A 127,678-nucleotide genomic window follows, 5' to 3' on the forward strand; every position below is an offset into this window, starting at 1 on the left:
GTGTGGGGAACAGCATAAGAAGGCTGGAAAAGAAATAGCAGCTTAAAATGTGATTGTCTGTTTGGGGTGATAGTAAAGTCAAAAGTGCCATTTCCAGTCTAAAATCCCTATATCCAATACTAAAGAGCATTAGAGCCTAAATAAGGATTTGAATACAAATGTCTTCAACTCCGGCTCACCACAAAATTAAAGGATCTGTTCCAGGAAATACACTGTCTGTGTGAAGAGACCCCCCTAGTTCTATGCCTTTGAAGCTTAAGTTTTAATTTGGGATTAAAAAAAAAAACCTTGCACAAGGTCCTGCAGGAGTCTGACACGGTATCCTAGAAGAGATCCTGTGCTGCTGATGGCTCGAGCAGAGCAGGACTGGGGGTGTTGCCACTGTCTGCCCTGGAGAAGGAACGCTGCCCATGGTGATGCTGATGATGCAAGAGTGATTCAGCTGTGAACATGGAAAGAAATGCTGAATATGAGACAGAGGCGGGGAATCCAGGGCAGGCAGGATGGCACACAGGCTGGCTGAGCACTGCTGATGCTGGTTTCAAAGCCAAACACTCATGGTTTGAGTTAAGCTGGCCTCCCTCTGCCCAAATGCATTGCAGATTATGGATGATGTGGGCTTTGCATGGGTAATTTTTTCTTTTTCATCTCAGTGTAAGGCAGCCCAGAAGACACCATCATGTATGATGTGAACATTTTTCTTGTGCTCTGTGTTTGATTTAATCAAAAGAGCTTTCTTAGCAGCCTGGATACACTGGGTGACCACTTCGACTATTCTCAGCATTTTGCAACATGATTATTTTGCCTGTCCTCTTTTATGTGCAGGCTTGAGTGCACTCAGAAGCATCAGGCACAGCTCATTGATTTAGGGTCATCTGATCTGGGATAAAATAAGACAGTGGGTAGCTTTTACCATTGTGTCTCCACCTCCTGGCGTAGACAGGGCTGGCACTAGGGTTGCCTTCAGCAGGTGCCCATGGCTGGCCCTGTCAAACAGGACACCTCAGTGCTGCAGTGCTGTCCCAGCAGCAGTGGTGGCAGGGTCCCAGGCCCTGCTGTTAGTTGCACTGCTGGGAGCTGAGGCTGGCCTACAGCTCCAGTGGTGTCCCACTGTTGTGGTTTGTGACCTGTCTGGTGTTGTCCCTGGGCAGGTGTCACAGAGCCAGCAGCACCAGCAGGCTCTGCCTCAGGGTGACAGTGGGGATTCGCTGCCTCACTGATGCTCTGCCAGCTGCCCAATTGCTCTGCAAGCAATCCCGAGATTGGGGTTTATTTTTATTTTTATTTTTATTTTTATTTTTATTTTTATTTTTATTTTTATTTTTATTTTTATTTTTATTTTTATTTTTATTTTTATTTTTATTTTTATTTTTATTTTTATTTTTATTTTTATTTTTATTTTTATTTTTAAAAAATTATTTATTCATTACATAAATATTCAAATTTAAAAAAAAAACCCACCCCAACATCAGGAAAGCCCCCAACACCCAAAGGTGTTTCCAGAGAAGGATATTTCCCATTTGCTCCTGCTGGGCAGGGTTGCTGTCCCTTTGTCCCATGGTGCAGTGATTTCCATTTTGAGGTCTGATGCTCTTGGGTCAGACCTGGATGCAGGAGCCTGTCCAAATTAGGGGCCTCCTAAGCCTGGTTCATGGACCACTGGCAAGCCCCCTCCAAAGTGAATATATGCAAATTCACTGGTTGTGTTCCTCGTCTTTCTGGAGCTTGTTGTGCAACTAAAGATTGGTTTCTGAGTCATCCCGCTGTGAGTCCCAGGTCCTGCAGGGAAACGTGCCAGTATGAGCCAGATTAGTAAGAAGATCTAACAAAGGGGTCGGTGACTTCATTTTAGCCAGTGGGAGAATTTGTGCTCTGCAGCTCAGCTTGGGCTCTGAGGACAAGGAAATCTTTGGTGAGGGGCAGCTGAGAGCAGACAAGGGTTAATTTTTTCACCTGGAAGAGCTGCATTTTCCTGAAGAGGCAAGAGTCTCTGAAACTCTCCTGTGAGCTCTGGAAAACATTTTGAAATTTTTTTTCTTCTTCAAATAAAGAATTCATTAAGTTTTCTGTTCCTCTGAGTCCCCATGCTTCCCATTCCCAGAGGCATAATATTGAGCCTAATCACCAACTAGAACAACTGAGGCCTTTATTTTGGTGTAAAGCTGCATGAAAAAAGAAAGTCCCATGTGTATGCAGCTGTAACACTTGCATAATTTTAAGAAATATGGAGAAACTCACAACTGATTTCCAAATCTGCGTCTTCCTTTTTCCTATAATGAGTGTGATGCATAATTTACACAGGGAAGAAAATGTAGGAAGCTGATTATTTTTTCTTTGTGTTTGTTTTCATTCAGTTACAGAAGGGCTGGAACTGCAGAAAGCTGAGATAAGAGCCCTGCCCCTTCCTTGGTGCAGTGAGCGCGATATGAAGGATGAACTCAAGGTACAACCACGAGGACTTAGTTGGGTCTTTCCAGCAGTTATCAAAACCAAATATGTCTCATCTGTTTCCTGTCTTGAAAAGGAGGAGCATGAGAGCCATGGAGTGAAATGCTCAGTGATTTTGGAGGCAGTCACAGCCTCAGCCACTGAGATACCTGCCCACACCCACAATAAACTGCTGACTACAAGCAATATTATAAAAAATCCTCCCTGGATGCCATAGGCACGATGATGGTTTTGCATATGTAGAAAACTCCCTGGCTAATGACATATTTCCTCTTTGGGCTGACTCATGAGCTGCTTCTCCTTGTTGCTATGAAAGTTGGAAGCACTTCAATGCTATGTGCTGCAAGTACACTTCATGAAAGAGAGGAAAATCTCAGTATTATTTCTGAATTCACAGATTTGACCCTTTCACTTTTGCAGTCAGTGAGCTCTGCCACTGTGACCTTTATTAAATAGCTTGTTGGTGGCAGAAGGAATGACAATAAAATCTGTGTGTATAATTTAAAGCAAACAATCTCCGCTCTTAATCCGGCCTTCAAGGCCTGAAGTAAACAATCACATTTCAAGGGAACACTACTGAGAAAAGGAAAGGTCTGTTGGGTGCTACTTGCTTTTAAGCATTGAGACAAAATGTTTAACAGCCTAAAAGCTCTAAGCCCTGCTTGTTATGGGGAGATAACAGCTCCATTAATTAGATGATCAAATATACTTTATTGGTAAATTCTTGCATTGGCCTGGAATGGCTTGTGCTTGCTTATGAGACATGGAATTCAGTTCTTTTGAGCATTTGTAATAGTCCAGTAGATTATTTAATGTAATTGTCATAATTTAAGTTATATTTGCATCAGTGTTGTATGTTGATTATGACCTGGTTCAGGGTATTTATCTGTGCTGATTTTCAGCAGCTCTCAGGGCAAAAAAATAAAAGGTCTTTTCATGATGTACAAGTTTGACCCAATGTCAAACCTTGTTTTCTGTCCCTCACCAGGAGAGGTGAGACTCGTGGGTCTGTGTATTTGAGCTCATTTTGAGTTAGCACCATGCCAGCACATGAGCAGAGGGAAATGTGAGAGAAAAGAGGCTGGATAAAGCCCTAAGGGCTGCTGACACAGAGACCAGGAGCCGACCTGGCTCCACTGCCTCTGACTCCTGCGCAGGGCAGTTTATATGGAGATGGACAGCAGCATCCTCTGTGTGTGTCTGCCCTGGTGCACTGGTGGTTAAACCACCCATAAGCTGCTGATGGCCAGAGTTACAACCTCGGGGCTCAGGGGAAACTAAAATCACTGCTAATTCACCTTGAAAAGTGGGCTGCAGGCAGAGTGCTCAGGGGTGCAATGAGAGCCAGAGCAGGGAGCTGGGGGCACACACAGGGGCAGAGTTCTGCCAGCAGAAGTCACCCGGCCCTTGAGCCACTGCCAGGCTGTCTTGCAGGGACGTGGGCTGCACAGACTGGAATCACTGGTGGATTTAAATCAGTCCTAGCATTTCACAACCTCTCCCTGCAGCTCCCTGTGCAGGGCCATATACATTTGTGTATCATACAGCTCCTTCACAGCCTGCAGTAGTTTTAACACGTAATATACATGTTTATCTCAAAGCAGGATAGACACCAATTAACACTGCGCATTAATGAGGGCACAATCAACTTGCATAACCTTGAACCACTGAATGCACACAGTGATGTATGAATGAGAGGTTAACTGCAGATGACAGCTCATTTCTTTTTGCTCTTCTGCCCAGAACATCCTGCCAATACACACGTTATAAATAACATGTTCTCGTGATGGTAATGGGGGGGCATTTCAGAAGCAAGCATTGCTTATTTTTTTTAGGAGTGATTACATGACATTAGGGGGTTCAGCTTTAATACCATCTGTTACCTTGGCTGCTGGGATCAGCTGTTTCCGCTGCAGGATCTCCACTGCTGGTACCCTTGACCACGGCCCCGTTCTGCGTTCTGAATTAGAAAGTTGAATGTGAAACAAATTAACATGAAAACCTACAGGAAAGGGCAAGTTGCATTTCTGATGTGCCTGAGACACGGGTGCCCATGTGACTCACAGTTCACGACTTGCAGAGTGGTGTCATTGGTAATTCGTGTGAGCGCTCACTTGCTCACCCACACACGCCCGTGTTATATCCTGCTTTTCCACGCACAGCGCTCAGCCAGCCATGCAGCCCAGTTAGCAACACGCTGTCCCTGCTCTCACACAGACTGTGCCACATCAGTGCTCCTTCTGTGGGGAATATATTTACTTGCTGTAAGGAGCCATCTAGTGAGGGTTTACTGCACAGAAAATTAAAGTAACTGTTTCTTTACTGGTTGCCGGCAATACCGAAAGGAAACATGCTAATTTTTCCCCCTACTTCCCACCCCTCCGTGTTCTCCTCGCCCCACTCAAGGTGCAGCAAAAGCAAATGTCTTGAGCAGGTGAGGCTGTGCAGGGCCGAGCGCTCATTCCCCGGCTGCCCCGCACAAAGGACAGCAGTACATGTGCTTGTCCTGGCTCAGCTCTGCTCTCGGGGGACCTGCACGGTCCCGAAGGAGCTGCCCTGTGCGCTGGCAGGAGCCAAAGCCAAGTGTGTGGGAGGAGAGCACAGGGAAGGGCCACGCCAGGCAGAGAGGAAAGGCTGTAAACTCGGGGAACCGGAGGCAGAGCCAGCCGGTGAAAGTGCCCTTCGTCACGCAGGCAGCGATGGCATAGCTGGGAGCTTAATTTAATTGGCAGAAGGCTGAGCCAGAGCCTCCGTCAGCACACAGATAAAAGAGAGCAGCGTTTGAATGGTGGGCACTTCTTGCGAGTTTGCTTTTTAGGTTTGTTTTGTTCTCTACAGAGCGACGAGCTCGTGCAGATGGAAATCTGAGAGTAGAGTTGAGAGTGTCTGTGCACTGCAGAAATCTGAAGTTGCTGCTCCCGGAGCATCAAAAGCACGGCTACAGTGCAAATTCATATCGTTAGGAACTGTACAGTCTGCAAAGGGACCAAGCACACCCAGTTAAATATTAAGCCTGCACGCAGGGAAATGACAGCAGCTTTGCCACGGGTTAGAAGTAAGATGTTGCTGTTGTGCTCTGAAATTTTACCCAGTGAGCGCAGCTGGGGGCAGGGACAGGCTGGAGGGGCAGCATCGCCTGTTTCAGGTGTGCTGGAACAATCTCCAGACTAAAACCGAGCGGGCAGCGGGGTCTCCATCAAGGTGTGCCTGGTGCTGCACAGCAGGCGATGTGCTGGAGTCTCTCCATCGTGGCATTCACCGAGGGGGCTCCTGCAGTCCCTGCCAGCCTCCTGGGGGGAGTTTGCAAGCAAGCGAGCAGCTGCGCAGCACTTTGAGCAGCCTTATGCTGTGCTGGCACTGGAGTAATCCTCGCCGTCTCCTGCCTGCCTGTTTGCAGTGCTGGCTCTTAGCAGGCAGCTTTTCTGCTCCTCGAGAGCTCAGCTCTGCGCTCTCCCACCTTGTCCTGGGCTCGGTTCCCTTAGGCACCACTGGCCAGTCCCGGGTGGGAGAGCTCCGGCTCCGTGGCACGCTGGAGGAAAGAGCCCCCGAGAGGTTTGACACTGATACACAATAAACAGGACAGTCATTTCTCATAGCTACGATGCATATCAGGATAGGGAAAGTAATCCAACTTTTATAAACAAGCCTGTATTCTACAAAACCCAGACACTCTCTCATGCACGAGAAAATGCCCTGAATTATGAATGTCTGCCATTTTACAATAACTATTCCTTGCTTTTAATTTTTTCTCCTTGAAAATGCAATCAATTTTTTATTTTTTATTTTTTTACAGTGAGAAAATCCCCATTTTTAGTTGGTGGATGTTATTTGACTACATCAATGATTAATAGCTTTAATGTAATAGCTGCGATGGAAATTCAGAAAGCAAACAAGCCAAACAGAGCTGAACGGATTTATTATAATGATTTCATTAGGGATTTTTAAAAGTTTGCTTTATACTTGCAGTTTGTTGTCAGAAAGAATTGGCTGAATTCAGTCAAAATGGTTTGTTCTTTGTCTGTCCGTGGTCACCATAGCTACCATTTCAATCTGTTAACATATGTGGTATTATTTTGTTCCTTTCTCTTAAACTCTGTTCACAGATGCTCCCAAGATTTCCCTTTGCACACATCTGATGGGCTCACGCCAGGTTTGGCTCGGTGCCTCTCCAGGGGAGAGCCTCTGTGATCAGGACAAGGTGATTCAGTGCAGCGATGGAGACGGGATTAGAGGCTGGGGTGGGGATGGGCCCTGCTCCTCTAAGGCATGGGATGTGTGAGAAATACAGGGAAGGCATTGGGAAGGCATTATGAGCAGTGTACCTTTTTTCTGGAGAGGTGGGAATTCCCTGGATGTGCTGTGGCAGCTCCTTGGCTGCCATAAATCAGTATAAATGCATTCATTTTAGTGGAGGTGTCGTGTCTGCTGGTAGTCAGGTCCTGTGATGTTGCTCATTACACAGGTTTTGGGGAAGGAGCCAAGAGATGAAGGGAGGCACGGCTACAACATTTTAAATAAATAAGTAATAAGACTGTACAGGCTCTGTTCTTTTGCTTTTTCCAGTCTTAGAAAAGGTTCAGGTTGCCACTGAGGATGGAGGTATATCCACTCTGTGGAGGGGATTGGAATATTTAGTGGAGATCAGATTATCCCCATTTCGCATTTTAATTGGCAGTGAGTGAGGAAAAAAAATCAGTTTTTTCTATTGCTGAATGTGAAGTTGATGGAGATGGCTTCATTTTCTTTCCAGCTGTGAAGCAGGCAGGTAAATATATTGATGTATGTATGCAGTACAGTTTATAGTGAAGCTGTAAGAGAAATCAGATGATCTGGAAAATACACAATTTCCTTTCAACAAAGCACTCACAGTAGAGAGTAAAGTTAAGGTGAGTTCGTGTATTTATATTTTTAAAAGCATAAAAGCATTTGTTTAAAGCTCTGTGGCTCTGATTTTTCAGAGCCACTAAGCACCCTGCTCTCTGGTTTCTTTTAACTGGAGATGTAGGTTTTCAGCATTTCTGGCAGCCAGGCCCCCTTTACTAATGCCTGCAGAGAGTAGCTGGAGAAAGTGTGAGAAACATTATTGTAATGAGGGGCTAATTCTGCCTCTCCTTCCTGCCTCTCAGTGCAAATGAAAGAGTGCCTGCAAGTCGTGTTATGTGCACGGGAAAAGGGAATTCTGATTACTGACTCTGGCTCCCCAGGGGCAGGGATGCTCTCCTAGCACAACTCACAGTAAGTCACATCTGCATTTCCAGTGTAAGGCCCATTTTTAAGGACTCCTAGTTTAGCTATAAAAATTCACTTAGCATGCATGAATAGAAACCAAATTGACAAGATAGACCATAACCACTCTGAAAGGGCCATTAGTTCCTGTAGGATGAAAAATCCACATTTTTAAAAAGCAAGTATTGTTCACATTTGCACAACAGGCTGTAACCGTTCCTTCTAAGTCATTATAGACTGTATGGAAATAATAATTTTCAAAATCACTATTGATACCACAGGCACAGAAACAGCAGGAGACAGATGCCTTTGGCTGATATTAATCCAGAGCCTTCCAGTGCTACTGAGCAGGTTGGCATCAGTTTAAACCTTTGATTTACACCAATGTAACTGAGAAGAGGAAGACCACAGAATAAAGATTTGGTCTGATATCTGAGTCTGGTGCAAGGTTTCTGGTGTCATCAGGGGAATCCCAGAGGGGCAGTGGCTGTAAGAGAGTACCAATGGAAGGCCATCCATCTCCTGTGCTCAGTGCTGCTGGGCAGGGAAAATTAATCTTTATTTGGTGTGTTCCATGTTTAGTAAGGGAAAAGCTTGGGGCAGATAGGGATGTAGCTTTTTTTTTTTTTAATTATGATTTTAAGAGGTACTAGGTCATGGCTTTTTAGAAAATTGTTTCTTTTGGTTCATGCTTAGTGCCTGACTTGACACCAAATAGAGGTTTCATTGATTTTTTAAAATTTCTTTTCTGGATTTTCATGTGTTGCAGGTTTTCTTCAGACAAGAACTGGTAAGGAACTAACCTGTATTTGTCTCTCCTCCCTCTGAGATCACTAGTGAGATTTCCAGATTATATTTGGGCTGAATGAAGAGAAAGTGTACAATCAGAAGCTGGCACTAGAGTACTGTTGAGCTGTGCTGCCTCAGGGGTGTGTTCACAGAGGCTGGGCCTGAGCCTTCACTGGATTTACAACAAAGGGAATTTCCAGAGATTTCAGCAGAGTGATCCCCACATACATCAGAAGGAGGTGAATAAGATGATTTTCTTCACTCTCACATGCATGTATGGACATTCCAACCTGTATATTTTTACTCTGTTACAACAGTTTGCTTGGACCTACAGCTATGAGTTTTGAAGGGAGTTTCAGATTAATGCTAATAGTTCCCTTTCCCATGGGAATGCCAGTGCTCAGAGGCTGTATAGGATAGCCCTGGCTGCATTTCCCTAAGATCCCTTATGTCATGGGAAGAGATTGGGCTGAGTGGTGGAGCACAGGGGGCTGTGCTGGCAGAAAGTCAATGCGGGGATTTTTTGGTCCGGTTTCAGGAGGAAGCAGCTGCCTCTCAGCTGGACTTCTCTTCCCCATTGCTGGGATTACCAGGATAGCAGCAGGACAGCAAGACACACGGAGGACTCCCAGGGAGGCAGGAGACCACCTGGCTGAGGGGCTTTGCTGTGGGCAGAGCCCTGGGCAGCGGGGGTCTCCGTGGGAGGGTGCAGGGAGGGGGCATGACACGGTGCTAAGGTGGGACACCTCTCTCTGGGCAGTCTTTTCTGCTCCCACCGTGGCCTGCAGTGACACAGGCCACTGCAAAGCTGCCACCATGGAGGGGCTGGCACAGGGGAGTTTTCCTGCTGGATCCAGGCGATGTTTCTCATAGTTAGTGATCCTTGACACAGCAGTGTCCTTCAAAGGTAATGCCACAGTACTGCACGAGCTCCTGGGGAGAACTTCTTCCCTTGCTCGATTTAAAAAAAAAAAAAAGTTTGATTTAAACACTGAAATGCAAGGGATTGTATTCCTTGCAAAGCTCTTACAATGGATATCTACTGTTAAATCTCAATCCTTGTCCCACTAGGTCTTGTAACAAGGAGCTCTCCGAAGGGATTGTGTGAATTTCTTGTTCAAAATCTCCTGTGAAAAGAATTATGTTATTTGACTCCCAGACACCCTAAAAATGTTGGCAGCTGTTCCCTGCAATTCCATCTCCTTTCACAGACTAGCACTGCTCACTGGCTGCCCCAGAGACAAGTGAAATGGAAGTTTATAAAAAGAGAGTGGTATATTCCCAGGTTAAGTGCTGCATTAACTGCAGTCATCCCTACAATTAAGTGGCTCCCTAAAAGGAAATATTTTCTCCCCATATGTTTTTTTAAGGAGTGATGACTCTCTTCACACAGTATGTTTCTCATCAGATATGGAGATTGACTTAAACACAGAACTGAGTGAAGCAAACCCTCAGCTTTCTGAGGCTTTCTACTCTGATTTTGCTGCATGCCTGTTCCTCATCCTCAGGGAAGGGAAGGTGCCTGTCTCACCTCACTCATGGTTTGTTTTTTGGGATAAGGCACCAGCTGTGGAGGGGTTAATACCACTAGAGCCTGTCTTGCCCTCTCACTGCTGTCATTTCCCCTTTTCTCCTCCTGAGCTCTTCTCCAGGGCTGATCAGAGGTGCAGGATGGGGACAGAGAGGGGCTGCCTGCTCTGGGTGCTGTCTGCCAAGGGTGCCCAACCCTGGAGCCCTGCTGGCTGGGCAGGGGGGGAGCTGAGGAGGAACAGGGCTCCTCATCAGCTTCAAGTTTAATTCACTGAGAGGAGCTCCCAGGAGGAGAGGGAGGAAGTGGAGTCTTATGAAGGCAACATAGGGTGGTGGGAAAGCTGCATGCCCCCGCCAGAAAGGAGCCAAAACTCTGCAAAGGGAGTGGTCACAGCAGCATGTACAGATGGGGGACTCCTGTTCCCATCAGCTTCACAAGCTGTGGAATACCTCCTAGCACAAATGCTGAAACAAACCCACTGGGGGCTGTGTCCATGCTTTGCTGGGGACACACAGGAACAGACTCTGCCCACAACAAGATTGTCTCTTGTGTGCTCTGTCCTGCTGCTCTCCTGGCATCGCCACCTCTGCCTGTGCAGGATTTCAGTCTTATCCTCTTCCTCCCAGGGCTATCTCCAGGCCAAGACAGTGTTTCCTTGGCTGCAGTGGCTGCCCTGATCCTGCCATGCTCACCCTGCAGCTGCCAGCAGCCCTTTTCCTGCCTCCCACTGCTGATCCAGCCCCAGCTCTGCACCCTCTCACTCCCACCACAGTCCCCCCCGTCGATTTTTTCTGCTGGCCTCCCACTCGCTACAGGATATGAGCCATTCTCTCCAGTGGGAAATAAAAGTTTGGATTAAAATTTACTATATTATTCCTTCTCTAAAAGCAACTTTTAGGCTGAAAGGCTCCAAGGACAAAATTTCCAAATGCCCACAAGAGATTTAGGGACAGATTTTAATCCTTTTAGTCACATTAAAATGAAATTAGATTCCAGCCCCCCCTATTTTTTAAGCAAAAGGAGGTACTTTTGAAATTTGCACGTCATGCCTGTTTATGTTTTTTAGGCATGTAAATGCTTCCAGAGATTTGGGGGTTGAACATCCAAGTCCCCTTGAAACCTAAAAGAACCTGGCACCATCTCATGTGCATTCCTTCCAAATTCCAGCCAAAATTGTTGTTGAACTTGGAGCACAAAGTTCTAAAGTAAGAGATAATAAACCTGATTTGCTCTCTGCATTAGCAGGCAGCTTAGCACCAGGGGAAAAAAAACAACCCATAGTGTTGATTGTATAAACATCTTGTTCAAAGGGTAACATTTTCCTGATTAATAGCCTTTCAGTATTAAAAACAATCAGTCTGGAGCGTGATTAATTGTCCTTGTACTTCTGGTAACCAGCTATATGTATATACATACATACATACATACATACATACATACATACATATATATATACATACTTGTGTAAACACACAGGCACATTCTCACTAGGGTAAGCATTTTTAGTGCATGTGTTTTCAAGGAAAATACATTATGAAGGAGGTGAGAAAGCTCCTTTCTACAACTCCAGCTAATGGGAAGGGTTTTAGCTCTCGTAACCAACCCTTTGTTGCAAGAACTAGCAGCCCTGAGGATGCATAATGAGCATTGCTGTCCTCAGAAAAGGCTTGAAACACTCACCTGGGCAGGAAGGAGGCCAAGAAAGAGGCAGAAGACTCTTCTTTTCATCCAGAGAATAAAAGCTTCTCAGTTATTGGGCATCCTGGCTGCACTTCTACTTCATCTGTATTTTACTTGTGAGACTGACAGGGTTAATGACAGCAAAAAAGCTTTCATTTAAAAATTAGCAAGGAGAGGTGCTTTCCTCTTAACAAAGCGAAACAAATTTCAAGAAATTTTTTAAAAGGACAGTCCTGGCTGGTCCAACCTGTTAGGCCACAGTAAACGCACAACAGTGACACTGTCTTGATAAGGAAGAGACTTTTTTTTTCCACTCTTTTTGGTGTAATATCTAAAAACAGGTGAGCAGGTTAACCACTACATTACAGTATTGTCCAGAAGTTGCAGCTAAGCTCAGGTGCTAGGAAAATACCATCTCTGCTTTACATAACTCACTCTGCTGCAGATCATACATGAAATTCCTCTTGAGGAGCCTGAGCAGGACGTGCAGGTGTGTGCAGTCATGTGTGGGATCACAGCCTGATGTGTCTAAATGAAGTTTTTGTCCAGGTAAACAAGACCCTATCCCTACCAGAGGCTCTCTTGGTGCTCAAAGAGTTTCCTCCTCATCTGTCTCACTTTGCAGAACTTAAAATAATAAAGTGTTAACACAAGTTTTCTCAGAGCAAGTGCTGTGAGCCAGAGGAGTAGATTTTGGTGCACTTTTGGAATAAGTTAGTGGCTGTATAAAGTGTATTCACTGTTGCTGCTAAAACCTAAAACATAATTCTATATTTTATGTACAGTGTTTGTGTACACACTCTGCAAACAGTTTTCTTTATGGCCAGAAAACAATTTTTCAAAGTTTCCTTCAAGAACAACACCAAAATCTGTTGTGCTGTTTCGGGACATTCCTAAAAATTCAGGCTTTTAGCTTAAGCATAAAGAAACCAAACACCACTGTTCAGAAAGCCAAAACAAACAGGAAGGATTTTCTCAATGGTTAGAAGCAAAAAGCTCCACCAGCATCAGAGATGTTATATTCAGGGCTCATGAATTTCTGCAGAAAAGCTGGAAAATGAAGAGCAGCCCTGCTGTGGATGAAGTGGGGCTTGTTGGCCTGGGACAGCAGCTGTGACAGGTGCAAACGGGCTGTGACAGTGACAACGCTGGGACTTCCTGCTCTGGGGACACACAGACACACACACATACACAGGGCACACACACATGTACAGTGCACACACACACAGTGCACACACACACATGCACAGGGCACACACACACAGTGCACACACACACATGCACAGGGCACACACACACATGCACAGTACACACACACAGTGCACACACATGCACAGGGCACACACACACATGCACAGTGCACACACACACGCACAGTGCACACACACATGCACAGTGTACACACGCACAGTGCACACACACACAGTGTACACACACACACGCACAGGGCACACACATGCATGCACAGTGCACACACACACACATGCACAGTGCACACACACACACACAGGGCACACACACGCAGCCCTTGGCAGCCAAGGGAGAAGGCACAGACCCGCTGCTGTTCCTGGGCACCTGCTTATCATCTGCTGGGGTCAAGGAGCAGCCTGGTGAGCGGGCAGGAGGGGCAGAGCGTGCCCGGCTGACCTGGGGCATGGCTCAGGCAGGGCTGGCATCCCTCCTGGCACTGCCAAGAGCTGGGGACACGGAATGTGCTGCTTTCCCAGCCCACCGTGGCAGGATGGAGCTGTGAACCCCTCTCCTGGGAGGGGCTGCGGGGCCCGGCTTTGGGACGGGCTCACTGCGGTGAAGTGCTGGCAGCAAATGTTTCAACAGTTCAAATGAGGGAAATTGTGTTATAAATAATTTATATGATTGACTTAAGATTTTAATCCTGGGGCCTAAGTGGGTAATGGCCATGAAGAGAGCAGGAGGGAGGAAGTGAAGGAAGACCAAAATTAGGCCCAGATTTGCAAAACTGTGCACACGTGTGTGTCTCAGTATAAGCTGTACACGTTTCCCAATGTCATCTGTGGTCTCACGTTCAAGTTCAGGTGTGTTTCAGCCTAAGTCTTGGGTGAGCCTTTTTTTTTTTTTTTTTTTTCCCTTCAGTACTGGGACCTTCAAAGCTCATTTTAAAATGAAAGATCAGGTGTTCCCTTCCTGCCCTTGCATTTCTGGAGTAGAACTCCTCAAATATAAAGGAGGAGGATAATGAACACTCAGCCATGTTTGCATTCCTGTCTATCATGAAAATGTATTCTCTACTACAGAACTAATACACTTTGCAATGGGAAATATTTGTGGCTGTCAGTGCTGGGGTTTAAGAGCGTCACTAATTACTCCCCTAATTTAGAACTGATATTTTCAAAGAATGTGGGATCAGGAGCCGCCATAATAAATTTTAGCTTTGTGAGCTAGAAAAAGTTATTTTTATATATATATATATATTTATTTTTATGCCGTGAAAATAAGCTTATTTTTTCAGTGGTAAATAACTGGGGTGAATAAATACTCACAGGTACATGTATGTGCTAACAAAGGAAACTGACTGCCTATCAGTATGTACACACAACACACATACCGAGTGAAGATGGGAAAGGAGATAAAGACTACGCTGAAGCAAACTGCCACACACCTCAACAAGGTATTTATTTCCTTAATTTTAATAGAGAAAAATACTGCGTGAATATTAAGGATCCTTTCCAAACTACTCCCTGGAAGTGAAATAATTTTGATACTCTTAGGCACAACACAGAGAAGGAAGGGTAAGGCCAGCGCTGGAGACGACGGCTCTCCCCCGGCAGCTCTTTCCCCCTCCCCCTGTGCAAATTCTCTTGGATTAAAATGGCAGAGGGAGGCGGGGAGTGGCTGGGGACAGTTTGGCTAATACGAGATAACCGCTGCTAGTCAAATGGCACTTTTAATTGCTCGGGCCAATAAAAAAAAAACTTGCTACAGAAGTTAATTTGAATGAAAATAGCAGACACACCCCACAAGCTGCTTTCCATGACCGTGCATTGTGCTGCCTCAGCCCGATGTACAGTTCGAGTCGCAAATACCAGCGTGCGGTCTGGATATACTTTGGTTGCCCATTTTAGCTACGGCGGGGCTGGATGCCCCGTTTCCCCCCTCCAGCAGTTCTCCCCCACGCCGTGCGGGTTTTCCCGACAGGAGCCTCGTGTGCCGGGGGAAGGGAACGCGGTGCCGCTTTTGTTCGCCGCCTCGCCCCGGGGCCGGGTCACGCCGGGGAAGGCACCGAGCGTGGGACGCGGCCGCCCCGCCGGGAGGGCTCGGAGCCGGCTCCGCCCCGGGGCCGCGTGGGGAGCCGGGCGCGCCGCAGGGAACGCGGGCGCGGATCTGCGGCGTGGCCGGGCCCCGGGAGCGGACCCCGGCTCCGCACCAGAGGCTCAGGGGGAGCCACGGAGTTACTTGAGGGGACCTGGGGCGGCGCCCGGGGCGAGGGCGACGGCGGCCCCTGGGCACCGTGCGAGACCGCCGGCGGGCGGCTCTGCCCCGGGGCAGCTGGCAGCGCCCTGCTGCCCCGTCCGTGCGGTGCCGCTCCCCCGGCTCTCTCCGACCCCGGCGCTGTCCCGCACTCTCGGCGCCTCTTCGGTCGGGCCGCCCCCCTACTCTACTCAAGCCACTCGTGGCCGCCGGGCCCCCCGTCCCCTGGCAGGGCTCTCGCCGCTGCTGCCGGCGGGAGCCATTCCGAACAAACCCAGCGCAACCCCCCGACCCTGCCGGGCTCGGCTTTCCCCCGGGCAACTGAGCTTTGTATGGCATCCCATTCAAACCACGCCGTAACCTTCCGCCACGGGGGAGGCGGTGGGGGGGGGCAAAGTAGTCCCTCGCCACGCTCCTCCCGGGTCCGAGTTCCCGGCGGGGCGGCGGAACCGGGGCCGGGCCGGGGGAGCGGCCGGGGAGGGGCTCCCCGGCGGGGGGCGCGGCCCCGCCTCCCGCCCGCTCCGCTCGGAGCAGAGCAGCGCGGAGCAGAGGTATCGCTGGGCGGAGAGATCGCGGAGCCCGCACACACACGGCCCGCGGTCCGCCCCCACCGCGCCCAGCGAACGGAAGCGCCGGGCCGCCGCGATGGACAGGCGGCGCCGGCCAATCGGCGGGCGGGATGGCCTCCCAAAATGTAGGTTTGGCCAATGGGAAGGGGCAGGAGCGGGGGGAGGCGGGGCCGGCCGCGGGCAGCAGCGCAGGTTGAGCGGAGTCCCAGCGCAGGGCTGGGATGAGCCTCAAAGTTCGGGGCGATCGCGGTGGGGGATGTAGCAGCGCCGCCACCGCCGCGCACCGGCCCGGCCCGCCCCGGCTCCCGCCCGCCCTTGGCGCCTCCCACAGCCCCCCCCTTCCCCCCCGCAGTTTTTAAACTCTGATCTTCTCCCCCCACCCCTTCCCTTCTTCTCCACACCCCCCCTCCCCTTCCTCCCCTAAATGCCAGCCATGATCGAGAAGGGCCCGGAGGTCTCGGGGAAACGGCGGGGCAGGAACCAGAACGCCGCCGGGGCGAATAATAACAACAACGGCGGCAGCAAAAGTTTATCCGCCGCCCCTAACGGCAACAGCAGCGCGAACTCCTGGGAGGAGGGGAGCTCGGGGTCGTCCAGCGATGAGGAGCACGGTGAGGAGCGGGTGCGGGGTGCGCTTTTTGGGGGCGGGGGGAGTTACAGGGGCCGCTGGGGCCCACGCGGGTAACGCTTCTCCCTCTGCCTCCCTCAGCTGGCGGCGGAATGAGGGTCGGGCCGCAGTACCAGGCGGTGGTCCCCGATTTCGACCCCGGTAAGTCTTTATTATGTTTTAAGGGGGGGCAACTCCTCCCTCTCATCCAGTGCTTTGGACCTCTCCCGATGTGCGGGGGTACTCCCCCTCCCCCCGCCCCGGGTTCCGCTCGTCGGGTCCAAAAATAATCTCCCCTTAATTCCACTCTCGAACACCCAGAGCAAGAACAAGGACCCCCCCTCCCTCCCCCCTTCCCCAGCGCACACGGTTGATAAAAGAAGTCTCGATGCTTTCCAGAGGGCGCTTTGCAGGCAGGGAGGAACAGGGAAGCTGGCAGGGCTGGAGGAGGCAGGAGATGGCAGTTGGGTGGGTTTTTTTTCTTTTTCTTCTTCTTTCTTTCTTTCTTTTCCTTTTTTCCCCCCTTTGTTCGGTTTTTTGTTTATTTTTCTTTCTTTTTTTTGTTTGTTCCACCCTCTCATGAACTCGTGTTTCTGTGGTCTCAGTGATAGGGGTGGAACTAGAACATCAAGTTATAATTATAATTTTTTTCGAAGGTATTTAGAAGTGACTTAGGTCTGTATTTTAATTTTCTCGCTTCCCAAGAAGCTGGTTGCCTCTGTCCTCAAAAAAAAAAAATGTTTCACGTTTCAGCTATTCTGCTGCGGTTCTTTGTAAGCTAATTTAAAGTGGTATGGAAGCAAATTTTGAGCAAACAAAGGAATTGGGGCTGCGCTGAGAGGCAGGTGCTGGAAGCACGGTGGTACTGATGTATCTCCTTGTATAGAAAGACAGGCTGTTGACCTCTTTAGTTTGAAATCTAAGCTTTTTTTTTTTCTTTTTCTTTTTTTTCTTTTTTTTTTTTTTTTCTTTGGGTATTGTTCCTTTGTAAGTGGAGGTTGTAGCTAGTGAAAATCCTCCTTCTGTCTGGAGATCCTAGCGTTTGGAGTTGTCCTTTGCCCAGCCAAACTTAATTGAATCCTCCGCACCTCTCACACTGAAACAAAAAGAATGGTGTGGAAAGCCACAGTGTCTCCTTATCGAATAATGCTGAGAGTTACTATTGTGTGGACTCAGGAAAGAGATTTATCATGGGTCATCCCCACACTGTGCGCTAATGTTGAATGCCTTTTTTATTATTAAATATATATGTCTGTTCCTATTCCTAACTGTTAAGATCTCAGGGTGGGGGAAGGGCAAAGAGGATTTTTTTTTCTTAAGTTCAGTATTACTTGAATTCATTTACAGAATAATTTTTTCCCACTCCTTCCCCCCCTTCGTTTTCTTGACAAAATAAGATACAAGGGAGGTCCATTTCTTGGCTGACCAGGAGGAAAAAGGGGGTGGACAGGGGGGAGGAGGAAGAGGAGGAGAAGGGAGGGGGAGGAAGGGGGAGCTGTTAGCTAGGCAGCAGTTGACACTGGTTTGCAATCTGTAGGTCAAACGTAGCATTTCTGTAGCACACAACGTGCATCACACTGACTTATCAGCCACGTATCACAACAATACTTGGGCTTTACGGTCACCCTGGTGAATTATGCTCTTTTGAGCAATTTATTTCTCTAATATAATAGGTGGAGGGGGGGGAATACTGTGAGCTGCTTCCTCACTGTTGTGTACTCAGATATACATTGTTCTGGTCTAAACTTACAGACATACAGTGACCTATACAAAGCTTATTGCTTTCTGTGGGGTGGAAGGGAGGGGGAAGGGTGTGATCTGAAGAAACAAATTTTTTCTGAGTAATCTGTACCCTAACACGGGATCAGCAGGTGATTGTGTTTGAGTACACAGTGTAATACAGCAAGCTCATAGTAGGTTCACCCAAAGTAAATTATCAGTCTTGTCATGACCTGAATGGACATCAAATGCACCTTTACTGGCCTCTGGGGTTTTTTTCTGTTTCTGAAAAGCAAACGTTTTAGTTAAGAAGTTTGGGGTAAACTTTTATGTGCCTGTGTATGGAAGAGTTTGCTTCCTGTCTTGTGGAATTACCCAGGAATAATTTTGCAATGCCAGGTTGTTCCCTGAATTTTGTCATCTCTTCTTGGTCCTAAAGGCTAAAAGCTACATTAAGTTCATTTGTTATGTCTCATTTGTTTGCCTCTTTAAGAAAGAAAACCCTAAATAAGCCTAACATGCTGCACTAAGACCTTTTGACTAAAACTGTTAAGTTGTCCTGTCTCACTGGTAATGAGAAAAGTTAAATCTATGAAATAGTGTTATCAGAGTGCACAGATGCTGTGTCTAAAGCTTGAAAGTTGTTTGTTGTTGAGTTGTGGAGGCTTTCACCTTCAGGTTAGCTGCCTGGAGTGCTTGTGCTGCTCTGACTCTGTCTGAGGGGAAAATAACACAGAACAGGCCTTGTGTGTATTTCTTTTTTTAAACTTAATGCTCAATTATACCTCAGGTTTGGCTGAAGTCTATCTGTAACTGTTTATTCTTACATCAGCATTTTACGTGGCAGTTCCTCTGTCCCCATGCAGAGGGGCAGAGAAAGCATTTCGTTTCACTTCTCAGCCACATGTGAGCTGCTGCCAAGAGCAGTGAAATTAGGAAAGCTTTGAAAGGTCTGAAATCCTTTTCTGTGGAGCTGCAGGAGAAAAGAGAGGTGGAACAAGGCAGTGGTGGGATGTTAATCTGGGTATCATGAGTTAAATAGTCAGAGAAGAGCAGAAAACTATTGCATGGTGTGGCCTGTAAGTGAAGAGAGTGCTCTCAGTGGTTGCCTAAGTTTAGGAAGTGAAGAGACTTCATCTTTTTGTTAGCATGGAAAAAGATAGAAAGTTCTTGTCTCTCTCTTGCTTTACCAGAGTATGAGAAAAAAGGTTAAGGGTTGTGCTGCTTTGTTTTTCCTTCATCCTTGAAAGAAAATGACAGTTCCAGAAACCAGAAAATGCCAAGTTCACATTCTGAATTAAAATACCTTGGTGTAAATTTATAATATTCCTTGTGGCTAAAACTTGCTGTGGTAGTGGCCAAGGCCTGATGTGATTCTTTGACTGTAAAATGCTCGTGGCTGGAATCCTCTGTAGGAGGTGGTTCTTACTCACAGCTCCTTTATTAGGTCTCTTTACAGTGGCAAGGCCTATTCCATGAGCTGGCAGAGCCTGTAGGTTCTTTGCCAAAGTTAATGTTGCCATCCTTTTTACCTATCCCAATCTCCCCGTGTTTTGGGAAAGTATGTTCTCACTACACTGATCCCGCTTCTTCTATTATTTCAAAAACTTACAGCTTTATTATTATTGTTACAGTACTTACACCTTTTTTATCATTTGTGTAGTAAGAGTAGCTGTACAGTAAAGGCGAGGCTTTTGCAGAGGCAGTGCCTTTATTAAACAAGCCAGTTCAACTTGGGAAAAGAGTAGGCAAAACTTCTTGGGCTGAAAATCCCATGGCAGAGCTCACTAGACTCAGTAAAACTTGCACTTCAGCTGTGCTTCACTGTTTAACCTTGAGTTCACAGATGTGATGTGAAAAATTGCTATTGTGTCTGCTATTTCTTCTCTTATTAGAGCTCAGAATCAATTATTTGCCAGCCCAAAATTCTGTGTGTTAAACAAAGGCTGATATTGGTAGGTCAGCGTTTCTTGTCAGTTCTGAAACAGACACGGAAGATTTTGAAGAGGCAAACTATTATGGTTCTTTTAATCCATACAAATGAAACCCACATGTGCTGTTAATGGAAAAACTCAGTGGAAGGAAACATTGCATATCCTAAACCTAAATAAAAATCTTTCATATGGGCAAGCACCAATATTGTACTTGACTGTTTTATTTGTTGCTTATTAATTTATGCTATTGGAACACTGAAAATAGGAAGAAGAAAACATTAGTGAGCACTTTAACACAGCCAGTGAATTTCACTAATGATTAAAGCTTCCATAATTTTGAGGAATGTTAAATAACCCCCTGAAGACAACAGTTACTCCCAAATTTTGACTTGTGTTGAAGGCAGACAAACTTTTTTTTTGTCCTTTGTAGCATTACAACTTTAGATTTCCTTATTTGTTACAATGGCAGTGAAAACACAAGCCACATCTCGTGTTTTTGGACATTGGTTGTGTTGGTCATCTTTGGAAAGCAACTTCTGGGGCTCTTACCAGTAGAAATAGATGAGGAAAAGCAGGTTTGACTCAACAGCGTCTTGTGTAAATGCAAATTTGGGATGTGTGTCAGCTGTGAGACTTCACTCCCTGGCTTGCAGTGTTGCTGTCTTCTCAGTTTTTTGGTTTGTACTGTAACAATAAAAGTAAAAATGGTGGAAGGAAATCCACCTGTGGTGCTTTCACCCCTCGGTTCAGAAAAGCCTACTGGAAGGTGCTCACTGCCAGAATGTCAGGAATCCTTGAGGAGCTTGTTCTCTGGTCCACACTGTTAGCTGTGCTCTGTGTGCTCCTGCACAAACAGTTGGTATTTCCAGGCCTTCTTTTGTGACCAAGACTCTGTTGTTTCAGCATTGCCAAAGAATGAAGGGGAAAAAAAAAAGAAAAGAAACCAGCAACTCTTTTCACTACAGTGAGAAATGTTGTCAGTGTAGCTGTGTCTAAGAAGAGTTGAAAAAAATAAACCAACCAAGACAGTCACTGCTGTGTCTTATCTGGAGCGCCTGATCACTCTATGGAAGTGGTGGCATGGCCATGTCCTAGGAGAGGAAGCTAATACATCCATCCAGCTCTGGCTGTTAAAATGTGCCTACTCTCTGCCTATTCAGGTTCAAAGGTTGAAAGTATAATGTTGAGACAGCCCCTGGATGTCTGATTCCCCTAGAACTGTCGTATTTCTCTGGTGGTTGTAAAGGCCATGTTTTATTAGGTTGTATCATCAGCCCCTTCATGGGGTCCTGGGCAGAGGCACCTATTGACCTACACAGTCAGGACTGTAACCTTTTAACAAGAGGTTATTATAAGCCCCCTTATGACATACACCTGACAAGTCCAGCTCCCAGCCTGCTTTTTCTGCTTCTTTGTTTGCAGCTAGTCCTGTGCCTCCCAGTCTTAATAGTTTGCAAATAGTCTTGAGTACCCAATGGATGTAGAGAAAATGGTGTTTTGCTGAATGGACTAATCAAAAAAGGGATGAGAAAAAAAAAAAAAAGTGCTTTTTAGGTGAGACTTTGGGATCTCCATCTAAGCAAGTGGAAGTTTCAAAACCAAACTCCTGAAACTGGAAATACTGGTATCCTGGAAAGCTATCTCATCTCTTCAAATGACTATGCCTTAAACTCAACAGGCAAGAACTGACTTAGTGCAACAGTCCCTTTGGAAAAGAAGGGAGAGTTAAGAGGGTGTTTGATCTAATCAGAAATACCAAATCATAATGTACTAATGCCCAGGGTATTTGGACTGACAGATGTCTGGTGTCTTGGTAAACCACACATGCCCTGGGTCTTTCACTGTTGTTTGAGGAAATGTCTGTCATCCCCAACAAGAGTGTGTTTTCAGAATTAGATGGTGTAAAATTTAGGTACTGTAGGTTTTCTCCTAAACTCTGGGGGGAGAAGAGGAGCTTTCCCCCCTAGTTGTGGTCTGCTCAGTGCCGTGCTTCCTCATAGGCTATATTTACTTTGCCCTCCTTCGCAGAGGTCACAGCCTCTGTGAATGTGCTGTAGTGCAGATCAGATGAGAAGGTCCTCGACCTCCAGCCCCTACACCAGAAACTGTTGCCAAAGCCTTGGGTATTTGTTTCAGCACTGTAGGAATTTAGATACAGTCAAAGGGTCAGGCTGATGTCCAGCAGCCCTGGGGAAAGGTGACTCCTGCCATCTCCTTCCTGGGCTGGCAGCTCTGCTGGTGAATCTGTCTCACCTCTTTCTGTCAGTGGTACATACTGCTGGTCCAGTCTCCAGGGCAGGAAAGGCTGCAGTCCTGCTGCTACAGAGTGAAGCTGACTTGTAGATGCTGACACTTTAGCTGATCTTGCGTTTTTAAAATCTACCTGGAGAAAAAGGTGAGTAGTGCTCAAGTTGGAAACTTTGGTATCCAAACCTCTGGCACCTCAGCAGGATTACAGCTGGTATTTTGGTGCCATATCTTTTTCACCTGCGGGCTGCTTGCCTGAGGGGAGGCCATTTTTGTGCCTACATTGCTCAGTGGTCAGCTCACCCAGCCTGTTCACTCATCCTGTGAAGGGGTGCAGAGGCTCTAGTGGTGAGCACAGCTCCCACTCAAACATGTTTCAAGGCATGGCTTTGGAGCTTTCTCATTATTCAAACAGCACCAAGGACATCCTTCTCAAACCTTAATGCCGCTGTAAACAAACAAATCTCAGTGTAGCCAAAGCCTGTGGCTTCCTTCCCTGCCTGGCACATGCAGTGTTTGTATGTGGAGGTAATAGCTGTCTCATGTACTGACAAATGTATTAATGGCTGGACTGGAATTAATGCTAGGTAGAGTGAGTGCTTTGTTCTTTCATAGCTGGTTCCTGCTGCTTAATGAGGTGCTCTTAAAACTCTTGTTTTCAGTCCTAGTTAGGTCTGTGACTTGGCCAAGTGAAGGCTTAGAGCTCCCTGTGATTAGTCATTATAATTAGCTCGGAAATCTTTGCCTCTGTGATCAAGGCGCACTGTATAATGCGGCTTATAGTGGGCTCTAGCCCTGTCACATACCTTCAGAGTGGTATGGGTGACAGTGCTCTGCTGGACAGACATATGTATCTAACTGTGTTGTAACTTCAATATGCAATTCCTTAATATGTACCAGGCAGGTAAATCTGAATTAACTGCCTCCTCAGAAGCTTATGGTTAGTGCTGGTCCGTGCTTCCCTCGGACAGGGCAATTTCTGGTTGTGATCAAGGCTTGCCTTACCTATACCCAGTGTAAGATTGAGACATGGTGACTAGTAGCGGAGTATAGAGAGCAAGTAAAAAAGAAAACTTTGGGGTAGTTAGAGTATGCCTCTTTCCTAGGAAGTCTGCACTGCTTTCTGCTCTGGGTGACCTTGTCTTTGGAGGCTTAGACTTGGCAGTATAACAAGATGAGCAATCCCACATTAGGTGTTTAAACTTGAAAGAGCGGTTTGAAATTCAGTTCTTGAAAATACAAAGATGATTTGTAGGCTAAATTTGATCTTAAAAAGCATTTTTTTTAAGGAATGCTTGATTAGGTGTCTCTTTCTTTAAAATTGTTAAGCCTTTAATTTATCATTCCATATGAAAGTTTTGATGACTTTGTGCTTTCTGAAAGTGCAAGAGGATGTGTTCAGCCTCAGTGATGGCAGTGAAAATTTCTCCAGCATACTGGAGAATTGGGCTGCTTTTGTGCTTCTCACATTGTTTTGAAATGCAACTGGTTGTGATGAGCACTGGCTTTAAGTATTGTAGGGTCAAGCTCAGTAAATATTCTGTACTTCTCATGTAAGGTTTTGAGATGAAAGCAGAGAGTTTAACCTACCTTTCCAAGTATCTTCAAAAATTCAACTTTATGCAGCAACTTGCTCGTTTAACTTCATAAAGGAAGTATTGGTAAGTGTTGCCTCTCTGGGGGGAGAAGGCTGCAGCAGTGTGATAAAATTGCAAAAATCCCCTCTCGTGAGGCCATTCTAGTCTATTCTCCCTTTAGCCCTGTCCCCCTATTGTGCAGGTGTGTCTAGGGTACATCAGTAGGGTCTCATAGGTGTGTGTGACTAGCTGTGTTTCTGGAAAAATATCCTCCTGCCCTTTTAGGGCTAGGAGTTTTTGTCCTTAAAGTTATTTAATCTTTCTTGCCCCATCCCCTAGCTCTGTGCTCTTCACCTGGATGGATTTCAAATATTAACCTGAGAGAGCTTGCTTTTGCAGTGCAGTTGTCTAATTAGGGGAGTCTAGCCATGTGGCTGTCTATTGCAGCTTTTCAGTTCTGCTCCCTCTAAGTATCTGGGATAACCTGCCATGATAGCTTGTGCATGTACTTTTAGATGGCTGGATGTTTTATCAGGTTGGGCTTTAGTTCATAGAGAGATTTTGATTTGAAAGTTTGGTATTAAAAATAATAACTAGTGTACATGACCTTGAACTGGTGTCCTTCTAGACTTTGTAACCCTAATGTGAAAGCACAGCATAACAAATATGTAATCGTAGTTGCGTCTTCTGGGTTCAGAAACCCCTAAGGAATATGTATAAACAAGGCTTGCATGCAGGGTACAGTGCCTGCTGGTCCCTGGAGAGGGTACAGAGAGATTCAAGTTCTACATGGGGCTTGGGGATGGATAAAGACTAAAAAAAAGAAACCTCTATCGAGTAGGAAATCACCTTCTGTCTGGAAGAACTGAATTGACAGGACTGGGAAAATCTGCTCTACATAACAGCATTGATTTTGTAGCCATTCTTTACATGCAGCTTGCACTGAAATGCAAGGAGTTTTTTTCTCTTCCCTCTGACTTCCCACCTTCTTTGGGTGTCTAAACTTATCCCCTGTTCTCATCAGTAACACTGGCTTGAGTTTTGGCCCCGTGTAAATGGTGACGGGGGATTTTTCTCCTTGCACCCTGTGTTGGGAGCCCACTGCCCCATGTAGCAGGTGCTCTTGGCTGCAGTTGTGCATAGTTGTGCATTTAGGTTGCTAGCAGCTGTGTGAGAAGCTAAAAGTGTCACATCTGTAACCCAAGCTTTTTTGTTGTAAAGAATATAAAATGATCAGTGATACCAGTGTGCACATCTATTCCTTTGGCTGACGTCTCTCCATCCTTAGCTGGGAGCTGTGTAGGTGCTTCTGGGAGGAGTAAAGGACTGTGAAGGCAGGCAGGCATACCAGGTGTAGCATTTGTACTTTCTTGGTATTGTTTTCTGTCTGGGAATCTTAAAGATGTCCCTCCTGGGACCCTTGTGCTGATTTGTGCAGCTGCTACCACACTGTTCATGACAGTAGCCATGGGAACACAAGTAGGATGATACAAGTTTAAAACTCTAACTTGTTGCTAGGCAGACCCAGCTCAATATGTGGATTAAGTGGTCTTAACAAAAACAAAGAAACCCACTCCAGATATTCTGCCACTTTTGTGGGGGAAGACAACTGGACTCACCCCAAACTCTGGGTCTTTCTTTGGGCTGGCAGAATGAAACCAGCCCCAGAAGAGTCCCCTGACTCCAGCCAACCTTGGGGGAAACTCCTCTTGTACCTCTGAATCATGAGTGGGTGGTGGCTGGGGGGGGTGGCAGTTTCAGCAGGTAGGTTTTGACACTCCCTTTTGTAAAAAACCAAGTGCTGTGAAGTAGAGCCATGTGCCTCCCAATGCAAAGCCATTGTGCCACTCAGTCGAAAAGTTTTAGTCTGCATTAAAATAGGTACTGCTACAAGTGACATACACTCTAAACAAAGGTCATGGGCTTAAAATATCACAAGATCACTTTTAAATTCTCTCTGTAAAAAGTGAAAATTATGACTAAGGCAAGGTAAACACCTTCAAAAATTGCACTGCTTTTGCACACTGTTAGCGTAGGTGCTCTATGTGCTGCATGAGCTGGTGTAGACCTTTTAACTTGTTGATAAGTTGTTCTGTCCCAAGCTTGTGTTTTGGCATTTTATGTTCAAGAAACAAGGGCAGCCTGTTCCCTCATGTTATTTTTGTTGTCAGCGTCTGACAAAGGATGTATGGCACGTTATGGGAGCCCAAAGGGAACTGGAGACACAAACTTTCAGGGAGTGATGGCCCCTGCATGCTGCTTGAAGGCTGAGCTCCAGCATGTCTTTGTCCCTGCAGCTGTTGGCTTCCTGTATCACAGCAGTAATTAGTTATGCTCTGGCCACTAGTTTAAATGGATCTTTTTTATTTTATAAACATTTGCTCTGCAGTAACTGTCATTCCTGTTGGAATAAGGCCATTTATAGAGATGCTCCCAATTACCACCTGCTCTTTTTCTTTCTTAGCAAAATACACTCTTACCTAATTTAACCTCCCACAGCAATTGCTTTGAAGTTGTTTTCTCTTTGCATCTTGGCTCACTGCTATACCTTTTCCCTCTGACCACCCTAACAAACTGCAGTTGTCCTTCTTTGTCCTTCTATGAATTACCTGCTTCTGGGGAGAAAGCCTACTTGCTTGTTTTGCCCCAAACATTTTTGCGTTCAACTCTTGTAAGAAAAGATTTCTTTACTTCAATATGTCTCAGCTCCTTTTTTTTGTTTGTTTCCTAAGTGCTATTTGTGGTTCTCCAACTTTCATTAGTGTTTTACTACAGTTTATAGATTCTGTTCACCCTCTTACCAGCCCATCCCTGCTTGGATTTCTGTGCTCTTCTCTGTGCTTCTCAGTCCTCTTTCTTGGTACTTTGTTCATCCAGGAGGGACACCCATGTCTGAGCTTCATTGTAGTTGTGTTGTTCCAAGTTCCTCTCAAGCTGGAATAAAGTGGTCATGATTTTTACTTTGTTATAATTTTGCTCTGTAAGAGGGGAAGAGGTATCAGAAGTCTGTCCTTTAACCTCTTTTACAACTTGCATGCCTCTCTGGACATGGTATCTGCCTGCTTTTCAAGCATTTGTGTAGCAGTGACGTTTTTGCCTTTTGAGGCTCCTTATGGCTTTTGTTTCATCACTGAAGAATTTTTGCCTCAGTTTGTCCTGTGGAAGCCACTTGTTCTTGTAGGAACAAACGCTCCCCCCCACTTTAGCTGGTGGAGTATCTGTGTCTTTGGCCAGTGCTGTCACTCTTGTGAACTGTTGCTGCTGTGAGCAAACAGGTGTGTGGGAAAGGTGAGAGAGATGATCTTTGCTTCAGCCAGGGCTGCCCTGGGAGCTGGCTGAGTTGCTTGTCTGGAACCTTTAGCTGGCCCCTGCCTGCTGGGCACTGAGGCTGAATTGCTGAGAGTAGCTCTGAAGCCGTCTTATGAATTTGGAGAGAGAAGGGAGGTCTTCTTGCCTGTTTTGTGAATAAAGCAAACCTGGAGGTTGCTGGCTGACTCAAATCTGCAGTGAGGACATGCAAGAGCTTTTCTCTATGCCGTAGTCTCAGCCTCATCATTGCGTGTGCTGAGGCTCTGAGGGTACAGCTGGATCTCATCTGAAGCTCTCATCACCTCTCTTCTCCTGGCTTTATGCAAGTATTGAATAACTTGGGAGAGAAGCTTGCTGGTGGGAACTTGGTGGTGGAAGGATGATTTTACAGAGCTGTCCTCTGGATTTCAGCCCAAGAGCTGAGTTGCTTGGCAAATCATTTCTTCCTGTGTGTACTGGCTCTGAGAAGTGGATCTGGTCTCTGGGAAGCTGCTGCATTGTGCTGTAGCTCTTTCTATATTTTGAGTGGGTTTTTAGTTCTCTTGGTTTGGTTTTTAAGATAATTCTCTTCCAAGATTTTCCTGGGGTTGTGAGTGCATGGGATCAGTTTCATTTCTTGGACAATTTCAGGTGAGACAGCAAGCTGTCCTCCACACACAGGTCAGGTGCAGTCCTTGTGGTGCAAACAGGGCAGGCACAAATCCAGCCGTTCTGCCAGCAGGCTGAAAATTGGCAAAGGTTTAGGAGTGTATTTGTAGATTTGGGTGAAAAATTACTTTTTCTACTGGAGCAGATGCAAAGATGATTGGATTTGGGAGGCCTTGCAGTTTTGGAGATCTGGTGCAGCTAGTGACTGGGGAACACCCATGTGCTGGTGCAGAGTGGAGATGGCAATCTGAACTGACCACTGCAGGTTTGAAAGGATGGGCATAGATTGGGAAGACATTTATAAGTGCTGAAGTTGTTTAAAGTGTGTTATGTCAGGCAGATTCATGCTGTTTATTGTACTCATCTTGCTGAAGTTATTTGGAAGGATGGAAGAAAAATAAAGACAGAACTTTCAGAACCCTTAATAATATTTTTACAGATCATAGAAGCAAATAAATGAGCTTTTGGAGAGTTAGACTTGGACACAGTCCTTGTTGCTCAGACACTTGCTGGGAAGGCTGTTTGATGCCCTCTTACCTGAGCCCTTGTGGAAGAGGCTCGAGGAGCCTACGCTGGGCTCCTCTTGGAAGCAGCCATCCCCAGCTCAGTTTGGTGGATTGCTGTCCTGCCTCGTTATCTCTCCCTCCGCTGTGGCCTCTGTGTTGCCCACAGCAATGCCTCTGTAGCGGCAGCCCTGTCCTTTTGTTTCAGCTGGAGGGAAGGAAACTTCAGTGTCTGCTGGGCAAGGGGGTGGGAGGGGATGTGATGGAGTTTCTGAGAGAGATGGATAGGAGAATTTGTTTAAATATTAATATAGGCAGTGGATTTAATTCATGCAGCCAGGACTGGGACAAAGCTCGGAGCAGGTGCACACCCAGAGCTTGCCTAAGTTGGATAGATGCCTGCTGAAATGTTTATCAAACATAAGAATAAAAGAAAAAAGGTTGTATTTAACCTTTTTTTGATGATGCATTTTAAAAATAGCTTACATTTCTAAAGTCAGCAGCAATTACAACCAGGGTTTGAAAAATGGACTTGGCACTTGTAAGCCACAGTGGGAAACACCTGTGCTGCAATACGCCCTGCAGCAGGAAGGGCTACCAGGGCCGGGTGCTGCTTGCTTACCCTGTGCTTGTTGGCTCTCGCAGCGGAGTTCTCCTGGTGTTCTAGGATTGCCTTTGCACTCTTACTGCTGCTCTGTTCTTAGTCATTCATCAGTAGACATTATTTGGCTTCATATCTGTATTTCACTGCTGTAAAAGTGATTCTTAGCCGCTGGAGTAGAAGAGAATGAATCTAGTTACTCTTAGCTCAGTTTTACCCCGGTAAAACTATGGCATGCAGTTGAGGCACTGAAGCTGCATCCAAACTAAGGAAGACACTACTGCACTAATGTGCTAATTTTATACTCTTACTTGGCAGGTTGCCTTTGTAATCAAAGGGCTGGAAATTTTTCAGTTTGAACAAAATGTTCTAAGTAGCTGTGCTCTAGGTGGAAACAGATTTGATATGGGATACTGCCTTCAAAAGAAATCCATCTTTCCTTATCTTTCTGGGCATAATCATTCTAACTAAAATTCTCTTTCGTGACTATGTGAAGCTGTAGCCAAGATCTGAGTAAGGCTTACCTGTGGAGTTTCCTTTGCAGAGGTGTATTTCATCAATGTGTGCATCTCATGGGAATGGAGGGAAGGGGATTTTTTCAGGAAGTACCTGGAAACTTTAGGAATGACAGTTGTAATGAATTTCAGCAAAGCAATTCTATTGCATGTCATTTTCTCCCTGTTTGATTAATAATATTGTATGGGCTTTGTGGAGAACTTGATCAAAATACAGAAGCATTTTTAAACAAGTTTGAGAGAGAACATCTTGGTGAGTTGTACAGTACCTGACACCTAGAGATTATGCAGTAGAGAGTAAATACCTGATTCTCATCAATAGTGTAAAAGTAATTAAAAGCATCTTTTAATGCCCTTGGGTTTTTTGCCCTTTGTTTTAGGGAATCAGTGACTACAGACTAAAGAACGTATGTATCCAGATTTCCAACAAAAATATCCACATGAATAGAAAAATCACAAAGCAGCCACATATTTCTAAAGTGGTTTGAAATGAAATGCTAACTCAAGGGCCATGTTTATGTTACTGGAAAGCTTAAAACAAATGGCAGAATTCCTTTCAGGCTGTATGAAACGTGTCTTTCTGTTGCCTTCGATTTTTTTTTTTAAGTAAATTCCAGCGTTCATGAATCTAATGCAGAAGTTTCAATACTCTATTTTCTAATGAGCCTAAAATTTCTCCTCCTGCAATACTGTAATGAGAGCTGACTGCTAAACTTCATTACTTTGAGTTTGAGATGAAACAAAACTCTGTGTGCCATATGTTAAAAGGACAAGCTGACTTGACAACAGCAATGTGTTTTATCTTGTGCATTTTGGCAAGATTTTGTAGTCCTAGAGGGACGCTGTAGGGAGAGAGAAATCGGTGAAGATTCAAGAATGATGTGAGAAGGCCTTGTGAGGTCAGCAGAGCTGGAAGCTTAAGTGCCTAAGATGGGAGGTGGGTAACAGCAAAAAGAAGAAAACCAAAATATGCTCAAAAGTGACACTGGACAAAGTATTAATTTTAAAAATCTCATATTTTAGTGTCCTCTTCTGAAGATACTTGTCTATTCTTTTTATTATTTTGTTTTTTGATAGATTAAATACAGTTTTCAGTTCAGGTGAGTGCAAATCCACTCTCCTAAACTTTGGAGAATGTGGAGTTGAGTTGAATTCCTGGCATGGGAAGACAGCCAGAGGTGGTGAGCTATATTCATGAGAGTCTTGAACTAGCCAAAGGCTGCTGTGTCTGATGGCGTGATACCTCCACATTGAGCTGAGCTTCTGCTCCTGCCTGCAGCAGCTCTTCTTCTCTGTGTTAGAGGCTTACGTACGTGCCTGGGTACTGCTCTGGCATCCTGGGCAAATAGGCAGCTGGCCTGGTGATGGGAGAGCCAGAGCAGGCCTGTCCTTCATTTCTCTCCTCCCAGGCAAGGAGACCTGTGGCTTTCTCTGCTCACATGCCCTCTGCCAGGCCTGCAGCTGCTTGGGCCGTTCAGCTGGAGGTATTCTTTGCTGTGACTTCTGTTTTACCCTTTCCAGAAGCAATGTGCTTAGAAGTTGAGGACTTAGATAGTGGGGTACATGTTGTGTTTGGCACCTGCTGTTGCTGTCACTTGTGATTTCCTGTGAGCATCAGCAAAGTGTGATGTCCTCACAGCACTATTTACATGGGCCTGCTGTGCTGGGCTTGGTCACCATGGAGCTCATGACTTTCTTGCCCTATCCTGTGATGACGGTGTGTGAGGGATTGCAACTGCGTGTTTCTGCTGTCTTGCCAGTGTATTTTACTCTCCTGTTGGTTGTCTTGCTAGTCCTTTGAAGCCAGGCAGCATCCCTTTGTACTGCTGTCAGGGCATGGGGACCTCATGTATGATTACCTGGATTGTGGCAGGCTGCTGTGAGTGAGCCAAGTGAACTGCTGGCTCTGGGGGATGTGCCTGAGCCAGATGCAGGAGGAGCCAAACACGGTAAGTCACCATGCAGGCCAGCTCTTGGCACAGCATTCAGCTGAGTAAAGTTGCAGGACTTGTGCTTTGCAGGCTCTAGAGTCTGGATTCCGCTCTTGAGTGGATTTTCTAAAGTCTTGTCACTTGTGTTCAGGCTTGAGTTCTACAGCAGAGGTCCTTTTCTTCCACCTCTGTGTTTTAATGCGTGTAAGTTCTTGGTTAAATACTTGTTCGGGTTAAGGAGCCCTTACAGCTTTCTCTGTTTCCATCTCTAACCTTCCTTCTTTAAAGACACCTTGTTTCACTCCCGAGCAGCTGCCATTTGTTTTAAGCTTTCCAGTAACATAAACATGGCCTTTGAGTTAGCATTTCATTTCAAACCACTTAAGAAATGTGTGACTGCTTTGTGATTTTTCTATTCCTGTGGACATTTTTGTTGGAAAAAGTAAATCTGGATACATACGTTCTTTAGTCAGTAGTCACTGATTCCCTAAAGCATGGTATCTTTTTTGGAGGTGGAAATACTGTTATTATCCACATTTCTGGACCTCTAAGAGGCTGAGACAGGCCTTGTCTAACTCTGGTCGTGTGAGTCATGTCAGTTCCTTTTCCTTGTGCTATTTGACACATCTACCCCTTGTGGAGAACAGCAGTCACTTGTGCACTGTTCCCATGGCACATGTTCAGACCAGGACCCTCCTTTGCCATCGGGGTGTCCTTGATGCAGCAGGTGGCCTCTGGTGCTGAATTTCATCAGGTGTGCCCAGAACCCTGTCCAATAAGAGCAGGCACTTAGTGCCATTGTTAGACAGGCATGAGATCCCTGTTGGATCACAGTACAGTTACACCCTGTTGTTTCACAGATGTGTTCATGTCACACAGCTGTAGAATGACAAAGCTTTTCTTGTCGAAACAGATGTTTAAGTGGCTATTTAGCTTACGTTGTAGTGAGCTACCTCCATGCAACTACAACTGAGTGGAGTAGGACTGTGGGCTAGCACGGAGGGAAGTGATGGGAATGCTGCCTCCAAATGGCCATGAATAAATAGTCTTTGGCTGTGGCCAGGCACAGCTAGAGTGTTAGTGAAGCGAGGGAGAGAATGAAGTAATGATCATGGACAGACTCTGGAATGAATTGGACAGGGGAAGCTGTCAGCACACCAAAAATGGCCCTTCTGTATAGATGTCTGACTAATTGGCAGTGATGGGGAAAGCGCACGTAGGATGCTGGGATTTGACACAAGCTTCTGAAGGGCTCTGACCACTGCCAGTGGCTTGACTGGTAAGTGAAGCTGACTGATAGGTTCATTCCAGGGTTTAGATGTGTAGGAACAAGAGGTGGGCAGCGGCAAGGGAAGAAAAATAAGCTGTTCTCCTTTCAGTCATTTGGATTGTTAGAGTATGAGCTTGCGCTGGGATTGGGGAAAATAAATGCTCTTGCCTGCAGCATTTATGGCTCTTGGTACTTAACTTCAGGCTACGTAGAGGAGCTTGGGACATGTGTGTGCCACAGGAAAAGTAGAAACTGTTCCCATTCAGGACAGAACTTTCTGAGTACAGTTAATCTGGGTGGTAAGATGAGTAATTAGCACCTCTACTCTGCGTGTGTGTTCTCTACAGCTAAGCATTTATCAAGTTCTTAAGTTTTGCATTCTCTTAACCCCCAGCTGGGTCACCTCTCTTTGTACAATGAAGGCTGGACTTGAATGAATAAGAAGTCATTTGGGAGGTGAGCCAGTGTGGTATACAGATAATGTGATGATGTTTCTTCCCCTTCCTCCTCCTCTTGGCCCAATGCCTTCAACCTTTGCTCTGAAAAAATATCCTCCAGTTGGTTTTTCAAATGGAGCACCAGACAACTCTTCCCTCTATAAGAGAAGGTAAACTTGGTTTAGATTATGCTGCTCTGCAGCTAAGAACGCTGACATCTGAAGGTAAGAGATGGTGGCAGGGAGAGCACTCCAAAAAGAGCTTGGTTTCATTAAGCAAAGTCACCTGAAATCTTGACACGTGAGAATCATTGCCACTTGGTGGAAATGATGACAGGTGTTTCACCATAGGAAACTCATTGCTTGACTTCCAGAGTGACCTTGGGCAGAAAGCTGAACCTTTTAGCTTTCTCCATTTTATGTTAAAGCTACCTGTGTTATTCAGTATGGGGATGAGCTTGGAGGGGACAAATGTGTGTGAAGGTAGAAACATCAGAGAAGAACTCAGCAGCCTGAGAAGAGTTTATGCATTATGAAGCAGGGCTGGAATTCCCCATCTGATTTGTGACAAGTAAGATAGGAAGAGGAGATGTCAGTGTTTGTGGTCTCTTGTATGAACAGAACTGATGCATCTGAAGTCTGGTCTGACCACAACAGACTAATTCACGTTCTGGAGGTAGAACAGGAAGAAATGTTCCTTTGTAATCTGTCTTCCAAAAGTCAGAAGTGTTTCTGGCTGCAGGCTAACTAAGGTGCATTAACTATTCCACTGTGAATTCCTTGTGCAGACAGTGTGCTTCGTCTGGCTTTATTGCAAAGCAAAGCAGGTGCAGCCAGTGCTCGGCTTGCCTGGCTACCTCGGGGAGGAGCCTGCATTTGTCCATTGGGTGAGAGGCAGAAATGTCTCTAACAGGGAAGGCAGAGGCTAAATTTACACATTTCCCCTTCAGGCTGCTTGGAAGGAAGAGAAATGCGTAAGAAGTAAATGTGTGTTGGGTTTAGACTCTGTTGTGCCAGACCTGTTCTGTGCCTTATGAGCACCCTTGATGCTTTTCAAAGTTTAACTCCTTCCCTCTGCCTGTAATGGAGTGATGAGGGACAGATTGCCTGCACTGTCCAGTGCTGCTCGTGTATGGACACATTTCTCTGGGATACCTTAATTTTATAGTTCATCGTGCTGCCTCTCTTGCTTGCTCATGAAAGAAAAACTGCTCCCAGGGACCACTGGAGTTGTGGGAGTTCTCTGGTCTGACTGCTTTGGTGTTGTCTGTCTTTCTGAATGTCACTTCTGTGGGTGAAGCAAGGCACTGTAGAGCAGCCACAGCCCTGGGGCCAGGGGCTTCACTGATTCAGGAGAAACCCTCTTATCCCTTACACATGGGTTTTGGAGAGAGTTTCTTGAAAATTTGTGTTCCATGTTTTTTGTTTGTGAAATAGTCATAGAAAAGGGTTTCTGAAAATTTGTGAGGAGAATACAAGGTACCAGAGAAGGCAGGGAAACTCTTCAGGCAAGTGTTCTGGCAGGCTGGATTCAAGCAAGTGCCTGAAGCCCAGAATTTCCAGCACGCAAAGGCCTCATCTACTGCAAAAGCTGGAGAAGGGGATCTCAAGTGGTGCTAATAGAAGCATGTTTAGTTCTTCCAGGTTTCTCTAGCTGCTTGCCTAAATAAACACCCTCTGCATCAGTCACACCATGCATTGTCTTATGCCTCTGAGCTATGCTGATTTTCCCCACAATGGTGTAAAACAGGAAATGAATTAAAAATCTTCATTGAGTGACAGCTACAGAATTATCCCCTGTGAAGCAATGGGAGGACAGCTGGTCTAGAGAGACACCACAGCATTTGTCACTTGGCCATGTGCAAGGTAGCCAGAGGGTGCTGAGTGCCTGCCACGTTCATCAGAAGTCCTTGGTAGTGGATCTCAGGTTTGTTCCAGCCCACTCTGTGCAAGGTGTGTCTGTGCAGCACGCCTGTTATTTGGAAACCTTAACAGAACTCGTGTTCAGTTGGTTCTTGGAAGGGAGAGATTAAAAGCAGGTCCTAAATGTGTCTGCTGTGGTCTGTGAAAACCGCGGTCTATTGGATAGTGAAATTATCTTCCTGGGTTCAGTTATAATGGAGCCTTAGGGCATCCTGAGGGGAATAAGCTCTTGCTACTCTGATGAAGGAGCATAATTTAAGGAGGCCCCTCTCAGGGTTCAAGGCCTCCTGGTGACCTGCTTTACCATGAAGAGATGCTGTCGTGACATGGACAAGCAGGAGCTGCCCCAAGGATGTGACCAATTACACCAGGCTGTAGTTTGACGTGTGTTCTGACAGATGGGCACACAGGTGAGCCAAGAAGAGGGCAAGAGGTCAGAGTAGCTGGAACAGCTTCTTCTAGATCTTGCAGCCAAACAGACATTGTCCTAATCAGTACCTTGTGAGAATGACTTGCAGAGAGAAGAATGAAACAAATGCTGGCTCATCAACCTGCTTGCTAGTATGCACCCAAGGGTTCTGGCAAATGCTTTATTTCTGTAAGGTGTATTACCAGCTATACAGGGCATTTAGTGTATCAGATTAATTGGTCTGTAGCTGTTCCTTGGTTATCATAAGACTTTTTGCAGGGTGTGTTGTGTCACTAACAAAAGTTATCCATCCATCCATCTAGTGACAAAAATCCCCGCTACTTATTCCTGGAAACTTGCTTTTGAATTGTCAGAGTGTGAACACTGGTGGGCTAAGCAGCAAGCCTGAAGTGTGTTGTGCTGGCTTGGTCTCTGCTTGGCACAGTATGTGCAAAGGATCCCGGATGGAGCCTCCGGGTGCCGGAGCAGTTGCTGGAAGTCTGGCTGCCTGCTGCTTGTGTCTTCTCAGCTCTGTGAAATTTTATGCTTTTAAGTGAATGATCTTTCTCAGTAATTGGTCCGGGGCCTTGGAAGAGAGAGGTGTGCAGCAACATGTTCTGCTGTAGAGATGATTGCAGAGGAGCAGAGAGCAGTATTTTGAGAGCAGTCCTTGAGGCACATCATTCTTGAGTACACTGTGACTGATTCTGTCACCGTGCAAAAGTCTTTCCTCATGGCTTTATCAATTACAGCTTTAAAAAATTTTAGAGTTACTGTCTGTGTGCAGGCTTGTGACAGTGGGATACACTGTTAGTTTATATTTGAGGTAGAGGTATGGGTCATCTGCTGGCAATCTGAAATCCCCCATGTAGGTGCTGTGTGACCAGCACACCCCACACCCTTGTACAGCAGACCTTGCTGGGAGGTGATTCAGTGTAACTGTGCAAAGCACAGCTCTGCCAATATAGCAGGGTACATACTGGGAATGCTCCAGGGATGCTTTTGTACTTAACTGCTATGGAGTGAATCCATGAACTTCAGAGTGTAAATGCCGTGACCCAGAGCCCGGCTAGGTCAGTGGAACAAGTCCCTGTGGGTTGCAGGACTGTAGGCTGGCCTTTGTATTGCCATATATCCTCTTTTCCAGTTTATGATGTGGAAGAATTGTGGGGTTTTTTCCCTACTGTCACTTTCATGTAGCTAGTTTTAATCCACAGTATTGTCTTATCCTATCACCTGTGATTCTCCACAATTCTAAGTTGACAAGAGACTTGATTAAAGCTTAGCAATATGTTAAAATGATTTTAATAGTCTAAGAGCTTTTATAATAAGAACAAAAGGAACCAAAATGTTGTGTCTTCATTTGTTTAGTTTTTTGCTTCAATGGCTGTCTGCAGTGATCTTTTTCAGGCAGTTCAGCTGGTGTGGAGGTAAGACTGTTCTAAACTTTTCAGAATCACTTCTGCCCACTTGCCTGCCAAAGGTGTTCTGCACCTGGAACCACAGAGTGGCAGTGCCTGGTTGGAATAAACTGATGTGGCGCATGTACAGAAGGATGGACTGGGGAAGCAGGGGAGGAGAATTGTATCTGAAACTCCAAAGGCAGAGACAGTCTCCTTTGTTACGACTGGTACCTTGCTCTTCTTTCTGGTTCATTACTTTATTACTTCTTTTGCCTGTGCATTAGTTTTTGAAATAGCGCTAGAAAGGGAGAGGCACAGATGCACTTTCCTCTATTCTGAAGTCTTAACAGAGATAGATCATTAGCTTCTCTGTAACTAACTTATCATCCTTAACTACTGCTCTTTGTTCCTGGGTTTTCCAGAAGCTCTTGCTGACTTGCATTAAAACAGGAAGTCTGCAATGCTGTAAATGACTGGGTGGTTTAGTCTGATTTTTTTCCCACACAACACTTTAGCAGACAGAATTAAAATTCGTTTTTATTGGCATCAGTCATCCTGAGCTAGGGCTAGGCTTTCTCTTGGCATATAGTAATTTATCAAGTTTCATTATGGAGAAATATGGGATTTGAGGGAGAGTGGGATTGGTCCTGCCTTGTCCTTCTGTTGTATTTTGGCAATATTCCCTCCAAAGATACCATATGTAAAGATACTGCAGAATGTCAGAGGATCTTTGGACTTAGCCTGAGGATTGCTTCTGAACCTGACTGTAGGGAAGGAAGGTTTAGTTCAGCAGCCTCTGAGGAGCACACCCAAAGGACACAGAGGATTTTGACTTCCTGGTGAAGTTCTGCTGCTGAATTGATACAATCATACCAATATAACCATGGAGCAACCTGCCTGAAGTGCATGAGTGGGCATAATGTGATGTGACTCTTTTTTCACCAGTAACTGCTCAGTTTAATTTGCTCTCATCTCTTGTAGCTGTACAGAGATTTGAGTTATGTCATAACTGTCCTAGCTTGGCTTAGCAGCTACAGGGAAGTTAACTATACTCTGCAGTGAGATTCCTGAGTGTGAGAAAGAACCTCATGAAGTCCTGTTGGTAATGCAGGTATATGGATATCATTGTCCTGCTACATTCTTTTAGTAGTTTAAAGCTTGAGCTGTGTAGCACATCTCTGGCTACAGATCTGCACATGGTTCTAACTCTTTGTCTGTACTAGAAAGCTTTTCCTGTGTGAGCTGAACTAGGCTGTGAATTTAATCTGTTGTAGTTAAGGCTTTATAACCCTTACAGAGGAAGTCCAGTCACTTTTCAATAGCTTGCTTTTGCCTTCCTCCCTTTTCCTTTCCTATGAGGTCTTCTATTTAGAAGGGAGTTTTGTGAAACCTTAAATAATATTTGGGAAGCTGCAGACTTCCCTGTGTAGTCAAGGCTTCTCATTTCCTACTAGACTCCATTCTGAGGCTGTGAGCCCAGGGACACCTTCCTTTTGTTTGGCTGCAGTGAATGGGTTTTGGTTTTGCTTTGCCCCCTCTGGAAAGGAGCCATTTTATGATATCTGGGTCCCTGGAAAGGCCTTTATCTGATGCAAAAGGGACACAGCCACCAAGAGACTTGTCCAGTTAACTGTGTGATGCTGGTGTCTGCTCTCACTAGGACTGGAACCAGATATGCAACTGCTGGTGGTGTCTGTACTGGAAAAATTAGATGTAATTGGAGGTGTGACTGCAAAGCGCAGTAGCTCTCCTGCAGGACTCCACCTTGTTTGTTTGTTTGTTTGTTTCCTTTCACCTCTGAAAAGACATTTTTGTAGTTAAATTTACTGTGGAAGTTGTTCTTCAGCAGGCACAGTGATCTGCCTGTGTTGGTGACCTGTTAACAGTGGGTGATTGATTCTTTGGGTGTGATGGATGCTATGGCCACCAGGAGGTAACTGGAATTGACTTTGTGGTCTTCTCACTTTGGGCTGCATCATGAGAAATTCCCCAAAAATCAGTCCTTGCCTGGCTCATGGAAGTGCAGCAATTCTTTTTGCCCTGGAGTGTGGAATGCTGTCCTAATCATGGCCGTTAGGCTTTCTAGCCCTCAGCATGTATGTCTGCAAAGTGCTCAGGATCACCCATGTTGAAGGCAGGAGCAAATTGAGGCACGGAGGTAAAATGACTTACTTCTGCTCCGGAGAACAAAACATGGTTTTCCAATAGCATCCTAGTTCCATGCTCAGTCACTTTCTATGGTAGTCAGAAATAAATCCATTTTTATACAGCTTTTTCTTCAGAACTGCACTGGATAAGCATTCTAGTGGGCGATCTAAGCTTTTGTGGTAGTGCTGCTTCAGAGCAGAAAACATGGGGCTTCTGGCCACAAAGCAACTTAGCAGGGTAGGTCTTCATGAATCAGTAATGAAATGCAGGGAGTCCCATTCCAAGGATCAGATCTTTTAGGTCTATGAGAAGAAAATAATACCCTCGGGTTCACTGTTTGTTTTAATAAATGAATAAAATGATTTTATGGGTGTCTTGCGAACTCTGTGCTCTAAGTCAGAAGGTCAGACTAACACATATCCTCATAACTGGAAGTAAATGACACCTAGGACTGATTCATAGAGGATGGCATTGTGTTTCATGAAGGCTAGATAGTTCTCTAGGCAGGATTCAGTATATGAAACAACTCCTAATCTCAATGGAGAAGTCATTGATGTTATGTAGTTGATGTGAGGACTTGACAGGGAAAAGAGTAATTTATAAGCTCTCAGAGTCCACTTTCCTCTCACCATGTCCATTGTGGAAAAATCAGAAGAGATACTCTTGAGATATATTTAGGATTAAAAGTGAGAAGCTTTAAATGGAAATGACTGCTGCAATTAATTTATTCAGAATGTTTTCTGTCACTAATGAATCTGAATGTATGTTTTATTGAAAAAAAGAAAAGTGGTAGGTATGAATTTAATTAGTGATAACCTGGGATCAGATTTGCTTTTTGTCTTTGATGTTTTCATGTCACAATGAAGGATGCTTCCATGCAGACTAGGATGCTGAACTTGTTTCTTTACGTTTGCATTATGACACTAGGTCTTTATTTATGTACCATTTTAGAGCCCCCAGGATACTTAACCTTCTGTTTGAGTTAACAGTATTGATACTTCCTATTTCTGACACTTTTCATCCCTCCTTTGTCTCATTTTAGAGATTCACCAACTGGCAACAAATACATTTATTACTGCAGTGTGCTGTGATGTTCTAGTCTCACCTTTGAACAAAGACAAATGTACCCTGTATTAAAGAGCTTTATTTGAAAGCATACCTGGTGGAAATTTATGAGCTAACTCAAATAAGCATGACATGTTTCTCATTCCTAAATGAGACAGTGAAGTTCCAAGTTCCTACAGCTGACTTCCTTGAAAACTTCTGGGAAAGCTGGAAATAAAAAAGTAGTTTTTGCTCCCCATGTCTCCAAACTTTCAGAAATATTAGACCTCTGGATGATGCATGAGAGGAACAAGACTGATTGGCTTTTCAATATGATGTAAGGAGACAGCACATGTACAAACCATTCCTTCTATCCTCTATGTGTGTACATTGTTCTGCCAGAATTTAGGTGGCTAGAGAAGTTCCCCTTTCAGTTCTCAAGTGCTACTTTTAGTGGCAGTGCTGAGAATGGTACTGAAATCACCCAAACAAAAGAAATGGGAGGAACAAGGGAATCTCACAACTTTTTTAACAACGGCAGAAGTGGTAGGGATGCGTGATAGTTTCAAGAGTCTTATGCAGGGGAGCCAAGAGGCTTGGAAGATTGTTATGATAGCTAAATGACAAAGCCAGGGAGGATAATTACTGCTTCTATTTTAATAAAAAAAAGGTATTTCTTCCCCTTGTGGCAAGGTTTTAGTGGCCGAAATTGATGGTTCTGTAGGAGCAGCAGAGGAATTGCTTCTGAAAGAACGAAAATCTGCTTTCCTAGTGGTATTGGTAGCACGTCCTTGGCTGATACAGTTGAACTGAGTCCTGTGTTAAGGAAGGTGCCAGCATCACAGGGCAAAGTTGGACATGACCGATCATAAACTTGACAAGGGAGCAACAACTGACCACCCAACACGTGTGCACTCAGCAGTATTCTGTCAGGAGATGGCTGTAAGAGACAAATGCTTACATTTTGTTTCTACATGCCATGCCTGGTGTGTTTCCTGTGCCTTTTGTCTCTCCCCTGCTCCTGCAGGGGAAATGTTTCCTTGCAGGGGAGTGAGCAGCAGAGCAAAGGCATGGTGCCCTTGCCTTACACAGAGTGAGCTGTAGGGCACTCCCTGAGCCTGCTGCCACGTGATGTTCAGTTTTAGGGATTGAGAAGCAATGTGAAAGCACAGAAGCTTGCTGTGAAAGCTTTAACTTTTCAGTAACATCAACCTAACAAAGTGGGGCTTGGTGAAAAAATGTATAGTTCCTCTGTTGCTGTAGACACTGGGACTTCAGCAGGGCTCTGCTCTTGGTGAGGCTGCAAGGGAGGGGAGGCTGCATCATGAATCAGTGTCAGACGGAAACAAGTTCTCAGCCTTACCGACTCTGCACAGAAAGAACTGTCCAAGGGCAATACGCCAGGGATGTGGAAACTGGTGCTCTGGTGTCATCTTTCCTAGAAATTGCTGCAGAGTTCTCTAGTGGAGATAGCACTGATATTTAAACGAACTGTGTAAAAGGGAGTGTAGTTTTCTTGGTGTACTGCTTTAGTCGAGGGAGGAAGAACTCTCAAACGGATAGAGTCCAGGAATCTTACTAGACATTGCTTAATTATCACTCCTTCTTCTTGTGCAGGAATAACTTAAAACCTGCTCTCCCAGGATCTGTGCTAGTCTCATGTGACTCTTCTGCATACTGACTGGGTAGTTGCATAAGGAGCTGCTGAGGTTGTCAGGGGACATGCCAGGGTTCTGGGACTTGTTGAACTGTTCTTGGACTGATGATGTATTTTGATGAACCTGTTCATACATGCAGTCGAACTGTTGTGTCTAGGTGTGGGAGAGTGAAGAAGGAGAAACAGAGGCTTTTGGAGGGAACTCTGTTTGCAGATTTAGACCAAATTCAGCAGCAACAGACATTTCAATTCTCCTACATGTAAGTTGATGCCTCTGGTTCAGGACAGCATCAGATGCAATGGGATTGTCCTGTTCTGCAAGTCTGGAACAGCTGGCAGTGGACCTGGAACACCACTATGAGAAAGTGGTTTTTTATGGAGTGTTGTAAGCAGCTTTCTTCTGTCTTTCTCTGTGGGGGCAGGGAAACAAGCAAGGCCCAGCTGTCAGCAGTTTGGCAGTCTAAGGTACTGTGCTGAAGGTGGTTACAGGTCTGAGACTGTTGTTGTTGGGACTGTTTTTCTGGAGGTTGTGTGAGTTGATCAAGCATGTGCCTTACCAGCCTGGATACCTGTGCTGTACCTGTGATAATCATGACCTGGAGGAAAATAATATCCAGAATTTATTGGGATTTTTCAGGGGTTTTTCTGTCTCCCTGCCTTGTGCCAATGATCTTGCAAGCATTGCTGGTGTGCAAGCATTGCTGGAGCAGAAACACTGGTGTTTGAGTCTTATGCTGGATATACCAGAAAAAATATCTGGGTGCAAAAATCTAGCATTCAGTTGCTGAGAAAATTTAGACCATGTTTCTGCTGAATGATGGTGAAGACAGTATATGTCTTGGGCTTCAAGGAATCCCATTTCCCTGCTGCTTCTGGTTCTTGCACAGCAGCACCTGTTGTGTCTTCTCCTGCAGGAAGCTGTTGCAGGGTAGCGGAGAGCTGTCTGCAGAGGTGTGGGAGGGTGAGCATGCCATGTCATGAATGTTGCAGCTGGATGCCCTCATGCAGGAGTAGAGGTGTAGGAAGTGTTAACAAGTCTTGCGTGTTTGGAGTCTTGCATTTGGGCCCAGTGCCTTCTTTGGGCATCACTTGCATGTGATCTTAGGAACAAGTAGAGTAAGATGTTCTTGTTGCTGTGCTCAGTAAATGAATGCTGCAGTAATCTGGCATAGGAAAAGAGCTTTAGTTGTTTCCTTTGGTGAAGCTGGTTTACTCTTGAGTGTTTGTAAGTGAAGCTTGGTATCTTTCACAGGCTGTGGGCTCTTCCTCTTTTGCTGTTGTATGTTCAGGCTAGGTATTACTAAATTACACTGAGAATTACTGCCAGCATCATAAGTATCTGACTACAAATAGCTTTGTTAGAAAGTCAGACCAATCGGAGCACGTCTTAAGGCAGCTGAGGGTCTCAGCAGGATCCCTGGCCATGCTAACAAGTATTGGTTTAATGTGTGCAAAGCTCTTGCCTAGGGATTGTGTGTGTGCAAGAGGGGAGGTGAGACTGAAGGATTTTCTGAGGTGGAAGGAGGAGTAGAAAAGTATGTGGAACCAATGTACCCTGAATTATTTTGACACTTGTTCTTGCCTTTCAACATAGATAAAACTGGACCAAATTTGTATTTGGGTGGTGGCACAGAGCAGAAGACTGAAGACTTTCAAATGCAGAGGGCTGTAGCAGTACCTGCAGCTCCCGGTCACAGATCAGAGCTCAGCTGCACTAAGAATAGAGTTTGCTACAACCTGTTCCATGGTACCTATCTTGTAGTCTATTCTTTAAAGTATTGAAATAGCAGCCTGTGAAAATCCAGATGTCAGGGAAAATGGTCATCTTTCCGTAAAAGTAATAAATAGTGCTGGGAGTTACAGAGAAAATGCAGGCCAGGACAGAAGTGGACACAGTTTCTGCTGAGGAAGATACAAGTGTCTCAAAATGCTTGGCAGAGCCCCTTGCTACAGGTAAATGATATGTATTCGCTGGCCTGTCTTCTCTTGTAGTTTTGACAGTCTGCTTTCTTCTCTGGTGCCAGCATGTCTCAGCTTTTCTGTGCTCCAGCCTGCATGTGCACCTGTACGGCTGTTGTGTTCTCAAAGATGCTCTGCACAGACTTTTTTCTCCCCCTTGAAGGCCCAGCAGCCTCAGCATGGTTTAGCTTCTCAGTCTGTAGTAACTCTAAATACTGTCCTTCCCCTGAGGCCCTCTGTCCTCTTTATGTCCCTGCGTGTTTTGTTTCCCTTGCTGCCTTGTTCTTGTTGCTGCGCTTTTTTTTTTTTAAACTTCTGCATTCATGTGTACAAGCCCCATTAAGCACTTCTGTACAAGCGAGGGGGAGCTGAGGTTGGGATTTGAAGCAAGCTGGTGGCAGAACAAGGAGCTGCTGTGGGTCACTAATGCTCAGAAGGTATTAATATGGAGTCTTTTCCAGAGTGGCCAGGGTGGTAGGCAGCACTGGAGGTAGGAGGAGAGGGACAATTGCTTAATGCCTCTCTAGGTGTCTGGAGCTCAGTATGGTGCCATGTGGAGAGTCTCTGGTTGCTTTGTGGAGTTATCCAGCAATCGCTGGACAAAGCAGATTAACTGGGCAGCCACACTTCGAATTTGAGAGCACTGTGGGGCAGCATAACTGATGTGCAGGGAGGCACATCTCTATTCCTATCAAACAGCTGCTAGGGGATGGCCACTACTTTGTTGTTGTTGTTTTTTCCGTCCTTTAATTTGTGGAAAGGGAAAACGAGACCTCTGGGCTCTAAACACATGCAGGGACAATGTGGTTACTTTCACGATGATGATGGTTTTTGGAAGAAAAGGAGAGAGGGGATATTTTGCCCTGAACATAAATTATGCCTAAAAGATATTCCCCGCCCCCCAAATTGGAGAAAAGAATTTTCAGCCTCAATAAAGAGGCATTTATGTGTGGAATAGGATCTCACTCCCCGGATTGGAAAGACTAATGGCCCCGAACACAGTAAAATCCAGTTAATTTTGTAGCTCTGTGTGTGTGTGGCGGGCCGTGCCGCAGCGTGCGCCGTACGAGGGACGTGCTCCGGCTCAGGTAAGTGCTGTGCAAACCCTTCCTCTGCCTCCTTCCCCTCCCGGGCCGGTGCCAAGCCGGGTTCCTCCCTCAGCTCTCCATCAAACCACACTCGGCTCCTTCCAGCAGCGTCCTGGCTCCTCAGTTTATCTGCACTGCCGGCCTGGCATTCGGCGGGCTTCTCCTTATCTGCTTAGCCTCACGGTCCCCTTTGTGCTGCTTCCTCCCGGTGATGGCTGGGGAAAAAGGCTGGCTCTCCCCTTCCCTGTCTCCTGGCTGCCGAGGCTTTCCCAGCCCTCTCCCGTCTCCTGCTGCTTCTCGGCTCTTTGTGTGAGCTCTGCTCCTGATGCTCACCACGTGGTGGTTGCGTTTTAGAGCCTGTAGGGCCCTGCGCCTGCAAACTTCTGGCCTCTTTGTTAAACAGGGTGGGGAAGGGGATCGTGCGGGTTTGCTTTTCCCTGAAGCGTCTGAGCAGAAAGCCACGAGCTTTTCTGCAGGCTGCTCCGAGTGCTGTGGGCCTCCTCTCCGTGTTCACCTCCGGGCTTGTGTCCCGATTGATTTCTTTGTAAATATGCTGTGGTATGCAAATGCTGGCACTGCAGAAGGAGCGTTTGTAATCCTAAAGCAGAGGCAGCTCAGGAAAATCCAACGTCTTTGCAGAGCTCTGCCTCTCTTTTGCTCCTCTGGGCTGCAAGTGTACTTGCTGCTATTTAGTGCTGAGAGCCTGTGTCTCCTGGGCTTGGTTCACTGTTACTTGGCACCTTTTAGGATCAGTTAGGTTAAGCGTGAAGTGGGAATCTGCAGAGTGAGGCAAGGCAGTGTGCAGCAGTGATGAATTGCTTAGCCTCTCCTGTTATCATACAGTGTTCTTGCTCTGATTATTAATGTAGATGCAGGACAAACTAGTTCTGAGATTCTTTGAAGGTGAGAGAAGGAGAGAAACCAGATAAGTTGTTCTGGATAGTCTTTTAGTAAAAGTTGAATGTTAAAACCAGAATGCCATGATTGTTAGCTACACTTTAAATATAGTCCTTACTGCGCCTCTGAGTTTGGCAGAAATGGGGGAAAAAACAAACTAACTTGTGAAATCTGTTGGAAAATTGTGATCCAGGAGATGCCTGCATTTCAAGGGCATGTTAAATCTGACTTTGTGTTTTTGGGTATGAATATTATCCTTACAGCACCCTGTGGAGGTGGGCCCCATGCAGACAGAAGGAGAGGGACTGTCTGTACCTTGGGGAGCTTGTGGGCTAATGAATGCACCAGTCATCTCCAAGGAGAGCTGGAAGCAGACTGAGTTTTCAAGATCTGATTTGAAATATCACAAATGTGTTATCTGTGGGTCCCTATTTGATTTCAGCATTTCTGAGAGTGGGGTGGTGAGGGAGGATGATCCACAGTTAGGGGCTCTTACATGGGGTCAGGGAAACCTCGCTCAGCCTCTGCGAGCCTGGCAGTCAGCGCTTTGCGTGTGTGTGTGTTGATAAAAGCTCTCATCTGCTGGTAGGGGTGCTGCGAGGATAAGGACCTGGAAGAGTGTCATGGATGGGGGTGAGAGGAGGATATGCAACTGTCACAGACGTTTAGAAGTCGGATTTGTGTGGGTTAAACTGGGCATGCTCGCAGCCTGTTGATTGCAGTTGCACACCACATCGTGCATGACTCAGTGCTGGGTGGGATTTGATACATAAGCTTCTTGTACGCTCACGTTGGCCTGAGGACGGGTATCTGTTTCGGGAGGTGACTGTGTTGGAAGAGGAGGCTGTGTCCCCTTTCTGAAGGCTGCGATTTCCACAGCTCTGCCAGCCAGGCCACCTCTGTAAAACCAGCTTTGGGTAGAAATGGGTCAGTTTAGATGACTTCAGGACAGAGGTGAGGCCTCTCCTGGGCCTGCTGGCAGGCTGCTCTTGGTTCTGCTGCTCTTGGAGGGCACTACCTCCATCAGGGAGGTGCAGTGGTGGTGCCTTCCTTGGATGTCCAGTCTATTCAAAGCACTCAGCTGAGTCTGGAAGATGTGTTTGCCACTGTTGTGTGATGGACTTCTCTGCTTGTGGCCTTGAAAAGTGTGGGTGTTTGACTCAGGTTTTAAAGAATAATAATGTGACAAGCCCCCTACTGGCTCCACCTCCCATTCACATAATGTTTTGTGACTGTGTTTGAGAGCTGACTGTGCTTGTTCATTGGACTGTATAAAATTATTTGGTACTGCAAGAGCAGAGTAACATGAAATTTCTCTCTCAGTTGTCCTTTTTGGTGGACTCTTGTCTGGATGCAGATGTGAGTGTGTCCTGTCTGCTTGTCTTTCACAGCATTGTGTTGCCAAGCCAGTAACAAGTTTGCCCAGCAACCTTATTTTGCAAGCCACTGAGCATAGCTGGTCATTAGTTTTTTAAAATTTATCCTTATCTCCTGAGACGTGGGGTGAGGATGAGAGATGCCCACATCCCATATTCTTTGGAGACTGGGTTCTAGTTAGTCAGGTCTGTTCCTGACTGTTGTCCTTGCAAGGTCTTTTGGAGTGGAAAAAATAAACCAGTCACTCTGTTCACCAAGAATCTACATTTTATGTCACTGGTGCTTTCCAGGCACTTGTTACTTCCACTAATCAGTTTAAGTTATCTCAAAAGAAGGCTGTCATGAACTTTTGACGAGTGGGAAGAGGTATTGCTAAAAATACCAAAAAGTAATTTCTGCTTACTTAAGACTGACTTGTTTTGTTTCTTCTTACATTGGGCAATAGAAATAGGCCAGCTAGTCCTTAATGTGTGGGAAAGATGAGTAGAATGCTGCATGCTGGGGTTGCCAGGGAGTGGAAAAGGGTGGCTTGAGCTGAGGAGTGGGGAGTACTTGAATGGGTGGCCGAGGCAGCCTTGCTGTTTAACAGGAAAGGGAAGAGGGGGAGATGCAAGGTCTGAGAAACCCTTCTGTTGGCTTCTTGCTCCTTGTGTCACTTTTCCTGGGAGAAGAAACCTTGGGAAGCCAAGGATGTCCTCCATCTGCGGGTTGGAGACGAGTCACTCTGCACTTGTCACTCTCCAAATAAAGCAGAACTTGTGTATTCCCCATTTCAAATTACATATCTCATTATTTCTGTTTCTCACCTTATTTTTACTACCAACAACTGGATTGTCCTTTTGTCACAAACCAGTATGTGAATGGGAGGAGGGGGCAGTGGGGGGAGGGAGTGTGGGCATCTGCTGAATGGAGAGAATGGGCAACGTGTTCAGTCTTGTGGCAGGTGACACTTGTTGTGTGCTGACTAAAATTGAGGAGGAGGGTAGGGTGGAACAACCCTTAACTGTATGTGTACAGTAGTGGTCTTTAAACTGCCCTTAACTATTTGTACAGCAGTGGTCTTTAAATTTGGTATTGCCTTTCCAGATAAAGATCGTGGTAGACAGGGTTTTTTTCATCAACTCAATGGTAATAATGGAAAGGCAAGTGTATTGTTAAAAGCTGTTATGAAAGCATCTGAGAACAGAACAACACCTCATTATGGCATGTTTATAAATCCTATGTTGTACTCTCTCTTTGAACACTGTGTACAGTTCTGGTTGTGCCCCATTCCCATCCCTCCTCCATGTGCTGCTTAGAGCTGTAAGATAACTAAAGTACAGGAATTATTCTTGCTTCCCATCTCCATACGAGGGAGAGGAGGAAAAGCCCTGGACTGTCTTGCTTGGAAAGTGGATGACTGAGAATACTGTAGTAGAACTGTAAAACAACAAGAGACATGGAGGAGGTGAACAGGGTGCAGTTATTCTCTGCTTCTCATAAGGCAGGAAATGGGGCCACCAAATGAAATGACTGGGTAGCAGCTTCAGAGTAGAGAAGGGAGCGTGTGCATGGGCTTTCTTTGTTCTCCTTCAGACAACAAACATATAATTAAATTGAAGCACTCTGCCACAGGATGTTGTAGATGCCAAAATTACAAATGGGTTCAAAAAGAATTAGTCTATTTGATGGATTTTTTTTTTTCATTCCCTCCTCCCATGAAGGGCCATTAAATCCAGTGATGCAGATACAGTACCAGGCTCAGGAAGTCTCTCTGCTAGTCTTGGTCTTGTTATTCCTGAGTGCTGCCTGTGAATAATGGGCAGGACTGGCCCAAGCAGCTGCTGTTCTTAAGGGAACACAACAGAGGACCCCGTTCAGAGGGTGGGCAGAGCTGGGGGCTGGCTTAGTAAAGAAATGGGAGGCTGTATGAATGTGGAGCTGTGCATGTAGGAGTTGCTGATTGTCAAAGATGAGGGGAGGCAGCAGGATCAGGATTTGTGATGGAAAGAGAGGATGTGTTTGCCTTATCTTTGCTTCCTCATCAGTAGGTTGTTTGGCTTTAAATAGATTTAGCAGTGTCTAGATGTTTGTCAGCAGCACAAGACCTAGCATTTGAGGAAACTGCGGTGTTATTGTTGTTCCTTTTCTGTATATTCTATATGTGGCTCTTCACTTGCTTGAATGTAGGAATTCCTGTGTAACTTTTTGGTCACCTGAATGAAACTGTAAGGGAAATAGTGTGGAAGGCCAAAAAAGGAAGGAAGGGAAGAAGTGTCATCTTGTTGGGTGAGTGTTCAGGGAGAATAGAAACCAGCAGTAGTTTGCTTATTGTAGCTTGGTTTTCAGATCTGATTGTGTGCATACATTAACTTATTTTTAACAAACTTTAAAATAGTTCACTGTGTGGCTCTGTGGAGGTGCTTCGTTGGTGTGGTTTGTTGTTGTTGTGTGGTTTTTTTGGGTTTGTTTGTTTTTGTGTAGAGTTGTGAGCGTGCAGGGATTCCCAAGGTTCCTGGCAGGATATGGGTCCGTGTGGCAGCTGTGGGTTGTGGGGCCCTAGCCATAGGGTGCATGGGGCCCGTGAGGCCCATGTGTGGTGCTTGCTCTTGTTGGTACTGACTGGTAGGATGGGATGGGTCCAGTCCCATTGCAGTCCTGATGGAGCTTTGGAGCTGCTCCAGCACTGGAGTGCAGTGTGGGGAGGTGGGGGGTGCTCCCTAGGATGTGGAGCAGGGAGAAGTGTGCTTGGGAGGGCAGGTGAGCCTCATCGGTTCAGTGTTACACATGTGCTGCAGGCTTTGGCTTTGTTCTGGTTGCTGTGCATTCAGGATTGCTGTGGTACAGTTAGCAGCTGTCCTCCTTAAAAAAAAAAAGTGGATGGTGTTTTAAAAAGGCTTGCAAGAGATCACTGATAAAATCTTGATCAAATGTGCATTTTCTTTTTCCTCTTAATTTTATACTTAATTCTCTCTTTAAACAAACCCCAACCCTTTCAAATTTCAGTACAGAACCCCAGCCTTGTCTAGACAAAAGCCCGTTGTGATCAGCAGAGGTGTGCTGCTCAGTTCTAAGCATGTGCAGGGCTGTATTCATGATCCTGGTGGGGTAATGTGCTTCCTGCTTGTGTATGGATTGCAGGGCTTGTCCGTGCAAAACTCGCTGAAGAGCTCGGGTTGGAATTGTATGGGTGTAGAAAATTTTACACACTGAAAGTGTGTACTGAAAGGCTGTTTGCTTGTATAGTTATTCAGACCTCATCTATGGCTGCACATTGGTGCCACCTGCTTGCAGGAGAGAAAGAGCAGACTCCTATTATTCAAGAAAAAAAATACAAGGCGAGGCCTCAACATCTGTTCTGGCTTTATTGTTTGGTCTGGCCTGGGCTGTGGGCAGAATGTAGGCCACAGCTTTTGCGTTACTGCTGGCTCCTACACTGGGAAGGCATCTTGGATCAGATGTGTTCTTAAAAGGTTTAAAAATAGTAATACAAAGATGCAAAGTTCAAACTTAGGATGGGTTGAACTTGATTACTTTAGAGAAAAGGCAGCTATTGCTATCTATGCTTCTTCTCATTTTCTCTTTCATTTCTTCTAATGGTAATAATTTTTATCACTGCAAAGTGACCTTTGTAATCATTGCTACGTGATTAATCTTTAACTGAGTAATTTTTAAAGCAATATTTTGCACACAGTTGTAGTGTATGATACTGTGGGGTTTTGTAGCACAATACCTACAGTCATTTTGGGGCAATATGGCCCTTCACTCCATTTTTCCAGTGCTGCTGCTCTGTATAGAAACTCAAATAGTTGCTTTTGTTTCCCTAGGCAGATACAAAAATGTCCTCAGAACTTTATTTGCATATAGATTATAGTGCCAGCCGGGTGTAGTCATGTATAGGAAGAGCTAACTGCTTCTTCATTTATAGCTTTTTAATTAAAAAATATTTCTTAGTTTTCAGGATTCCAATTTGTTTCATTTAATGCTGCTATAGTGTGTACAATGATGTTATTTCTATGAGGTACCAGCTGCTATGACTAGGCAGTCCTTGGAAAACACGAATGAAAGGGGATCACAAGCATTATCTGCTGACTCAGGGAGAAGTCACATGCAGAAGGAAGTGGAGATGAGCAGCAAAGTTCTTCAAATGTCTTTGACTTGCTGCTTGGGACATGAATGCCAGTAGTGGGGAAGGAAGGTGGAAAAAGCTTTCCTTCTGACTCTGAATTTTGTCAAATTCTCTTGTGCCACAGAGGTGTTGTGCTACTGTACCACAGCCATGCATTTACAGTTACACTGTGAGCCTGAGTAATACCAACGAGCCCATAAGAGAGAATTTTTTTGTGCTGTGGGAGCCCGTGCCTCCCTTGTTTTACTTTGTTTGGCAGCCATCATGGGTACTGTAGACAGGGGGTTTTACACTATGCAATAAAATTAAGTTCTGCATTGGTAAAGTGCAAGGTTGGGAATGGAAGCACTTGCTTAATCTCACTTTGCTAGAAGTAAATACATTAGATTTGATCCAAAACTGCTTTAAGAAGCATTCAGCAGCTAAATTATTATATGGCATCTCCAGCTCTTCCAAATAATAAAAGCATCTATTCACCTTTGGATATTCTATAATGCATGTTTTATATATAATGCTCCAGGTTGCATATTAAAAGGAGGAGATATTTCTTACACTTTCTTTTAAAACCTGTGATGTGTGATTTAAAAATGAGTTAGTCCCAGTTGGGAGGGATCAGGAAATGCTGTTATAAAGCAGTAGCTTTCTTAGGTGGGAATCCTGCCATCCTGTGCCTTGGGTATTTCAGTTGTTGTATAAACTTTATTAACTTCATGAAAGACATAGTTCAGATCTGGAAGTATATTCTTACCAGTTGTTTTGCAAAAGATCAGTACCTGAAGACTCCCCTGTAGTTTTATGGCAAATACTTTCAAAGTTTGGTTTAAGGCTCAAGTTTGCTTTCCAGAGAGGGTACAGAGGTGTGTGTTTGTATCAAGCACCTGACTGTGGATCTGCTCTCCTGAGTTACCTTTTGCTGATTCTAAATAAGAGAAGCAGCTGACTAGAGCAGGGTCCCACTCCTCATGGTGTGTGTTGCAGTGCTCTCACACAGTCATGTGTTAGTGTGCTTTGCTTTGAAATCCGGAGGGTTTCAATAGCTCTGAAATGTCTCGTGCAGACAGCAACAGCAAAAACATCAGAGGCTACTGAAAGGGTTATGGAGAAAGAAAAATGCTGGAGGTGTCCTGTCTAAGCCTTACTTTGACTTGGGCAGGATACAACTGGAAGCAAAATGTGTCTTGACATCTGCAGGAGGTGAGTATCATTTCTCCCAGGGGTCAGTACAGGTGTCAGAAGGAAATGTAAAGCTCCTGAATGGCTCACAGCTGTGGCTGGATCATGCAGCATCCTTGGGAGGAGCTGTGAGACAGAGCAGGTCCCTCAAGTGCAGGAACTCCAGTGGGAGCTGGCACTGCTGCCTTGCACGGAAACGAAATAACAGATGACAGAGTGATTGGTGGCTCTTTGAGAGGCCTCTGCTCCCACTGAGTTTATTCTGGCATGTTTCTTCTCCAACTTGGAGAAGAAAAATAAAATATGATGTGTCAGGCTGGAGCTGCACAGTGCTGGGCTCCTGCCTGCAGGCATTGTTTTGCCTTCCTGCATGCTCCTTGTGTACGGTGTCCATTCCACCTGTGGTCCTTAAGACAGTTTAAACTGGTGCTGTGATTGAGGGAGGTGTCCTGGCTGTCCCTGCTTCCTTATTCTTCTTCCTTGTCTCTAAAGATATATGGTAGAAAACCTGGAACTGGTATTAATTTTAAAGCTAATAGCTTTTTTGTTGGATTACTTTTAGGTTTTTTTAAAGCTCAGGTAGATCCCCTGCTTTGGTTTGTGAAGTAGATGGTGGAAAGGGAAACAATGCTCTCATTTGCAGTGGTGCTGTTGAACCATTGTATTTCCTTCTGATGCCAGTTACTCCATGGCTAGCTTGAAATTGGGGAGGGGTTGGAAGGACAGGGAAGGTACTCTCTGACCTGTAGGGGGGACTTGATGTACGTACACTGCTACAGTGACCTTTGGTAGTTCCTGTTTGGAGACATTCCTGTTTCCATTTCCCTATCAGGTATCCTGCCTTGACAGCTCCTGGGTAGAGGTGAGGAGAGCCTTAGCTGCTGTGGATCAGGGTTTCAAACCTTGCAGCGTGCTGCTCTTGCGTGTGCCAGGCCTGTGCATTAGCTCAGGGAGCTCCCAGGGATGGAGAGCCCCAGTCTATGGGTGGAAGTGATAGGATATTAAGTGGCTGTGTTGTTTCTCTCCTTGCAAATCAAGGTATTTCTATGCAGTGGTTTTAAGATGTGTCCTCACAGCTCGGAGGGGGAACCCCAAAGCCCCTGCAATATTTTAGTATAGTATTGAGATATGTGTGTGTTCTGCCCTGCTTCATCTCCTCCCTTGCACACTAGAACTTCTTGGGCTTGTGCATTAAACCACATCTGTAAAATGGGACAAACTTGAAAAGTAACGTTTTCCTCTCAAAGTGAATTTTAAGCTGGATTGGTTCTCTCCTGGATTTTAGTGTATAGTCTGTGGAGTAGGGGTATGTTCTGGTGGTAAGAAAAGAGAGAAGAGATACAGTAACTGCTGTGGAAAAAGCAACATGACACTGTGCCTGGTTGGGCTGCTCTTCTCTGCCTGGGTAAAGGAGAGGGGAGTTTGCATTCCCTGTGAATTCTGATACTGGAACGAAATTTAGGGTGTGCTGCTTGTAGTAGAAGGTCTTCCTCTTGGAAGAAGCAACCATGATTCCTGATAGACTTGGGACAAATGGGAAAGCTAACAGTGGGAAAATTATTACAGAGTGTTTGCTCCCACAACTGTGATACGGAATTAATGGCTGTGGCAGAGACTTTACAAATATCTGGTAGGTAGCTAGATGAAAGTGCAGGATTACCTGAAATGTCAGATTGTCTTGTCTGCCATTATACAGCTTCTCTAAACACAGGTTGCACTGGTTTAACTGCAGTTGCTTAAACAAGCAAACGTCATTGATCCTAAATTGATCTGTTCTCCTAAAAAAAGTAACCCTTGCTTTTCTTAAGTGGTTATTTTTTACATGAAATATGCAACAGATTAAATTGAATTATCTTTACAGCTTTATCACTGAAGTGCAGAATGTCAGAATTCATCCTGTTTTTCCTTGTTCAGAAGCATGGGACAGTGCTGGTGAGCACTGCAGCTGTGTTTGGAATAGGGCTGTAAAGAGATATAACAGCCACTCTGTTCTGAGGCTCCTCTTCTGCTCTCGTGGCTGTTGCTCTGAAGCAATAATTTCATTTCAATGTGCTTCCAAATTCTGAGCAAGCTCTTAAGCTTTTCCTTGGTCCATCATGCAATAAGAGTACTTAAGTACAGTGAGTACTGTGTATATTTATGGTGGGATCAGCACTGTACTTGGAAGAATGCCTGTCATGTCTGCCTTACATATGAGGGACAGTAAATGTTGGGGCTGTGGGCTTGAGAAGGGGTGCTGGGGAGGATGTGGTGCTGGAACGTGAAAGACCTGGCAAGCATCTTGGAATGTAGGGAGGGAGTATCAGCCTTTATGGATGTTTGAGGAATACCCCGCTCCCATCTTTTCATGTGTGTCGGTCTTTAGGTGCTTCTGCACTTTGTAGAAAAGCAGGAGTTTCAGCATAACCCTAGTGTGTGCCTTGGACTGGCCTCTACAGGTGTCAAGGAATGAGGCCTGAGGGTGGATAGGTGTGGGCTTGGATGGAAAGGTGGAGCAGGGATAAGTTGCAGGAACACTGGAGGTGCTGCTTCACACCCATTCACAAGCCCCGTGGAACTTGGCTGCTTAGTGCTACAGAGGGGCTGGAGAGAGGCACACACTGGGCTGTGGGAACTGGGCAGAAGGGGGTCCTGAGCATGGCATGAAGCCCAGCATGTGCAGGCACCTCTGTGTATGACGCCCAGAGAGGGAATGCGTGGCTGGGAGCAGGTAGATCCTAACCCAAGGCTTTTCCTTGGCAGAGGGAGTTTCTGAGTACCTGTTATGAAGCTTCGATGGAGCATGAGGAACACATTTCACCACTCTGCTTTTGGTGCCATGAGGTCCTCCTGTGTTTATCACCACCTCCTAGGGCTGGCTCAGGTCACAGCCTGGAAGGGCTGTTGGGCTCCCTCTGCAAAGCCCCAAAGCCTGACTTGGGGTTTTAACCATGGAAGGTGAAACTTCACCCAACTTACTGTGGGTGAGCTGAGCTAGTGGTGCACTGCTCCTTACGGGGGCAGCTGGGCTGGGGTGTGCACCTGATGTGTCCCAGAGCAGAGGAGGTTCAGACTGCTAAACTGGGAGAAAACTTTCTTGTTTTCCTGGTTTAGGTGGGCTTTGCCAGTTCAGTGAGTGAGAGTGCTAAAGGCAGGCTGACATTGCCTGTGTTACACCTTACTTGGCAGTGTATGGGCATCAGACTCCTGCAGTGGGTACTGGGGGTATGTTGGGATTTGGGTGGAAGTGTTTGAATTCATGAAGACCTGACTGATGATTTCTGTCTTTGAGTATGTGATAAGAATGTGCTTTTAAGTGTAGGTTAAAGTGAGGAGAGAGACTTTATTTTTCTGTTCTTTGAGCCCCATGTTAGACTGTAGTAGAACAGGCCATCTTGGATAAGGAGAGTGAAGAGAAAAATTTGATGAAGGTGAGCCTTAGGGTTGACTCCTTCTTTGCATCCCAGCCTAGACCTGAGACGAGGAAGAAGGTAAAATTTAATGCCAAATGTTTCAGGACTTGTAATTTTAATTTCAGACACTCTTTGTGTTCTGTGTCTGGTCTTCACCTCCTATCTCTTGCCAACAGGGGATGTTGTCTCTTCTCACTCCTTTTTTTTTGCCTAGTGTAGAAAGTAATGAACATGCAGAGTGTGCAAAATACCTTGCAAAATACCAAACAACTATGCACAGTTGCTGACCTCCCTAAAACAACGCAAAACCTTCCCAAACACGCGAGAGAAAGATAATTGTGATGTCTATCATGAGAAAAACCTGCTAGTTCAGTGTAAATATGTTGCTGACAGGTGGTTATTTTTAATACGTACTATCTGTGCTTTAAATTTAATGTTAAAATATTTTTGTCATCTAAACCCTGACTGTTCTTAGCTGAGCAGCTTTCAGATTAAAACCAGTGGTGAAACCATGAGTGTTCATAGTACTGTAATGTAATTTTGTGTTACAAGATCTTTTCTGACTTGTTTTAACGCATCATGAAGTGGTGGTTATATGTCTAATTGCACAGCACAGAGAAAATACCATTGTGTTGAAATATTGCATAAAACTTGAGCGTTAAGTGGCATTTTGTAGTGGAAATAGTACTATAGGTACTCATTCATAACAAGATTTGCAAGTTTCTCTCTGCCAGGGCAGGTGGTTGGGCTGGCTGTGTGTGTGCTGACTCAAAGGAGGGAGTTTCTTTTTTTTCTCTTGTCCTCTTCCTCTTCCTCCTCTTTCAACTGCTTGTGACCGAACACCATCATTGACAAGAGCTTGCTCTTAAAGCATACCTTAGTTTGAAGTTGCTTTTTCAAACTGTGTGCAGCTGTGGATCTTCACTTGAGACTTTCAGAGCTCTCCTGCCAGCCAGGTGTTAAGCTGGTTAAAAACAGACTTGTTATCTGAGTGGGGGTGTGTCTCAGTGTGGATGTGAATGCATTTGGATTTCTCTGGAGCAGTTGAGACTGGGACCTGACTGTAGCCTGAGGGATGCAGTGTCACCTGTGTGGGCACAATTCCTGATTGTATGGGGGATGGAGGCACAGAAGAGCTGCTGGGATGGTGCAGGAGGTGCTCAGAAGTGCAGTGTGGGAGGTTTTATGCATGTGCCTACCCTGAAGGGTTAATCTGTCTGCACACTGCAGTCTCATGATGTCCAGGGCTTGGAGCCTGCTGCCTGAGCCTAGCTCCTCCCTTTTTCATTTAATGATGGCTGGAAGAAAAATAATCAAGTGTGCTGGATGAGAAACATTAATTAACTTTTAATTTAGATCTAACGTATGCTGCTTAGTGTACTGCATGAGAGTGTGCAGTATCTGTCATGTTATATAGAGGGTGATGCATTGAAGAAACGAGGAAAAGCCTCAGGTCTGAATGGGAAGATGGGGTTTTAACTCTGTGGATGGGTTTTATATCTTGATTAAAAGTTGCAGATGTGTGATAAGTTGCTTTTGTATCCATTTTGCATGTGAAATTACTTTCTCTGTAACTTGGTTTGTATCTGTTTTCTCTAAAGCCAAACTTGCAAGGCGAAGTCAAGAGAGAGAGAATCTCGGCATGCTGGTCTGGTCACCTAACCAGAATCTGTCTGAAGCAAAATGTAAGTCTCTTCAACTACTTTTATTCCCTTTTTTCCTTACATGTATCACTTCAAGAATGCAAAGTTGCCACTTTTGGTAGAGAGGTTATATCTGTGACCTTTCCATTATGAGTTGAAATTAATTTGAAAAAATGAAAGCCTGCAAAGCAGTCCCCAGATGATCTTTGTTCTCCGCTGGGCAGCTGCTCAGTGTCGAATCCATGGGGACAGGGAAAGCAAGAGAAATGTGACAAACATTATTCCATGGTATGAATTCTTTAAGATGCTCATCTGCAGGCCTACAAATCGGCTTTTTTTGCTGTTGGTGCTGTAGAAGACAATAGAAAAAACTGGGGAGAGCAAAATGAAAAGTGTTGGGGGGTGGGGGGAAATACTTAGTAATTAGTAGTACCTTTTCCTCCACAAAGACAAATCCACATCTGGAGCTCATGGAGGTTTTTAAATGCCAGAACAATTGCAGTGCCTTGCAATTCCACGTGAGGGCAATTAACAGCGCTCTGTGTGTGTCTGGGAACAAGTCTCAGTGCTGCTGCCAGATGGCAGAACTAGTGTTTGAAAGGCTTGTCTAGCTACAGTTCTCCTCATGAATAAGTAGGACTCCTTGATTAAAGGGCTGCTGTTTGAATGCAGTAACTAAACCTAAGCGCTTTTGGGGGAGGGAGCTGAAAAGAGCTAATTTTGACTTTGTGCTTATACCTTGGTTGTTTTCTTTTTTTTTTATCCTTTCTGATTCTGGGGCGAAGAACGAGGATCATGCATTCCTGTTCCTCTGCAGTTTTTGTGGCACTATTAACTGAATAACTGATTTTCCTGTAGACTCAAGGCCTGGGATGCATCATAAGGCACATGTGAAGATGTAGTGGCATTTGCAAATTAAGGCAGCAGAGATTGTGCACCAACTGGCTCTGTCATGAAAGGCCTGTGCTCTGCCCTGGGGCATTTGTTCCACTGAGCAAGTTGCCCCTTAAATTACAGAAGGATGATGGTACTGATTTGCAGATAAAAAGGGCTTTGCAAGGATCATATTTGCCTTCTCTCCGTGTCTGCTCCCTCCTGGCTATTGGATGCTGAAATAAATAAGACTGATGAGGAGAGGAATGTATTTGACAGTTATTTACATCTAGAAACCTCTTAAAAGGTATAACAGCAAGAAATAGTTGCAGCCACCAAAAGGAGTGCCTGACTGTTCATGGGTTGTCCATGACACCAGATTCCTGTAGCTCCCTCTCAAGTCTGAATGTCTTTTGAAACTCAGCTCAGCTTTGGAACCTTTAACTCCTGCCTGATAGGAAGCTGGTTTCTTGAAGAGGGAAGACAGAATGGAGGAGGAAAAGAAGGGAAGATATGTGGGTAAAATAATCCTTAACTGAGTATTCTGTGGTAATTGGCACAAAAATATACTCACAGAGCATAGAGAGGATATAATATCTGCTGAGAACATGTCATGAGCATAAGACGTAATTTAAAAAGTAGTATGACATTGATAAATAAAAAATAGGTGGCTGTTGTCTGTTAGTAAAAGTAAAGTACAAGTACAAGTAAAAAAGTTGGGAAAAACATAAAAATAAGAGGAGGGCTAGAAAGAATTTCTCAAAATATTGAACATTTTAGTAAGAGTATTAGGCTCACCAGTGAGTTCACCTTCCAAAAGAGGTACAGCAAAAACAACCGTAAAATTCATTTGGAGTTTGGGGAAGTGAGGTATGAGGCTGTTGCACCATACATGGCACAAAAATACCTCCCAGGTACCTATTTGATACAGAGGGATGGAGTTAAGAAATTAGGTATCTAGTAGTAGTAAAAATCCAAAGGAGAATTGTGAGAGGTGGCTGAGGGGACCTTGGGGTGGCAGATGGGAAGAGGGCAGCTGTGCAGGGAATGAGGGTACAGGGTGGAGGCTGGTTGGTCATAGCTTTGTTTTGTGTCAATCTGAGCTGATCCTTTTGAAAGGAATCAGGTATTCCTGTCTCTATGTGACATTTTTAAAAAATGAACTGTGAAAAATAAATGCTGCTGAAGGTAGGAGCTTTTGCTTTTCTTTTGAAACTAAAAATTGATTGATTGGTAGAATAAGTTTATTGCTCTAATGTATTCAAGAGAGCTGTTAGGAACTGATTGCATGAGAGCCTGATTCAGTCCCTCTTCCTTGCAAAAGATGGGAACTTCCTCCAAAAGACCAGTGCTCTGCAATGGCTGTAGAGCACTTACTAAATGTATCACAAGCAGAGTTCCCTAGTCTGCTTTATGGTTTATGATGAAAGAACATCAGGGGACAGGAGGTCTCTCCAGCTGCTCTCAAGTTCACTGACAAGTCTTGGCATCGTTGATAGTGAATCCTAATTAAATGACATCCATGGGGATGTGTGAGAGGACCGATGATGATCAGCATTTCCATCAGTGATGCGGGAATTGATATAGAATTGTGGATGAGCTGTAGACTGACAGGATGGTAAATAAAATTAATGCTACTGACAGTCTTGTAGAGTGCTTTGGGTATTTTCCTTACGTGGACTGCTGCCAATGCAGTGGGCTCTTAATGACCCAACTGCAAGGTTATGAGTCTCAGTACTGAAATCTCTGGCTTTCTACACCAAGCCTGATGTTTGGAAAGAAATGGCTTAGAGAGCAATCTTGGGGAAACAGTGGGCAGGTAATTCAGCAAAGCTCCCCAGTGTCCTGCCTGACCCAGAAGATGATGTGGGTGTAAAGAGTGAGGTAGTCACTGGAACAGTTTGCTACCTCTCCACCTAGCAGCATTCAGGAGAGTGAACCTTGGCTTTAGTGCTTAAAACCTGGGAAAAGGATGGAGACAGGAGCTGCTGAAACAATTTGGAAACAGAAGCTGAAGCAAACTCCATCTGTTTAGCTTACTGAGAAGAGACTGAAAGGGATCTATTGTCAATTATTATCTCAAAGAGAAATTTTGACATAATAGGAGACACACATAATACAAATAGATGGCTGCAAAATAAACCCACACAGACTGAAAGAAAATGTCCGAGTGTGTGGAGGGTTTTTTTTGGAGACTGACTACTGGAAGTAATCCAGGGAAGTGATGGATTCTTGTATTTCTTGATGCCTTTTTAAACCAAGGGGTTTTGTGATGTATTATCCGTGCTTGGGGAGATCCTTAGCAATATGAAATTGCAAGTGGAAGGAGCTGTGGTCTCCAGGAGGTTGGTGTAGCCCCTTGGGCTGTATGTGTGAGAGGCCCAGGTAGCACATCCGTTTCAGTACTGCTCTTCAGGCTGTGGGTGAACAAATCCTTCTAATCAGCAGTGCCTTTGTACCTGTGTTTATTTCTGTTTGTACTCCAAAGCCTTTAGTCCATCCTGTGCCTGTAAGTGACAGAACTCTTCTCTGTTCCCGTGGCTGAGGCTCGGCATGAAGATGGAAGCAGCACGTGTTGGTTCTTCCTCAGAGTGAACTGTAGCTCTCATGAGCAGGAGAGTTCTGTGCAATCAGTGGAACTTGTGCAACCCACCGTTGTTAAAGGGGAATCTGTGCTAAAAACAGAGTGGATCAGTGACTGCTCAGAGCCCAGCAGCAAACTGATGGGCTTGGCAGAGGGCTGGCCAGACTGTTGGAGGTTGTGGGAGGGTCTCCTGTAAGCTGCCGAAATGAATCCCAGAAAGACCAGTGCGTCAGCCAAGACCTGATGGATATCTGCATACCTGGTGCTCCAGACTCACACAATTAGTTAAAAGTTTGTTTGAGTCCCATGCACTCTGTGCTGAAGAAATGTTTTAATGACACTAGGGAAACCTTTTACCTGGATGTCATGAAGTGAGGGATGTAAGAGAGAAGATGAAAGCAAAAATGTGTTGGCACATCGCTGATTTTTTTATCCTCTGCCTTGTTAACCATTTTTCCTGGATACAAATCACTCACTGCCTTGCCCATATTAATACCAAAGTTGAATGCTGCCAGCATAGTCCATATCTACTGCCAGACTTCTGCCTTTGAGGGGTCACTTGCATAGCAGTGCCACCACAGTAGTCACAAAGTTAGCCCAAAACTAGAAATTTGTCCCATCTCTTTTGAAAGGAAGAAATGTTACTGTGCAGTAACTGAACATTTGGACTTAAAATAACTGTGTGCTTCCCTTCTAGTTTTGCTCCAAATACCCTGTGCTGTGGCTGGGTCACACCTCTCACAAAGAGCTCGCTCTCAAAGTGAGACTCCCGAGAGGCTCTGTGGACTTGGTGCCATGGAGGGCAGCTGTTCTGGCTGTGCTGGAGCTCTGTCACAGAGGATGGGGAAGGACACAGGAGGAAGAATGATGCCTTGAGCAAGGTGACATTGAGGAGCAGGAACAGCTAGGTGGGAGACAGGCATCTGCTCTCTTGGAGTGGCACGTGGTGAAGGAGGAGGGGAAATAGTGAAAAATGCATTGTAACGATGCTGTGGAAACCCTGCACAGGATCGAGCTGGGCCAGCATGAAGCTATTAATAAAACAGCAGTGTCTCTCTCTCTGCCAAGTGCGCCAGTGAGTGGAACCAAAAAAATTACTTTGGGTTGGTTTAGAAATGAGCAAGTGTTGGCATGCAGCAGCTGCCCAGGAGCGAGGCATGGACACCAGGAGAGAGGGTAGGATGTGATTATTGCTTTTATGCTTCTGCAGTTCAGAGGTGAACTACAAGAAGGAAAGAGGTATTGTTTTGCTAGTGATAAGCTGTGCTTTGAAAGTAATTTTTCGTCTCTCTTCTTGACAGAATATGTGTGCTGCTAGATGGGAGAGTATTTTTCTCACTGATATCTTGGTGGATATCTCCAGTGGATTTACAGTTTATGAGGTGTCACTGAGCAGGCAAACACTGTTCCTAATACCTGTGGGACAGTGGATCATGGATGGCAACTGGGTCTTCTGGTCTTGCAGTGCTGCTTCTGTTTGACCTGATGGCTGATGGGCATTGCCAACTTCAGCATTCACCAGTCCCTTCCTAGGTTATCCTGTGGCATCTCGTCTTTTGAGGCTGCTCCCTGCTTTACATTATGTCTGCCTTGGTGCACATGGGGGGAATTCAGACATTCTCCTTCCCTCTGCAGAGGGGAAATAGAAAGATCCAGGAGACATGGGGCCAGAAAAATCCCAGAATTAGGGGAAAGAGCTGAGTGCTCCAACATCCTCCTAATGGGTCTGGCCACACCCTGTGGCTGGAGGGAAAGGGAGCGGTCCCTAAATGTGCTGCAAAAGCTGATGCTGGGAAGGCAGGAATGTGCCAGCTGAGGCTGTGATGGAGGAAGAAGTGCTGGTTGCTATGGTTACTGAGGATATTAACCCTGTGGTGTTTGGATGGGCAAGGTTTAGTTAACTGTGCCACAGGCTGGCTAACTAGGAGCATGTGCTGCTCTACCCTAAGAAGTTATGAGTTGGCATTCAGGATTTGAAAAGCCCATGTCTCAACCACATTTTAAATGTGCCCTGGTCCTTAGTGTGTCAGCGGCCTTCTTAGGGTGCAAGTGAGTTTTGGTAGCTCTTCTATGTTGTGATGGTGAATGCCAGCATGTCTCAGGGCAGGTTGCAGTTTTAAGTGGACAGAGTCTGTCTCCAGCTTTAATTCAAGGGTTAATGTTTGCATAAAATGGACTCTAGATTACTCTTGAGTTTTTCTTCTAAAGAGAATGTTGAGCAAGCTTGGAAATCTGTTTTGTCTATTCTGTAATATAAAATTACTGTCAGAATAAAGAACATGAAAATATCTTCTAAGGTTTACTGCATGTGTCTGATCATGATTTGTGTGGCTGGTCTCTGTTTTCAGTGTGTATTTGAGCCGTAGGTGTTTTAAGAAGAGCTTCTGTTCGGACATAGCCTTTTCCCCTTGGCTTACTTATTTTGTCGTGTGAATTCTGTGAACATATGACTGTCACTGTCGTCATTAGCTCTCATTTTCCATGGGGCGTAGAGTGCCCCAGAAATAAATAAATACGAGCAGAAAACCACAAATGAGAGTGTAGACTGGGGAAACTGCTGATCTTAAAACCTCTCTTTTAGAAGAGAAAACCCATATTTACAAGATGCATTTAAAATGGAAGGGAATAGTGCTTCAGAGATATTTGAGAGCCACGTCCTCCCCAGGCAGTGTTCCTCAGGCAGCACAGTGAGGCAGAGGATATAGTATCATAGGTATCAGAAAAGCTGTTTTTAAGTCCCTCCGTCGTGCCCTAAACAGGGCCCTTGAAAGAGTTGAAATTGCTGGATTTTTTTGAATCCACTCTCTCGTCCATCCTCTATTGTGACCTGGTTTGTGGCTCCACAGAAGATTGTGTTGGTGCTCAGTAAAAGTGCAGCCACCTTGGCCAGGGATGAGAGAGTAGGAGCTGCTTAGTCTTTGCTACCACAGAGAAAAAAGTATTGTTGAACTCTTAGCTGAGCTTATACTTGGGGTTTTTTTGTGGTTGACTAAGTGCTGTGGGAGGTTGTGAAGGAAGATGCATATATGTTGTGCTTCTCCTGTTTAGGATTTTTCTGCTTGTTTGTGTCCAAGGTTTTACTTGTTGAAGTGTTGGTTTCCCCTTTTTTTTTTTTTGGTAGTAGTAAACGTATGAGTACTGAAAAAAGAGCTGCTAGGTCTCTAAGGGGTAGACTTCAGGAGTAGTGGTTGTCTCCCGAAGGTACATGCTGACCTTTTCTTGTTGCTCAAGTGAAGATAACAAAAAATTCCAAACTTAGGTTTGTGCTGTTTGTGTATGCTCCTTACCTAGAAATATCAATTTGCTGTCTGTCCCAGTGACAGTAAAAAGGATTAATGTAAAAGCAGAATTTGGTTTATGTTTATCCCTAATCCAAATTTCATATTATGCAGTGAACTTGGCAGCTGTGAAGCTTGGATGTAAATACAGTAGCTGAAGAATGCATCTCCATGAATTCAGAAATGAAAGAATTAGTGTTTAATTTAAGATTCAGCTTGAATTTAGCTGTAGAAATAATAGTCATGGCCACTTTTCCCAGCACCTGCAGTCGCTGCAGAAAGTGCTCAAAAGACGAAGGTGAAGGAATGCAATTTTTCGTTTTAACTAAGGCAACTTTTGATGCTTATAGTAGCAATATTATGAATAGCAAAAAGAAGATAACCAGCATTCAAAGGCTGTGAGTGTATCCCTGAAATGGCTGAGTTGTCTCAAACTTAGATACAGTTTCCCCTTCGTTTGTCATCTGCTGTGCTAGTTGCTGTTGCAGTGCTGTGTGGAAATCTCAGAGCAGTTCTTTCATCGTTATTGCTGCAGGTTGATATTTCTGGATCCTGAATGCATATTTAAATTAAGATGAATTTTTAACCCTTTCACAGCAGTGGAGTCAGGAAAGCAATTTAGTTTGCAAGAATAGGGTGTGTATTTGGATGGATTGTAACAAAGGCACATTGGATTGTGTTGTTGTGCTTTTTTTTTTTTTTTTCCTTCTTCTTTTTTTTCTTTCCCCAAAGCCCACAAACAACAACAAAAAAAGCCTGAAGAGGAGAATGTGTTGGAGAGTATCCAGGAAAAAGATGTCTTATCTAAGGTAGCAGTGTTATCCTGGAGGAATTTTTGCTGCTGTGCTGTAAGGGGGGAGGTAGTCACCAGTTTCTTCATGTGCCTTGTTCTCTCCTGCCACCTGTTTGTTCCTCCTTTTCACTGCAGTGTGATCCAGGCCTTCTCCAAACGTGTCAGGATGACCCACTTTGAAAATGCTGCCACTACTGTGGGATTGAGCCGGTGCTGACGCTCAGAAGAAGCTTTTTTTCCTAAGAGAAGTTTAGAGACAGGCTGATGTGGAGTAATGGAGTGATGATAGCTGTGTTAAGAGTTACCCTGGCAGTGAGCCTTGATCTGAAATATGTTTGGGAGCAGCCTGAGCCAGCCTGATCGGCGCTGCCGAGTTGTAGGACCAGTATGACAAGAACTAGGAGGCTGCAGCTGCTTCACGCTGCTGGGCCCAGCCCTGGGACGAGCTGAGTGTGCTCCAGGCTTGCTGGGAATGGTAGGCTGGGGATATTTCAGAGGACTAGGTTGTTTCTTCTGGTCTCTTATGGTAGCTGTGAGCAAAAAATAGGAAGGGTCAGGGAACTGAGGGTAACTTTATATGGGTTTTTTTAATGTTTTTTTCCTTAGAGCAAAGTTAGTCGGCAAGGATGTGTTTATAGGTATATGATGGAAGCTGTGCACAGGCAGGGAGGAGCTCTTGTGGGAGATGTCTCCATGGGGGAATGCTTGAGGAGGTCATAGTAGTAACAGCTTGCCATAATGAGTTCATACGCTGCCAAGTGTGACCTTTACAGACCTGCTAGTGCAGGAGCCAAAACAGCTTGGCTTTCTCCAGGACATGTGCCAGAGCTTCCCTCATCATTTTGTGTTTGCTGTGGCATTATTTGCTCTAATTAGGAACCACTCCTACTACTTAATTTTCCTCTTACTTTTGCATTCTACGTTAAGTTACTTCCCTGTTCGTGTGCTTCTTGTGCAGGTTCACATTGTGGTAGGGTTGTAGTGAATTTTCTAGCACTGCGAGGATTAGTGGTAATATATATACATAATAACTTCTCAGTAAGGACTGAGTTTCTAACTCCTGGCCAAAAGCTGTGATAACCCCCACCACTGATATTCCAGGGTCTATTTAGTAACATTGCTTTATCATAGGCTTTTCCACAGAGTGTCTTAGGGTCAGTCTTGAGAGCTGAGAGTCTTCATGTAATCCAAGTTTCAGCATGTGCTGTATGAATCTGTAACTTGATTTTTTTCTAAATCAACTTAATTTGACAGGTATTTTAATACCTTAATATCTGTCAACATAACACTACTGCTTTGGTTTAGAGGCTACTGTAAGGATGATGTTATCCATGATCTGGCTGTGGAACCTTGCTGTCTTTCTGCGTGCCCTTCTCGGAGAGGTCAGACACATCTTTGCACCTCTTCTGTGTCTAAGCCTGTAGGAAGTAGATAAGTGCAAGCATGGATGCACTGAGTGTTAGTGTCTCCCAGAGGCTGACCTGTCTGTAGTGGGGTGATCCACATCTGCTGAGGGCAGCAGTGTGACTCAGACTTGTCTCCTTCCTTTTGCTGACTGCTGGCTTGCCCGATATTTCCTTTCTGCCCAAGTGACATCCCTCAAGGAGGTAGCCAGGGGACAAATTGATCATTTCTTTTGCTTTTGTGTCCAATATAAAGGGAGTCAGCGTGGCTTCTCCTTTCTCGTCACAGGCCTTATTATCAGTAACAATAATAATGAGCTGTAATTTAACCTGATGGCTATTCTGCTCCCACATACCCCTTGTACATGTGCCCTCATGCTGCACAAAGACCCTGTGTTGTGGGGAAGTGGAGTTACACATGCTGTTTAGGAAGCCTGGCTCCGATACAGGGCTCTCATTAGTCTGCATTCCTACAACAACAGAGAATATAATAGTTCTGGTTTTTAGGAGCTTTCAAAATGTCTTTGAGGTTGGAAAATGGACCTTGTGGAAGATTTCACCCCCTTCAAAGTGTTTTCAGTCTGGATATTCCTTGGTGGTTTCTGAAGCTTGTTGGCAGCAGGTTACTCAATGAAGCTTTATGGTATTCTCTCTGACTGTTTTGCAGACCAAGAATTTCAATGTATAAAGCATGACGGATGAAGAGCTGCAAATGTTCCTAGGCAGAGTACTGAAGTCTTGTATTGGATTGCTTGTAACCTGACTCTGTGCTCTCCCATGCTGATTCTGTCATTAGTGTGTGTCAGATTGGTGTGTTGTTGTTGGGGTGTTTGTTTGTTTTAATTAGCAAATAAGGCTTTTGGAAAGTATTCACTGGATCAGGCATTCTCAAGGAGTGAGCATGATACTTTCTATACAAAAATCTGTGCAAAGGAGGTTTCTGCTAACCCAAGTTAGAATCCCCTGCACTGAACAATATGATGATTTTTTTTTTTAATAATCTACCTCTTGACACAACCATATTGATAATGTTGCTACTTGAGTTGCTTGGGTGTGTTGCTGCCTGTAGTTGAAGTGTATAATCCAAGGCTGTAACCTCCCAGTAGAGTGAACTCAAGCCATGGTTTGACAGCAGAATAAATCTGGCTTTAGGTCTTCTCGGACTGAATTGAGAGCACTGTACTGAATAATGCAAAGAGCTATTCTGCCATAAACTCTCTTTGTTGTTTAGGTGTTTGCTGTGTGCATTTATCCTGTCTGTAACTTCTCTTTCTGTCTTGGAAAGTCATACATGGGAATGAGTATTTTCTCCCTGCCAGAAGCTAATGTGCTGGGTTTCTGTTCTCATATGGGCTTTAAACCCAATATCAATTGCTCTGATAATTACATTTAATACAGTCCAGTGTCTGTGTCTGATTTAGGATCAGAGTTGCAGAGCTAAATGATAGCCACGCTCAGATTCCATATGGTCACAGTTTAGGTCCCATGGTTATCCCATTTGGTTCTTTCTGTTCTGTTCCAGGTCCCAAAGGAAATATTTCCTCTTTGTTACTGCCCCGTCAAATCTCTCTCATCTTTTTCTGTCATACGTCTGGCAACATCTGGGTTCACGGTGCCCAGGGCTCTGTAGATATTTAAACCTGTGCCATCCCTCCAGTAAAGTGGTGTTCAGTGTGCTATGGCTAACTAATTTGCTATAGCAGAGCAAATTTCTGACTGAAGGTTGAATGTGATGGATGTATAAGAAGCAGTCTTTCTTCCCAGAGGATCCTCAATGGATGTCCTTACCATGGGCATCCACATGGCCTTTCTGGAGGAGAACAGCAGCAGCAGAGAGCATCAGCTGTCTGGCTTTCCTTATGGCAGTCCTCATTAACACACTGCCCTGGTGTACATGCACAGTGTGTGGAGACTTGTGATGTGATGGTGTCAGCAGAGACTGCAGCTTCAGGAAGGAACATAATGTTGGTAAAGGCCTTAAAAGTTATATGTGTGCTTAACAAAAGGCCTTTCCTGGTAAAGAGTTTAATATAGCTTTGGCAAACCACAAAAATTATGCTAATTTGTTAGTACACCAGTGTCTGTAGTACAGCTTTCTAGCTGGTGTAGCAAAATCTAAAGGTAGATGAGTGGTGTCTTTAGCCATCACTGAGGTTTCAACTTTGAACTTGTCCTTACATGCAGGCCATGCAAAGAGCAGTATTAAAACTAATAAAAAAAGAGGTAGGAAATATTGTGTTTCTTTTTAGTTTATTAATGTGCACTGCTTGGGAACTGATTGTTTTTGTGTGACAAAGGAAATTCTTGGTAGGTATTAGGGTTTTTAAAGGGATAAATCTCCCAGCAGTGGAGCACTCCATTTTATTCCTTGATTTATTCTCTCTCAGGCTGCAGTTTCTGTGCTCCAGGTGTGGTTCTGTGAACAGCTTTCTCCTCACCATTGCAAGTTTGTGTGGACCTGTTCCTACCCGCCTGCTCATCGCTGCCACTGTGATGTGCTGGGGCAAGGAATGAGTCGCACTTTTGGCTTGAGCCAGTCTCATTCCTCACTGAAACTAGGAGGGCTCATCTCTTAGGCTTGTGTAACCTCCCAGCAAAAGGGATTTTTATATGGTATACAGCTGTATAAAACTACAAGCAGCTTTCCACTTTGGTGGTGGTCAGTGCCTTGAGTGGCTCCAGAGCTGGTACAGGACAAGGGGCCAGCCTGTGTGGGTAGGGCTGGTGACAGGACAGTCCAGGACTGCCCCTCCTAGGAGGTCAGAGCATCTCCATACTTTCAGCCACCACTCAGTGCTTGTATACCTTTAACTGCATGCTTGGGTGAGGAAGCTGATGTGGTGGGAAAGAGGTTTTGGGTGGAATAGTTTGCCAGTCTGTGTCCCTGGGATTCCAGGCAGGTGCTTGTGCTCACAAGTGGGAAGAGGTGGATGGAGAATAGGGGTGCTTAGACTGGTCCTGCTGCCATAGGAGACTTTAAATGCAGTGGCACCCTGTGGTCCTTGGTACGTGGACGAGAGATGATACACAAGTGAAATCTGAGCAGCAAGGAGGTGAATGGGTGGGAGATTGATAGATCCTGTGGAGTCCCATGACTGAAGTTTCTGTGCTCTGCTGCAGCATATTTTGTCTTGGTCCTATTCAAGTAAGCTCTTCCAGGTAAAGGGGTAAGTTTTCCTTTGCCTTGCAATTGCATCCAGACTTTATCCTCACTGGCTGCAGATGCAGTGGAGTTGAAGCCTAAATCCTCTTATGGCTTCAGTTTCATGAAGTGGTTTTGAAGTAGCCTTTGTGGCTGTGTAACTAGCACTTTCTGTTCCTAGAAACAGTGTTAAAGGAGGCTGTGTGCCTGCCCAGGTGGGTCAGCACAGGACACAGAACACTTCTGTGCTCTGTCTCCCGCTCTTGTCCTGCCTGCTATATCACATCTTACCAAGAAGAGAAAATACCTTTTCCAAGACATAAGAACCTTTTGAATAGAAACATAGAATAATTAAGATTAGAACGACCTTAAGACTAGCTGAAGCTTAGTTTCACTTAAGTGATTTTGTTCAGGCTCTTTTCCTGCTTGCCCTGCTTTCAGTTGCAGCTAACTTTAGCGAGACACTTGAGCAGACTCGTGTGCTTTTGACAGCTTTCTCTCCCGAGCTGGGACCACGAGGTGGCAGGAGTGTTCCACCGGTGCCACCAGGACAGCGGGACGGCAATGCAGCTGCTCATTTTTATAGGCGAGGTGAAAACTGTGCTCGGTTGTTTGCGTACCGTCATAATTGTGTTTTGGAATGTGGAAAAGTTTCACGTGTATATGTCTACATGCCCTTATTTTCTTTATATATAATTTAATTTAGGTCTTGACTGTCTCTTTTTTTTTTCTTTTCTTTCTTCTTTTTTTTTCCAATTCTCAAGGGAGATGGAGGGGAGGGAAAGATGTATAGCAACATCCAGAATTCCTTGCAGGTTCCAGCATTGATCAAACCCTGTGAAGCACATTACTGAGGCTGCAAAGGATGTTGCTTTTGTCCTCATTTCACCCTGTTCTGTCAGGGGATTGCATCACGTAATATGCAAAGTGTTCAGAGCTCCTGCAGTACCCTAGTAATAGGGGTGAGCTGAGGTTGCAGCAACAGCTCTACCTCTGCATTCCTGTTGCTTCCGATAGGCTTTAGCACACTCACTCATGCTGCAAACCTGCCTTGGGGTCATTGAGTCTGCTGAACACAATGTGATCCTTGTGGGATCATTGAGAAGCAATTTGGGTGGGGGGAGAAATTCTCCAGAAGGACCCACTCAGAGAGGTCCTAATGTGATCAAATGATGATGAGTAGAGTCATTATTTTCAGGCGTTTCTCTTTTCAGAGTTCTCCCGCCCTCCTGAAATAAATGCTCATGTTTTACATCTCAATTCACTGCTCAAGAATGTGGGACTGAAAATCAGCAATGCAGTTGTTTGCTCTTGTTCCTCCTTCCCTGTGTCAGCCAAGAGGGTCTGCTTTCCTTTGCCTCTGGTGAGGAAGCTTTGCAGGGAGGTGGTTAGCAAAAGGCAATTCTATGAGAAGGCTGGCTGGGAATGAGAACACAAAATTCAGGGGGTTAAGGGCACCATTTTGGTCAAACGCCCTTCTCTAGGGGGCAGGGGGCTAGAAGCATCTTCCTGTGCTTCCTTTGCCACTCCCTTCCATTTCTTGTATCTCTTTGGCTGCCCTAGTGTTACACCCAGGGTCCTTCAGTCATCTCTTATTCGGGAGGTGTGTTTTAGTGTCTGAGCACTCTGTGCCCCTCTTTGCCGGCGACAATGTGTATGTGAGGCTCTGTTCCCTTTGTATCCCTGCCTCTTGTGGTACTCCCGCCTTCCTGAGCATGACTGGCTGTAGGAAGGGGCTCTTTGGGCCCATGCTCACTGCATTTTGGGTGTGGAGTGGACAGAGCAATCCTGCTTACCCAAACACTGCTAAAATGCATGTAAAAGAAGAAATGTAGCCAAGTAGGTGAAGAAATACAGTTTATGATTCTCTTCTCTGTTCCTCCCCCCGGTCTGGTTTCTAGTAGCAACAAGAGCCTTCACAGGAGCAATGCATCTACTGTGTCACACAACTGTCTCTATTCAAGTATTACTGTATTTTTGGTCTGGTCTGTGTTGAAATGTCTTTCTGGTGTAGAGAAAGGAGTTGGATGGGAGGTGAGGATACTCTTATCTACCCTGTTCAGGGAAAAGTTACGCTGGTAGGAAGAGTGCTTTGTGGTTTATTCTATACTGGGGGAAATGGGCTGAGATTGCTCTGCTGCTCTTGCTTGTTCTCTTCTGGAAAGCAGCTCAGAGCTGTGCTGGCAAGCTGTCCCTTCTGGTGTAAGCAGGGCTCTGCCCCAGGCTCCCCTGGCTCTGAACTGTGACGTCTAAACAGATTGCTGGGTTACACACCGAATGTGACTGAGTGCCACTGAAATGCAGTGAGCAGAATTTCACGTGCCCACTGCCCTGTGCTTGCAAGAGGTGTGGAGGGAAGGCAGAGATGAAAGAGGATACTTCTTTATGTGGTGTGGCATGTAAAGCATTGAGCTTGTGGCAATTCCAGGCTCTACTGGTATGGGAAACTAAAGGGATCCTGTGACTCAGCTGGTGCCATGCTCTTCCTTGCTTACTTCATATGGAGGGGGAAGGTAAAGAAAGAGCAATCGGAAGGATTGCTCAAGGGACTGTCATTCCTCTCAGATGGTGCAAGCATCAAAGCGAGTGAGCTCACAGTTAGCCAAGAAATAACAAGCAGAAGGGGCTAGGTTGGCAGTAAGCAGGCAGGAAACAAGCCAAGAGGAGAGTACAGTGGTGTACTCCTTGTCTGTCCTTCACCCACAAACGCTCTTTTAATGGTTTGGAGTAGTATTGCTGTGTTCTCACGGTCAGTTTACCGCCTTATTGCCTTTTTCTTATTCTTCTTTTCTCTTCTTCCACTGTAACAATGCGATATAATACTGAGATGTTACAGAACCTACCGTGACAGTAAAAGCATCTTTTCCTTAAAGCTTACTTTCATGGTGTCTGGTCACTCATAATCTACTGTTTGGCTCAGTGGTACATTGACTAGTTTGAAGAGAAATCCTCCCGATATGTGGGGACCTTGCTAATATTCTTGCTTAGTTAGGACACGAAATGCTGTAATGATTTTTTGGGAGCAAGTATGTTTTCATTACTTAACATCAGACATAAGAAAGATAATATGCTGGAACGGAGAACAGCCTCATCTCTTCTCTGTATATATTAAAGGATAAGATGCTGAAGTCAAATGAGGAGCTGTAGATCTTTCCACAGTGAAAGCAAGGTAGTTAATGCAGTAGTACTTAGCATTCAGGAGCTTAATTCAGCCTTGGACTTGAGAGAATTCAGCTCCTTTCCCTCCTTCCTTCATGTCCTCCTTAGACAAAATATATAACACTGCATGTGTAATACCTGTTTTTTAAGGAAGCAGAGAGCATTTAGCTCTCTGGGAAACTACAGGGAAATGCTGCAGGTAGGGTTTCCAGGCAGCCTTTGCTCGTGATGTGGTTTTATAACTCTGGAAGCACCTGAAGTTGCTGTCCTGCCCCCATCCTACTGATGCTCCCTGCCCCATTGGGCATGTGGAGGGAAGGGATGGTGTGTATATGAGGCAGTTTCCTTTTCTGTCCCTGTTAACCCTGTTTTTTCCGTTCTGCATCATGTTCTCTGCTTGGGATGTAGTTTTGCAAGTTGGTTGTTTTTTTTTTTCCTGTGGCAAATCTGATTTTCAAGGTTCATACTAGGCACTGGTAACCCTCAGGATGTTCTGTTAGGCAATGCAGCAAGTTCAGCCTAGGAAGTTGGTCACTGTCCCAAGCACCTCCACTGCTTTTGCAACTATTTTATTATGTTTTCTTTGTGCAAAAAAATGTTGTTTGCAAGAAGAGATGATTTTCATCCCAGTTCAACATAGTTCTTAGAAATAATTTGCTGATTTAGAGAGACAGATATATTTGTGTTGTAGCAGTGCAAATGAATGGTTGTAGCTAGACTTTTTTCCAACAGCCTAATAAAAATTTACTGAATGGATCTGGAACATGGAGCAATGAACAGGTTTGTCAGGCTGTTGAGAGTTGCCATTGTGTGCAGGTGGGAGCTTGGCAGGATAAGAACCTCATGGAAAGTCCTTGCTAATGTGGGACATCTTTGTTTACAGCATGCTCTTCTCCTGCCACAATGTGTGGCTGTATTAATATTCACGTGGACTTCTGCAGGGCACTTAACAAGGCCCTCTTCTCCAACATCTTTTTGTGAAATTGAACACAATTTTTTTGTACTTTTCCTTTCCAGATGAAGGGTCTGTGATTATTATCACATCATATTGGCCAGTCTAAAGATGAGATGTCTACTTTAAGTACCTAGATCTGAATTCTTATTGTTAATGACAAGTTGAAAATAAGAGGCTGGTGCTCTCCTGCTGTGTGTTTTCTGATTTATCCTTTCTGTTTTCCCAGTACCTTTTGAGCTTATACCTCAGTTTAAAAAGATGAGGGAATAATTGAGGATTGTCCCAGCTTGAAGGAAAAGCTTTAAAGAAAGCCTTACTCCATAAGAGTGTTTATAAAGGTAGAAAATAGGCGAGAAGCACATTTAAGAGCTGAAGTTAATGATGCCAGACTGTGGGAAATGTGGCTTCCTTAGCTGCAGAGTGCATAGAATCATTTCCTTGCTGCACATGCTCTCCAAGAGTCTTGTGCTCAGCACTGGAATTTGCTGTCATCTCTCCCTGTGTGTCTGTAGAAGAAGAAGAGAGAATGATTTTTGAGTTCATTGCTATGTGACTCATTGTGAAGTCCAAATTTTGTAGAAGCATGAAAACTTTGGCTGTGTGTATCAGTTTTAGGTCAGGGTACTTGCATGTTGTTGGGGATTGTAGAGACAACCACTACTTTTAGCATCTTCCACTCCACTAGGTGAAGCAGGAGTCTCACCTTTTAGATGATTCTTTTGTTTTCAAGGGTCTTGTTATCATTACAGTGGGGTTAATAATGATCAGGCACTTGAGCACAGACTTCAGAACACCGCTGCTACTAACTTTGATTCATTCCTCTCAAATGGGTGCTGTTGGACATAATGTGGGTGAAAGACATTTGGGTTTAGTCCCATCTATACAAAATATAACTCCTCAGGGCACATTTACACTGTAGAGTGTGGGATTTGGTCCAAGATAAAAACTGCTGAGACCTAAGAATGAAAAAATTTACCAAGATGTCTGCAGTGGTTGTGTAACACTAGGATTCTGCCCGTATTGGAAGGTAAGGATTGTGTCTGGGGTGTTTTTCCTTAAGAAAACAATTACTTCTGGGCTATTAAAAAAATCACTGCCAACCAACCAACAAAAAACCCTCCACAAGATGAACTCACACCCCAAAAAGCAGCTAACACAGGTCTACTGTTTTGGTGAACAAGTTCTGAAATACTGTCGGCAGTGTTTCAGAAGTACTGGAACTGGATTGAATATCATGGACCATTTGGGCTTGTTAAGGAAAATACTTAATTTTTCTGGTGGCTTGTTTTTCTTATGTTTCCTTCTGTTCCTGAATTGTTGGAAAAAGTAGCTGTTCATGAGAGGTCTCTGTGCAGGGCTGAGAAGTCAGGGCTGCAGATTTGGGTTTTAGACTGGGAAAGGGAAGGGAAGATGAGATCATTATATGAAATGCACTTACATCTTCTCTTTGTTTTTCAGTGGATGAATATATTGCCATTGCTAAAGAGAAGCATGGATACAATATGGAGCAGGTAACAACCCTTTGAATAATTTAAAACATTTTTCAGAAGTATTCAAACATGACTTTGAGCGACTGCCTAGAACTGGTTCTTTCTGTACATTCTCTACTAATTGTCCCCAAACTGGCTGTTCCTAATAGTAGCCTGAGCTCTGTGAATACAGAGTTTGACCTTAGTTTTACATCAAGAGGCAAAAGAAGAAAAACAAAACCATTATAATTTCTAATGGAGTCTGGCCATGAGTATTATGCTTCCTCTGGTGACTGCTTCTTGAGCACTTTCAGAACCCCTAAACAACGTTAAAAAGATTGGCTTATCTTTGGACAGCTGCCTGATTGCACTGCAGTTTCCAGCTGACTGCTCCATCTCTGCTTCATGGATGTCTTGGCAGTTATTAATGAGCTATTGAACCATCAAGTGCTTTTCTGAGGCAAACCAATACCCACAGTTATTTACCTTAAAAGTGTGCTGGAAATAATTTTGCGTTTCACAGATGAGCGCCTTGGCTGTCAGTGCAGTGAACAGGGGTTGACACTGCCCAGCGGCCACTGACCTTAGCCAGTACCTGTAACCTAGGGATGGAAATCCTGGTGTGAGGAACAGACCTCTCCTTTATTCCCTGTGGTCTAGGATTGTGTACTAATCTTTCCTGTGTTAACTGATAATGATTTCAAAACTTGCTGCGGAGGTTAGATCTGTGCCTGGGAAACTTTTCTTAATTCTGTGGAGTTTCCTCATGCACTAATACTTGCTTGGAAAGGGAAGGCAGGGAATTTCATGACTTACTGTAGTGGCAAATCACACACTGTCTCTACAAGTTCAAAAATTTGAAAGATTATGAAATTGTTCAGACAGAGGCTGTGAGCATAGAAACAAATGGTTGGGATGGGCAAGGGCTTCTATGTGAATGATTCTACTGTCATCCTTGAGTCAGACTTTCAGTAGTCGATACTCATACTCAAAAAGACTTCTTGCTGAACAAGAACACTGAAGTTGAGATAGCCAGCAAAATTTCCAGCAAAACCAGGAATGATCAGACTTGATAATTCTAGTTTCTAAGAGCAGAAAACAGCAGTAAATGAACGTGAAGGCATCAAAAGGCTGTGAACTTAAAATGAAAATAAAGAAGGTAACTCTCTTCAGCTGATATTGGTATACCCTAGTATTGGTTATTGTGGATAACATTTTCCAAGAGAGATGGTCTTGGAATAGTAGAAATGGGTTTCATTGTTTTAGTGGAGATGTCTTGTTTGGAAAGTAAAGACCGATACAGATGACTGATGAAAATTAAGCTTGTGATTTTTTTTAAAACTCACTGAATTCTTGTGGTTTGAAAAACTTAAATTTAGCTAACAGAGATTTGCATTGATTTTAATGTTGAAAATAAAGATCTCCCACTCATTCCTTGAAGTCCTTTTCTCCATTTTCTTCTCTCCTCTCTGTTAAGTTGCATGACTTGCCCCATTAGAGTGTAAAGTGGCTAAGCAGCTTACAAAAGTGTCCCTGCTCCTAAAAATTTTCTCATTCCTTCTGTAGCGCTCTCACATAATACTCTGGAGTTAAACATGTTTCCCAGGTCCTTTGGGATTTCCTAGAGAGCTGTGCTAGGCATTTTCAGGAAATAACTGGAGAGGATCTAGCTTATATTGCTCTGGAAGGCACACATTCATTTTGTATTACAGGGACAAGTGTCAAGGCTTTCAAATCAGGATGATTATTTGTGTCACCAAGGGAAACTCTGTCTTCAGCAGGTATCATCAGAGTTGCTGTTGGCTATGTAACCAGACAAGCTGATACAGACTCCCTGGGAGCCATTAAAAGCTCACTTTAGCAATTGGCCACTGTCTCTGGGCTTCGCTGGCCAAGGCAGCTCTCTCCCACACACGCCATTCCCCTGACAGCCGGTCACTTTGCTCTTCTGTTCAGGTGGCTTGGCTAACAGTCATCATACAGAGATTGCCTTTTTTCCACCTGTGCCCACTGCCCAAAACATCCCTTTAAAGGCTGAGATAGGCCAGTCTGCTAAAGGGAGAGGGAGCTGCCAGCAGGGTGCTGGGGTATGTGCCTGCTGGTGCTCCTCTGCCCAGCAGTGTTCCTGTCCAGCTGCCTGATCCGTGCCAGCCCGGCTCCCATCCCTGTCCCTTCACTCCCCTTGCCCATGGCTGAGTGCCCTGTTGTTGGCTCTGCTGCTGTTGGAGGGTGGCTGGAGGCTCAGGACTGTGCTGGTGGAGTCCCTGCAGCCTAGCCAGCCCCAGGGCAGGCAAAGGGCAGGCAAAGGGCAGGCTTCCAATGGGCCAGTGAGCTTTGGCAGGGCAGGCGCTTCAGCTGGTGGTGCAGACAGCTGTGGGTGGTTGTGCTGAGCTGTAGTAGTCACAGACTTTAGGAAGCAGCACAGTAGGTCTGGCTGTGACCTGGGCTTTCCTGCCAGCCTTTGTCCAAAACCCTGGGATAAAGGAGCCTGGGAAGGCCCTGTGCTCACCTGTTTATTAGTGCAGAGTTCTTCCAGGGCAGCATAGGTGGAAGAGGAATACTGATCTCCTGTTAAACAAGCCTACAAGGAAAATCTTTTTGTTTACCCCTTGCTTCATGTGCTCTCTCCTCAGTCCTCACTAACATCTCAGTGCTATTTAATGATACCCTTGCCTCCCAAATGTCTTGCTCCTTGTTTATCCCTTGCTTCCTCATAAGGATATCAGGTAGATCTCATATTTGAAGCTGAAGGAGATTGTCAGGGGAGAAAAAACTTTGTCCTTCAGGACTGCAAAATAGTTTCTTTGACCCCCATCCCTTCCAGAATGGCTGTGTGGCTTCTGTGACATCTTGAGTGCCTGTGCTGCAACTGAGATTGCTACTCATTCTGCCTGGTGGCAGAAGGGAGGAGAAAGTGTCCAGGCAGTGCTGAGAGCTCAGTAGGATCTGGGCAAGATCTTAGATAACACTAATATTTATATGCATGCTCTCTGCAGAATCTCAGGGGCATGAGATCCCATAAAGGAACTGCTTTTTTGCATAGCAAAGCATAATGGGGAAACCCCAATTTTGGAGGGATTTTGTAACGCTGGGCAGCCAGGGTGAAACTACGAGATGAGGGTAACCACAGCTGTGAAACCTGAGCTGAGTTTGCATATGATGAGCATCTCTTACATTTTACTCTGCATGTTAGGGATTGTTTTCACTTCACAGCAATTGTGAAAGGCTGGTTTTTAGCTCTGCAGAGTCAGGCCTTCCCAAAATGACACAGTGGTTGCTGGCGTGCCAGAGGTGATGTTCTGTCATAACACAGAGGGGCTGTGGACCCCTGGGAGAGGGAGGCTGCACACGAATGTCTTTGGAGACAGCAGAAGGAGAATGATTTGCAGGTGGTGAAGCACAGCACAGGCACTTTGTCCTAGGAACTGAGAACCAGAGACTGCAACAGGAAAATGATGCCTCTCTCAAGGGAACAAAAGAGCAGCCCCCAGAATGAATGAAATTTATTCCTCCTTTGGGCCAGGGACTTTTTAGCAACCAGTCAAGGTGGTGCATGTTCTCAGCCTTTCATTCTTAAAGTTCTTGTTTCATTCTCTTTCTCTTTTCCCCTTCCCTCTCAGAAAGAACCCTATAAACAATTACAAAAACTCCCAGTCAACTAAACCATCCTTCTAATTGCCATGAAAAGGGAGTCCAGCACTGGAAAAAAGCTGCCTTTTGTCCAGTCTTTTTTAGGTAGACTTCCCAAACCTTTGCTCAGTTTATCTGTGCATACCATGATCAGTAAAGCTGAAGTAATTTCTTAAGGTTTTTCTCGCACCTTTCTGTTGCTAGTCTTTATTACATGACAACCTGTGTGGTTCTGATAAACTCAGGCTGGTCTTCACAGCCTATCTGGGGTCAGATTCCAGGTTTCTTGCACTCAGAAAAGCATCTGATGTAGCTGAGAATTAAAATTATGTCTAATGTGTTGCCTGAGAAAAATGTTGTAGCTCTCCCTTTCCATTTTCCAGTAATGTTTCTTTTGATTACAGTTGTCACCTTGGTGTCTGTGTTATTTCTAGGCTCTTGGGATGCTGTTTTGGCACAAGCACAACATTGAGAAGTCTTTGGCAGACCTGCCAAACTTTACTCCATTCCCAGATGAGTGGACAGTGGAAGACAAGGTCTTGTTTGAACAGGCCTTCAGTTTCCATGGGAAAACCTTTCACAGGATCCAGCAGATGGTAAGTGGTGTCGCAGGAATGGAAAAGCAGAACAGACTGTCATCTTCAGTGCTGTTTGTGCTGAATGTGTGTCTAATGCTCTTGAGAGAGAACAGGCCAAAGGGGATATTAGAGGGAAAATGCTACCATGAATAGAAAGAAACAATGTTATTTCCCGAGTCTCTGTAGAAGTGTTTTCCTGAAGTGCTTTACTGGTTATGGGTAAACTATGACTATGTGACTTTTTTTTGGTTGGAAATTACAGTTTTCAGTCCCCTGTGTGCTATGGTAGTGTTTGTCTCAGCTGGAGTTCAGGCATGGTCTGTACACATATGCCCACACATATGCAGTAAAGATCATCTCTGTGCAAAGTTGAATTCCTTTCTTACAGCCTGATTTTTAGGAATTAATTTTATTGGATGATGAAGTCTGTGCTTAATGTGATTTGGGACTGTCGGCAGATGCTGTGATGGAGGTTTATACATCCTTGCAAATTTCAGTCCTCTGCTTTTGGTTGGTGATGATACTGTTTTAAACGAATGGTTGAAAACTTCAAGGATAGGTTTCTACCTGAAAGGGAAGTGCTAGGGAGTGTGCAATTTTCTTTTGAGAGAGGGAGAGGATGGGTTGTAAACATTTTTATTAATTGTATCTTGAGAGTGTCTTCAAGTGGTTCATCACCTGAGTGGAAACCAGACTTTGTTTTTTGCTCTCCTTCAGTAAAGTAGCCTCTTGAGTGTTCCAGCAGGACTCAGTTCCACTGTCTGTGACCCTTTGAAGTGAGCCTAGGCTGTTGCAGTCTGTCCAGCCTCTTTAAAGCACATGTGACACAGATCTGTGCTGCTGATCACACTGAAAAACAAAAGGTGACTTGCCTTCTAAGGATGAAGGTCCCTTTTCAAAAGGGTGGCAGAAAGAGACTTGTTTTTGTCATGTCCTCCTTGATGTTCCTTGTCCTTCACTGACATTCATTTCCAAATGTTCTTGGCGTCCTAGGGTCTCCCACTCCCTTGGGTCAGGTGATAAAACTCTTGAAGAGTGAAGCTGCTTTATTCCTATGTTCTTATATAGGAGGGAAAATAGGGCAAGAGAAAGTCCTGGGGAAAAAAGAGAACATAAAGCTCGTCCTGTTGGTTGGTTAACTGCCAAAGCAAGAAATTCTCAACTCAGTTTATGTGCAGAAGCATGGCTCCCTGTCCCAGGGTGAAGTGCGTTCCAGTACAGGGATGCCATGCACTGTTCCCTTGGTAATGATATTTTTTTACTGTTGCTCCCAGGAAAGGGATTCTGCATGAAAGGAATTAAATGGCATGAAACTTTGTGTCTAGCAGGGGACAGGAATCAATGGCTCGGGAGCATGTTAGTTGTTAGTTTATAGATGCTGCCCCATTAGCACCCGTGCAGATTAGAACTGAGAGGAGAAATCTCCAAAGCCAGAGAATGAAAGACAAGGTACATTATTTACTAGAGCTGGTTCTGATATTTTGGCACTCTTAGCACAGGTTTATAGCCAAGTGGATGTTTGTCATGAACAGCCTTGTCCCTGAATTTGTTCTGTGGAACTCTTTAATTTCAGAACACCAGCCTGTTGCATGGCTGTTGGCAACACATTGACTTTAGCACCTGTGCTTTGCCAGCGCCAGTGGATTTCTGCCTGTGTGCAGCTGGGGGCCGGAGTGGGAGTGCTGATGTGATCTGTTATTAGAATCTAAAGTCAGTCTGCAGTTTGAGAACCAGGCTTGTCTCAGGTGAAGACTTAAACTAAAGTGTTTGAGTGAAAGAGATCTGGCTCTTGCTCAGAGTCTTGTTTTCTTTCCCACCTGCTCTGCCCTCCAAACTGAATCAGACACTTATGTAAAACATGTTTTAATCATCAGAAGAAGTGGACTTTCACCTTTTAAAAGTCCTTTGTAAGAGCATCCATGTAGAGCACCTCAAAAGTAGAGAATTAGTCTTAAAGTAGTTTTATGCTTTTTGGAGGCAGATGTTTCTTTCCTAGCTACAGGGTGATGGCATTTGTGTAAGAGGACAAAAAAATAAATTGTGTTTTCCTATATCTTCAGTTCACTGTACAGTAACATTTCATCTTTTGAAAACATCCTTTGTTGAGACCTTTGAATAGACTTTGTCATGTGAATGGTGTGAATAAACCTATTTAACCAAACATCAAAGATATGCTTGGGATGTTTGCAGTTCAGCAGTTTCTGTGATTGTTTACATGTGTCTGTGTTGGCTTTTAGGTCTGTTCTGGCTTTAAAACTGTTCTCTCAGTTTCGAGGCCTCGTTTCAGATTTGCTCTTGCTGTGTTCCCCTATTCTGGAGGGAACCAGCTACTTGCCTGGTGAGTGGAAGCTTGCTGAGATGTTCTTTAGAGATCTTGATGTCCTAAATAGTAGACACTAACTGAAACACTCCCCATAGATCATTTTTGGAAAGGTTGCAGAACTGCCTTGCTTGAGCCTTTGAGAGAGTCCAATGTAAAGAGGTCAAATGTTCCTTGCAAAAACAGACCAATTGTATGTGAACTTCTGGGGATACTTTACATATAAATATATAAAAGGATACATGTTTAATTTACAGCTTCCTGACAAGTCAATAGCCAGCCTGGTGAAATTTTACTACTCCTGGAAGAAGACAAGGACTAAAACTAGTGTGATGGACCGTCATGCTCGTAAACAGAAAAGGGAACGTGAGGAAAGGTAGGTTTGCAAGCAGAAAAACCGTGTATTACCGCACACTGCTTTCTTCAGTCTACCCCAGAAATTCCTGTTAGCTTGTAACAAACTAGATGTAGGATTTTCCCCAAAACGTTTCCTGGTACCACACCTTTCCCCACCCCTCCTCCCTGCTATGCTTTGCTTAAAGCCAAAGGCAGCTGTGCTCCCTTTCTTGACACTGCAATCCTGATTGCTCTCTAGTGCACTGGTTACAGTCCCACCATTCTAGATCTTTTTCTCTCTTACTGCTTGAGGGTTGGGAAATTGAAATTAAAGCTGTTTACAATCTGATTGGCACTGTTGTCAGCAGAGCCAGAAAAGCTGATAAGCAGATAAGTAAAGGGGTTTAATGAAAGAGCTGAGATCTGCCTTTATTTCCTCCATGTGATGATCAGCAGAGTGAGAATGTGCACCTGCTACAGGAAACAGGCTGCAGTGCAGGACCACTCTCAGCCTGTGCCCGTACACACACAGACCCTTCCTCTCCTGCCTCTTAGAAAACTGTGATCAAGCATAAGGCTGCCAGTCCAAGCTCCATTCTCTGAGAAAGATGAAGTTAAGGCTCTGATTTTGAGTGTCTGAGAAGAGGGTGGCACAGGGGAACTTAGGATGAGCTCTCTGGCTGAGCTGTTCCAGTGCTGGATGCTTTGGCATTTGGGTGAGGCTGGTGGTGTTCAGGAGGTCATTAGCTACTGAGCTGTAGCCAATGAGCTTGACTCGTGCTTTTTCTGCAAGCTCACCCTCCTGGATACCCATGCAAGCCCTTGAAGGTAGCTCAGCAGTGGCCTTGTGCATATTGGTGTAAGTATCTGTACAGTTACTGTCGCCTGGTGACTTCACCTGGTTCTGGAGCTGAAAGAGCCTCTGAAATGCAGAGGTTTCAGGTGACTGTGGGGAAAACAACTGCTTGGAACAGCAGCAACTCTATCTGCTTGATGCAGGTGCTTTCTCAACCTGCTGTAAAATGCAGTTAATGGCTTTGCAGACCAGACTTGCAGGAAGCATGCCTGCCTTTGGAAGACTTTGGACATAATTGGGAAAAATTCTGCCTTTTCCCTCAGAGGAGTTGTTGCATTTCCCAGTTGGCTGTTTGCTGGCTCCACTGCATATGAGCAAGTCTTGTTTGGGAAGGGGGAAGAAACATGTTTCTAGGGTTGAGCTCTGATACACCAGTGACTCACTCAACCTCTCCCATCTCTCCATTAGGTCAGCAGTACTTGCTTAACAGGCAGGGGCAGGGACAATATTGCCAGCCAACTTGTCCAGTATTTGGTTGGCTTTCTTTGACCTGAGTCTCTTTTTCCATTCTTGTCCTCCCAGATTTGCCCTAAACCAGGACAGTTCTATTCTTTTCTCTTCTCTGCAAAGGCTGTCTATTTTTCTGCTCCCCATCCAGGTTGTTGGGGTTTTTATTTTGTTTCGTTTTTCAGTTTTCCTACTAAGTTATTGCGGAGGGGGAATCTTGTATGGAGTATGTGTTTCTCTGGTTCTATATAGTTTAGGGTCTTTTAATACTCATGACTCTTTTTGTTCTGTGCTCATAAACGAAATTACTGGAATTTAGAAATACACCTCTCAGTACCTATGCCTGTTTGCTAGGAAAGGTAGCACCTCATACCATCTGGTGAACGGGAAAGAACTGTATGGGCTGCCATGTGCTGTAATTTTGTAACCTTTGAGCAAGGCAGCTGGATTGGAAATGCTTAACTTGATTTACATCTGCAGGAAGCTATGCACCAGGTTGTCAGCTTGATGTTTGATTTCTGTTCTTCCCCTCCATTATGTAAAATAGTCAAACCCCTGTACCCTCAAAGGATTTGTCAGTGCAGCCATGCAGGGTGTGGAATCCACTCTGGCTGAGTTTAGGGTGCCTGGATTTTCAGGTTGTACTGTGCCATTCAGTGTTGGCAGAACTTCAGAAGTGTTCTTTTGTTATGGCAATCAGTGTCTGACTGCAGAAATGAGGGGGTGGGCTTTAATTTAGCTCGTGTCTAGGGAACTTGCTAGAATACAAGAGCAAACTATCAGCACAGCAAAGACTGCTGTGAATAGGCTGAAATCTGAGGAAGAGCCCAAAGAAGTTCTTTTGGAGATGGGGTTAAGAGAAGGGGCAGTGTGAGGTATCTCACTCAAATACCTCTATATCCCTTTTGTGGCTAGGCAGGGAAATTCCCCAGCCTGTCAGTTTGCCACTAAGACAACTCTCAGTGCATTTGGGACCAGGTTTTCAGCAGCTGTCCTAAGTTCTATGTGAGGGGCTTTGTGTTTGCAGCTGTGGGAGGGGATGCTTGGGAGTTGATTGCCTGGAATCATTATTACCCAAACTAAATGTCTTGTGAATCAGCTGGGAGAACAGAAGTGGCTTGTACAACTGACTGCTCTTGTGGAGAAGGATGGCAGCCCTTTCCTCCTTAGGATGTGGCTGCAGCAGGGACGTGGCCACGTGAGTGCTGATGCCACCAGCATGTGCTGTGCCTGCTGGCTCCTGCTGCCTGTCACACAGCCCTGCCCTGCACTGGAGCTGTGACATACCTGCACCAGCTGATGCTCCTCAGCACAGGCTATGAAGTTTGATATGACAAAATAGGTTTATTTTTTTTGATTAAAAAAGAGCTTTGATTAAATCAGCTTATTTCTTCTGTTTCTGGGTATCATTTTAAATGGTGCAATTAACTTTGGTTGTGTACAGTACAAAAACTCTAAACTGTGAAAATGCATTTGATTTAATATCTGATCAAAATTCCACCCAAGCCAGACTGGACAGGTGTGCCAAGATCACGTTCAATATGGCCCCAGTTTCATGCCTGTTCTTACTCTGTAACTGGTAATGTCTTTTTCTTTCCCAGGGGAGAATGAAATGTGAGGCTCTCACTGAAATTTAAAAAAGAAAAAACAAAAAAAAAAAGAAAAAAAAAAGGAAAACAACAACAACAAAACCCCCAAACATTTTCTGTGCATCTTGTGCATGTCTGTTTTGCTAAATATTAAAGAGTTGTATGAATCTATGTTTTAGCTACTTGCTGTATTTTTAAGTCTTTCTTTCTGTCTCAGTTTGCCTCAAGTAGAAATGCTTAGTGTCCCATGTTCTTTGAAAGATAACTTGTGGAATTAATTTCAAGTCTCTTGCTTTCATCTGTGTAGATTTATTTTGCCTAAGTACGCGGCCGAGAAGTGTTCCTGTATGAACTATCCTCAGAATTTAGAATTTATTGACATAAACCAAACCCAAATAACATCAACACCCACCCCCCAAAATACCCACATCCTGGGAATAAAACTAGAGGAAAGCTGTTGGGTTTTGTTGTGGCATTCATGCATTTGTTTTAGCATTCTGTTTTTAGAAAAAGAGAGGCTCACAAACTAATACAGTACTGTTTGCTTTTGTCTTCCAGTGAGGATGAAATGGAGGAAGCAAATGGAAATAACCCTATTGACATTGAAGTTGAACAAAACAAGGAGAGCAAAAAGGAGGTATAATCCTGTTTCTTACTTCTGTACAAATGAAATGTTTACTTACTAGCTACTTTGTGTAGAAGCTGACAGTATCTAATTTTCTTTAGTACTTTGTATAGTTGTCATACAAGAAAAGAATTGTCTTCAGAATTATTCTTTGATCGAGACAGGTATAGTTAATAAGTTATTATGGATAGAGCTGGGAAAATGTAACACTTTACCATCCCATGATAATGTACTGTCATTGTTTCCAGTCTCTTTTATCCTCTCTTTGGCCGTGTTAGCTTAAATCACCCTCAGTGGTTTAAATCAACCTAACTGCATGGAGATGGAGTAGAAGCACATCCCCCTGTGGAGATGGCTTGGTGGAGGGGAAGATACATCCTTTGTTCTAGGAAGAACAGGAGTGCATTTGTGTATACATTAGACTCTAAGGTACATTCCTGATGCATTGAAATCCCCAGCAGTACTTGTCACTTGCCTAGCACCAGGATTGCAGCTGTGTTGGTGAAAAGTAAAGGAGAAAGTTTCTGTGACCAGTTCATTTTGTCTGGCAGGGTGGCCTTGACCTGTTGTTACGTCAGCTCAAAATGCAGTACTTGTGTCTCGCTTCAAGTACTTCATTTACACTGGGCACTGAGTTCTGGATGAAAATAGCTACACAAATCCAACAGTTCTGAAAACACAGCCTGTGATGCCCTACAGGAAATCATAGACTTCATGTGTATAACCTCCAGGTTACCTGTTGCTAAATAAAAACACCTCGTTCAGCAGCAGAGTGGGTTGTATGTATGAGTTACAGGAAGGTGCTTAAGACCTTCTCTCCTTGAAGTTACCTGCCTTTCCTGGTTTCTTCTAGCCTGATTTCTCTCCCAGGCTCTCTCTCCAAGTCATTCTATTTAATTTCTTAATTTTTAAAGGTTATATTTAGGGAAACCCACTAGAAGTTTTTAAAAACATGATCCCACACAGTCAAGAAAAATTCCCAGAGTAACAGTTTTGTCAGTCACTCTCAGTGAGATTAATTTTTCCAACAAATAATTTTGAATGGAAGCAACTGAAAAATCACAACATTCCCATATGCTCTTCACCTACGTGAAGGTGCTCTTAGACTTTCCAGGGGAGTTTAGCTGTTGTTTCCACTGAAGGAACCAGCACCCTTGATGTCTTCCGAGGGGCAGAATGGATGTGAAACCATTTGTCTTAATCCTTACAAGAAACTGAGTTCTCAGAAACCTCAAGGCTTATTGAAATGTGTTGAGAGAGAGAGAGAGCAGGTAACCAGGATGGGATAAGTTTGTTCTTGATCATTAGGTTTCTTTTAATGACGTGGTCAGACATGCAGGGGCTATGATGTGCCAGCAGCCCAGGACTCTGACTGTAAGGAACCTCCCTGTCCCAAATCTGCAGAGATGGTTTTTTTCTGAGACCTGTTGGTTGCTCTCTGACTTACCCAGTAATGCTAGGATTTCTCAGAGTACCTGAAATCTCTCATCTGTTTCCTCTTCTGAGGATCATTGAAGGGGGAATCTTCTTCTTCTTCTTTTTTCTTTTTTTTTTTTTTTTTTTGGTTTACTTTCAGTGTTAGTGCAACTGTTTGGATTTCCTTGCATGGTGACTCTGTAATACTGAGGTCATGACCTAGAACTGCTTTCTTTGTATCTTCCTTGTTCCTGGAATTGCCTCCCACTTCATCCTCTGTTTTTGTGTAGCTTGAGATAGCTTTATCTTCTTTTTATACAGGGAAATCTGAGGAAGGGAACTTTGTATTAAGGGGTTTGTAAGACTGAAGTGCACTGGATAGCAGTGGCAATATCTAAATAAACAGGAGCACTAAATCCCTTCTAAATCCCTGCATTCTAATTCTCTCTGGTTTTCAAAAATTGATTTAATTCTAGAGAGAAATGTGTGTGGCCGGGAGAGAAGAGTTTCCAGGACAGACTAGATGTTCCAATTTTTGCTGGGGCCTAGAGGCATTTGGAGCTGTCAAAAATTGTTCTGCTGGAGCTCTGGTTCTTGTCCACAACACAAAAGAGCTTTGCATTTTTTGAACTGTGTAAAACAGTCATTTGAAACTGCTTTCATTTTGCTTTAGTGTTGAGGCTTCTGGGATGTTTGCACTGCAGGCATTGCCTGTTGGTCAACAGCCAGCCTGAACCTGTAGTGAGGCATTGCTGCGTGGTCCTGGGAAGCAGTGTATGTAGATGAAATATGAGTGGATCTGAAATGTCTATCCATGCTGAATAATTTACCTGGCTCAGTTATCAAAGTGCTCCCTTCTGAAGCAGAGAGCAGAGCTTACTTCACTTGTTCACAGCTAAGCCAGTCTGGTTTCTCCTGTCTGCAAAGAGAAGTAGGGGTATCCCTCCTGCAATGGCAGGAGCTACCCCTTGCCTCTGGGCTTGCCCTAGGCATTGTATCTCATGGAATACTTTGCACCAATGGATGGAAGAAAAAGGTTGAGAGCAGGCAGCTCTCCACATTGCTGCTGCTGCGGGGCTCTGACCGTTGTGCCCATGAGGAGGGGGAAAGCTTTTATCTGTGACAACTGGGCTGGAGTCCTTTGGGAGTCTGAACCTCATACTTGGAGTTTGGTGCTCATGTGATTTCAAATGCAGGCATTCAATGCTAATGAGCAAATGCCACAAACTGTGTAGAAACTGCATGTAGCTGCAAATTAGGAGGAAAACAATAGCACCCAGTGAAGCCAATGCGTTTAAAGCTCACAGTGATCAAGCAGAGAATTCAGATGTACTGCCTCCCCTCTCTGCTTTTTTCTCTCCTTGCCACCCTTCTGTTCTGTGTTCTTGGCCAGGCTCCAGTCACTGGGTAATAAATCTTAGGTATGAGTTGATTGTTGAGTATAACTTCTGGAAGAAATGATTTTGCTATCTTAGTGTGTGCTCTTGAAGGATCTCTAGTAAGTGTCCTGGCTAATCTGCCTGTCTTTGTGTTAGACATAAGGGATAGAAACAGGAAGTGGTCTGTGAAAGACTCCTTTTTCCAAAAAAGACTTAAAGTTTATTTTAGGCAAAACTGCACCAATTTGATAGAACAGTTGATACCCAAGTGCTATGCAAGAGAACATGGCTTCCAAGAAATGGTGTAACAATCTAAGAATTATCCTGTTGTCACATCACTCCTTTAGACTTTGCTTTTAAATAAATTTGGTTTATTTTTTTCCTGTGTCTGTCAGGTAGTAAAACACTTCTCAATAAACTGTTTTAGTTGTGTTCTTTCTGTCTCCACACTTCACTTTGTTTCCTTCTGGTGTTCAGTTAAACTGATGTGTTCAGATCTGATGATGAAAACAAGAAGAGGGGTTGTGGAGGTTTGAAAATTTAACAAATGCAAAATTGGGCACCTGTCTCCCAAAATGAGAATGGGCAGAGAAGGCAACCACAGTATCTCTGTAAACACTGAAAGCTGCTAAAGGAAAGGAGAAATTTGTATAAGATAGTTTGTATGACATACCACTTAAAGCAAAAATTTCTTCCTGTGTACATACTGGCATTGTCATTCTCCAGCCTTTGATGGTGGCTAAAAATCAGAGTCACAGAATGGTTTGAGCTGGAAGGGATCTCTAAAGTTACTTAGTTTTGTAAAATGACCGACTGCTGTTTGCCAGGTGCCGCCTGCTGAAACTGTCCCTCAGGTGAAGAAGGAGAAGCACAGCACACAGGCCAAGAACAGAGCAAAGAGGAAACCTCCCAAAGGAATGTTCCTTTCCCAGGAAGATGTGGAGGCTGTTTCTGCCAATGCAACAGCTGCTACCACTGTACTCAGACAACTGGACATGGAATTAGTCTCCATCAAACGGCAGGTATGAACGGGATCGTACGGGAGGAACTGCTGGGTTTGCTGGTAGTGCCTGCTGCAGTCTGCAAAGCTGGCAAGAATCTGTGGCTTGACAGTGGTGATGCCCAATGCTACATGCCTTAGCTGACAAGCTGCTGTCCTGGTGTTCTGAATGCAGCTCTGAGTTTTACCTCTCTTAGGTTTTAGTTCTGTGGGCAACCCTACTTTTGACCTGAAGTAAAGCAAGGAAAAATTCATAGCAGGGACTTGAAGGAACATTTGTTGGCACTTAGCTTTTCTTGTAGTTCAGAATTCCTTCTGTTTAAACTGTAACTTTCCTCAGGTGACATTGGTTTCAGCAGTATCCAGTTTCCATCTGCAGCAGCTGTTTTCTTTGCCTTTTCATGCGGTACTTTTAAAAGTGTCAGATCTGTTTGGCTTAGTCTTTCCTAGATGGTATCATAACAAACTCCCTATGTACATTTTGCTTCCCTGATGGATCTGCCTTTTAAACAAATGTTCTTCAAATATCTGTGAGTAAATACAGGTTTGCTACATGAGCTTGTTGCCTAGATCTGAGCATTTTGCTGTTTCTAAAGTAGAGATCTGTCTCAAGCTCTTTATTAAACTTAATAGAATTGGTATTTTGGCCCGAAGCCTTTTTCTTGGCACTCTGGGAGAAGCTGAACTCTTTTAGCAGTCTTTGATTCATTAGTTGCTGCAGATGGGTTTGGTGTTCTTATGCTGGGCTTTATACAGGCCTAGAAGTTGGGGCAGTTCTTGCTCCAAGTAATTTGTAGGCAGCAGAGAATAAATTAAATGGGGTCTCCTGATTTGCCAGCTGCTCCTGCTGTACATTATTCCAATATAGCAAACTTACTTTTTGGAAAAGGCAGGCTGTGAGAAAAACTGGAAGGCTGAGCTTGTGAGGTTTCTGCCAAGGCTGCTGGAAAAAGGCTTGTCCAAAAATATTTTTTAATCCTTCTTAAAGGGGTGAAATTTTCTTTTCAGATTCAGAATATCAAACAGACAAACAGCGCGCTCAAAGAAAAGCTTGAAGGCGGTATAGAACAATACAGACTTCCAGAGGTGAGATTATTTTCTCATCTTTGTTAATTGTGAAGATAAATCTTTATGATATACTTCGGCTGACAGTTAATTCATTGTTGCACTTTTGAGAGGATTTTGTAAGCTCAGATACAAGTGAAAGTATATAAATGAAGTTACATAATTCTTGTTGTTGTTGTCTAGGTCGTCCAGAAATTTAATGCACGTTGGACCACAGATGAGCAGCTTCTTGCTGTACAAGGTATGGCACTACAAGTTTATTTGTACTTCAGTTGTTGATAGTCAAGACACTGCTGCATTTCAGAGCTGAGTTTCTTTTGAGTGGCTAAGGAAGGAGTACTTGGACACTGCCATGTACTAATGCTCGAAGAATGTATTTGAACAAGGAAACAATATCCCCCCTTCCCTTCCCTGGGCAAGATAAATGGCATCATATGAATGTTTGTAAATAATGCCTGCTTGTCCAAGCTTTCAGAAAGTGAGACTCTGCTGGAGTCACTGCTATGATCTTTGTAACTTTTCAAGCAGTACAGGTGGATTTACACAGGTCTTGTACGTTTGAGCGTCTTTTACAACACCTCTCATTTTCTTCTCTTCTCCAGGGCTGGTTTTAACTGCGTCTCTTGCCCAGTTTAGACTTTGTTTTTAATCCTGGATTAATCTGAGGAAGGTTTGAAACCTTGACAGAAGTTCAGCTTTGGATCTTTATGCTGTGACTTGAGCCTGATTTGTGGTCTTTGGGGAAATAACACACTGCTTTTGTTTTTCTTTTTGTTGCTTTTAGCAATCAGGAAATATGGCCGAGACTTTCAGGCAATCTCTGATGTGATTGGAAACAAATCTGTGGTGCAAGTGAAAAACTTTTTTGTAAATTATCGGCGTCGCTTCAACATAGATGAAGTCCTACAGGAGTGGGAGGCAGAGCACGGCAAAGAAGAGACAAATGGAACCAATAGCCAGAAGCCTGTAAAATCCCCTGATAATTCCACTAAAATGTCTGAAGAGGAAGATGAGGTAAATCCAATTTAAAAGTCACATAAAATTCCCAGTCTAAGCTCAGTTCAGATAGATGTTCAGTGTGTGTGTATTTATATATATAGTCTTTGCAAAAGCCATTTTTGTCAATCTTCAGTCTGTGCATATTTCACTTTACCTGGATATACAATTCCAGTTCTGATTTGGGGAATTGGGAAACCCAAGCTTGTATGAAAATGGAAGGAGACCAGTAAATTTGCAGCCCTCTGACAGTATTTGTATCTCATCAGAAAACAGATGTTTTAATACCTCTTGCTACTGAAAACACATGCATCTTTATCTCACTTGGATGTTTCCCTGCACTCAGTTCTTCCAGCTCTTCTAGATTTGGCTTTGTGGGACCATAAAATCTTTTGAGCCAAAGCTTGATCTTTCATTTTTAGTGAGTGGTTTCACTCGAATGAAGGGAAGAAAGCTATAAGCAACATGAGTGTGTGAAACTTCACTCTGGGATTACCTAAAGGCAAAGCTTCTTTAATTTTACAGCTGTTTCTGTAAGGGCATATTCTAGGAACAGCCTCTCCTTGATGGAGGTTCAGAGTTAACATTTCTCCAAAGGCCATGTAGGTTTGAAATTAACAAAGAAACTGTAGGATGTTTAAATATGGAAGTTAGTTACAAAAATTTAGTATTAACAATAAAGACTAATCTTTAGTCTTGCAGAAAAAAAATATGGCAGACATTTGTGTGTTAAAAAGTCTGATCAAGGACTCCCTTTGGCCTAGTTTATAAGACAACTTGGTGAAAAAGCTGTGTATTGTAAATGCAAGCACAGTCAACAGGGTAAGGCAAATTTGGTTGTGCATGGAGTAAAGACTTGTCAGTGTTATGTATATTTTTGTTGCTCTGATTAGGGCTGGATCACTTGGACATTGTCCTTCAGACATTCAAAAAGCAGTTCACTGCTTCACAAAACCTCATAACATGTAATTCAAATATGCTTATATTTGGGAACCAAGTCTAAAGATATGACAGATTAACAAAACCAAACTCAGAAAACTTGCCTTCACAGGCATGTGTAAGTGAAATTGTCCCATTATTCCAGAAATGAGAGATGGAGCAAAGCAGCATTGGTACATAGCCACCAGTTTGAAAGATACGTGGCTCTTGTCATTGTCTTTTCCTGTGACCTGTAGAATTACATGTTGGTAGTGCTGAGCTTTTCTTCTCTGAGCCCTCTGAGATTCTTCCTACCTTCAAATACACCCTCGCTTCAGAAAGCTGAGGTCAAAAAAGGGGAGTCTGACTTGACCTAGGGAAAAGGTGCTTCAGCAGGAACTGGTGTGGGCTGATGTGGCCAGGAGTATGGATACTGGAGCAATAGGGATCCTAAATGAGTTGGGAGAGTGTGGAGGCGTGACAGCAAGGTCTGGTAGAATTACTGCTAGAGCAGCAGTTGTGATCCTCAGATTGGTGATGGAAAGTGCCCACTCTGGAGCAGACCAAGTGCTGAGTGGTGGGAACCAGACCAAAGGAAGCTGTGGGTGTGGTGCTCCTGCCTTCAGAGGTGGCATAAGCACAGTGCTGGCTGGGTGTCTGTCTCAGTGGTTCTGGGGCCAAAGTGAAACGTCCTTGGGGTTCTGACACAGGTGACCTGCATGGGCTGGGAGTGGGTTCCAGGTCCCTCCCTGTGCAGTGCCATGTGTCTGGTGCCTGCTCCCAAGGGCACTTGCACAGGCAGTGTCTGGTCACTCACGTGGACTCAGCAGTAGCCAGAAGACTTTGCTGGCCTAACACTGAAATCCCCCAGGTGGTTTTTCCCTGGCATGCCTTGGCTGTCTGGCCACCAGCCTAGTGAAAGGTTCATCAGGCCTCTGAGGGCTTTGGGCTTTGCCATAGCAAGTGGCCATAGTTGCTTTTATTTGAAGGGGGGAGGTGAGGCTGCTGGTTATAAGGCGGCATCAACTCCAGTCTTAGTTCCTGTGTGTTTGCATTCCCAACAACAAATCTCAGTGTGCCTCAGAATAGGGAAAGCTGTTGGAATTTGTCCCCCATGTGCCAGGGTTGTATGTTGTATGTCACTGTCAGTACCATGGATCTGGGCTGAAGTTTGGAGATGCAACAAAACCTCTGTGTATTCATTTTAAACTAAATATCTGCTTTTTCTCCCCACTTCCCTCCAGGCTACTTCTGTTCTTGATGTCAGATATGCATCTGCTTCGTGAGAAGGTGCTGTAGCCTAGAACAATTTGTGTTGACTACTGTGTTATCCAGGATATCAGGTATTAGCAAACCTCAGACAGCCATCTGCATCATATCTGTGGACAAGCAGCTATTACCAAAAAAAGGCAAACGCTTCCAGTCCTGTGCTACATCTGCCTTAATCTCCCCTCATTCCTCCATACTGCCTCCACTTTCTTTCAAAAGCACCCAGGTAGCTCAGCTCTCCATTTCACCAACGTCATGCTTAAGCATGGGGACTTCTAGAACCAGTAACACCTGTCTATAAATTTTGACCAACCTGCAAAGCAAGGAGCTCCTTAGCAGCCCCACAGTAACTACACGTTAGGAGTTCTTATAATCCTTGGTCCGTAGGGTATAAGTGTGTATTGCTGCATGGCCTCGTGGTCTCCGCTTCCTGTGTATTCTTACGATGACACTATGATTAGTGAGCTTTCTATAAAGGAGGGGCCTGTGCACATGCCAGCCACGTCAGGTTTGTTCTGCAGTGACAGGACATGTTAGCAAGCAATCATGAATATAATGCAAAGTGACAGGAAATGTTATTTCTAAGGTTTGGTCAGTCCAAGGTTGTAGATGTAATTCATAACACTTCTGGTTTGTGCAATTCTTTCCACTGTATTTGTGTGTTCTTGCTTCATAGAAAGCTCCCTAATTGAGCATTTTATTCCTGTATATTTTAATGGCTTTTATTTAGTGCAAAAGGGAATACTTAACCTGGAACTGTTTGATACGCTGTTTAACCCCTGGCATTCAGCATTTGCATTGTAACTTGTTAAGTGAGTGCTACACAACTTTCTTTTTCCTGATCCTCTGTGGGATTAAGTCAAAACAACTTTCTCTGGTGCCTCTCCTTTTGGGGAATATGTGCCTTTTTGCATTTGGCAACCATAGATCACTTTCTGTCCCAGTGTCTCATTCCTCTTCAGAGCACTGTTTGCCAAAGACATCAAACTGCTTCTCCCACTGGAAGTCTTGGATGAGGGTTGGAGCACAAAATTCAACCTTCAGGAGTTTTTGGTTTCTTGGAAGTGTAATGGAGAAGAGCCGGGTTAATTTTCATTGGCCATTTTAACCCTTCTGAAGCACACATCGCTTTCATGTTCTGAACCAAAATATGCAATTTAAAATCTAAGAGGTGCTTTTCCAAATACTTGGTGCATGCAGCTTTCAAATCCCAGCCCTCTGCTCGGATGGCCTATCTAGCTGGCTTGAACTGGAACTGTTCTTGCAAGTCCCGTGGGAGGACTTTGCACCTTGAACAGGATGGTTGCTGACTGCTGAGCAGACAGTGTCCAGGGAAGCTAGAAGCAGCAGTATTACTCCTTGTCCAGTGGAAAGCCACAAAATAACACTAGTCACAAAGCATTTAAAAATGGTTAATTTAACAATGTTGGAAAAAACCACCAGGTGTCTTTGCAGGTGGAAGAAAGGACCTTTCTTGCCTCTCTACAGAGGATTCAAGCCAAGATGGCACACAGTGATGTACAGCACCAGCCTTTCTTAACACAACTTGAAATGGGCTAGCCTGTGGTCTGGCCTACAGCTGAGGCTGGTGGAGCTGTGCCATGCTGTGTGCTGTGGTGACTCTGCTCTCTGTACCTGAGCAAGGCAGGCTAACGCCAGCTGGGTGACAGAGCTGGCTCTGGCCCTTCCTGCAGTGTGCTCACAGCCCAGGAAAAGCAGGGGCCGTGGCCTCTTGTAGCAGTGAGCTGTGGTCTTACCCTTGGGCTGTGTGTGAGGAAGGTAACTCAATGTCAGAAACTGGGCAGCAACAGGCACAGCACAGGCAGAGATTTCCTAGGGCAAGTTAAGAGTGTGGAGCCCCAAAAGGGCCTGTTTCAGCCACTTAGCAGCTGTTTCTGAGCATTTCCATTCTAGTAGCTCCAGAGAGATCCTCTGAGGTGATGGGAGGATGGAAGGGAGCTATTCCCTATCCTGTGTATTGCTGTTTGTGTTTCTGAGCTGTTGCTGTGAACTGGCAGCTCTGGTGGCTCAAATGTTCCTTCAGACCTGTGCCAGTTGGAGCTGGGAGTCTCTTTTGGGAAGGAATGCTAGGTGTTAGCCAGTGTGAATTAGGAATAAAGACCGGGCAAATAGCACTGTGAATCCAGTTGACAGTTGTGGTGTAAAGCAATGCTGCTCTTTAGAAACACTCTAGTATTAAATATTAAACCTCCTGCTGGTCCCAGTGCACGGAGACAGGTCCTCACCAGTGTGGGAGCTTGCATCCCAGCTGGGGGAACTCATCAGGAGAGGCTTCTGCTGGAGACTTAGGTACCTGTGAGGACTTCTCATTGGTTTTTGCCCTCAAATCTGTCCATCTTATCAGAAAAGTTGTGTTTTGGCTTCATCCCCATGGGGTAGGGGGAAACGTGTATAATTTGTGATATTAGGAAGAAAAAAGTTGTTTAATTACTTTTCAGTTGACTGCTATCTTATTGTAGTTGATACATGCAATATAATAGCACTGTATTTTAAACGTTTAGTTTTTTACATTCTCTTGAACTATGTTTTTAAATGGGATAAAATCATTTTAGCTTTTGAAATGGTTTGACCCTGTTTAGGTGAAGACCCTCTTTTTCTTTTGTTAAATGGGTCAAGCATTAGATACATCAACTGGTTGAATTCTGACTAGAAGGGTCCACAAAGATAACTGCATAAGATAAGAATATTCACTTAAATTTTGTTTCTTAAACTATCGATGTGAATGTCATAATTATATATATTTTGTGGAAAATGGGAAATTATTTCTCCTAAGTATAAGTTATTGTGCAAAATATGGTATCGTTAAAGAAAATGATAGTTTAAGTTTTAGTTTTAGAAATCTTAAAGATATAAAAGTGTATTGCATATGCATAAACAAATTTCATTTGTTCTATTTAATTTTTATGTAGTTGTGTAAAGTGCTAGGTAACTTCTTTTTTCACTTATCCATTAAAACAACCTTGTTACTTGAATATTCGTGTTTAACTGGTTTGAAACAGTGATCAATTTTTGTAATATAATCTTATAACCAAGGGAAAAAAATACACGCCTCAGTTGTGCTTAACAGTAAAGCAACAATGTACAATCAGATGCTTAAGACCGTAGTAGCCATACCTGGTAGTGCAACCACAATGGTTGTGTCTCAATATATTTAATACCAATGGGGATAATGGTTTCTTAATATATTTTTACAACCAGGAAGACCCCATAAATATCCACTAGAACACTTTTTTAATAGTTAAAATAAGAGTGAAACTCTTACTCTCTTAAAGCAATGTCCTGACAAACATTTTTCTTTCCTGTACAAACACATCAGAAACATTATGTATTAAAATATGCTCATTGTCACTTTAAATTTCAGTTTTTATTCTATGAAATCGCTAATATGCTGTTGGTATTCTTGCACACCAAATATGAGCCAAACAGTGCATTACACTAATTTGATCACTGGGTTTGTGAACAAAAATCTCCAAGTTAATGAAATGCAAAAATATCATAGGAGAATTTTTTTTGATAATGCGTTTATTTTTCAAATTGGTATGAATTTCTGGATAGCTCATTCAGCAACGAGTGGGCTGATATTTTTAAAAAAAAAGAGAAATTATTTTATTAGCTCCAGCTTGTCTTCAGTAAGTCAGAATCTAGTGATCTTGTGCAATGCCCCTAAAGCAAATACTTTCTGCCACTCCCTGGATTAATGCAGCTTTTCCTGTTGATAGTAAAGCACAATTGCAGTGAAAGTTACAGTTCAGAAGATGGAAGGTCAGTATAGTCTATGCATGTTGTATAATAATGAGTGTTTACATTCATATTCTCCTAAAATAAAATTTATACTGGAGTGTATAGTATTCCATTATGTAGATTTTATCAATTTTGTTAACTGCTTATAGATTGCTTAAAAGAAGTTTTTTCAAGATTTTAAAAGATGTATAAGGTTAAGTTTGCAAATATAATGGAAATGCTGTATAGCTTTTGAAGTGACGAAATACTCGTTGGGATTTTAAAGAAAGTATGTTGTAATAATGCTGTTGTAAGTAATATTTTAAATGTCTTTTTTGCCTGTTTTCTATTATTCAGCACACTTACTGTGATGAATGTTCATAGCATTATAAAATTGCTTAGCCACTGAAAAGTAACATTTGGTTTTGGATTATTTTACTGTATGAGGAATTATAGTGGGGTAAATTCCTTTGTGAAATTCTACATAATTCATTTTTCTATGATTTCCAATGTTTGCTGACATCAAATAAAATTTTTTCAAGCCATTGATGTAATAAAATATGTAGTAAAATGTTATTGATGTAATGTGTGGTTCTGATATGTAACTGACCCCCTGCCTTTCAGATTTTGATCAGGAGATGCAAATGGGGTTTTCCCCTTCCTGACAATGTCGTCCCTAAGACAAGGAGGACCTGAAGAATTAACTGCTGCCTCTTTGCTTCATGTAAAAAGCACTTGGCTGTACAAGTTAACAAGATTGTCATCTTTCAAATGGAAGAAACACACTTAAAATACATAGGAAAAGGCAACACTTGCCCTCAAAGCTTAGCAGTGTGCAATGTTGCTATTGAAGGTGCTCAGAAAGGCAGGAAATTTTGCAACTTGGAAATTTCAGGAAGATCACATTTTCTGCCTTCAGATGCTGGAGTGCTGCTAAGGCCTGAATGCAGAAGCACAGACAAGACTCTGTGGGGCTGTTTGGGGGAAGCTGCTTTGAGCAGGCAGGTCCCAGCAGTGCTCTGAGAGCCCGGGGTTAGTACAGGATGGGTGATGAGAAGTTCTCTGCTTTGCTCGTGTGTGTCAAAGGCAGCAGAACCCTACAGCAGGACACTGGTGGTTTCCAGCTCTGCAGCCTATGGAGGGCAGGAATTAGTATGCACTTCTGTATTGTAAAGCAAAGTGGTAGGGAGGGAGACTGATTTGGGGTTTTGGAAGAACAAGCAGCATTTTTGAGAGTTGAGGGTGTTTCCTTACTGGAAAGCATTGTGTAATTTTCCTGCTGGTAGAGGGTACGGTACCAGTATTGTAAGGTAGCAATCTGCTTTTTTAGGGGAGTTATTTGACTCGAAGCACTTAAACCTTCAATACAAACCAGCCCTTCTTGCCCATGTGCCCCTCAACCCCAAAGTAAAACAAAGAGAACTTTCAATCAGGGAGCATAAAAAGGTGAGGAAATGGGGACTTTCCCTGCCTGAACATGTACTCTTCTGAGGAGCCTAGAAGCAAAGGTAAAGTAGTGATAATGCCACTGTTTTTGGAAACAGGTGCTGTATCTGTGCTGGTACTGGTATGTGTTTGTAAATGGGAATGCGGTGTTGAATTAATGCTGTCTGTCCTACATAAACAAATTAGAATCTGAACATGGTGGCACTGAGCACTTCTCCCTTAGAGTAGGAGCTGCCTTGCAGGATGTGATACAAGCTGGAGTTCAGGCTGAAAGGGAAGAGTTCACTGCTGGTGCTGCTAAATCTGCCAAGATCTCAATCTGATCCCCAAGTATCAGCTTTATGAAGTAACAGTATAAACCTGGATTTAATTTCATAAACCATCTTCCAGCCTGAAAGATGCAGATTGATGTTTGAGAGAGAAAACCAGGTATCAGACCTATTATTCACCTCTAAAGCATGCTCTGGCTTATCCACCCAAATAGCCTTTGAAGTAGTAAATGTCGTTTCTGCTCATGCTTTTAGTAAACAGTCTACAAAATGTCTATGTACAAACAAAATCAAACAGAAACATTTCTGCAAAGGACCTGCTGACAGTGGTAGAGAAATTGTTTTCTTTTGCTGCAAAGGAACTAAGAAGGAATGACTGCAAAATTTTATGGGAATGAAGTTTCGAAGGTTCTCAAGAAGAGAGATCTTGAGGACCATAGTGTAGAGATCTGAATTTTGATAGATGTAGAAATCACCTGGAAGTTTCCCCTGCTGAAAGGGGAGAAGTTTGTATGGAGGAATGCTGCAGCCTAGCTTAACAAGGGCAGCAAAGGGCAGGATGTTCTGATTTGGGTAAAAACATTGACCAGGTAAGGAGTTCACACTGGGCAGATCAGGAAATGGGAGTCACATCATGTTGACTTCTTATTTGTAGCTGGAGACGAGGGTGAGGGAGAGGTGAGGTGTTTGTTCTGATTCTGGACATGTTCTTAGTTTTCATGAAGGTAGTTTGCAACAGGAGGTGTGTGGAATGATGGAAATAAAATGTGAAGTGGGAGATGCTTTTCCCTCTTCGCACACTTTGAAGGCACAAACCTAATTTGTCTGATATCTAGCACATGAGACTGTGCCTTAGCAAGACCTGGGTAAGCTTTTAAGAAATGGATGATGAGACTGTGTGTGTGTGACAAAACTGAACTGATTTCTGTTAGAAAAAGATGAATAGGAGATCTCAGCAGCTGCAGACTTCTTGATGTTGCCTTTTATATTCAAGGTTTAGAATAAGACAAGAAAATGAATTAATGAAATAGAAGAATGGGTGCAATGGGTTTGCCAGAGATCCACATGTGGTTAACTAGTCTATGGCAAGGTGCAGGATTCGTCAGTGGATAAGGAGATATCACTGCCTGAGCTCACTGTCCAGAATCCCTTAGAGAGAAATAAGCTTTTCTAGGGTATAATTAATTTAATCCTAAATTAGATGTTGAAAACTGATCTAATGTATTACATCCTGAAAGTGCTTATTCCCTTCCTTATTATAGATCAAGGTAGAGCCTAGGGCTCTGTCTGTGATGTGGGAGCTGGGCATTAACCACGCTGGTGCTGTGGCTGCCTGGGCTTAACCCAAGAGGGGACAAGGACCCCTCACTGCAGTGCTGGGCATTGTGCTTGGAGCTGGACAAAGAAATGTTGATGCTTCAATTCAGGGCTTTGGAAAGTTCCTCTGGGGTATTGTGTTCTTGATGCAAGATACCGTGGGGAATCTGGGATGGTTGGAAACTTCTAGACAAGTACGTCCTCAAGATCCCAGATTTTCTTTGGTGGAATTTGCCTCTGATGACAGAACTAGCTCCCCAGTTGCTTGGAACCTTTAAGTATTCTGTAAATGTACCTTTGTTGTGTGGGGAACCCCACTGGGCCAAATTTCAATTCCTTTGAACCCTGTATCTCACCTCCCTTGAAGGGACAGCTCAGGTAAGAAGTGTCCTGTGAAGAAGTGTCACTAATGCTGAAAATGTTATAATGGTATATTTTCTACCATGTTTAGCCTTTCCAGTACAACTTTAGTGACAGCTTTTCTAATGCCAGAAGTAGCTTTGTGTCTCTTATCAATATGTTGTGCTGTTAATGCTCCCCAAAAAAATAAATTAAAACCAACTATTAATAAACCAAACCCAAAAGCAGTCAACTGGATGTTCTCCTTTAAGCTAATTCCCTTTTGCTGCATGGCTGGTTCTCCCCCTTGTACGGTCAAGTCTCACTGGCACAAATATTCTGAGAAGATAACTTTTAAGCTTAAACAAATTATCCTTTAAAAGTATTTGTATAAAGATTTCAGTTTCTGCAATTAATCACAGGAGGCCGTGGGTTCAGCGCCGTGCTTTACTCGGGAAGCAAACAATACCCTGTGCCTGTGCTCCATCACAAGCAGCCTCTTGCTTTGACTTTCAATGAGTGACCCAGAACCACAGTGGGATTTAGCAGCAGAAAAATAATTTAAGAGAGCTGTTCCATGCACACAGGGAAGATAAACTAGTCAAGCAATTTGTTATGAACAATGCCTTTAGCCCAAGGCATGGATGGATAACTTCTCTTCTTCATGGTTTTATTTTAGTGCATTGTTAGCAGTGAGTGCTGGGATCTGCCAGGGCACCAGATTTGTGGTTGAGCATTCAGTGTCAAGAAAAAAGATCATAATAAATATCAACTGACTTGCATCTTCTCTTCCCTGAAATGTGCACTGCCTAGGGCCTCCAGAATGAGAAATACACCGAGTCCTCTTCTGCCAGCCTGGCTTTCAAGGTGCAGAGAAAAATCTCTTACAATAAGAGGAGAAAACTTGATTGTGTGTGTGTGTGTATAAAAATAACCTATGACTCCCTAACTTCTGCTTGATTTCCCAAGATTGATTTTTGTATTAATGCTTTAAACCATAAGTCCCCCAAATGAGGGGTGTAGCCCCTGCTATAGGCATTAAAAAAATAGGAAGCCTAATCCAACCTTTGTTAGGTGCATTTACATAGTCTGCAGGGAGAGTTGGATCAGGAGGATCGTAAATAACTTCATAATGTTAGAGCAAATGCAGTTTTAAATGATTACCTGTCAGCCTCTCATTAGGTGTGGGCCAAGCAGAAACTTGACAAGGATGTGCCTTGCTAATGAGGGCATGTGTTGGTGTGCTGTGAGGAGCAGCAAGGTTTCAGCAATGCTTTATCGACTCCAGTGAGTGTCCAGATACTCAGATGGCTTCCTTGTTAGTTGGCGGACCTGTTTTGAGAGCACAGAGGAGGAAATTACATTACATTCATAAAAAATTTTCACTTGTCCACCAGAGATGGTAATTTCATGGATTGAACTGGGTAATCTCAAGGATTTCACTAGTAATTGTACTAACAAGAAGGCAGTGAATGTGGTCCAGTTTTCCATCCTTCTGCAATGTTTTGCTTCTGTTATGAAAAGAAAAAGTTATCTGTAAAATGAAGCAAAGAGGGTGTTTGTGATTTTTGGTGCTGTTCTTCCATTTAAAGATTGCCATAAAGCAGTGGAACCATCTCTGTTTCTCTTGTAAAGGTGCATTTTTGCATTTAGTAGCTCAGTTTTGTTTCTACAGCCTCCTGGGATGGAGAGGTCACAGTGCTGTATTAATGAAAGCTGAGTAATTGAGATGGTTTTCAATGTTTTTACATTTTACTAAAAAGTTAAATGTTTACTTAATGGCCTGTAAACCCTCAGGAGAATATGTCTTTGTTTAAAAATTCAGAACCTGCTAAAGGCTTCAAACAACTGCTGGTTGCTTGGGGGGACTCACAGCATTGCTGCGAGTTGCTAACATACTCATGGAGGTGGAGCAAAACTCTAATTGCTGCTGATTTCTGCCAAACCTAAGGCAAGGTCAACTCACCCGTGAGTTGACATCTGCAGATGGGCAGTGTTAGGATGTGTCCTTGCCATGGATTAGTCAGTCCCAGCATAATGAGCACTTAGGGCTTGCACTGCCAGCCTGTGGGTGTTTGGGAGGTAAAATCTTAGCTAATGTTTCACAGTAATAGAAGAGCAGTTATGTACCTTAGGAAGAAACATTGCCTAATCCTTGTGGTACATGGCTACCAAAAGCCCCAGAATTGTCAATATAGGCAGTGTGATCAAACAAGATGCTGTAAAAGGTTTGTGGTGGATCTTGTGGATCTTGTCTAATAGCAAGGGGTTATTTTTGGCTGGTGTAAGACAAGCCCCATGGAAAGTCAGTGCTGGTGGGAAGGGGCTGACTGGAGCTGCATGTCCCTGTTGGAGGAGCATCCCAGAGGCTGAGCTGTAACAGACTGGAGGGATGGGTCCTTAGCTGGATGCAAGAGGCTTCTGGAGAGATGTCAGCGTGGACTTGCTCTCTGAAGGCTGAACTTCTCTGACGCTTAGAAGGATATTGCCCTTGGTGTTGGCTTGCTCCTTGGCAGTGATGGTATTTTTAGCAGGTTTTTCTGGAAACTCCTAACCAGGCATAATCAAAGTGGAGAGTAAAGTTGGAGAGCACAGGAAGAATGTCTTGATATTATACACATCAACAAGATTGCTGGGCTGTGCTCCAGCTGCAGATTAGCGTGGGTGTGTAGAAATCAACAGAAGGTACCTGGAACCTATGCTGGGAGCAGTGGAAGCACCATCACAGTCTGTAGGGGAGTTTGGGCTTGGGACTGCTGCCATAATCCTGTCTCTAAGGCCATTCCTGAGTAATGGATGAAAAATTTGGGTTGTTTTCCCTGCTGAGTCTGGCTGCACATCACAAGTTCCCTTTTTTCACAACAGCCCTTTATAGCAGGTTGTTCTCCTACAATAGCTGGAGCTTTGGAGAACAGTGTCCAAATTTCTTCGGTGTGTGACTGTTTTGTTCTAAATGAGTTGTTTTGCAGGCAGACCCCCAAGGGCCACTTGCCTGGGTGGCTTTAGCTTGGCTTGGTTTATTTTTTTGTATACTAATTATTCCTTTGAGATTCACTTTGTGATTTCTGTTCAGCTGTTTAGGTGTCTCGGATGAGAAGACAAAGTAACATGTCATTTGAGTAAATTAGGACGTGAAAACTGTGTGTCCTGAAGTGTTTGATAAATGCTCACGGAAGCCTCTGGAAGCCATGTGTTTGTGGCTGGAAGCTGGGCAGTGTGTGCAGGCTGCTGTCTTAAATAGCACCTGCAGCAGCAGCTAGGGAAGAAACTGCCAGCCCTACAGGAGGCAGGGACATGGATGTGTCCTTGGCCCCCCTTATGAGGAGGCCTTCCATGTGAGTAGCTTGGCATAAATCTGCGTTGGTGTGGCCATTCAAACCTACTAAAATCTGCTGGCAAACAATCCACCTCTTGTCCAGTGGTGAGCCTGAGGCTGCACAAGGATGATGGCAGGAAGGGTGAGGGGCTGGAGGGAGGTGATGCGAGTCCTTGGGGGATGGAAAGGGGTCACTGAGTGCAGGCTGTGCCCCTGGAGCAGGGAGCAGCTTGGAGCCCTGAACTGACAGGATTTCTTTTTGTAGGAGAAGGTTTTTTGGCCAGAGAAGGTGAACAGGTGAATGCCTCAGCCCAGGCTCTGTGGTAGGGCTAGAAATCAGCTCTTGACAAAGTCCTGGAAATGAGGCAGCAAAGGGAATTAGCAGAGCTGAGTGACAGATGTGCCACATTCTTTATTGCTATGAAACTTTGAGTTTGGTTATCTTTGTACAGAAACTCTTTCTCAACAGCCTGTGTTCAATGCAGGAGTGCCAGGTGGCACCTCCAGCCTGTACTTTGCCAGAGTCAGCAAGGCTCTGAGGAGGCAGGGATGGGGAAGGTGTTCCCAGTGGCCCTGAAAAGGGATTCATCTCCTCAGATGACAGCTCAAGCAATATCTAGTCCAAAGAATTGGGGACTGCTTCAATAAATTATGAATCACTAATTATTTATTTGGAGATTTCTCTGAAAAAAATAGGTGAATATAATTTAAAGGGAGGCATAAGCTGTCCTTAGATACATGAAAGATCCACATGTCTAGTGAAAAATGATCAAGTGGGATGACTTGTAGGTTTTGAAGGCTGGAAACCAAGTAGGGGGGTTTTAAGCATGCAGCTGCCTTTGGATGCAGTGTGGTAGGCTGCAGGTGTCGGATGCCAGCCTGACCTGCCCAGCTGAGGGCAGAGGGTCCCACAAAGCAGGTCCCCATGTGCCCAGGTCAGCAGGACAGCAGATGGTGAATGTGGAGCATGTGTTTGGCTTTTGGTGCCTGAGTGAGCAGTATTTACCAGCACTGCTGGTATTTACCTCAAAGGCTTCATCCAGCCTGCCAGGCCAAGTGGTGCTGTTCTCTTTGGGAGGAGATGTCTCAGGAGGACAAGCCATTTGTACAGGCAATTGTGGGAGCTTACCCTAATTATGCCTTTCTCCCCCTTCCTCTCCCACACGCTTCAGCAGCTCCCATCAGGTAAGGAATGCCAATTTATTCATAATAGCATCCGCTTGATGTGGCTGTTTCCACGGCCTTTATCATATCTCTACGCTTCCAGAGCATCAGCTCTGTCACACCTGTAATTTATTCTCAAGCTGTAACGTTGCTCTTGGAATGATGCCCAGGTTTGACTTCAAGCAATGATGAATTCACAAGGTCCCTAAGCAAGTGGCTTCAATTTTAAGTTACCTTTGCTGCCGTAATTTGCCCAGCATCTTTTTTGTTTTCTATTGGCATATCTCATTTCATCGCCTTCTGCTAAGTTAGAAACACTATGATCAGCCACTTCTCCCAGCCCGCTACTTGTAAATGAGGGGGCAGCTACACCTCAGTCTTATTTTGGATAAACCAAGTAGTATGAGTTTGCTGCTGCAATCCTTGAAAGGAGGGCTTTGCAGAATTTAAATGCCCTCCATGCAAACTCATGGTATTTGGCACGGGTTACCTGCAGAGGCGAATCTCCCTTCTCCTGTGTTTCCTGGAATAAATCATTGGACAGATAGGTTACTGGCTGCAACCAGTTACCTGATTCCTGTTTGATGGCTGCACTGAAGATGCTCAAGAAATCCATTTAACCCAATCCAAGTTTTCTTCTTTCCAAAAGGTGATACCCTGTCCTTGTGTTTGTACTCCTGCATCAGCCACTACTTGCTTGGGAAGCAATTGTGTGACTGCTTTGCCTCTTTGAGGAACCCAGCCAGAGCCTACCTCCCGTGTGACAAAGGATACTGAGTGCAGAAAGTGATTAAATGTTTGCCTAGCAAGTCGAGCAGCGTGTTTAGCTGCCTGGAGGAAAAGCAGGCTTGTGGGACTTGAGCTAAGCTCATTCATTTTCTGATCCCTGAACTAATCTAAATGAAAAAATGAAATACAAAATGAGAGCAGTTCTGCAGTCTCTGCGACTCTGTCTCTAATTGGCAAAGTCCAGACAAGGCCCCAGGTGTCCCTGAGAAAAAAACAACGTTGTTTCCTCAGGGGGCACCAGGATCTCAAGGCAAAACCAGGCCCTGGGGCAGGGAGCTGGATGGAGGCTCCTCTGGAAGGGGCACGGTGTTGGCTCAGGTGGCATTGTGAGCCAGGAGTGCCACCTCCCTCCTGCAGCAAGGAGCTTTCCAGATGTCACCTTTCACTGGGAGGCACAGCTCGCAGGTCTGTGAGTGCTTTCCTGTGCCACCTCTCTGCTGCCCTAGTGAGAGGTGGGGAAATGGTTTGCCAGTGGAAGAGCTTCACTGGCATGGCCAGCAGGTCTGCTTCCATGTTTAACTTGTCATCTTGCTCCTTCTACCCTGTTTACCTCTGGTATTCACATGTTGCAAGTTCAATCAAAAATAAAAAAAGGGAGAGATGAGTTATTCATGCCCAGGAGAAGACAGTGTGGATCCTCTCTCTGGGGTCTTGTCAGCAAATATTGAGCAAGGCCAGGGATAAATTAGTAACAGCAGGAAATGCCAGCCCCAGAAGTGTCATGTTAAGGGCACTTGTCAGAGTGTAGGAACTGACAGCACAAAACCAAACATGGTGCTAAACTGCTCACAAATCTTATTCCAGCTATGGGGTCTGTTTGGTTCCAGCTCAAGCCAAGTGCCTCCAGGTGAAATGGGAAAAGGGCAGTGGGATGTTCTGTTCCCCTTGACAGTGGCTGATGGTTCTGGGTTGAGTCTTTGTAAAGGTGATTTTCCAACCAGAGATGATGGCATTCAAACCTCCTCCTGTTGGAGGGAACTGCCTTGCACCTGAGTTGAGGAAAGTGTCTCCAGCATCTGAAATAATGGGAAAACTTTGGGATCTGTGGAAGAGGCTAAAGGAAGGACTAAGGCCACTACTGCAATTGCCTCCCACTAAAGCAGTGCCAGCAGTGTTTCACCCACTGAGGAGCAATGATTATGAAGATACTTGATAGTGACCAAGTGGGATTTATCGGAGTCAGCCAGCTGCCGTTCGCCAGCAGTGGAGAAAAATTATGTGCTGCACTGGGAGAGGAATTTGCAAGCCCCAGTACAAAATGAGTAATAAGGGTAAATCAATTGGAGATGCACTGTGCTTTTCCTGGGAACAGCAGAGTGAGCAGCACAGCGTTTAGTTCAATTGGGAGCGTTAGATAAAATGCTGCATTTCATATGTAGGCATTTACTGGTATTTCTTTATTTTTAGAAACACTGTTGGCTTTTGTAATCATGCTTCATTTTGGTATGGCAGCAGTATTATTGGGAAGAGAAAGAGTGCTGCAGATGCCGAGTTTCTTCTTGAGTGCTGTCCCCATATTTCTCTAGGTCCTGGGGAGAACTGGAGCCAAAGACCTGCCCAATTCACTGCAGCCCAGTTGGGTTACTCGAGGACGAGCTGTTGCTGCCATGGTGGGAGCCTCCTGCACGTGCCTTTGAGCAGTCACTTCAGGGACGTGCCCCCCTTGCCCTGTAAGCCCTCAGGCTCTGCTTCCCACTGGGAAAGATCAGGTTCACTTTTCCCCAAGCCTGTCTCTTGAGCTTCAGCAGAGTTTCTCCCTGTGGCTGCTGTGACAAGCCCACAATTGTTAGAGCTCTCTCACAGATATGCCACCCTCGGGGCTGTGCAAACATCAGGTGTTTGCAGGATCACAGGGAGCGTTCTCCAAGCAGGAGAACCTCTCCAATGCTGTACTTACAGCTGCCTTTATAGTGTGTTGGAGAAGTTAAGCCTTCCACATTGCTTTCCAGGAGTCACTGGTGCCCTTTCCCAGTGACCCTCGACCTGGGTCACCATGGTACAGAAAGGAGGCCTGGCACAGGGAAGGTGGCCTTCCTTTCCCATGCTTGGGGGAGATGAATTAAAATGATGCTTGGTTGGTTTTTTTTGCCTCTAACAGAGAACTGTAATTAAATGTCTCTTTCCTTAATGTCTCCTATGGTAATTTGAGACAACTTATTAAAGGCTTGATGGCTGTGGCTGCTGCAGAGCTCTGCTGCCTCCTGCCCAGCACCCCGAGCAAGGTCAGGGGTCTGTTGTGTGAGATGCTGCAGAGATACACAGGGAGATGTGACTCTTGCTTTAATAACCTACTTCTCAGGAGGTAGCTGGGACCTGTGAACTCCCAAAGGAGGCCTTTATTGTATTTTTTTTGAAGAGATGTTCCCTGAAATAGAGGAATGAGATGAATACCATATTTCTCTGTTACTGTTTTTAAAGAGCAAGGGTAAGCCATTGAAAATATTACTCGTGCTTTTCCCAGTCAATTCTCAGGCATGTTGATGGGATGGACCAAAAGAGCAGCTTTCTTCAGTGAAACAGTGCTGCTCAGTAGGAAATTTCCTATATGAAAACCTCCCCAAGTAAGGGCAGGAACACAGAGATTAAGTGTCAACATGAAGCTTCAGTTGTGGAAAGGAAAATAAATGACAGCTCTGAGGAGAAAATGAGATGTAATTCAGCATGCTTTAGCATGCATACTCTGCTAGGACTTCCAGCACTCAATCAGACTTCCTATCCTTTGAAAAAATAAAAAACTGCAGTCAATTAAAAATCAAATTGTCCCATGTGGATGAGTTCAAGTGACTAGGCTGTTTTTTTAAATGTTTACTTCATGTGCTTACACTAATTGAAATGCTAGTTATAGTGAATGAGTCTTTAAAATGCCCTGGCCTCACTATATCCCAGTAAATGTCACAGGGAAAAGCATATTTAATTATAGTCTGCTTCAGGAAAAAAATATCAAGATTAAATTAATACTAATGTCTGTTTGAAAAATATAATAAATGTTAGACTAGGTGAGGAAGCGTGAACAATCATCTGCAGCTTTGCAGGATACTGCTTTTGCAAATTCATGGAAAATTAAAACCCATTAGCATCTTGAGTCCTTTGCAGAGGGATTTGAGCAGAAGTTGTAGCTGCTCTCCTGCCCTGTGGCAGTGCCCTGGGGTGGCTGGTGTGTGCTGCACACTCCAGGCAATGCCTGCCCTGGGCTGGGGTACCTGGGCCTCCCTCCTGAGCAGGTGGGAGGAAGGTTGGATGCTGAGCTGTTTTCCTGTATCCTGCTCTGGGAAGCAGGGACGTGGCAGAGGGGGTGCTGAGGCAGGGCTCATCAGCCTGGAGCAGCATCCAAGGGTCAGTGGGGGACAGGGGATGCAGGGGGGGTTAAATCTCCGTGAGAGGGGAGGCTATAGGTTGTGTGTGGCCCTTGGCCATCAGGAATACAAATTTGTTCCCTCTGCAAGCATCAAAGCAATAAAATGTACTGAAAGAGCCATCCCAGAATGCCTGCCAGCCTTCAGATGAGTTTATACAGACGCTGATGTGCAGCCAAAGTGGGAGGACTTTTACTGCCATTAGCAGATGTTGGTGGCTGCCACTCTAAAACTGAGCTCAGCTGTAAATCAGTTTTTCTACCTCTGCAGGATTGTTTTTTCTTTCTGTACAATCTTCACTGTGCTCAGAGCAGCATCAAATTCTTCCCCATCACCCTCTCCCTCCTCCATTCTTTCTTGTGCCTCTACCAGGGGCTAAAAGTCGCTGGTTTCCAAACATGAACATCAAGCTTGCAGCAGACCCTGAAGTCTCAGTGCTCTGGATGCAGAGGAGCCACGGGAGACCCCGAGCAGCTGCAGCTCCAGGGCAGGGCTGGATCCCTGGGACCAGGCTGCTTCCCCTGCAGGGAGCTGTCACGGGGCTCGGGCAGTGCTGGGTGGAGGTGCCCAGCTGTGGGATCAGCCTCTCCACACAGGCAGGACACAGTGGAGGAGGAGGGGGAACGTTGCCTGACTGCAGTAATGACTTGGATGCATCTCGCAGTGTATGAGATAAATCTAAAAAAATCCTCCTGCCAGCTGAAGAAAGGCATCCTCTGCTTGTCCCTGGCTGCAGATTCAAGCTGTTCCCACAACTGCCCTGGCTGGCTTGCTCTGGGACACTGCAGTTCAGCCCCACTGTTGGGACAGAAGGACAGACTTGTGTTGAACAAGCAGGACTTGATTGCTCTCGCTGCTGGCCTCGTCACCCTCGTGCACCCCAAGTGTCCCCGTGCTGGCCCCTCAGCCCCTCGGTGCCTTGAGCCTGGCCAGCCCCACTCCCCAGCCCAGAGAACCAGAGCTGCCAGCTCCCTTTCCCTGGATGGACCTGATGAGGGTTCCCTGTTGTGCTGTTGGTCTGGCCCCTCTGGTAATCCCTTTACAGCAGGGTGGAATTGCTCTCCAGCACACAGAATAACACCTCACAGAACATTTGTCTGCTGCTCTGGGACAGCAGGCATTGCTTCCCATGAGGTGGATAAGCTGGAGATCCCAGACTGAGCCAAATCACTTTGGGCTCAGGGGATTTTATTCACAATATTTTTCCCCCCACCGGAACAATTTGAGTTGTAAGAGACGAGCTGTGGTTTGTTTATCTGTTGTTTCCACAGTTGTTATGCTGTGACTGGCAGATAGACTTTGGGCACATGGTTACTGGTTTGTAATCTTTAATCACGCTATTTTGGGATTTTAGGGACAATGATCCAAAATCAATACATATATTTTCCCAGAATAAGCAGGCCTTTGCCAGCCTTGGCCTGTGAATCTGGCTTCCTCCAGTATGTTCAGAAACACTGGCTTAGGGGTTTTTTTATTCTGTCTCTTTTTCATTTTACTTTACAGGTATCTCTTTCTGCATTGCCTTCACCTACTACTGGGAATTGGGCTTTTATTTTGTTTTTGTTCCCTTCGTTAGTTCTGCTTCTCTTCATTTTTTCTCTGCAAGTTCCTGTACTATGATATGAAATTTTCTTCAGTTAGATGAGATGAATCCCATCCTGGTTTGTGATGAATGCTACCAACTGTCCTGGTTTAGGGCAGATTTGGGAGGAAACTTCCAAAGGGGCCCCTCTGGAAAGCAGATTCAAGCAGCCCCTCCCCCAACTGGTTTGGGAAAATATTTCCTTGGAGAAAAGTGGAAAAAACCTGTTTATGTAACAAGCAAAGTACTCACAGCCATAATAAATGAATAATATTAAACAATAAAACTTCTCACTGCTCTGAAGAGATGGCAAACCCAGAGAGCCCTTGCCATGGGTGCAGCTCGGCTCGCTCAGTCTCTCCTCAGCCCCTCCTGTGCTGGAAAGTGCCATGTCCCAGGCTCTGGTGGGCCACAGGTGTGAGCTCCCAGTGCTTCCTGGGTTTTCAGTCCAGAGCAGGGCTGACCAGTTCCAAGAAAAAGAAAAGCCACAATCTGGGGAGCTTCTCTGCCTCAGCTAGCTAAAAACTGCCTAAAGGCAAAGGAGGTCTCTGTCCCGCTGTCTGCCCGTGCTGCAGACAGCTCAGTCCGTGAGAGGGGATGCAGGGAGCAAGGGCAGTGTCTGCACACAAACCACGCTCTTCTTCTGCCCCCTTCACTCTCAGAACCAGTCTGAAAGGGGCAGAACTTAATACCCAGCATAATACAGAACAGACATCTGGGGATAAAAGCATCATAAAGTCACCCTAGGACACCAGCTGATGTGTAGACCATGTCACTCATGTGACCAACTCATGTTTACCTGTGTTGTAAAGCCTCCCTTTTGATCTGATGGAGAAAAACACCCTCTTCCAGGACACAACTCATGCCCTCCTAAGTTAGGTTTCTAAACCAGGTGAGCTGAACTGCACCCCAGAGGTGCCTGTTCTCCTCCCTTAGCACATGAGGGATGCTGGACACTCAGTGCAGAGTCAGGTTTCCATCCAAGCTGGGGAGAGAAGTCCAGGTGCTGAAGCTTAAGATGTGTTCAGTTCTGGGACAGAAACTTGCTACTTGAAACAAGCTGCTCAACATTTTGTTTTCTTCAGACCTCTAGTTTGCCTCTGCCTATGACAAATGATTTCCTACTGTGCTAGCTGGGTTCAGCAATGAGCTCAATTACATTTTCTTTCCAGCCCTTTTACTGAACCTCTACCCATTCACAGAGGTATCCAGGTTACAAGAGACCCTCACACTGGTGTTTCACTTGCTGAGAGCCTTGACTTCTGGAGAATCCCTGCAGATGATTCCTCTCCTCACCTCTGTACTGGGACAACCTGCTCCTGGTGGGGCTGGACCTCTGGGGCTGCTTCCAAGGTGTATTTCTGTGTTCTTGTCAGTGCAGCAGAGCTGCAGGAGCCCACGTGTACTTTCACATTGCACAGAAAACCCTTTCTGCAGAGACACTGGACTTTGCAAATCTTGCCCTGGGTCTTGCAGTTCTGGCTCTGCACCAGTCCCTGGTGTTGGGATGTGCTCGCTCAGTCCTCCATGGGTTTCTGGCTGGGATTTGCAGCTGTGATCCTCAGCAATAGTACATCCTTACTGGCTTCTTTTTAGCAGGGTCTTTCCCAGTTTGGTGTCTCTGGCAGCCCTTATAACCTCCTATTTAATGAGGCATTTCAGTGTACTGAGTCAGATCTAAATCTCCCATCTTAGACCCCTGAAGTTTCTGTCTTTATAAGAGAGGGATATTCCTCCAACATTTATTGTGAGACTGCAGTCTTCTCTTTCTTTTTGAGTGTCACCTAATTACCAGCTCTTCCCACTTAGCTGTAGACTATTGAGCAAGACTAATCTTTTTGACTGTGAAAAATTATATTTGTTTTAGAGCCATGCTTTGCTTGTCTTCCTTTTGAGCATGTCTTCATAAAAATAAAATCTTGCATGAGCTTTTACTGATGGTATTTCTGGTGCTGGGCACCTTCCTTTCTGTTATTTTCCAAATTCTTACAGGTGAGAGGCAATTGTTCCAATCCATTATTTGATTTCATATCTCACTTCTCCTTTACCCCTGTCAGTTTTATCCACTTGATGCCCTCAAAGCTCCGTGAGTCTGTGGGTAATTTCCCCGCAGTAAAGGCAACCAACAAGGTTTTTTTGAGGAAAAGCAGTGATTTTAGTAAGTCCCAATGCCTTGGCTCTCCTAGAGCAGTGAATTTTGCAGCCATAATACATCAGTGATGCAAATCCTGCCTGCACATCTGGTGTGGCTTTCCCCTGTCTGGTCCCACACTGCAGCATGGGTTAACTAATGCAGCACCATCTCTAGGTGAGCAGGTGAGGCACCCTGAGATATTTGGGTGCTTGAGAAGACCAGAAGATTGCTCTTGAGTCAGGAACCTCAGACCCAGCTCTGTGTGTCCAGAAATTCAGGCACTCTGCTGTTTTGAAACACCCATTCTTACCCGGCCTGCTGCAAACAATAAACCCTGTGCTGGCTGGTGTGTGCCTTTCCTCCTCCTGGATGATTTCTGTGAGCTGCCCAGGTGGGAATACAGTGATTCCAGCCTGCAGCTGGATCCTCTGCTGTACAAAATCCTGAAATGACAAATGAAGCTTTCAGAGACAGGGACAGTGTAAGCCCAGAGCTGCCACGGAGCGTTTTGTGTACACGCTGTTCCCCTGCCTGATCGCCCTCCGTGGGTTATGAGGCTTTTTCTTCCCTCCCCTACTATGTGCAGTGAAAAAATGGCTTATTCTGAGCATTTGAACTGATGGTTGCAGCCCTCCTAATCCACAGGAAAGAGAGGGTGTAATATTTATTAGTCTGTCAATAAGCATTGCCTGAGGAGGGAAAAAAGGAGGTCTGAAATACAAACACAGAAAACAAACAACATATATATAGCTGACATATATTCCTCACAAATGAGCAAAGGGGAAGCAAGCTGGTGTGTCCATGGTGTAGAAACGAGCTGCTACAGTGAAAGCAAGAGGAATATTATCACCTAAATCCTCACAAAACTGCAAATCAATGTTGTTCTGAGCTGAGCCACTATAAAAGAGGCACCTCTGCATTCCATTTCTAAATTAATTTGTGTAAAAGCAAAAAACCCCAACCAACCCCAACCCACACATGCCAAAATCCTGACAAATACCCAGCCAGCTCCTGTTCCTGTTGGAGTGGGGATTGTTGCTAATTTTTCTGTAGAATGACTTGGTGCCAGACTGTTATCCCGATGCTTTTTACTTGGGCTAGAAATGTCCTGCAGCTCCTTACTCCCCCTCTTCAGGAGCAAGGAGGAGTACTTCCCCTCCTCCCTCCCCACCTCGTGTTTGATTGTTTAGCATCCTGGGAAATGGAACAGAAAGCATCAGGTAAAGGGAAAACAGCAATTCCTTCTGATGCTGGAGACAAGGTCACGGATGCATCAGCAGCCAGGCATTTCTGCATGTTTGTTAGCAACAAATTTGGTTTGTTGGTGACTGCATGTTGGATTAATGCCAAGTCCTGCACTGCATAAGCAGCATTGATAAGGTGAGGGATTTCTGGTGAGCATTTAATGAAAGAATTTCTTGCACTAAGCTGCATCTGAATCCCTGTGCCCTAGTGAAACAGTGGGAATGAAGGACATGGGTACCCAATGACGATGAATGTCATTTGACTCTGAGCATGTTTTGACTCTGAGCAAGTGCTGGAAGCAGAGCACAGGGGGATGATGTGAGCAGAGATGCCAGCTTGGCAGGAGAGAGCTGTGGGCCCCAGCACATCTGGACAGAGGGATGCACCCACAAGGGACTCACAGATCTGGCACCAAAGCTCAGGCATCCACAGCACTTTGCTCCAGTGATCCAGCCAAAGGCTGTCCTCTGCCACCATGGACATCTGCTGGCAGTTTCTAAATCTAACCTCACCCAGACAGCTGGGTGACTCTGGGGACTGTGTGGGGAAATGCATTGCAGAGATTGGGGACCAGTCTTGTTGGGGAGCTGATGATCCTTGCCTGAGAGAGAGCACAGCTTGCATCAGTGTTGGGAGCTTCAAATGTCAGAGGCTGAACCCACATGCTTTGGTAGGAACCATGGGTGGGTTCGTGATCAAGGAGAGAGGAGGAAGAAAACAGCAGAAAAAGGTTAGGGGAAGAATGCAAGTGATAAAAGGAGAAAACATTGAATAGAGAGAAAAGCAGAAGGAAGATCCTGCCTCTCCATATTCCTTCTGGTGCTGCTCTTCCCCTGGCTGTGGCCACACTGTCAGCTTGGTGTACCAGGGTGGCTGTGGCTGCTGAGCTGCCTTCACTCGGCACTGACAGCTGGATGCTGTTGGCCACATGAGACAACACAGCATTTCTTGAGTGGTAAAACAGAAAATGAGAATGTTACATGGGTCTTTTGGTTTTCTGGAGTCGAGTTACAGCCCTAGGTTGGAGACCTTGGGCCTGGCAGATGGCTGGTTCCTCATGATGGTGTCATGCTCAGAAGAGCATCTCAAGCTCCTGCAAGCACAGAACTCCAGGTCTAGCTCCCTTGTACCAACCTCCTACCTGTAATTTGAACATCCCAAGCTGAGATCCCGTAAGGCAGGTGTACTGGGTGTGACTGAGGTAAAGCTCACAGCCCTCACAGTGCTGTGCTTGGCATTGGTAGCTGGATGGGTGTTGGTAACAGAGCAGTGTTTTGGCTGCTGCTGAGCACTGCTGTCCTTCTGACATTCCTTTCCCCACTAAAGGCAGTGGGCAAGATCCTGGCAGGGGACACAACCAGGCCAGCTGACCCAAATTAGCCAAAGGGCTATTCCATACCATATGGCATCAGTTCAGATACATAACCTAAGGAAGAGAGGAGGAAGGGAGGCATTGGTGAGTTTTCAATGTTTGCCTTCTGGAGGAGCCATTACGTGTGCTGAAGCCCTGCTTCTTGGGAAGTGCTCGAACATCGCTGCTGGTGGGAAGCAGAGACTGACCTTTTTCCTCTTTAGCTCTTGCACACACAGATCTCTGATTGTTTCTTTCTTTTTTGCTGTAATAAAACTGCCTTACCTCACCCTGCTGGTCATTCTCCATCTTATTCTCTTCCCCGACTAGGAGGGAAATAGAGTGATAGAGTGATAGAGTGATAGAGTGACTGAGTAGGCACCTGGCAGCCAGCCAGGGTCAGCCCTGGCTGGTCATTCTTCCCCTGTGTTCGACACTGCTGAGGTCACACCCTGAGTGCTGTGTCCAGCTCTGGGCCCTCTATTTAGGAAGGACCTTGAGACGCTTGAGCACATCCAGAGGAGACAACGAGGCTGGTGAGGGGCTGGGAGCACAAACCCTGTGAGGAACGCTGAGGGAGCTGGGGTTGTTTAGCCTGGAGAAAAGGAGACTCAGAGGAGACCTTATCACCCTCTGCAACTCCCTAAAAGGTGGCTGTAGCCAGGTGGAATTGGTCCCTTTCTCCAGGCAGCAGCTGACAGAATGAGAGGACAGTCTCAAGCTGCACCAAGGGAAATATAAGTTGGATATTAGGAAAAAGTTTTTACAGAAAGGGTGATAAAGTACTGGAATGGCTGCCCAGGGAGGTGGTGGAGTCACCATCCCTGGATGTGTTTAAAGAAAGACTGAATGTGGCACTCGGTACCATGGTTTAGTTGAGGTGTTAGGGCTGGGTTGGACTCGATCTTGAAGGTCTTTTCCAACCTAGTAATTCTGTGAATTCTGTGAATTCTGTGAATTCTGTGAATTCTGTGAATTCTGTGAATCTGCTTCAGCAGGTCACCTCCCACTGCTATTTGGAACACTCTTTAGGAACCAGCCAGCCCACCAGGAGCATTAGCCCCCACCCTGCTTGGTTGCCCTTTGCAAAGGGGGTCACAGAGGCTGCATGAAACAGCCCCAGCCACAGGGCTTTTGGCTGTGGCTTGTGCTGGTCACTGTTGCCAAAGAGAGTGACTTCCATGACCTGGACTGAGCGGTGGGGAGAGCAGTGCACAGAGCTCCACAGGTCCTGAGCACGTCAGGTTAGCTGGAGGCACTGAGGTCTCTTGTCTCTAGCTCCTGGACAGCTTTTTGCAGTGTGCAGGACAGCCTCATGTCACACAGTGATCCACAGCCTGTGGCAGTGCCATTGCCTGGGTCTGGCCTTGGCAGGGAATGAAAAATGGGGACTTCAAGGGAACTTCTCCCCTGTTCCATCCAGCCCATCTTTGGGTACAGATAATGAATGCACCTTCTCTGCCTATAGAATAGATAGAGCTCTGTAGATACAGATATAGCAGGTGTACCTGCTCTCATGAAGAATGTGGGACAAACTCTGGCTTGTTTTACAAGAGCATGAGGTCAGTGTTACACAGTAAAGGCAATTGCGTGCAAGCGCCACCACTGCATCTGTAGTGGCACATCATCAGGGTACTCTTTGCTTGTTTGGGTTCTCCAAACACTGTCCACGGTGAGAGAGAATGCAGATGGGAGGTAGGAAAGGAAAATGAGCTTCCTATTATCTGTGAGCCTGAAATGCATAACAGGAATAGTGGGTTCTCCCTCCCACCCCACCTCCCCATATCTATACTTAATTTTAGCTAAGCCACTCTTTGGTTTTGTGTATCTGTAGAGTATCTATAACTTCTGGAGTGCTCTTTGCATGTGCAGCAGAAGCTGTAAGTGATTTGAAGTGAGGTAGCCCATGGGTGAAATGCTGAAGCTTGAGCCACATTTCATTTGGGTGTCTTTCGCTTCTCAGTTCTGGACCAGCAGCCAGCTGTGACTCGGGTTCCAGAGACAACCAGGCATGGCAGGCAGCCTCCCCTGCCCGCCTGCTGCAGCTCTCGGAGCAGATGGTCCCACAAACACATTTAATAACTTCACATCTTTAGGGTGCAGTGATCCAAGGCACTCTCAGCTCAGGCCCAGAAGGAATCCCTTGTCTTCCATTACTGTCTGCAGCCGTGGAGGTGACTGTGGATGTTTTTAGCCTGGATGGCTGTGTTGCTGCACTGTGTGTGATGCCATGTAACTCATAAGTGCAAATCAACCTGAGCTGCCTAATTCATTAGCTGAAGTCATTAGTTTCCTTAGTTTTTAAGCTATTATGATGACAGCTTTTAGAGGGAAGTTTCAATTCTGCTCTAGCCTAAAGGCTAGAAAAGGCTTCATTTTGTTCATCCTCAGGCTGGGGGATGATTTAGTTTTCTTTCATAGAAGATTTATCTCCTCATTTTTAGATATACTCACAGGAAATTTTTTTTAAAAATGAACACAGCAAAAGGTGGTGGACCTGTTTTCTGCTGAGATTTGGTAGTGCTGGGAAGGGATGGAGATGCCAAGAAAGGCAGTGACAGGGGTGGGGGTGAGGAGGTCATGGAGTGGTGGGACAGAGCTGGGAAACGGTCTGGGCAGGAAGAGGTGGCAAAAGGGAAATGTGACATGTCCTAAGGTGACCATGTGATATTTAGAAAGTAAAGGATGTATTTAAGCAGCTTGCAGGACAAAAAGCAACCAGGTAAAGCTGCCTGAGGACAGAAAAACAACCATCCTACTCCCTTATTTTTGCTAAAGGGGAACAATGTGTGTCCTGAAGCCCCGCAGGCTGGAAAGGTGGCATGTTATGTTTAAGACCAGAGGTAACTTCATTAGAGCTGTTATATTTAGCCCATCTTATAAAGACTATTATTTCTACGGAATATTACATAGAAACTGTTACTATGTACAACACAGTAGAAAAATGTGGTTTCTGTCCCACAGAGCTCACAATCTGCCTCTGCAAATTAACTTCGCCAACAAAGGTTAAATGGCAAGAGGTAGAATATTTGAATCTGTGAATTATCATGTGGGTGTGAGCTCAGGGAGGGGAGTAGGTCTAGCTGAGAGACTGGCTCCTGTCCTGGTTACCTCTGAGGTGGTGCAGGCTCCCAAGGAGCAGAGCTGGACTGAGGCCAGGCAGAGGGTGACATTTTTACACAGAAACAGAGGAGACTTGGAGTAAGGGTGAGAGTGAGCAGCTCTGCTCCACCTTTGATGACTCTTTTAGGTACTGACTGAGACTAGATTCCAGCCTGCCTGGATGTTATGGATGTTACCAGTGGCAAACATGGGAGCAGGGCCCTCAGAGAGAATGCAGCATCTCCACCCTCAGAGATGTACAAAGCCCAGTTGAGCAACCCACCCTGCCTGACCCTGCCAGGGAGGTCAGAGGGTTAATTGTGAGAAGCACTGCCTTTGAAACTGGCACTGAAACTTGTAGTTCAGCTCTCTGTTCCCTAGGGAAGGTGTGCAGCTGCTGCTTCCCCTCACACCTCTGCCCTGCACCCCAGGGTTGCCCCAGAGCCCCCTCCCACCTGCCCGGCCTCCACCCAAACATCAGGTCATCCCTCCCCAGAGATGGCCTGAAAGTGTTGGAGGGACAGCTTCAGGCTCAGGATGGGACAGAGTCAGTCCACAGTGAGCTGCCCTGCAGGGGCTGGGCATCCTTGAGGAGGTGGAGGCACTGAAGCATCCATCCATCCATCCATCCATCCATCCATCCATCCATCCGTCCGTCCGTCCGTCCATCCATCCACCTAAATGGGTGTGGAACAGGAGCTGTGTGGCAGAGAAGATCCTGATGGAGGTAGCTGCTCTCTGGGCTCTCCCCATGCAGAGAAAGGACTTTCCTGGTGGAAACCACAAGCCCTTTGGAGGTGTCTGCAGGAGTAGTGCTCTGGGCAGTGCCCATGGGGGGCTCAGTGGTCACTCCACCCACGAGCTGGGCCATGAGATGCCTCTGGGCTTCATGCAGAAAGCCACTGCTGGGGAAACCCCTTGTGGTGGGACCTGCCTGTGGGTGGCTTGCTTTTGAGAAGCAAGCAAGCATCACCTGGAGGGGTGCCAGACAGCTGTGAGCAGAAGCAGCACCCTGCCCTGCTCACTGGAGGAAGGCTGGTGCCTTTGCAGTCTTCCTCATGTGCTGCAGGAGCTGCACCAGAGCCCCACCTGACCCCGTGAGGGGTGTGCAGGCTGCTGGGGTGTTTGTTAAGGGGGGCTTTTGGGAAGCCCTCAGCACTGATAGCATCAGGGGCCCTGCTGTAGGTAGGCAGCAGTCGCTCCCATCTCTCAGCTGAGACAGAGGTGAGCTGAAAGAGGCATTGCTGCTGCTTTGGCAGCACGTCGCTGCTCGGCCCAGGCAGTGGGTGGGCAGGAGCCATTCAAGGTGTCAGGGGATGGCAAGGAGCAAAGAAAAACTGCAGGGAAATTATTAACCTTGGCTATAAATACTCAGTTAAATTGCCATAAATGCATGCAGTGGTAGCTTAAGATGGTGCAAACAAATGGTCACTCACTCAAGTCCTGAGCAGAGCTCCTAAACCACAATTAACATAAATATGCTCTACTTCACAAAGACGGGGTTTTATTCTATTGTTTTCTATTCAGAGCAATATTAAAATGCTGGAATGTGTCTCAGCAGCCTTTTAGCCCTTGCCCATAAAAAAGAACGAGTGTTTTCAGCCAGTGCTAGACACAGCAGCTGCCTGGTTGTGTGTCCCCAGCAGAACCTGAATGTTGGAGAGGAAAACTCCCCCACTGGCAGCGCACCTATCCATAAGGTGGTTTCACACCGTGCTTGCTGAAAGGAAGAGCTTTGGAGAATCACTTGCACTTTTTTTCCCATCTGGGTCATCATGGTACTGCAAAACCTAATGAGAGGTGAGCCAGAGAAAGAAAGCTGCTTAGGAGAGGCTCAGGGATTTATTCCTTGTGGAAGTGGAGCTGTACACCTGGTGTCAGTGCAGCAGCACATTAAGCTGCCTCTAGTGATATGTGTATCCAGCAGTGGGAGATGCCAGGGATTTCTTAGCTGGTAGCCTCAAGTTCTGGGTGACTGGTTTTGTTACCCCTCTCAAAAATGTGGTGTTTTTTTCCCAAGTCTCCCCTAAAATCAGTCAGGTTTTGGTCATTGGGAGCTGTAACATGCTACAGACCAGTACAATTCTCTGCTTGCTTTGGCTTAACTTTGAGTTTTCTATTTCCCTGCTGTAAATTCTTCTCACCTAAAGCAGAAGGTAGGTCTTGGATCATGGATGTTAAACAGAAGTCTCCTCAGATTCAGATTCCTACTGTGTATTTATGCAGGCTACGGCTAGATCTGCAATGTGAGTGGGGAATCTGCCTGGCATCTTTTGTACCAAGCAGCACCTTTACTGAGAGGAACCTTCTTCAACTGATTCCCAGCAAGTGTCTGAGGGCACCCAGATTTGAGGAGGTCTTGATTTATGTGGCAATGCTTGGTTAGCTGGCAGCTCCAGGCTCTGTGCGGAGAAGCACCTCATCCCAAAAATGATTGTTTTAATTTCATTCTAAAGGTGGAGGATATTAGAACCCAAAGTCTTAATGGCTCACGATAAAATATGGAATAGCAACTACCCATTACATTTGTTATTGTCTCTTTCTTCCGTAAATCAATATAATTGAATTTCTCCTAACTTCCCCAGTATTGCATGCAGCCGTGTGCAGTCACAGGGGACATTGCACAAAGATGAATAAGCACAATGCCATTCTAAACGAGCAAAGCACCCAGTAGCCTCTCTCAGAGATTTGTTTTGCAGCACACTCACGTTCTCCTGAGCCGGCCTGGCTCTGTCCTAGTGGGAAGACTCCTTTCCCTGCAGCAGCTGGGACTTTCTGCAATATTTAGAAGTAGCATATGGAATTCTCATTGCCAGGAACGTCTCAGTCTCAAGACTGGATGAGAGCCTCTGCTGAAAAGGCTTTTCACTGTCAGTGAATGGATTCCTAGGTGAAGCTTGTCTCTGCCTCAGTTTCCCGAGTTGCGTGACTTCACCAGCCACCCGGTTTCTCACTTGACTTTCTTAATTTCTTCCCCTTCACCCAGGTTTCCTCGTTTTTAAAAATTAATGTTGTGGAACACCCAGGTTCTAAGGTCCTTGCTGCTGTTCCTGCTACACAGCTGGCACATCCACCCACCGCCTTCCCCGTCCCTGCCGCTGCAGAGGGCAGAGCCGTGTGGGCTCTCGCAGGGCTTCCCCTCCCTGCCTGTCAGCTCGCCACAAGGCTGGCTGCTAGCCTGGTGTACAGAGAGGGGAAACTGAGGCAGGAGCCAGGAGCCTTGTCCAGGATGCTCAGGAGGCAGAGGCGGTGCTGGAAGCGGAGCTGCTGTTTCCTGAGCTGCAGGTGTGTGCTCCGGCCCCTGCCGCTCCTTGCTCGGTGCCTGCTGCCCACACGGTGCCGGCCGGAGGCAGGGCTGGGGCAGGAGCTCCCCCTGAGCACGGCTCCTCCAGCCGGGGGGAAACCAGGATCTGCGCTCCACCACGAGCATCTGCAATGGCCCAAGGCTCCCCAGGCGACCCCGGGGGAGCAAACAGCATCCTAATGCTGGGAATTCCCCAGAGGGGGGATGCTAAAATGCTAAAATGCTAAAATGCTAAAATGCTAAAATGCTAAAATGCTGGGGTTTCACTTTCCATACTGACTTCACTGCGAAGCTGACGGTCCGAGCCTATCCCTCCGATGCTGCCAGCAGCCAGCTCAGTCCTTCCCATCTGGACAACACACATCCCCTTTAACAGCAGCAGCGGGGACACCGAACCAGCTTTCCATCCCGAGCTGGTGTGTGGTGAGATGCGGGGCAAACCCGCCGGGATTTGGAGCACTGCTCTGTCAGGCCCTGTGAACCCCTCAGAGCAGCTCTGACATGCAGCCTGGCACTGAGCCTCACCTTTAATCCCGGCAGGGACAGAGTGGGACCCTGCGCTTGGGCACGGCCAAATGCCTCCAGATACTGCTGCTCATTGAAATGGGCTCATCCTGGAGCTGGAATGGATTCCAGGCAGTGCCTGGGAAGAGGAACTGCTCCCTCCCCATGCACAAGGGCTTTACTCCCTCGGCAGCCCAGGGTGAGGGGCACAGGCTCTATTCCCAGCTGGCTGCAAAGCAGGCTAGCGCACTTATCAGTCACTAAGCTCCTCCCTCACCAAGAAACCCCCTAAAAATCCCAAACCACCATAAAAATGTGTTGGCAGAATGGGAGCGAGTCATGCAGTGCTATTTGGAAAACACGACCTTGTTTTCAAAATAGATTAATGATGGGTTTGGTGCCGGGGAGTCTGCCCTCCCCAGCCCCCCCTTGGAAAAGCGTTGCAGGCAGGTCTGCAGTCCAGCAGTAGAACTTCCTAAAAAATAAATACAAGAATGGCTAATAATAACAGTGCCACTGCTAGTACTACTAATAATGTGCTTCTGGCTGGCAAGGTCTGTGCCTCTACAGACTGCTCTGAATGAGAGGAGCCAGGGATGGGGAGGTGACAAGCCCAATGAACTGGGACCCACCCTGGCAGGGGCACTGGTGTCACCTGATGGAAACTTAATGGTGAGTTTAAATAGCTGCCTCACAGATCCAACACAGTTTGTGCTGCTCTAACCAGGAGTTAATTTGTCAATTTTTGAGGCTTTTCCCACTTGTCTTACTGGAGCCCAGGCTCTGGTCTTACCCCCACAGAGCCAGACCAGCTGGAAGTGTTATGAGATCCAGCAGGTAATGGAGACAGAAGTGATGGAAAAAGCCACTTGGATATGCCCTAACCAGCTTTTTTCCTACTAGGGCTTGTTTGGGGTAAGGGGAGCAGAGGTGATGTTGGGTACATTTATCTGACAGAAATTCTCTTTTGCAGATGATCAGCACCTGCACCTAGACAGCTCTGCCTGGGGATAGTCTGGTCTAGTTGTCCTGATAAAACCCCAGCAGTGCTGCTCTAGCCCCTACCCAAATCATGGAATCATGGAATGGCCTGGGTTAGAAGGGACTTTAAAGACCACTTTTCACTAGACCAGGTTTCTCAAAGCCCCATTCAACCTGGGCTTCAACACCTCCAGGGATGTGGCAGCCACAGCTTCTCTGGGTAACCTGTGTGAGTGCCTCACCACCCTCACGGTAAAGAATTTCCTCCTAACACCTGATCTAAATCTCTCCCCTTTTAGTGTGAAGCATTTTATTCTGGCACAATGAATCGTTGCCTGATCTGTCCGGCCTGAGCACAAGTGCTGCTGGGGAGGATTGATGCTGTGTCTGGCCATGCAGGATTTCAGCGGAGCTGCTCGGGACACAGGGCAGAGCGGGGCTGGGGGATTGCAGTCACATGCTGCTACTGCAGGGCTGGAGGAGAATTAGTAAAATTTGCTGCAGGATTCCCACACCCTTGCAGCAGAGACTGGCACTGCATCCCGAGGGCCTCTGATTCAGCTCTTTCTCCCCTTGGTCTTGATTGCTAGCACTGTTTTTCATCAGATACCACGGACTATAAAGTGATTTTCCTAAAAGCCGCTATTCAGAGCAATTTCCCCCCCACCCGATGCTATTATTTAATGAAATCAATACACAATGTTGTTACATGTTATGTTGTTTGTAAGCTATAAGCTTTCAAGCTAGGAATTGGAACAACATTATTCAAAGCCTTTTCAATTTGCTGTGCCTGCCAACTTATATGTTGATTGTGGCATTTTGTCCAAATAGCATCAGCTTGCTAAACGGTAGTAAGGAATTTAGGTATGTTAACAAGAAGGATTAGAGTCTGTCATCAGGATTCACCTGCATGCCAGCAGAGATGTGACTCCATATACTTTGTTTTTCCTACCTGCTCCTCAGTTTGCTTGCATGCATGTATGGCACAGGCTCCTTCCAGGCACTGTCAGACTGCACCATGTGCTGACTGCTAAAATGAGAGCCAAGGTGTGAGCCTGCAGGGGCTCTGGAAGTTGCATCCAGGTGGTGCCAAGTCTCCCTGAGCTGTGTGCTCTGCCAAAGCATCATGATGGAAGCTGTAACACTGTCAGCGTGTTCTCACCCAGAGGAACCCACCTGGGCCACTGCAGCAAGGCTGGACGATGGCTGCTGCTGAAGCACCCCTCAGCTTCCCCTTTCTGAGCTTTTTTTAAACTGTAATTTTACAGTTGCATTGGCACAGAGTCCAGAATTGAACTTCTCTCCTTTTTCACAGGCAGGAGGCAGGGGTGCAAGTGTTATTGATGAAATAGCCCCAACTCCCCCTGAAGTTCCCTGCTCATTAAAGGGAGAGGGCTGCAGCCACACTGGCTCTTCAGTGCTTTTAGCAGTGCCCCACAGATCAAACAGCAGCAGCAGCACTGCAGCTCTCAGTGCCAACATGATATCTTTTCTTGCACAAAGATCATTCAAAGCTTTCCCCTTTGAGCCAAAGCCTTTGTAGTTAGATGAGATCTGAGGAGATGCTCAGGGTTAGGGGCTCAACAAGGTGATGAGTGAATGAAGTGACTTGCAGCATACAGCCCACATATCCCACAGATGCTTTGGACTTGTTTACATGAGACATTTTATCTACATGAGAAGACAGCAGTGCATCCCTCCCCTTCCTGGGCAGACCCAAAATGGTGTGTGTAAGCGGGAGAAAGTGGGGCCAGGGAAGGGGGACAGAGGAGACAGATGCTATCAGGGATACAGTGGTCTGTCCTGCTGTTTTGCCAGCGCCGTTATGTTGATTGGAGCATGGCTTTTCACTCTTCTCTTGCCAGAAAATATCTGTACTGGCAAATGTCCCAGTGCTGATGCAGTTGTATCACTTGAAAAGGACTTTGCTGGCATTGTTTGCTATCTCTTAAGAGCCAGTCTGAGATATTCCAGCTGAAGGAGGTTGTAATAAGCTGTATTTCCTTAAGGGTGTTTGGTGAGAAGTGTGACCCATATCTGGGGAAGGTGGGGACGCTCAGGAAGAAAAAGATATCCTTGTGAAAACATGAATTGTGTACATTTCTGATACTGAAACAAAAAATGAGGAAGCAAACCTCAGCTTTTTGGGGTGCTCTCCTGCGTGCTTTTTGAACCTCTGCTCTTTTTGTGAGACCCAGAAAACTGAAAGCAGGAAAGGGGGAGCAGTGTTATATTCATGTGAACCACTAAGCCACAGAGACCAAGGGCTTTATCAGAGGAGCTCTAGGAGGTCCTGTGGTGGGGGTTTGAAGCCTGAATGGATCATCCCAGGCTTTGCAGGATGTTACTGCTTGTGCAGCAGTGGATGGGAATCCCTGGTTAATGGGATCCCCTGGTGTTAGTGGGCCAGCAGGGAAAAAGTAGAGTTGAATTCATGCCCACAGAGAGATGTCCTGTTTGAGGTTTGTGACACACACTTTGCTGTGCTCTTGTTCAGCACACGGGAAAACTTCCCACCATGAGAAGGTCCACATGTCCTGCTGTCCTGCCCTCAGTTCTCACAGAGGACCAGAAGTTGCAGGAAAGGTGTTTGTGACTCGGGCTAAATGGCTGCTATGCAAGTGATACTATGTGCTCGTATTATCACTCTGTCCCCTTCAGATTTTTAACTGACCAAATGAGACAAAATTTCAGGGACCTCATAAATACCAAGCTCCCTAAGTTCCATGGATATGAAGACCTGTTACCACTCCTAACACAAGAAAAGAACAGCAATTCATCTTTCTCTGGGTGTCTGGTAAGAATCAAGCTTCACCCTTAAGATGTTGTTTGTAGAACCAAAACTTTTTGCTGTACACAGTATTACTTGTGTCTTTGATTGATTGCACTCGTCTGTTTTACTGTATGAAGATCCCAAGAATGGCTCCATGACACTGACACTCAGGGTTCATTTAAAGCCCAGGGGCAGGACAGCCTCTCCATCTGTGTTGGACCTTGTCATGCCATGGTGCTCTGGGAGGAGAGGGATGAACAGGGGAGCAGCTGCTCTTCAGATGTCCCCTATGGACAGACCTTGAAACACAGCCTGGAGATGCTGACCAGCACTGATGGCCTGGAACAGGAACAATCAGGTGATACAGGCCGAGACAGCCCTGGAATTCACCAGGCTGGTTTGGCTGCCTGTGCCAAAACCCAGCACAGTGAGTTTAGAGAGACCCCTGCCTGAACCTGACCAGGACCTGCCAGTTTGTTTGGTGTGTAAGTCTATTGGGAAGAGAGGTAACAACAACCTGAACATGCCTGAAGAAAAATGCTAACAAAGTTAAATTTGGATGATGATGGATTGGTAGAAAGCAGGGTGGTGACGGGCTGTAATTTCTCTCTTGAATTTTGGAAGAATAAGTGGGTGAGGGAGCTTTAGACACTGCTCATGGCAAGGTACCAGAATACCTCAGGATTGTGCTCAAAGCCTGAGTTTGTGCTGCTGGTGTAAACCAGTGTGGGAACTGACGTGGTTTTGCTGGTGCTGGTGGTGCTCAGCAGGTATTTCAGGGCTGTGATGAGAGTGAGGCAGGGCAGCACGGACTGGGTGTCACACAGACACACACTGCTGGCATGGAGGGGACATGCCTCTGGGGCTTACGGGGCTGGCAGCATCAGCTGCAACACAGGGAATCTGAATCACAGGGTCCAGGGCTGGGAGCAGGTTTTTGAAATCCATCTGCCTGCCATCAGTGACCCCAAACAGCAGCAGTGCTGTAGGATAGACCTTTCTTCATGACCAGATGATCACAAGGTGTTCCAAGTCCCTCTGCCACTGATACCATGAGAAAAACTTCTCTCAGTTATGAGGTCTCAATGAACTTTAGAATCTATTTCTGATCTGGTTCAGCCATCCATGTGTAGCCCCTGGGAATTGCTTCCATTTGGATCAAAGTCCAATGTCTGTGAGCTGGAATGGTCCAGAGCATGCGTGCACTGCACGGGTGGAGTGCAACCCTGTGTGCTGGAGTGCACTGATGCAGGCTCTGAGGATAGAACTCACTGCTCTTGTTGCTTCAGGACACAGACAAAGGAGAGAGGGGCCAAAGCCAAGTTGTTAAGGCATATCACCAAACCACAGAGTGGAATGAAAGGGAAAGGCTTATCCTGAGGATATTGGCAAAGGCAGTCCCCTAAGCATGGGGCATAATTCCACCACAGGGTTTCACCCAAACAAAAAGGATGCATTTCTTTTTCATGCACTGAAATCAATTAAAAAGAAACAAATAAAAAAACTTTGAGGTATTTTTTACATAGGAACTTTAAAACAAGGAAGAAAACCCCTCCATTCAAAAACAAATCCAGACACCATTCCCAAGGCGGGAGTTGCAATAGAAACTTTAGTAACATTCACGGCAGAATTCCCTTTATTGCAGTGTAATGGTCACAGCACACAGAGCATTGGCACAAA

General features: G+C 45.2%; 1 protein-coding gene and 1 long non-coding RNA gene across 3 annotated transcripts; one reads left to right on the top strand and one right to left on the bottom strand.

Annotated features, from left to right (window-relative positions):
* Positions 1–718: 718 nt before the first annotated feature.
* LOC134551603 (uncharacterized) lies at positions 719–4,803 on the bottom strand. Its single transcript, XR_010080630.1, has 3 exons — positions 4,513–4,803; positions 4,332–4,408; positions 719–1,779 (listed from the first exon to the last, which is right to left on the bottom strand). It is a non-coding gene; the product is annotated as an uncharacterized LOC134551603 (long non-coding RNA).
* A 10,882-nt stretch (positions 4,804–15,685) lies between these two features.
* Positions 15,686–97,605, top strand: RCOR1 (REST corepressor 1). 2 transcript variants are annotated; one of them, XM_063399411.1, is made up of 13 exons: positions 15,686–15,815; positions 16,122–16,301; positions 16,400–16,459; positions 57,167–57,250; positions 74,854–74,906; positions 78,929–79,090; positions 81,650–81,768; positions 85,179–85,257; positions 88,868–89,062; positions 90,049–90,126; positions 90,289–90,346; positions 90,890–91,119; positions 93,264–97,605. In XM_063399411.1, the coding sequence occupies exons 1-13, from the start codon at positions 15,767–15,769 to the stop codon at positions 93,303–93,305; spliced, it is 1,389 nt and encodes a 462-aa protein (XP_063255481.1). In that variant the 5' UTR covers positions 15,686–15,766; the 3' UTR covers positions 93,306–97,605. The 2 variants fall into 2 exon arrangements, with proteins under 2 accessions (XP_063255481.1, XP_063255482.1); XM_063399412.1 differs by lacking the exon at positions 15,686–15,815 and having other exon boundaries at positions 16,072–16,301.
* The last annotated feature ends 30,073 nt before the right edge of the window (positions 97,606–127,678 follow it).

Source organism: Prinia subflava, chromosome 5, assembly GCF_021018805.1.
Source record: "Prinia subflava isolate CZ2003 ecotype Zambia chromosome 5, Cam_Psub_1.2, whole genome shotgun sequence".
NCBI classification, from domain to species: Eukaryota; Metazoa; Chordata; class Aves; order Passeriformes; family Cisticolidae; genus Prinia; species Prinia subflava.

Bases quoted from the DNA above. Each gene is read 5' to 3' on its own strand.
- RCOR1 (XM_063399411.1), top strand. From the start codon at position 15,767: ATGGACAGGCGGCGCCGGCCAATCGGCGGGCGGGATGGCCTCCCAAAA. The intron at 79,091-81,649 runs GTAAGTGGTGTC...TTTAATTTACAG, and splicing joins TTCACAGGATCCAGCAGATG to CTTCCTGACAAGTCAATAGC. The intron at 81,769-85,178 runs GTAGGTTTGCAA...TTTGTCTTCCAG, and splicing joins AAAAGGGAACGTGAGGAAAG to TGAGGATGAAATGGAGGAAG.